Below are 125,131 nucleotides of genomic sequence, written 5' to 3' on the forward strand. Positions count from 1 at the left end.
CTTAGATTTTTTCTATTTGGTGCATCTGCATTCCCTGGGTTGCCTGGCCTGACCCTTTTTCTTGGGATGCCCTGAACTATTTCTAAATGCTCAGGTGGAGTTTTAAGCTACTGCAACACTAAAGACTTGGGGAATGAGGGAATACTTTTATTTAGGGAGCAATATTCTTATTTGGGGGCAATGCCTTCATTTTGCCCTTCCTGAAGCGACATCCCTAGAGCTAACCCATTTTTTTGAGGGGCAACTCCCCAAAACATCTGCCGGGCCTTCTTCCCGTGTACATTCCTGGCGCATGCTCCTGGGTATCCTGCCATATGAACCATTCCACAAATGGTCAGCAAATAGCCGACGGAAGGGAGTTGGTCTTAGCCAAACAACTACAGATCTCATTCCGGCAGGGATTCAGGCAGCCTTGATACCATTTCAGAGGAATCACACCAGTTTCCAAAACAAAAATGGTCAACCGTCTAATTAAAAATAATAATGGTAAGCCGCTCTGATAGCCTTTAGGGCTGAAGGGCAGGGTATAAGTACTCTAATAAAATACACATCAATACAAATGGGAAGCCTTTTACCACATCCCTTTCCAGGGAGTCAGGGTTCTGTCAGGAATAGAATTCCTGACAGAAAGTTTTGGTTTTTGGTTTTTAAAGGTAGTGATGGGATATAGAGTAGTTAAAAATGTGGTCTCAGGTGAGGAGGTTGAAAAATAAATAAATTAATAAATAAAACTTTTCTTTATATCCCGCTCTTCTGTAGCAAGACAGTCAGAGTGGCTCACACTAGAACATCCACATACAATATGATAACACATACAATTACAATATCCCCCCCGCCCTTTAAAAAAGAATTAAATATATTACAATTAAAAGAGTTTTAAAATCAATTTATAATAAAGACAACATAGGCAGGGCAGTAGTAAAGACATGGCGCGAGGGGTTAATGTAATGTGTTTCTAATGCTCAGAATTTGCTGGAGCCAGCTAGAGAAAGCATATGGAGGGAGTGAACTCTCTGGAGAAGGGGATGATTAGGGGGGATTGCAAAAAGTTTGGTTTAAATCTATTTTATGTATATAGTCTTTAATTATAATTTGATATTAGAGGTTAATAAAGTTTATATATATATATAATGAGAGAGAGATGGTTAAAGATAAGAGATATAGATTGCTATGTTGAGGATTTAATTCTTGATGGCAGGTTGTTTTGACTAAGGGCTGGTGAGCAAGAGATTGCCCCCGGATACTCGGCCATGGCATCATAACCACTGGTCAATGGTGGGAAAGTTTATCCAATCATTTGGTTACACTATTTCAATGGGGAGGGATTTTAAAAGCGTTGTTGAAGTGTTTGAGCTTTAGATCTGATCTGACAAACTGTCAGTGAGCCCCGTCCACAGGTCTCTTCCAGAAAACAAAAACAGAACCCAGATGTTACAGACGTCCTCTTTTTCTTCTCTCTTGGAAGGAATAGAGCCAGGGTGGTGTAGCAGTTTGAGCACTGAACTACGACTTTGGAAACCAGGGTTTAATTCTCATTCAGCCATCGACCCCAGGCAGGTCACACTATTTCAGCCTCAGATGAAGGCAAAACCAAATCCACTCTGAACAAATCTTGCCAAGAAAACCCCATGATAGGTTCTCAGGATCCTCTTAAGTCAGAAATGATTCGAATGCACGCACCAATGGTGTATAGTGAATAATTTTTAGACCAGAACCAGGGAACATGGCTCTCTCATCCTAGGAGAGGCCTCACAGCACAACATTAATCCTGCTCCACAATAACAGCCATCTGAAAAAGCTAATCACTCAGAGCTTGAGATGATGCCGCCATCAATCAGAAATCCAGTAGGCCATTCAAAGACCTTTATTCCATGAACAATGTTATAGTAAGACATTATTTGCCAAATAAGACTGGAGTCAAGAAGTTTCAGAGGACCTTTGGCCAATGGGTGAATGATTCCTTCCTGAGGAGGGAGTTTAGAGTCTGTACCACTCACACTTTTCCAAGGAAGAACAGTGATAAAGAAAGCCATCAAAGTCCTTGAGGGCCTCTGGGTTCAGCAACAGCAAAAGCCACCTCCTCTTCCTACTGCAAGAGAAAATCCTAGGCCAGTGAAGACAGAGCAGGAGTGACACGTTTTTTCCCAGCAAGCCTCCAGGTTCCATGTACTTCAACAAAGGAAAGGCAGGGGATTCCTCTATCTCAAATTCTCACAATACCTTTCTTTTCCCTAAATTTAAGTCTAGGTCTCAGTTCTGCTGGGAGACGTAAGCAAAGGCTTACCTAAGATCAGTCCCAAATGTCAAATGCCTCCAAGGTCTCCACTTTGGGCATCTAAACCAACCTCAAAGCTAGACTATTTAGACTTGCAGAACTTAATTCTTCCTCGCTTCCTCCTGTCCTGCCCACTAGAAAAAGCCAATCACCAGCCGTCACCTGAAGGTAAGATTTTTGTGAAAATGGCCACGGATGGACTGTGGACAGGGACACTCCAGGACTGTCAGTCTCACCAGTTCAACAAGCATCACACAGCCCTGTTGCACCCGCACCTGCTTGGAGACACTTACCCCAAAGGCGCTGGTTAAAAATAACAACCCAGAGTCAAAATGGCTCTGTGGTATCAAAGGATCAGCAGCTACCAAAAAGAGACCATGTGAGTAAAGTCACAGTGAGGCCACAAATCAAACAGAGGTCAAAATGGTGGTGACACATCCAGGATTGGGGTGAGGGCTGAAAGCAAGTCCTTCTAAGTCAGCCGTTGGGAGTCTGGGGGGACACCAGCCCAGACTCAAGCTGTGTTAAACAAACTCTGTGAAGTCATCCACTGAGGAGATCAAGCGTTTCCTTTGCCCCGTTTCATAGGTAGGAGCTGGGTCTTGGGGGATGTGGGCAGAAGCTTTTGTAGGGACAGGAGGGTGCATGGTAGGAAAACCAGATCCCTGGTACTGGGTTTCCTCCCGGATCTGGAAGAAACATAAGAAGTAGTTAACAGTCATTGGGAGCCTGTTAAGAGACATAGGTGGATGGGTGTCTTATTTCTGGATCTTACACAAGAAGCTAGCCAGCATGGGGTTGTGGTTTGAGTGGCGGACTAGGACTCCAGGAGACCATGGTTAGAATCCTTGCTCAGCCATAGAAACCAACTGGGTGACTGGGGAAACTGAGACCATCAAGCAGTGACCAGCTGAGGAAAGAGAAGGTTGCTCTCTGATCCAGTAGCGGGACCTCACTGCTCTTCCAGCTACAAAACTGCATTCAGGACAAGCCCTGCCTGGTCCCTGCCCTCCTTTTTGCTCTCAGAGGCACAGCTGAGATTGTGTCTCTTTAGCCAGACAGATTCCTTGGAGGAGAGGAGGACTAGGAACTCTATGTGTAAAAGGTGATGGTCCGTGCCCTTTGATCTAGGATCCTGGCTTTTAGGCTGTCATTATTATGCCCACACCCAGTACAAGGCTAATGGAGGAATCACTTGCTGAGCCACATGGATAAGGCTGAATGCAAGGAAGAGTTCCAGTTCAACAAGTGATGTTCCTCCCAGTCATATAACATCTTCCAGTCTCCCCCAAATGGCTCTCTGTAAAGAGGGCTCGAAGGGGATAAATTCTAAAACGTCTTTCTGGGGTAAGATGGAGGCGGAATGCTGTTATTGAGCATATTTCCTGTGTGTCAGACCAGGAATGTAAAACTTTGGGGGGATCAACGGCAGGGAGAACAAGACCCACCACTCACCCTGTGTCGGAGCCTCTTGATGTGACGCAGCCGAGCGATCCATTTCGAGGGGTAGGTATCCGTGGGGTTGGAGCGGCTGTGGTGGACATGAGATGCCATCTAAGGGAACAGAGGCAAGCAAAAAGGGTCAGCATTAGCTGGCCAGGAGATGCACAGCTGAAGCAGAGCCCTCAGTTTAGCTGAAAGATCCAAATGAAACCTTGGCCGGAATCCGGTTGGTGTCTTTATGCTAGTGTAAATACAAATGTGTGATGCCATGGCAGGGTAACAACCTGAAGCTACCCATAGCCTTGCAAGTATTGGTCAAATTTTAATCCTGTGCAAGCCAATGGATCTCCTACACAGTAGAGTAATTCCAGGCTATGAGGAAACTGATGCCAAAGAAGTGCAAAAAGAAATCAACCCCCACACCACACATACAGACACACATGGGACTCACATTGGCATGTAGAGCCATCTGACGGGCTACAAATGGCAGGTTTTTATCAGAGATGATCTTTGCCACACTGGCGTCAACAAGTCCTTCCATATCTATTTATCGGAGACAGAAAAAGCAGAATGTTCAAACCAAGCGTCTAATTTAAACATCTCTCTTCCACTTTATATTCTGCCTTTTTTAAAATCCTCCAAAGTTGAACCCAGAAGCTCAATTCCTTACATTCTGCAACTCTCGGTCTGCTAGATAATTGTGCAGGGAACCCCATTCATGGGCTTGGAAAGAGAAAGGCATGAAACCAGGCCTACCTTTCCGGCACTGGAGAGTCAGCAGGTTGCAGTTGTAATCCAGTGGCTTGATGACAACATGCACAAAGTTGAACTGGCCCTGGAAAGGAGAATGGTGGTGCATTGGAACAGGCTGGCGAGAATGAGAAACTCTTCCTTGGATACATATTCAGGGGTAGCCATGTTGGCCATGCAGCAAAATACAACAAAACCCATAAAGCAGAGATAGCTTTGTTAGGCCAACCAGAGATAGCTTTGTTAGGCTTTGGTAACCAGTGCTTGGGTTACCTACAAGAAAATGGCTTCAGCTTCTATGCATCTGGCAAGCTTTTGAAGCTTCAACAGGACTGGGGTCACCCTCGATATCCCCAGGTAACCTAGGCTTGTATAACATCAGACCCAAAACCAAATTGTGCCAGACATTTCCTTTACCTTGATAGTTCCCAGTTTGAAGTCTTCCCCTGAGTCGTTGTAAATTATGGAAACAAAGTCGTTCCCCAGGTGCCGCTTCTTGTCGCAACGATACTTGTCTAAGTCCTTGGTGGGCATCAAAGTAGCGATGTGGAAAATGGCTGTGGGCAAGATTGGGGGGGGGATGAAGGAAGATGTTGGGTAAGGCTGCTGGGATTTATAGTTGCTGAGTGCCTTTGTAGTTGTTGAACGGAAGGGCCTGTGCTGTCATGACAGGCAGACCCTTGGGACACCCTGCCTTAAAATTATGTTGACCCTTTTGTGAGTGAAAAGCCTTGAATCCATTCCTATCATAAAGCCCCCCTCCCCTTCTTTCTCATCCTGGCATTCCCATTTTGGGAGAAAGGTAGGATATAAATCCAATAAAATAAAATAAAATACCTTGCATGATGTCATCGTGCCAGCAGTAGGTAAACTGCCCATCCTCGCCGCCCACATCCAGACCGCCCAGGTAAATCTTGTCTGGCTGGCAGTCTTTGAGTTCAATGAGTTTGCCCAGGCCGGTCAAGAACTCTGTGTACCGATAGGAGCCATGCTCATTGGATAGGATGGCCAGTTCGTTGTTGCTCTGGTGAAGGAGGATGGGAAGGTTAAGAGTTGGAGAGCAAAAGTAAAGACAGATGAGACGTGGGGAATGGATTTCACTGCAGCCAGAGCAATCTTTCATTTCTAGCAAAAACTAGCTTCTCTATAGCATTAGAAGGAGCTATCCATGAATGGGTTAACCCATCCTGCTCCGTCAGGGATCCTGTGACTTCCTCGCTGAATGCTTTAAGATTAGATTCCTAGTTTTTCCCATTGGATTATTATTATTATTATTATTATTATTATTATTATTATTATTATTATTCCTAACCACTAGCAACCACAACTGTATGGGGTTTTGTCTTTTGGATTCCACAAGCATTCCTTTTCTATTTGCTTTGTGTGGGAGTGTGCCTTGCATCACAAAGGAAGAAATATACCAGGTTTGTGCACGCATTTTGTGCAAGTCATGGAAAGCCTGGCGATGCAAAGAGAGGGTCACCTCCTCCTCACCCTAAATGCCAAAGGGGACTAACTAACTCTCAGGAGGCTGTCTTGAGGTGAACAAAGCGTACATGACCTGTCCTTACCTGGCCTTCTCCAACATACAACACAGCAATCTTGTGGGTGTCATAGGGAGGGATCTGGTCCAAGAGCTGAACAGATCTTTCAAAAGTCTAAGGATGAAAATAAATAAAATGAATAAGTGGAGTGGAGTGGCAGACATAGTCTAATTTAGCAACCAAAATATTTTCCTCAGAGAACTGGCTGTCCATATCGCCCCTACCCACAATTAAAACGTGACACTTTTTAATGGGCATTTATTTCTCCCAAGTTTAAAATAATAACAAATGAAACAACAATATCGAAGTCCAGAAAAAGATACAATTGTTCTTTGCGACTTTCTTTTTAAGTGTAGGTTTGAATTGTTTTCATACTCTCAGTATTCTGGGATCGTGGCTCAAAGCTTTTGTTTTCAGACAGGGTTCCTTCAACAGTTTCTGTCTGGGACTTACAGCCTCCAAAAGTGCCTTTGCTAGGATTTATATTCTAGTCAAAAATATCCCTGAGTCCACCCTGTAAATCTCTGCCACCCTCAACAAAGTGGATTTGCTTCTACCTGCATTTGCTTTGTGTGTTTAGTATATAAAAGGGCATGCTCCCACCTACCTCATTTGGCAGCAAGAGGGGTTTGTTGGATTCATCGCCAAAGAAAGGAGAGTGGTACAGCTGCAGGAATACAAAACTGGGGAGAGAGACCAACATTAAACCTCCTTTTAAGGGAGCAGCAAGGGCCAAACATACAAGGGATTTTCAAAAGAAAAAAGTTTCAAACCCTAGAGGAATTCACAGACACACTGTGAAGAACACTCAGAACGCTTCAAGCATTAGCCAAATTGAAAGAAAGGCACTGGGAAGGTGGCAAAGTCTGGCTATATCCTAAGAAAGGGCTGCCATGTGTTACTAATTTGAAGGAACCTAACAATGTCTACCCAGCTCAAAGCATCCCAAGGGAAGAAAATCATGCCCTGAACACATTGTAAATGCCCACCCCTCTTTTAAAGGAGTAGCAACTGGTCAATGGTGATGTAAATCCAAATGATGCAATGGTTCTACTATAGATGAGGCTAAGAACAAAATTTAGCCTTATAACTCCATCTGCTAAAGCTATCTGATTTATTTTGGATACATAATAGAGGCTTTAGGCAGATGCTGTACATCAGGCCAAAGGAAAACCTTCCAAGGACTCACCTGGGGTTGATTCCTGGCACCTTCTCTGCATTGGAGGCGGCTGCCCTGCCTTTGAAGGGGTCTCTCTCAATCCTCTTGCCCCTCCTCGAGGGGGCTGAGTCGGAGATGGTGTACCCGCGGGGGCGATGACCAGTAGGGGAATGGGGGGAAGAGGCAGGGACACTGCCCCCCACCCTGGCTCCTCCAGCAGCCTTCTCATTTTCTCCTTTGCCCAACCAGCTGGACGCTGTCTCTCCTTCCAAGTGTCCCGACTGGGACTTGGATTTGACGTCGCTGCTCAGTTTTCCAGCCGGATCTTCACCACCAGGATCCTTGAGCACCTCCTGAAGAGTTTGAAGCTCTGGAGATGAGCTGGACTTACTGAGGGGCTGGGAAGGTTGGAAGGAGAGGGCCTCAAAAGCCCGGCTGTCTTCCAGGTTCCGGGTTCCTTCAATGGGAATGCCGATGGATGCCAAGTCTTCTGGCTTCAGGGATTTTTCCTCTTGACTGGATGTTGAAGAAGACTATAGGCAAAGGAAGAAGAGGAAGAATGTGAACCAGCAACTTGGTAAAAAATGCCCCTCAATGGTCTCCCTTGGACTTCCCAATGCCTGACAGACCTCATATTACTGAGCAACTGTGTCAGAAAAAAGAGGCCTTACCCGACTGTATGTCCCATGGCCTTTGTTCAACTTCTCCTCCCCAAGGCCTTGGTCAGGACAGACACCTTCAAAGTCTTCAATCTCCTGAGATTCTGGGTGAGACGCCTTTTCTTTCAGATCAGAGTCTGGGGGGCTTCCTTCTTCTAGAACAACAGCAGATTCTATTGATAGACAGAAAGAGCAAGGTTAAAACATGGGAGGTGGAGGAAAAAACGAAATTGACACATAAAGGTTATCAGCAAAAATCACACACACATCCCAAAAAAGAGAGCATGGAAAAACAGACCATCACTACAGCAGCAGGGAGGTGGGACACCAGCTGCAGCTTGAGATCTCAAAACGTTATCACAAAGCAGAGGGTCAGAGTTAGCACCGAATGTACACAGCCATGCCTCTCCTATGAAAACATGCTGATCTGCTCAACAGTCCAAGCCAGAAAGACCCAGGAGAACTTTATTCCTGGTTCTCAAATGCCTCAAGCTAGGAGCCTCATTTCCTTATAGCCCAGGTTTTACTCTTTGGATGAACAGACAACAGGTGAATGGCAGAGGTCCCTCTGAGAGATTTTAACAGTACCTCCACAAACACAGCCACTAACCATCATAAATTCCATCTTAGAGGTTCGCTTGTCACTCAAAGAGACACAGGTGGATTAAAGCACATTCTCTGTATCAAAGCAATGGGCTGTTGATCCATTTCTAGGCATCCGTGTGTGAACTGGACTTCTGAAAGGACCACAGAGGGCAGCCTCCATAAGAATGCAAGACCATGGAGAAGTTGTGAAAAAAGGTGAAGTTATACTCATGTCTTGGCTAGTGGGCTTCCCAGAGGCAATTGGATGGAGAATGCTGGACTAAATGAGTCTTTGGCTTAGTCCAAGATGACAGCCCTTATGTTCCTACATATCCACTACAGCCTCTTGGTAGACTTTTGAACAACCCTGCTTTCAGTTAAAGAGGTTAAACGTGTACCCTTATTTTGGGCCACTGCAACAACAGCTAAACAAACTGTGACTGACAGGTTCAGAAACTGGAAGGGAAACTGTAGCAGTAAGAAAGTGGGATGGCAACCACTATTTTTCTAAAGCTGTGTGGTGCATGAACTTCATACCAGTTGTCCGTTTTACCCTTTCTGTGTTCTATAGGATCCTCCTAAAGCTCTCACCCAGCCCTTGCTGATGCTGAACTCTTTCCACCGAGGGTCTTTGGCCCAAAAAAGAGAGGCCTGGTCTGGCTTGGACTTGTCCAGGCTCATTACTTTGGTTACCATTTGCTGAGTGCAATGAAACTGGAGACAGACAGAAAGACAAGGGAAGGGTGGATGGAAGCATGAGGAATCACAGCAGTGTTTCTTTCTATACAAATCACTGCTCCCGCCCCAATCTCTTGCCCTAAAAAAGAAAAAGAAAGGAAAACCAAACCTCCTGTAAGTATAGGCACGTATACCTGCCCAAGAAATGCTCCTGTACAACTTTTCTTGAGAACTGGTCAGGTACACAGAAGAGAAAGAAGCCACTGTGAAGGGAAAATCAAGGGAGGCGCTACATCAAAAGGGAAGGAGAGAGAAGGAGAAAGAGACTATGTGGAAAACAAAAAAAGAATAAATAATAATAGAAACAAACCAAAAAAAGGCACAGAATTTAAGGTGTCATCCAGAGGAGTTGGTTGAAATGGAATACACAGAAGAAAAGGAGAAAGTGGGAAGCTGGTGGGAAGGCCTTCAGGTATGTGTTTTGGCATAAAGGAGGAGGCAAGGTAGCAAATGGAGTGTGCTCACTCCTCAGATGGCAGATTGTGGCCACTCTGAAAAGCAAGCAAAGTCCTAATCTCGAGGGACAATCCATAGGGAGGTTGCACGGATTAACCTTTACAGAAATACAAAGAAGACACGCTTCACGCGGCAGAAGGAGAAACAAACACTGAGGAGGGAGACTCAATCTAGAGGATTTTTTAAAGCTTCTAGAAGCCTTGCCACCAAAAATACATGGCAGGGCCTGCTCCAAAATCTGGAAGATACACTGAATCTCTCATTCTCCTAAGCAAGTGTTCTTTTCCCATCCTCCTAGCCAAGGCAAGGCCATCACAACTGCTTTCCCTTGGGAAGAGTGGCTGCTACCTTGCCACCTTTCTGTCCTGATGTCTCAGTTCTCAGGTGGACAACTGCTTTGCCTCACCTGTGTTGGAGCGTTGCAGGAGGGAGGGCTTGGCCGTTCCCGTGGGCAAGCTGGTGGAAGGGACCGAGAGCGACTTGTACAAGGCTGTCTCCCGGTGCTCCTTGAACCGCTCAGCTGCCATGAGGGCGTTGGAAAGCTCCTGCAGGGGCATGTTGTTGATATCCGAAGAGAAGGGACTCAGCGGATTCTCCAGACTCATCAACCAGCTAGTGTTACCTGGAACAGAGAGACAAACTCTTGGAACACAGCGGAAGCCCACCGAGAAACAGACTCACCTCTACAGCCTTTCAGGGAGAGATAAAAGTGCTAAAAGTGCTAGCTAGTTGCACTAATCATATCTTCTCACCAGATTGAGGGAAATGAATTCCTTGTCCATGCCACAATAGAATTAGTTTTAAAACGCATTTAAGAGAGCTCTTTATGCTTAGTTGTATGGAAAACTGCACCTCCTATTTTCTAATACTATTCATCTCAGGACACTTTCCCACCCACCTACCTGTTGGCCTCCGCACCAGTATTTCAGCCCATCCTTGGGTCAGGAGTGGGACGTAGGCTACCAGGTTGGCTTTCTCCTTCTGCAGAGCCCCAGAAACTACCTTGTCTGACCGAGTAGCAGAGGAGCCCTGAGGTCCCTGGGGCATCGAAGGGGTTGAGAAATGGGAGGAGGAGCTGTCTAATGCACCAACCCTTAAAGCATGGCCACCTGAGAAGCAAAAGACACAAAAACAACCATCAGTGACACCAAAGGGGAATCAAAGTCCTTAAGACAATGGCTGCTGCCACACTGCAGAATTAATACAATTTGATACCACTTTAACTGCCCTGCCTCAATGCTAGTTTCCAAGTTAGTTTCCCTGCTCAGTTTCCAAGCTCAGACGGGATTTGGTGTCCTCTAGAGTATTTAGGCCCGAATGCGTTTTTAAGCATTACCACTAGATAATGTCAGCAGGCTAACATTTAAGAGCAAAGCTACAAAGCAAATATTCTTTCATTTATTCATGCATTTCGTTTTTACAACCATGTATGCAACAGGGCCTCCAGCTCAGTGGAAGAAGCACATGCACAAACAAAATATCCATGGCTCCTTACCAGACATTGACCTGACTCTGTTGCGGGTTCGAACCACTTGTTGACCAGCCTGAGACTCCAGTTTGGCCGGTGCCTCTTTTGCCTGTCTGACTTGCAAGTTATGGTCCGAACTGGGAATCAGAAGCAAATCGAGTGTCAGTTCATTAAGAAATCATTAGTACTCACTGTCTTGACTGTTAATTTGGAACAATTACATGTGGATGGTTCCAGGCTCATTCCCTGGAAATCTCCCAATAAAAAGATTAGAGTAAGTATCAGGAAAAAAGAGAGGAGATCCTGAAGAGTGGAGAATAAAAATACCAGGCTAGGCGGATCATAGGGTTGACTCATTATAAGGCAGCTTATGAGTTCACATATGGCAAAATCACATGAAAAAAATTTTTGCAACTGACTTGAAATCTGCTTTTTATTCTTCCAGAGCAAGATCGCACTCACACACATGGCTCCAGCTCCTTCTTGAGGATGATTTTACAGGCCTCCAGCTGGCCCATACAACAATACCATCCCAGAGTTCTACCCTAGAAAAATAAAATTAACACTCATCCAGGTAGATTTCAAAAAACCTTGCATTGACAGGCATAATCTGGAGTATTTTCTGACACCATGGAAATCCCAATGTATCTCAGAGTATAAAAATGTCCTATACCCACAGGAGTTCTTGTGGCTGCAGAATCAAGGGTACTCCAAAACACCCCCCAAACCCAGAAGACGTAGGCTCAGAGTACGTGGAATATTTACATCTGAGTAGCAATCCTTCTTTGCAAAAAAAAAATGTCACCAATACAATTTTGGTGTCTTAAAATTAATACTATTTTTGATTTTTTTCTTCTTCTTCTTTTTAAACTGTACAGGGCAAGTAGATGAAAGCTGGAGACCTTGTTTACAGCTCTTTGGGTGACTGAGCTATAAAACGATTCCCTTGTAGATCTGGGAATTCAGCAGAAAAAGGTGATTTCAGGGGAATAAAGGTCCCTTCCCTCTTCTTGGATGAAAATTAAAAAGGTAATGGAAAACCTGAAAGTATTCTGTACTTTCTCACAACCACACAATTTTACATATCGAGAAGCTCCCATTTTCCCAAAAGCTTCTCTCTCTCTCTCTCTTTTAAAGTGCTTGCAGAGGATGAGAGATGCAATAAAGTTCACCTTGATTCTGTGCTGCTTTGTAGCTCCCCAGAGTCCAGACCCAGAAGTGACCTGGTTCCTGTACCAACGCTTGTTGTGATGGTCACCAGCTTGTTCCCCACCAGCCAGGTCTTGGTCCTCCCTCCAGCCAGGAGAAACTCTCCCACAGGAGACCTAGAAGAGAAAGGAGTTGAAAGGGAAAAGAGAAAGGCACGTGGAAACCCAGGCTTAGAGCAGCTTTGACCATGCCAACCTTTTCGGCACCGCGGTGAAGTTGGAGAAGACGTATCGGGCCATCATGTCAAGGCAGGTTTCTGTCAATTCCAAGTGGAGATTTTTTAGGTTGTCATCTGCCTGGGCCATCGAGTTCTCATCCGCCGACCCCAGGCTGGAGCTGGTGATGGAAGTCTGTATCCGACTGAAATAAAGGATGAGTTCGGATATCAAACCAAAAAGTGTGATGGGCACCTAGTGATTGTGAAAGCATGCAGCAGGCTGGGCTGGGGGTGCTTATGTGCAAGGTGGGGGGGGGGTGAGATTACTTGGTTTTATGGACATCAGATTCTGCCATCTGTTTAACTGACTCTGCAACAGACATTCTGCAAAGCTGACAGACAGAACCCATGCTGGGTTTGTGAATGTGAGAGACTGTATGTGACTCAGAAGTAACTGCATGGATGGACGGCAAAAGCAAAAGTACAGGATTTGTTCAGAATAGCATTGCCTGACCCCTAAACAGCTAGGAGATGGGTCTGGAGAGAATGAGACCTGTAGAAGTGGGACCAGCTCATGGGTCACATCCAAGGTCTTCTGAATCAATTCCTGATGAGACCTCTGAGAACTACGATGGCTGATTAGAGAATAAAGAGTTTCAGCCTTTTGCTATCACACTGTTAGGGTTAGAAAACACTACAATGAACATCCATCAGTACAGATTGAAACACAGGAGAGTAACAGGACTAAACCAGTCCTGAAGTTTATGGCAACCAGGCCCCTTCCCCATGGACCAATTATTTTTTTTAAGGAGGAAGCTTGCCCCCAAATTTCCTCTAGGCTATTTTAGGGCCAGGAGAGGCTGTTTATTTCTAAAACAGGGCCACGCATGGTCTATGGGCAATGCAGTTCCCACCTTCCTCTTAAATCCACATTGAAAGACTTAATAGATTAAACTAATACAGCTGGCCCTCCATATACACCAATTCTTTATCCACGGATTCAACTATCCACAGCTTTAATTTAAAAAAAAATCCCCAAAAAGGAAACCTTGCTGTTTGCCATTTGCCATTTTATTAAGCCAATATATATAATGGGTCTTGAGGATTCATGGATTTTGGTATCCACAGGGGGTCCTGGGACCAAACCTCAGCAGATACCAAGTCTATTGTAACGGCATTTTTACGCTAAACCCAGAACAACTTGTTTTGTCTTAAGACATGCAAGGGGCCACTTGGCAAAACTAACCCGGTGTGAATGTGTGAATAGGTTTGTGTCAATTCTAAGGATGTCATGCAAGGATCCCGGCATGCAAACCCCACACCCCCCACTCTCCTCCCCAAGGGCCAGCAAAGCAACGTGGCCCAGAAGACCACATCGTTCCCAGCCTTCCCATTTACCAAGCATGACTACCTGTGGGCGGCATGGTCAGAGACGCTGATGCTGCGAGACCGGAAGGCATCAGCTGGCGAGGGTTCTTTCAGCTCTTTCACTGGAGGAGAGTTATTCAAGCTTTGCCTGGCACTTTTGGCTATTTTAAAACTACTAAGGTGAAGCAGCACCAAGACCCCACCACACAAAGAGGGTGTAATAATTTGTGAGTGGAAAGAAATCATTGGAAGGGTAGCAGTTGAAAGGCCACCAAAGTCCCAGCAGGTGATGTAAAAAATTAAAAAAGAAAAGAAAAGCAAAAGAAAGGGTGCCAAAAAGAAAAAAAAGGAGGGGAGGGTGTGTTAAAAACAAATAAGCAAAACTTAAAAGCATAAACATTTCAAGAACAAAAGCCAACAGAAAGCCAATACCACCCCCACTCCGGCCCAGATTGATAAATGTTAACTTTAAAAGAAAACACACACAAATAAAAATCAGCACAAATTAACACGAAAGCTGATTGAGAGCATTGGTTGGAATACTACAGTACAAGGGGTAGGGAAGATCTGTGGCTACTTGGGAGTGCATAAAAAGTGAGAGAGCAAGGAATGGCATTTAAACACCCCAAATGGCTTGGGGCCTCTGTAACGGAAGGACTGAGATCTGCTGCAGGGACCTACCTCTGACTTACACCAGTGGGACAGGGCCTTCTCTGCTGTGGCATCCCATAAGTCTGACACTGGGGAGTCATTCTGATGCCAACTAAAAACGGCTTTTTACTCAAGCCAGACCCAGAAGTACAAACTAAAGTTTGTCATGCCCCTCCCTATCCTTCTCTGCACCTTGAAAAAAACTGATGCCCCAAATGGCAAATCCCACTTCCCAAAGCCTCTGAAGCCATGTGATTTGCCACTTAAATGTAACCCACCTCACCACTCCTTCTATCATGTCAGGATATATCTCCTTATAAAAGCAGACAAACTCAAACTGTGTTAATGTTTCCATGTTTTGTACCTGAGCTGCCTCAAAAACCTTTTCCCCTCCACAAAAAAGTCCCAGGATTGAAACTGAACTCAAATACATTTCAGTTTTACAATACAGCACACACTTTGGAACTTCTTAAGGGTCTTCTTATGGCTAGAGGCAAACCGTAGAAACCACTGAAATGTCCATGGATGTTTCTTTGCAAAACGGATGCTCTCAAAGCGACATGGGTTGTGTGGTTAACAGCTTGTGGCTATAACCAAATGAGGTGTTGCTTTGAAAAGAGCTAACCAAACAATTTTATAAAATCAATAGTATTCCAAATCAGTGAAAATTACAAATGCCAAGGCAAAGTGAGGAGGACAGAACCACAGCACAGAAGAAAATGGGAAACACATGAAGGGTCGACTGGAGAAGTATAGAATCCAGTTTGTAACTCAGAAACATTAGAGCAGGGATGAGAATCCTGAAGGTCTCCAGATGCTGTTGGACTTGCAAGTCCCTGCAGCCTTCGTCAGCACAGGGAATGATGGGAGCTGTACTGTGGCAGCACTCAGAGAGCCACATGATTCCCACCTCTGAATTCTCCTAATGTGTTTTACCTTGCAGTTACAGAACAATTTGGAGGACCGCACTGCTTGGGTAGGTTGTGCCCTCTGGAGACTTGCAGTTATAGTTGAATAATATATATACACACAAACACCTAAGCAACTTGGGTGTCACTGGTAAACACAAAGGTTAAACCTCTTCTGGGTGAACAGATGAAATAAGGCAATTTAAATAACTCTCCTTCCACACACCCCTTGCCAATAGTTCAGAGAGATGAACTTAGATCACACTGATTCAAATGACAATCACACTGGGATACACAATCTAGAGGTGCAAACAGGTCAGGAGATGAAAAGGGAAAAGACCATTCCAGGACGACTACTAGCTATTTGGGTCACTCACTTATCCAAGCACTGCTGTGTTTGCTCTTGCACAGACAGCAATACAGGGCTGATCTGTCTTTCTCTGAAGCTAAAGCAGAAGCACTAGTAGCTGACTGACAAAACACAGCCGCTGCAAACAACAGAAGGGCTGTCCAATTGACTGCCATGCTTTTTGGAACAACTTCTCAAGCATTTCTGCTGACTTTCATCTCTTAACTGCAAATTTGGCTGGTCTGATGTTAATAATTTCTGAAAAGCTGTTCTAGTGGAGTGGAAGCTCACAAATTTTCAGGCGGAAGAGCATAGACTCGAACTTCAGCTGGATCAGACTGCTGGCTTCATTGATATATGAAAGTTCACTTTGGAGTTATCGGCCGCAACACAGACCAATCAGGAGGGGGAAATGATCCTTCTCTTCTGCAACCTGGACCAACTTACCTCTTTGGCCTTTCATTCAGACTTGTACTACGAGCACGGAAGCTGTCCTTCTCAGGGGTATCATCAAAGGAAAGGAGGACATTTGATCGCAAACCCTACCAATCAAGGAACACAAAAAAGAGCTCAGTCTGTCAAATGTAACTCTATAGGTCCAAGTCCAGCTTTCTCCAGGGTGGTACATCCCAGATGTTTTGGACTACAAAAGATCTCTGGTGCAGTTGGCATGACCAACAGTGGCATCAGGCTGGCCTAGTAAAATAGCCCACCTCACAAGAAAAAACACACACAATGCAATGATCAGTGTATGTGCAACCCTTGCTAGAACAGAATATTTTAAGGGAAATAGAATCCAACTTCTCTAGGGCTAGATTCCCAAAAGGAATATGGAGAAAAGTAGGGTTTTGCTTCTCTTTATCATGTAGAGTTATTTGTGACCTAATGGGAGTGCGCCATTAGGACAGGAAACCTATGAAGGTTACCTAAACAGCTTGTGAAGGATCCAAGGATGTACCCCTCCCACAACAATGGATAATTTCCCTACATACCGCTGGTTTTCTCAATTAGGAGGACACATGCTTTTAAAATGCTTTTAATTCTACAGCTAGTTTAACCGTATTTTAACTTTTGCACATTTTAGTGGTGTCGACTTTTATCTGCTTTTATTATTTTAAAGCTGCTTCGAGTTCCAGAACTGGGGGGAAAGCGGAATACACACACACACACACACGACCAAAGTATCAACATCATCTTTACCACCACCATTTCGCCACAGGGAAGGCACAAGAGCATGGCTCTGCAATGCCACTGCAAGAAGTCCCCTCCTATGTTTGACGTACTGTTCAAAAGAAGAGCTCACCACCCTGAACACTCTGATCCTGAATCCATTCCCTGGTCCATCAACACGACTCAAGCTCGACTCAGGCTTGCATCCTTCCGAGGTCGCTAAAATGAGTACCCAGACTGTTGGGGGCAAATTAGCTTACTTGCTAATTAGCTTACTTGCTGTTCACCGCTATGATCTTTGGAATAGCGGTATATAAATAAAACAAATTAATTATTATTAACACCATCCTCCCATCCTTCTCTCATTTTGCACAAGAAGCTCACCTTGGTAATGTAGGGTACAAAGTCTTTCCGGAAAGGGAGGCGGCACTTGATGAACCACATGGCTATAACATGGTGCGCCAGGCAGACAATGTACTGGTTAAACCTGGGGAAATTATTTAATAAAGGCAGTTTCAACAGAAGTGAGCAGTGACCCACAGGCACTCATAACTCCCTACTAAAGAATAAAAGGAGCCAAGTAAAAATACTATTAGAGCACAATCTCAGCGCAGGGATGCCCTTGAAAAGCATCCAGCCCATGTGGCTCTGCTTGAGGGCCAGGAGGGAGATGGGGTGACAGCATAAGGGAGCTCTCCTAAGGCACACCCACAGCCAATTTGGCTTGGGAGGGTAAATTTGGACCCACTTGACTGCCATTGTGCAACCTGGGGAAACCCATTATGGCAGTAGGTACTGGATAGCTCCTTGCACAATGTTTGAAAGAGAATTTACACTGGTCTAACTTCTGTTTAAGTCAACATGAGGAAACACCATGAGGCACTCTGAGATGCTAAGAATCTGGAATTTTAAATTCTGTTACTGGGGATGTGGGATAGAAGGGAAAGGGGTTGAGGGCCTGACAATTGACTAAAAAAACAACAACATAAAGCCTGGAGGTTTTGTCTGCCAAGTGGCACAGGATCATTTGAAGAACAACTCCTCCCCACTTACTTGGAGGGGTTTGTGTAGGGCAGGGAGATGGCAAACACACTGGCATACTGTTCTGCGGCAAAATTCCTATAGAGATGAGGCAGTCGGGCCAGTGCTGGAATATTTCCAAAAGAGAAAGAAAAAGAAAGAGAAAGAGAAAATCCAGTCAGTGAGTGAGCTAGCTGGCCACCATGTTTACTAGAAATTTGGGGGGCCTGGCTAAAAATAGACCCAAATTCAACCCACAGGAGCCAAGTCACAAGTAAGGACTTTTACAAAAGAAGACCTCCCCCGTCATGCCACCCTCAGCCCCCTCACGCTTTTACAGCTTGGTCTTCCAATTACAGATAGAGGTACAAATCCCAAGAAAAACACAAGAAGTTCTACAATGTCTTCACAGATGCCTTGAGGTCTCAGGCTCCTTTCACAATATCTCTTGCCCCACACTAAAATAGCAGAACAATTGCAGAACCAAGAAGGCTTCTCCAAAGCAAACTGTGTTTTGGCAGAAATGCAATGAGATGTCCCAATTAAGCCTCGATAGTTCAGATGAACCATGCTGATGCTGGTGAACTACCATGCCCATCGTCTCTCACCACTGGCCAAACTGGCAAGAAGTGATGGGAACTGGAGTCCACCAGTATCTGGAGGGCTACAGCCCCCTACCCTGCTCTTCAGTGCACCTAAAACAGCGACCATATTTTCTACAGATGTGTTCCCTCTCTGGTGCTCTCCTCCCAATCCTAGGAGATAAGCCTAAGAGAGAGAAGGATGCCACAACTCACTTGAAAGGAATTCGAGCAGTGGAATGGCCATGTTGGCTGTAGCTGAAATATGGGTCAGTTTGACGATCAGGACAGGCAGGGCTTTGATGATAATATCCGGCATCTCCACACTACAGATGGACAGAGCCACGACGCACTGGTTGGCACAGCGATAGATCAGCCCATGCTCCAGGCAGTAAACCATCTCCCGCTGGGAGTGAAGAGAAGAGCAGGGTGATGGAAGAGATGAAAGCATAACATGGTTCTGGCATTATGACAATTAGGTACCATTGGGTAATGGCAGGGGTGGGCAAAGCAAGGCTTCAGGGCTGCACACAGCTCCTCAAGTCTGTTTTTGTTCCCCACCTTTATGTTACATTTAGTTGTAAACAGAATTCATATATTTTTATTGAGCCTTCCTTTGTCATAAACCCTTAGGCACCAGGGAGGGACATTTCAATCACCAGAGCCATGCTTTCCTGCAGAGTTAATACCTGCTTGGCTTTGTCCAGGTAACTGTGGTAAGAGATCAAAGCAGTCAAGACTGGAACCACAGCCAGGTGCAAGTCATTCCGGGAAAGTCCTTCTGGGATGCCCCTTAGTCGTTCGGTCATCTTTTTGTCTGTAAGCTGGCAAAACACACAACATAGTTATTGTACAACACTAAACTCAGTCATTGCTCAAAATGGACAATATAGTCAAAAAATTAGAAGAACACCAGGACTTGAAAGGGCAGTTATGAAGGAGCCAGATAAGATGTAAATATAAAATTATATCATTGAATACCAAAGTCAAGATCATCAACACTATAGCATTTCTGATTTCTGTATATGGAAGTGAAAGTTGGATAGTAAAGAAAGATCAGCTCATTGGAAAAATAGTGCTGGAGGAAAGTTCTACAAATAATACAGTCCAAGATGCTGGGAAAAGTGAAAGGCAGTAGGAAAGGAAGAAGAGCACATTAGAGATAGATTGATTCAATCAAAAACGCCAAGGCTGCTCTGAGTTCAAAAGACCAAGTCAGGGTTGTTGATATCAGGATGATCTGGAGGTCTCTCATTCAGAGGGTCAACATAAGTCAAAACTGGCTTGACAGCAGATAACAACTACAAATGGAGACATCATGGCTCATCCACACAAAGAGACCAAAAATGGCAAAGAACCAATGGGACAGACACACTCTTACCATATTACAGAGGGCTGAAGAGAGCTGGTCAATGTTGCAAGGGGAGGTCAAATAAAGCACCTTGTACTGCAAAGACCTGGGCAATTTGTTCAGAACCAGCTTCAGTACTTTCCAGTCTGTCTCCTAGAGAGAAAGAAGAAAATGAGGAACATGTTAAAAATAGGACCTATGGGACACATCCAGCCCCAGGCTGACCCTCAGGTCTAGAAGATGGAAAAGACTCTGATGATCCACCATCAATAAACATAAATGAAATGTATGCTGGTTTCAAGCTGGTAACTATCATTTCCTCATTATGAATTATGTATTTAGTGCTCATTTTTTTGAATTTATTTTCATTCAAGCTTTAAAAGGAACACTTTTTATTAGTTCCTTGTTCTAAAAGTAAATGATGCTAAAAACTCGTAGAAAGAGAGAGAATAAAACCCAGCCCTTTTTAGTCCCAAAGATTTCCAATGAACTGAATGGAGGGGTACTGCCAACAGCACTTCACCCCACATCCTTCTGATTCCATGATGCTTGGCATTATAACCCCTCCAATCCCAAGACCCAATTTCTAACATTTTGGATTCACCACTCACCTGCTTTAAGCATTGCAGGAGGACTCCAAAGAGCAGAGAGTAAGGTAAATGCCCGGTACGGATGGCCGTGCTCTGAGGGGGCAGGCTAGGGCTTCCTGAGGGAGGGGAGAGGGCACCGGCAGGCTTCTTTTCAGGCTCCCTGTGATGTAAAGAGAAGACAAGGCCGCAGGGTGGCATCAGATGAGGTTGCCTTGAACCAGGACAAGGACAGCCATTTGAATGTGGCAGGCAAACCCCCTTCAAAAACCTTTCAGTACAGCTATAGGTCAGAGAAGGGGGCACAGAAAGTGCAGCCAATGGGCCAGATATATAAAATTAATAAAATACATGACCTATCCACCCATCCACCCAAACATCAAGAGGCTCATCTGAAGACAAAAGAAAACAATAGAAAATAAAAAAAAATAGGGCTTTCCCCCCCAAAAGCCAGAAGACTGAGGGGGAAAACAGACCCATACTTCCAAACACTCTGAGTTGGGTTATTAAATTAGAATCATAGAGTTGGAAGAGACCACAAGGGCCATCCAATCCAACCCCCTACCATGCAGGAAATCCAAATCAAAGCATCCCTGACAGATAGCCATCCAGCCTCTGCTTAAAAACCTCCAAGGAAGGAAACTCCACTACACTCCGAGGGAGTTTGTTCCACTGCTGAACAGCTCTTACTGTCAGGAAGTTCCTCCTAATGTTGAGCTGGAATCTCTTTTCCTGGAGCTTGCATCCATTGTTCCCGGTCCTGTTCTCTGGAGCAGCAGAAAACAAGCTTGCTCCCTCCTCAATATGACATCCTAATGTCTAATTTACAAATTGTAAGCCGCCCTGATAGCCTTGGCTGAAGAGCGGGGTGTCAGAAACAGTCTTGAATTCAGTTACAATGTTAATCCATATAAATATATATACACTGTTGTGGAGTTGCATTGCTATTAGTAAGGTTAGGTTGAAAATTGTATCTATTTAGTAACTTAGGTCCCTTTGAGCTCTGGGGGGCAGACCATCAGTGTCTCTATGCGGGGGCAATAGGTCACACTCCTTTTCTTCAAATACCTCCTTTAAATCAGAGTAGCAGGGCGGGAAAGCTGCCGGCTGCATAGCTGTGGCTTGTCCTGTCCTATTGTAGGGCCCCTTTAATTGCACCACCATGACTCTATCCTCATCCAGCCCCGATCGGGAGTTTGGGCTGACGTGGTGCTTGCACCCTGGGTCACTAAAAGTCATTTGTTCCATCTTCCAATTTATCTCCGGGTTGTGAAACTCTAGCCAGTCTATGCCCAACACCACATCACATCCATGTGTGGGGCCAATTACAAATTGAATCTGTTTCCGTGTGTGGGGCCAATTACAAATTGAATCTGTTCCCAGTGATCTGAGAACCTAAGTTACTAAATAGATACAATTGCCAACCTAACCTTACTAATAGCAATGCAACTCCACTACAGTGTATATATATTTATATGGATTAACGTTGTAACTGGATTCAAGACTGGTTCTGACACGGGGTATAAATAAATATTATTGTTGTTGTTGTTGTTGTTGTTATTATCCCTTCAAGTATTTAAACAGGGCTATCATATCACCTCTTAAACTTCTTTTCTCCAGGCTAAACACACCCAGCTCCCTAAGGCATTCCTCATAGGGCATGGTTTCCAGACCCTTCACCATTTTAGTTACCCTCCTTTGGACACACTCCAGTTTCTCAATGTCCTTTTTGAATTGTGGTGCCCAGAACTGGACACAGTATTCCAGGTGGGGCCTGACCAGAGCAGAATACAGTGGCACTATTACTTCTCTTGATCTTGATACTATACTTTTATTTATGCAGCCTAAAATTGCATTGGCCTTTTTAGCTGCCGCATCACACTGTTGAGTCATGTTCAACTTATGGTCTACTTGGACTCCTAGATCCTTTTCACGTGTCGTCTCATTCAGCCAAATTGTGACAGTTCTGGTCACTGTGAGGTTGAACCCACTGTGGGTTGCTGTTGTTATTTGCTATAGAGTCAACTTTGGTTCCAGATCACCCCCATTACTGTTGTGTGCCTTCAAATCAACCCTGACTTATGGCAACCCTGTCTTAAGAGTTTCCTTGGCCAGCTTTCTTCTGAGGATATTTGCCAATGCATTCCTCTAAGGCTGAAGGAATGTACCTTGCCCAAGGGTCATCCTATAGGCTGAGAAAGGAAACCAGTCCGAGTCTCCTGAGGATCTAGTCCTACACTCAAACCACTACATGGCACTACTGATATAGATACCAGGGGTGAAAAATTGAGTTTCAGACTATTGGAAGTAGTCCCCATAAGAAACGTACACAAAGTCACAGAGGCAGTATGGACTAAATCTCACAGGGCCATCTTTGGTGGCCAGGCCCAGTCGGTGGAGGGAGTCAGCCTGAAGTGAAAGCAAGAAGTCAAACACCTAAAAACAATGACAAAAAAATAGAATTAAAGAGGAGGTCTTATATTATTACTGGCATTTATTTATAAATCAGTGTACATGGCATTTTATGTATCAAACAGCTAAGAACAGTGAACCCTGCCACAGGTGTACAACCTAAAATATGTATACAAAGAAAGCAAGAATACAAATATAAAATTAAACTTAGCCCAAAGGAGATCAAGCAGAAACTAGGTAGATAGATGGATGACAGTTTCTGATCTTTACAGGTGTAGAGAAGTATGCTTGAAAATACACCAGCAGAACCTGCACTATTACAAAAGCTGGATGGAATAGTAAAGGACAATTCCCAGTAAATAAATAAGGTGGTTGGTCCCCTGGGACACTCTTCTCGTCATGCCAAGTCTAGCAAAAGAGTAAGAAAAATTCTGCATAACAACTATCCTTTATGAAGCAGCTAAAAAAGTATTCTTCGCTCCTTTGGTTTATCTTCCTTGCAGTGGGACATGGTAAGGAGAGGGACTCTCACCTGCAATCGGATGCTTGCAGCAATTGGGAGGCTGTACTTGTATTTATAGTGAAGCTGAATGTGATGGACCAGCATCTCGTAAACACGGGTGGCGTGGCTGGCAGGCAGGCTGTACAGTTTGGTCTGGAAAGAGGAGGAGGAGGAGGAAATTCTGTCAAGTCAGAACCATGAAAACACTGCCATAAACATACGAAGGCCAGCAAAGCTTTTTTTAATTTGCCTTTTTGAAACACAAATGGGAAATGCATGACCCACGGGCCTCACACTCTTTCCTCCCCCTGGCTGTTTTTGATGTCTAGAGATCACTCAGGAGACTCCTTCCCTGCTCCCACCCTGAAAATAATTCAACCAGATAGACAGAGTGAAAGATAGACTGACAAACAGGCTGACAGATCAAGAGAAGTATTTCCTTACAATAGCAAATCAAGAATTGTTGTTCCCAAATGCCTTTTAGAGGTTTATGGAGCATTTCCAGAGGCCTAAAGTGACCTGGAGGTGCAAACACATGACAAAAATGTCCCACGCTCCCTAGAGGACCTTTGCAGGGCATTTGGAGCAATGTTTTTACCCCCGGTGTGTGTGTGTGGGGGGGGGGGGGGGGTGGCACGTAAGCCGCAGGCTGCAGTGAGATCATCCCAAAGGCCAATAAAATGGGCCCCAGACCTTCCAAAATTCTTCAGTTTTACCCCCCAAAAGCTTAGAGGAACCACTAGACAGAGAGAACGGATGGCAATTCAGAATGGCAGTTACCTGGAGAATGACTAGCAGGCCTAGCACAGCAGTCTTCACATCCTCTAAAGAGGCAGAATAAGAGAGAAGGTCTCTTTCTTCCAGTTCGGGAGGTGGCAGCAGGGAATGTGACGCCACCTTTCCAGGAAGAGAGAAAACAGGGTTCTTGAATTTACCCAAAGCTACTCCTCTATATTCTTGACCTTGTGGGAATGGGTATGGCCTTTGCTGTCAAAGGAACTACTGTGGGCCCAGCAGCTGACTTACCTTTTCTATAATATCCAGCAAGCTGTTAAAGTGATGGGTGTTGCAACCCTCTGCCAGGTCCACCAGCAATTGGGTAGCCAACTTGCGAACTTGGTGGTCCTTATCTTCTGGGATGTGAGTCAGCTGGGAGATGACCACCAAGTTAATCAACTCCTCCTGCAGAGAACAACAAAATTATGAGCAAACTGAGGCAAACTTGGTTGGCCTGGCTGTGTCCCTAAAACTGTCTCCCAGAATCAAAAGAAGCCCCACCTCATAAAACTGCCGGTTGACACTCAGGACAAAAGACAGGACATGCAAAACATTGATGCGAACAGCACTCCGACTTTCGTTTCTAGGTAGAAAGAGAAGGCAATGTTCATTAAAAGCAGGAAATCCTATTCTTTCTCATACTCTCATTGCTGTACCTAAAGAGCTGAAAACTATGGCTACAAAACAGGAGCCAGAGAGCAAGGATCCTACCTGAAGAACCTCTCCATCAAGAGTTGTAGGTTGTGAATCCATCCATCCTTCGCTGGGTGGATGGACTGAGCTCGGTACGTTATCAGGTTCAGAACAGAAGATTCCTTTCAAATAAAAAAGAAAAGAAAACCACTGCTTAAAAAGAAAGGAAGCAAAGTTTAACATAAAGAAAAGTAAAGAACAGGTAAAATAAAAATGTGAAGCAAAGAAGAACCAGAAGAATCTGATCTGTCAATAAGATCACCAGCTACTGTGTGTCACAACCCCACCTCTGGTTCCCCCCCACACACACACACAACCATACAATACACATACACATATAATACACACACAAGCATGAATACTAGAGAAAGCCTACTGACGCAAAAGAATTGGTCAAAAGGAAAGGAGAGCAACCTCTCTAAGGCAAGAGATATGATTTTTGTTTCTCAGTAGCAACTCCTCCAAAGAAGCCCCAAGCAAGCCTTACGGGTCTTTCGTTGGCACATTTCTCCACAAGCTCGAAGTATCTCTCCTTAGACCCATGGAAGTCATTTTGTTCACACAGTTCCTCCACGGTGGTCAGCAAATCATGGACAATAGATTTCAGTTCCTGACTTTCCAGGGTCTGAAAGACAAAAACGGCAACTTTCAGACCCAGAAGAAGCTTGTGGGATACATCTCTACAAAGAGGAGCTTCAAGCAGCATTTAGCATCTTTCTCGTGCAGAAAGAGTAAAAAAGAAGAAGCGAGAGACACATATCAGCAAACTGTTTTTGACAGAAAAAGTGGCCTCTCTTAAAGGACAACTTTGAAAACTGCAGAAGGAGAAAGTATAGATAAAAAGAGATGGTGACTTGTTTTTACAAAAGTAAAACTCTTTTACAACCTCACTAATAGTATCACCATGTTCCCCCAGGACCTGAAGTAGGCTCTGTATTTACCTGCAGCTGCTGGAGTAACAGCTCAATGATGTCCAGGAGGATGTCCCAAGTGACCGCTTGGAGACCCTTTCCATACTTCTTGATCAGCCTTGTGATGGAGAGGACTATTTCATAAGACACAACGGCATTTGGACATGTCATGGCCTGGAAGGAAAAAGCCCTCTGTGAGGAATATCAATGACACAATCATGTTGCAGGGGTTGGTGCAGGGAACTCGGCACTTCTGTACTACTACAACTGGATATTCAAAGGGTTTGAAGCCGAGAGGTCATTTTAGGGAATTCTGAAGCTTTTTTTTTTAACTTCATGCGGCCTGGACTTTGCCACCCCAAGGATTTAAGGATCTTCTGAAGTTCAGATTTACCTTCAGGAAAGAGGGCAGCACTGACGTGGGTGAGTTTTTGAGGGACTGCAGCCGGTGCGCTCCCCACAAGGCCATTCCCACAAAGAACACAGCCCCTCGCAGCAGGACTGCATCTTCCATGTAGGTTCTGAAAGCAATCAAGTTTTATAATCGATTTAACACACATTTCTGTCTTTGTGAAGGGCCCACATTCAAAACAGAGGAAAAGCTTTCCAACTCACAAACAAGGGGTAATGCTTATTATAATGGACATCTGCCAGCCCTACAAGAGAAAAAAATTCTGGTCCTCAACTAAGAGACATCCCTTAAAATAATGGATACTTGGCAACCTTAGTTACGATGCTAGTTGTGCAAAGTAATGTTTGAGCATTCGCACCATTAAAGCCCCTTTTCTCCAGGACACCAAAACTACATCATAGCAGCAGCACCCTTTCAAGCCAAACCCGCATTTCCCATAAACTCTGTGCAAGTCACCTCATCTTCTCCACCCAGCATGCCCCCCCCACCCCAATCTATCCTCAGCTCCAAAAGTGGATCTTTGATGAACCTGTGGTATTGCAGTAAGAGATTTTCCGCAGACTGTGTTACTCACTTGTCCTCCATGATTCGGCACATGTTGTAAATGGCACTGTGACCCAAGTGAGTTCCCAACAGGTTTCTCATGAGCTGAAGAGCAAACACACAGGGTGCCTTGTTAAACCTTTAAGGGCCTTGCACATGACATAGCAAGATGTCAGCCCAAAAAATCCTTCTAAATTTTGCAGTAACAAAAACACTTACAATTGTGTTAACAAAAACCATGAGGTCTTGTGCCAAATGAACTGATGCACAAAGGTTTACACTAAAAGAAACTGTTTAGCATTCTTAAAGGTATCTGGTTACCCTGTTCCTTTTATTTAAAAAAATCTACAGATTTGAATGATACCAATGGCAGCTGATGTATTAACAAGCAATGGATTTTTCAATGTCCATGCAAATGATATCAATCAAAAGGGGGAATGAACCAAGTATTAGATTACAGGAAAGACCCAAGAGCCAGAACAGGTAACAGGTAACCCCATGGACAAGGTGATCTGAGACAACTAATAAAGCAGTTTCTGCAGGACTTGTATTTCTCTCTGAACTCCCCCTCTGTTAAGATTGTGCTTCTCAAACTGCCTCCTGTTCTGATTGCCAACCTCCCAGCAATGTAACTGACCTTCCAGCATGGCTCACAGAGTTCCTTTACGTTGATGGTCCAGCACAAGGTAACAATAAAGACAGGGAGCGTTTCAGAAGGCAGGTGGTTGTAACACACCACAGCATCCAGAACTTGCAGGGAAACCTTGGAAGGACAAGAGGAATGAAAGAACTGTGATTCCCATAAAATGGTAAGACAGTAACTTTCAATGCCATGGTTATTTCTATGGTGATCCCCAAAGCACCATACAGCAGTGCTTCTCAAGCTGTCTGAGATGTATTTTCCCCACTGTGTAGGAACCAGCCATCGGCTACACCTGTTTCTTTATCTCCTGGAACTCGCCAGGGTCCGCCAGCCAATGGCTCATGGACTGGCACCAGGTGATGGACCACCCCTTTGAGCATATTTTCTTTCTGGAACTAGGTGCACTTCCAGGCATCTTCAAGGGTTCTTTCAGTACATGACACTGACACATGCTACTGCTATAGCATAAGCTTTAATGAAACTGGCCCCCAAACAAATTCTATCCAAAGTTTCCCTTGGCCAGCAATGAAATCAAATCCCCCTTGCTGGGCCTATGGGGAGCACTTGCACTAAGGTGCACCCCGTCAAGGAAACACCAATTGAAGATGGGCTCCCAAGGGTTTTACAGTGCAGAAGCAAAGAAAACCAAAGTGTGCAAACATTACCCATCTCCCCCCGCCCTGTGGCTGTGAGAAGAGTGCAAGCAGGTTAGCAACCAAGAAAAGTTTGCTGCCCAAGTTGGCTCGACTTCTTATCTTCTCCCAGCCCAGACTGCAAATCTAATGCAAAATGTATCCAATAAGGTCACTAATGCAAGTTGATTCTTTCATGTCAATGCACAAGCTTTCAGTGTTTGGCTATGATGTTAATAAGGACTCCAAAAACCATCTGCCTGGTGGCACAGGCCCAGCTCACTACAAATATCCACAACAATTATGCATTCACTTACTTCAATATCAATTGCAGAAGATGTCTGGATGCACAAAAAGCAGATTGTGCTGCAGAAAAGGAAAATATGGTTGTGAGTGTTTCCTGTATTCTAATTTTGTTCTCCGACCCAGAATTTCTAAATTTAAGGATTTGAGTGAGCAGCTAAGTTGCCCTAGATATATTAAGATATGCAAGGATATGTTAGCCCAGACAAGTTCTCTTTCACTATCATGCACTTATGGTGAATTTTCATATCTCTGTGGTGGCTGCTAACAGATGACATGCATGAAGCTACAATATTTAATTCAGCCCTGATATAAAGGCACTGTCTTAATTCCACTTACCAATTCTAACTGATCATTGGAATCAATGAGATTTACACAAAACTCAACTTACTCAGCAACTGATTCCACATGTCTATACTATCTGGGCACATCAACTGGATTTGGCCCATTGTACATGTTTTGGCTGGCACTGTCTATATAAATCAATGTGCTGAGTCTACAGGGATGTTGGTTTAAACCATGTGTGGCCAACTGTAGAAGACTAGGGGAAAGCATTAGCCATGCAGGTGGTCCTGAAGGGCTACAACACCCTCTAAGACTCTTGGGTATTTCCACCATGTTAGTTTGCCTTCTTGGGATGAAGTCCTCTCTTGGGCCTACATTGGCTCAAAGGAGCACAACATGTGGTGGGAAAGCCCCATATACACCGTAGAGAGATTTAGGAGAATAAAAAGATTTTTGAAGTATTTCGCAAAAGGTTTTGACACCCGTGAGGGGACACAACTATGGCTCCAAGGCCACGCTGTGTCTACCCAATTAAGCTATAGCCAGAATTTGTTAAAACCAAAAGAAGCTTTAAAGCTGAGTCTTACCGGACCATGACAGTAATATAATCATCTAAGTAGCAGCTGTTGAACTTAACCAAGTTGACTAGCACCAGAAGGAATTCTGAAGTCAAACCAACTTGCATCCATTGAATGACAAATTCAGCTGATGAAGAAACAAAAAAATTTTAAAAATTGAGATGTGAAATGGCTAGGAACACATCCTCTTTGCTAAACGCTAGAAAGTGTCTCATAAAAGTGCTAGAGAAGCATTTAAGCTTTGGTCTGACCCATTAAAAAATTCACCAGCTGTGTCTCTGTAATGCCCCAAAATGTGCAATGCAGATACAATAACTGATTCATTGCAAGCTTCAGTTACACATTCCTCCATTAAAAATTTCACTATCTTTAAGCAGTGGTTAAAAAGCAGGCCTACCCAATTCTTCTTCCAAATACATTATGTATCTTCCATTATCCGTAAGAGCCTTGAACACTTCAAGCCGTTCATGCAGGTCTTCATTAGAAGGATAATCTTTTATCACTTTAAAGAAGTGAGCGCGGAGAATCCCCAGCCTCTCCCCCTTAAAGATGAAAAGAAAGGGCTTCTTAAACCGAGGGTTCTGAAATTTTGGAAAAAGCACACCTCTCAGGGGCCCAAAGTCCCAATGGAAGAGTTTGGATGTCACAATAAACCAGAATTGTGAAGGGTTCCATTGAAAAGTAAGGCTAAAGTAAGATAAGTAAGACAAGATTCTCCTGCTAGCAGAAACAGGACAACAAACCAGGAAGGCTTTCACAATGATCTGTTTAGTGTTACACCTGAACTAAGAGCCTTAGCTTGTTTTTCTCCTAACAAGCCAGACTCAAAAACCAAAAAAGCAAAGCCTGACTTATGGTTCTGCCCTTTTTTCCACAATAAGCATGCTCTGCTTGTTTACAGTGTGCCATAAACCTCCACCATTCAGGCTCACCATGGTATGCCAACCAACCCATACAATTCCTTGGTTCGGCTACTTCTCTCAGGCGTACTATGAGCCTTACCTGCCCTTGAATAATCGCCTTCAGCAGATGAAGCACAGCATGTCTGGCCTCAGCTGGTCGATCCGGCTGCAGCATATCCGCTACTACCTTCCAGATGGCTTCCACTGCATGCTGAGTGAGAGTACACAAAACTTACACATTATCCGGACTCATACCGAACTGTCAGTGGCATCTACTAAATTGGAACATTTCTGTTTTTCTCATTTCTCCCAATGGATAAGCCCTGTGCACTCACCTCTTCAAACTTTTTCGTTTTTGCCACCTCGCAGATTTGGCCGATTGCCTTTATCCGATTGTTCAAGCCACATTCTGGGCTCAGTTCCTGCAAAGACAGAGACTGCGGCTGAGACACAGAGTGGACATCCATGCGTTGAGCTGTCCTCACGCAGTTTATGACCCTCAGCAAACCCAAGCATCCAATGTTTCTAAGCGTTACCTTGAGAATCTCTGCCGTGATGATAAATTCTGTCTGTTTTCCTTCTGATGACTTAGAGTTCGGCCTGGACTGCCCCAGTCCTAAGAGGCTCTTGAACTTCTCCTTCAGACCGGGGTCTTTGCTCTGTGGCTTGGCCATCCTTAACTAAGAGAGCATCGAAGAAACTGATGGAAGACAAACAACAACGTGGCATCAACAGAACACAAGGCAACGCTTTCTCAAGAGGCAACTTACGTACTCTCGCCTATTCCGCACGGGATGATCTCTCCTACAGGCATAAGCCAGACTCCTCCAAGGAATACACCATGCTGAGGGGAGCCCAAGCTTTTCAGGGGTTTGGCATACACCCCAAAAAGCAATGGCTTCAAGGAACACATACTCGACTATAAGTCGACCTCATGTATAAGTCGAGGGCATGTTTTGGAAGCAAAATTATGGATTTTGATATGACCCTTGGATAAGTCGAGGGAAAAACTTAGGTTCATGCAACAAAGGACCCAAATGATGAAGCAAAGGAAAACAATGCCAAAGAACCTACAAAATTATGGCAGGCATAATGATTTTGTCTCACACTAAAGGCTGGATGGAAGAGAGAATAGAGGGAGGTCAGTGCTTCCAGGGCAGATTGCACTCTTGCCTTTCGCCAGGGGATGCTTCCCTTTTTATAAGGGTTAAAGGATAGTATTTACATCGACCCATGGATCAGTCGACCTAGGTTTTGGGGGTTAACTTTCTGACTAAAATTTCTAGACTTATACATGAGTATGTACAGAAACTCCTAAACGGCAACAACTTGGCTGATGAACTCAGGGTCTGGCAGGAGATGCGGAGATGCCCTCGGCCAAGACAGCGGAGGCCTAGGCCTGCTGGGCCTCAGTTGTATTGACACTGCAGGATTAATGACGCCACTTTAACTTACATGGCTCCATACTATGGAATCTATATGTATATACACACACACACATGTATGGATACACACACTCAGCAAATTGTGGTGGCCTGGCCATGTCTAGGGTTGCCATAATTGTCCACTAAAACCTGGGACAAAATGTAGGACAAAATCTAGACCAAACTGTAGGACAACTGCAGGACAAAACTCAGCCCAAAATGTAGGACATTTAAGAAAAATGAAGGACCTTACATATCCTACATTTTGGGCTGAGTTTTGTCCTGCAGTTGTCCTACAGTTTGGTCTAGATTTTGTCCTACATTTTGTCCCAGGTTTTAGTGGACAATTATGGCAACAGTATGGGAAAACTATATATGCATATATGTGTGTGCGTGCTTATGCACAGATATACATACACACACACCAAATTCTGGTGGCCATGACAGGGGAAGTCACAACTCCCAGAATTCCATATAGGCTAACCTGGGTGTTGGGGATTCTGGGAAATCCAGTCCAGAAATATATATCCCAGAATTCCATATAGGCTAACCTGGGTGTTGGGGATTCTGGGAGCTGCAGCCCAGAAACAGAATTGACTGACTACAGCTCCCAGGATCCCCTCACCCAGATAGCCAGCGGGGGATTCTGGGAGTCATGACCCAAAAGGCTTTGGCCACTTACCTTACAATATCAAAAGGTGGGCTGGCTCCTGCTTGTTGCCCCCCATGTATCCCCCCATGTATCCCCCATTTTGTGAACGCCCCTAGTTTCGCCCCCCTCCTCCTCCTCCTCCTCCTCCTCCCCACAAACAATGACTTACCGCTGTTTACACTTCCTGCCAAATGTAAACAAACAGACCAAAGCGAGGCCCCCCTCCCTGCCTCCCCGCCCCCTTGGAGAGGAAGCCCCGCCCACTTCCTGCTCGGTGAAGCCCGCGAGAGACCTCAAAATGGCGGAAAAAGAGAGGCTCCTACGGTGGCCGCGGAGGCCCTTCTGCCGCGGGGCCTTGTGGGGGATGTAGTCTTTCCGGGAAAAAGCATGTGCTTTGGGATTCAAAGAGTCTCCCGCTTGCTCTCTCTGGGAGAAGCCAAAGGTGAGGAAGAAGGAGGAGGGAAAGAGAAAGCAGCTGTGGCTCCTTTGGGACTATACCTCCCAGAATCCCCCTTTGTTGACCCCCCTGGGAGCATTCTGGGAGATATAGCCCCCTTTATTTAAAAAAGTCCAGTTCCCCAGGCTTACTTTTTTAGAAACTCCTTTTTTATATATAGGGAATTGGTGGCTTCATTGCTGTAACAGTTCCAGCTTTTCTGTTCCTTAAAGGCCAGGTATGGGGAAATTATAGATGCATTTATGTCTGTGTTTAGGCATACACATAGACACACTGTAGAAATAATGCAGTTTGACACCACTTTTAAGTGCCATAACTCCATCCTATGGGATCCTGGGATTTGTAGCCTTCAGTGTTGGAGAGCAAGGTTTTGTTCCAGGGGGCTTGCCATTGCCTTCCCCTGAGGCTGAGAGAGTGTGACTTGCCTGAAGCCAACCAGTGTGTTTAGAGAGCTGAGCCAGCATTCAAATACAAAGTTTTTCATAGAATCATAGAGTTGGAAGAGACCGCAAGGGCCCTGATCCAGTCCAACCCCATTCTGCCATGCAGGAACTCTCAGTCAAAGCATCCCCATTGACAGATGGCCATCCAGCCTCTGTTTAAAGACCTCCAAGGAAGGAGACTCCAAGGAAGGAGTGTGTTCCACTGTCAAACAGCCCTTACTCTCAGGAAGTTCTTCCTAATGTTGATCTGGAATCTCTTTTCCTGCAGCTTGCATCCATTGCTCCATTGGGTCCTGTTCCCTGAAGCAGCAGAAAACAAGCTTTCTCCCTCCTCAATATGACATCCCTTCAAGTATTTAAACAGGGCTTTCATATCACCTCTTAACCTTCTCTTCTCCAGGCTAAACATACCCAGCTACCTAAGTCTTTCCTCATAGGGCATGGTTTCCAGACCCTTCACCATCTTAGTCCCCCTCCTTTGGACACATGGCTCCTGTTTCTCAATGTCCTTTTTGAATTGTGGTGCCCAGAACTGGACACAATATTCCAGGTGAGGCCTGGACAAAGCAGAATATAGTGGCACTATGACTTCCCTTGATCTAGACACTATACTTTTATTGATGCAGCCTAAAATCGCATTGGCGTTTTTAGGTGCTGTGTCACACTGTTGACTCATGTTCAACTTGTGGTCTACTTGGACTCCCAGATCCCTTTCACATGTATAAATCTCATTCAGCCAGGTGTCCCCCATAATCCTATATCTGTGCATTTCATTTTTCCGCCCTAAGTGCAGTACCTTACATTTCTCCCTGTTGAAGTTCATTTTGTTAGTTTTGACCCAGCTTTCTAGTCTATTTAGGTCATTTTGAATCTTGATCCTGTCCTCTGGAGTATTAGCTATTCCTCCTAATTTGGTGTCATCACCAAATTTGATAAGTATTCCCCCAATTTTTTCCTCCAAGTCATTGATAAAGATGTTGAATAGCCCTGGGCCCAGGACAGAGCCCTGTGGAACACCACTGGTCACTTCTCTCCAGGATGAAAAGGAGCCATTGCTGACCATCCTTTGGGTTCTGCCAGTCAACCAATCAAAATCCATGTAACAGTTGCCTTGTCTAGCCCACATTTTACAAGCTTGTTTGCAAGAATGTCATGGGGAACCTTGTCAAAGGCCTTACGGAAATAAAGATCTACTATATCCACAGCATTCCCTTCATCTACCAAGCTGGTCATTTTATCAAAGAAAGAGATAAGGTTTCTCTGGCATGACTTCTTTCTCTGAAACCCGTGTTGACTTTTTGTGACTGTGGCATTGCTTTCTAGATCTTCACAGACTCTCTGTTTAATGATCTGCTTCAGAATCTTTCCTGGTATTGATGTCAATTAAAGTATGAAAGTGTTAAAACAATTACGCATTAAAATATACTTACAAACTATATACAAACCTTACGCTGACTTGCTGGTGCCGGTGCCTCACTAAACTACAAATCCCAGGATTCTATTGGATGGAGCCGTGACAGCTAAAGTGGTACAAAACTGCATTATTTCTACAGTGTAGATGCCCAAGCGTTGGACTATGGATACCAGGTCTGGATCCCCATTCGGCAATGGAAACTAACTGGGTGATGACCCACTCTCTCAGCCTGATTGGAAAGGCAATGGCAAACTCCCTCTGAACAAATCTTGCCAAGAAAACCCTATGATAGGTTTGCCTTAGGGTCGCCATAAGACAGAAATGCCTTGAAGGCACACAACAACACCAGCCTTAAAAGATTCGCCCCAAGTTCCTTGGTGTCTCTTCCTTCCAGCAGCGAGCGAAATCCTGGCTGCCAAAAGCCAACGGAGAAGGAAGAAAGTCCATATTACCTATGAATCTCCAGAAGGAAATGGCAAAGAAAGCGCAAAAGCAACGGAGGCCAAGAAGCTGAGATGGGAGCCCAAAAACTGGGAGCAACATTTGGCCAATATCCGGGAAATGAGGAAGGCAAGAGATGCACCGGTGGACCAGATGGGAGCCGGGAAATGCTATGATGCTGATGCTGCTCCAGAGGTGAGACAAATGTCATAGAATCATAGAATCAACTTGTCAACATCCTTTTGCAAGGATGGTTTTTGCAAGCATCATGGTTTGCAAGAGAAATAATTTGGAATATGGAGGGATTTTTGCTGTCTGTCAAGACTGGAGGCCCTACCCAGTCGATCCAGCAATGTTCACCATCAGTTTCTCTTCCGCTTTCTAGGTGATGCGCTACCAGGTTCTGTTGTCGCTCATGCTCTCCAGCCAAACCAAAGACCAGGTGACTTCGGCAGCCATGATGCGCCTGAGAGAACATGGCCTCACAGTCAACAACATCTTACAGACGGATGACATGGCTCTGGGTCAGCTCATCTATCCTGTGGGGTTTTGGAAGGTGAGTGGTTGGCTGGGATGAGTAGAGGGAGATGCAGATGGTAGTCGTTGAACAAGGGGCTCAGGATAAAATGTATTCCCTGCAGCAATCCATATAAAACCATTTTCCACTCCCACAGTGGGCTTTCCTCAAAGAGATGTACCTCAGCAATTTGTCCCAAAACTGGGGAATGACCTGCCGGAAGAGACGACAGCTGCATATGCTCTTTGGATGTAAAAAAGCATTGAAGACTCATCTCTTCCAGTAGGCTTACGAGATGAGTTTTTAAATTATGTATTTTAAACTATGAATTTTGGATGTGGATTGTTTTAATATGTGCACACCTTTTAAACTGATGTGTATTTTAAGTAACATGTTTTAACTGTTGTTGTTTGTTAATTATTGTTGTCCCTCACCTCAATCCATGGAAAGAAACAGGTTAATATTTATTTCTTATCTGCCTCTCTCATGGATCTTATTTGTCACCTCCCAATGGTGTCTGAAGCAAAAAGTCCTCTGGCTGACATTTGCCAGCCTAGTCCTAATCCTAGTGCGCCAGACCTTACTCAGTGTTTAAGAACATGTTTAGCTGCCAGCAACCAATTCCAAACCAAAGCATGCTGAATGCAAGATACAAAAGGGAGGAAAACCAACAGAGCAAGAGAGAGTACCTTCCAGTGGTTGTGGGCAGATCCATCCCCCAGGATCCCAGGTGGCCGCACCAGTCTGGTCACTTCTGGTTTTGAAAAATAAAAACCCATGGGCAAAAAATGGGTCTAGGGAAAGGAGGAACAGCCGGAAATGGCCCATTGTGTGCCCTCTTGGACACTTTGAGTTATGCTGGTGCACATTTTTTATGAAATAGGTTTTTGTGTGTGTCTCTGCAAAAACGTTTCTGGAGGTGGTGGGACACAAAATAGATTTTGGGCGGTTCACGCCTGTTCTGGAACATCTTCCTTTTCCTTTAACTCCAGCGCAAGGTGAAATACATAAAGGAAACCACAGCCATCCTGAAGCGGGACTACGCCAGTGACATTCCCAAGACAGTTGCAGAGCTGGTAAAGCTTCCCGGCGTTGGACCCAAGATGGCTCATTTGGTGATGGACATTGCCTGGCAGAATGTTTCTGGAATCGGTACTGTCAAATACTCTTGCTGTGTCCACATTTCTTTTAGGACAGGTTTTGGATCAGCTGGTTCTTAAGCCTTCATTTGAGACTCTTGTAGTCTCAGCTTCTATATAACAGGACTTAAATTTTGGCTGACAGGCTAGTAAAACAGCAGAGGTGGCAAGGAACAGGGATTTTTCTCTGAATTAGCAATTCTTTTAAAACACTCTGACATGTCCCAAGACGAGGGCAGCTTTCCAGTAAGCTTATATTGCAACAGGGACTGAACTGCCATTTGAACAACAGACCTGTGAAGCAGGCTAGTTTTTTGTATTTCTCCCTGTTGTAGAGGTCAAGAAGCAGAGAGGATCTGTCCAAAGACACTTAGAGAGTTTGGGGCAGGAGTAAGATTTGAACTGGAGTCTTCCTGGGTCACACTGTTAGCCATTTTGTTGTTGAAAAACAGTTCTTCTGCAATAACATCTACAAAGCAGCGATACCTTTAGGAGGACAACCAAAATGCACGAAACACATGGTGCAAGTTTTCAATGCTTCATGGGCTTCTTCATCGGAAGGGGTTAAAATCATACAGAAGATAGGAAAATATGATGTAGTCATGGGGCTACATTTTGTCAAGATGTTGTTGTTCTCAGTGGAGATGATAGTAAGGAGAGCTATTCATGTGGCCAACATGGATACCCCTGAATGTGTTTTTGAATTGTCCTACAAGTTCTCCACCTCATCTGAGAATCCCTAGCTTGGATTTGGGATTTGGATTTGGATTCCTGGAATAGGCAGAAGATGGCGCCATGCTCCCATCATCATTTATTATATCAGCGCACTGTTCTGTTGTGGGATTGTTTTGCAACACAATCCCAAATTCTGATTTAAGGCATATTAAAATGTCCCTGTGTTGGGACTGTAAAGTCATGGGAAACCTGACCTTACAATTTCTTTCCAACCATATACCAGAATATAGCCTTTTGCCTCTTCCTGACTCTCAGCATCACTTCCATAGGTGTGGACACCCATGTGCATCGGATTTCCAACCGGCTGAGATGGACCAAGAAAGAAACTACAATTCCCGAGGAGACGAGACAAGCCCTGGAGGAATGGCTGCCCCGGTGAGCAAGTTGGGATGAGATTTTGAGTGTTTCCACATGGTTCTGGTTTCCTCAGTGGCACTTTCCTGTTTTTCTTTCAACTACATCTCCGTTTCCTGTTTTAATAGGGATTCTTAGGCTGTTAGATTTGGATGTGGAGAAGGGGATATATTACTTTCTTGCAGCCAAAAATCAAGAGAGCCTTGTGGCAACCTAAAAATTGGAGGGTTTTATTTGGCATCAACTTTCATGGGGCCCTTTCACATTGCACAGTTATAGCACCATGATTCCACTTTAAGTGCCATAGTTACTATTGAATTCTGGTCTTTATAGTTTGGGGGACACTCAGTCAGAGAGCTCTGGGGCCACCGTAATCTACAAATCCCAGGATTCCAGAGGATGAAGCCATGGCAGTTAAAGCATTGACAAACTGCATTCATTCTACCATGTAGATGCAGCCTGGGTGCATCTTCATTTCATTGCATGGCATCCACGCTGCAGAATTAATGGGATTTATAGATCAGTAGTTATGTGAGATATTTAGCCTCTGTCAGAGAGCTCTGGAGCCATGGCAGGTAAAGCGGTGTCAAACTGCATTCATTTTGCAGTGTGGCAGCAGCCGGAGTTGACTTATAGATAACAACAATAAGGTACCATGTGTCTGTTCTAATGTTTTCACCTTATAAGGGTTATTTTAGCTTCCAGTTAAGTGATACAATTGAAATTAAGCTTGCATATTAATACAGCCTCACCTCCCTTTTGTGACAGTACTGAGGGCCACATGAGGCAAATTAAAGGGCACATTTTAAACGGATCCCATCTCACATTGCAGTAGAAAAACTGCACCCAAAATAGCTTCAAAAATGACTTTTGACTTAGCAGGCACCCGGAGGCACACCCTTCCTTCCCCTCAAGCTCTGGGCTACATTAGGAAAGTATGATGGTGAGCAGGCTGGGTTTTATTTTTAATATCCCCCCCCCCAGGAGGTTTGTCCACCATTTTTACTACTGACAACTCCCCAATAAGCTTCTGAAGATCCCATGAGCAATTTGGGATAAAAGTTCGAAAAGCATTAATCACAGACCAGTGTCACTAAACTTGCTTTAATCCATTTGGTTTCCTTTCTAATCCTTTCTGGAGTAAAAACACATGCAGTTTGTCACCAGCCTGTGTGAAGCTGCCTCTGAAATGTATTTTGCAAATTACACAAGTTACAAATGTAGTAGCTTTAGAGTATTTAGGCCATGTTAGAATACCTGAAATATATTCTTTTTTCTTTCCTCACCCAACAGGGATGTCTGGAGTGAGATAAACTGGCTGCTTGTTGGATTTGGTCAGCAGATCTGCTTGCCCATAAGCCCACGTTGCAGCGAGTGCCTCAACAAGAACATCTGCCCAGCTTCCAGAAAGTCTTGAGATACAAAAAATGAACTGACCACTTTATTGGTCTCTCACTGGTCCAAGAAAACAAGATTCCTGTGAAGATGAGACTTGAAGATGGGTGACGCTTTAGATGACCTGACTCTTTTTGGAATAGGGGACTAACGGAAGAAGGATTTTGACTCTGAAATATTGTTGGGTTGCAGCCATGGCTTATTTCTGGACTCTAGCGCATGCATGGATGGAAGGTCTCCAGCAGTGCAACCTTCTTAGAAGGCCATAGAGATGTTTGCGGTATGGAGTCCCAGACTGTCCTGAAGGCTTAAAAGTGGCACACCATGTGGAAAGCTATTTCATAGTGTGCCATTTTTAATCCCAACACAAGTACTCCCCCTGAAATGAATGGAAGTTGTTATGGCTTATGCAGTTGATTTCAGTGGGTCTACTCTGGTTTGGGACTAGTTGGCTTTAGCTCTGTGTTTTTAAGGCCTAAGTCAAGGGATGGCATCACACAGCCCTGAATGTGTTGTTGCGCTCCCCACCATGGGCTTGATGGGACTTGCAGTCCAACAGGAAGGGCATGTAATTTCCATGGCTGGTCTAAACGCAGTTATTAGGTTGACATATACTAGATGCGTTGATTCAGTGGAGCTTAGCTAAGTGTTGACTTTCCATCTTCCTAGTGATTCAGTGGATCTACTTTAGTTGGGGACCAACAGTTGGATTTGGACCAAAATAGGGGTAGTTAGAGAAGGCAAGATGGCATGATAAAGTTATCTGTTTCTCTAAGTTTGGGATGTGCTGCATAGACTCAGAACTGTGTAGGTCTAAAATTGAGGACTTGGTTGAGGGTTGAAAATGATCCGATGAAAACATGAGTTCAGTTTGCCTTTGGCTGGCAAAGATACACGTTTTTGAGCAGCTGCTGGAGGACTCCCTGGCAATGAACCTGACCTGTTATCAGGGATTTCTGAAGGATTGGCTCGCTTTGGCATTCCTGGCCTCTTTTTTATTCCTCCCTCTAAAGGGCAAGACTGCTTTCTGAGAGCACCGTTTGCAAAGCTGCCGGTCCTGCAACAGTGCCTTTGCATGCGCATACTTTTCCCCAGACTCGACCCCTCCTAGGAAATATTTGTAGATCCTGTCCGTCTGGCTTGCCCTCCTGGAATTGCCAATTTAAATGCTAATAAGCTTGTTACCAGGCAGAAACCATTATCCGCCTCTGTATATGATGTCATTTTGTGCCTGGCAAAGAGGCGCATGGAGGTATGAGCCTTGACTAAGGAAGGCAGGCTGGAGGTTGAAAAACAGCCAGGCCTGCTGGTTTTGGGGGTGGATGGAACAAAATTTAACTGTGCAACCCCCGGGATCATGATGCCAGTGAGATCCAAACTCAAGTGACTGCGAGAAAGTGTTTGGGAGTGCATTGCAATGGCTGATCCCATGTCAGTTGCCAGGGAATGTGAATCCACTCCAGAATTCAATCCAAACTGTAAAAGAGCTATCCAAGAGCTTCCTCTATTTGGGGAAGAAGGCTGAGCAACCTCAGATGAGCTCTTACATTTTAACAGCCTTTTAACTCATGCTTTTTGTATGATGGGCCGAAAGCCAACATCATAAGACGTAGTAGTTACAAATGCGTGACTTAAGGGCTTGTCTACATGGGGGATTTCTCCCAAATTCCCCTTGGGCTTGCTGTGTCCTGGTAACATGACACAGGCCAAAAACGCCAAATTGGGATTCAGGTCTTCCTTCCATGCTACCCCCAATTTCATCTGAAGTCCCTCTCAAAAATCGCTTCTGGATTTGGGCTTACTGGTGGGTATAGTCTACAGGGGTGTCTGTACCTCCTAGTAAGCCCAAATGCATCCATATTCCTTTGCAGTCCCTCTCAAAATGGGGGCCAGAAGTGATCTTGGCTGCCACCATTTTGAGACGGATCACAGAGGAAGGGAATTCAACCTCAATGCCATTGCTCACCCTTGGTCTCAGATTCCAGTACCCAAAACATACAAAGCTGCATCTTTGAAACAGTAGGCTACAGAAAGAGTGCTAAAACATTTTAAAAACAAAAGAAAACCCAATACTCTTTAAGTCTCACTGTACATGAGAAACCAGTTTTATTATTATTAACATTTTAGTATACATTTCTTTTTACACAATGCAATTAACAGCTCTTTTATAACTCTTTGAGAAGATTTCTAAGATGTGCAGAAACTAAGTGGTTACTGAGCTTATACGACGATGGCAGAGAAACGTGCTTTTAAACTGCGATTAAATCATTCCATGGAAAAGATGGAGACCATTTGGGGGGGCTGCGAGGGAGAGAAGTTGCGCTGGACCAGGGAGCCAAAGAAACCTGGGTTGGTATATATTTCCATTATGAGATTTTCAGTATGTTCTTATCCTCAAAGCCATGCTTTTTGGCCACCCACAACATATATCTTTAGACTGACAGAAATCCAAGGCAAAATTCTCTTGGGAGAGTTGCATTGCAATTTTGCAACATCCATATCCAACTGCCGTAATGTTAGGTGAACCAACAAAATTATGTTTGTGCATTGCGACAAATGCACAATGGGAATGATGTACATTGGGACACCGGCTACAAAGTGCCAATGTACAACGGGACATCTTTGCAATTCATGCTTCCTTGTAGAGAAGTGTGCATAAAGTTAGGCAATGCAAATTGTCTTACCCAAGCCTGGGCCAGGTTTCTTGATGAATTTGGGAGCCACATTTTAATGTGCCAATAATTCATTGCTTAACAATGCAATGGGGAGAAATGCACACCTCCATTTATAGGGGCCCACACACTTCCTTCACCTTAGTTTGAAATACAACTCCCTACAATAAAAACCAAACCCTGCAAGAGCATTAAGCGGAGCCATCCCCAGAGCTAAAATGAAGAGCTCTCCAAAAAATTCTTATCCAGTCGTTTCACACAGACCTTGAAATGTTTACTTTTTTGCACTACAGTTCCCAGAATATCCTGCTGGCTCTGGGGGAGACTGGGACTTGTTGGTCAAAAAAGTAACTTCTCCAGACTTTGGATTCATTTCAGGCAGAAGCACTCTTCAATCTGAGTTATGGCCAGCCTCACCAAGTAAAGTGACTTGTTTAAAAGCAAACTGTCCTTTCCAAAAGCCACATTTCATTTCACAGACATCCCGTATCCTTCAGGAATAGGTCATTCTGACCCCAAAAACTGAAATTTAGACGTACAACATCCAAATGGCATCTGGTCCATGAAGCTCCCTCATCCATTTCTTGTGAAATCCATGCCTTCAGATAAAACTTTGGAATTCACTGCAATGCCTTAGTGCAGCAGGTCTGAATCGGGAGCCTTCAATGCTTTGGAAAAGTTATTTTTGCAGGATTATACCCCCCAGAATCCCCCAGCGTTGCCATTAAAAAGCAATTTTTCAAATCTCCAACCAACACATTGACTCACAAATACTAAGCCAGGGCTGCAAACCCGACAGGTTTTCAGTCGATATGTGATGTTTGATGAGAATAATTTTGGTTCAAACTCTGGAGTCCTTTCAAAGGGGACACAATATGCACAACCTTTCCAACAACAGGTTTTGGTCATCTATGGCTTTTGCCAACACTTATGGAGCTGCCCAAAATGTCCTTCCTAAGTGATTCCCAAAAAACGGTGCAAAGCAAAGTAAGAAGAACTTTACTTTTGCACCAATATTTTTTAATTACTCAGTACAATTATGCAGCCTCCTTTGCAACACACACGCACACACACCAGTCCTCTCCAGAAAGGAATACACAATAATCTAAGGCACCTTATTCAGCTTGGTCATTTACAAAAATATACACAAAGCCCTCAAGTATCTTTGCGTCAAAGGGCACTTGTTCATCTCCGAGAACGTTGACAACAAAGCGTTTCTTCTTTTTAAAAGGCTGAACATACATTGTGCATTTAGGCCCCATGTTGAAGGTTGGCAAATGCTTGTTTGCATACCTCTGTTGTTGCAGTTGCAATAAAGAAAACCTGCATCCCATCTAGCTCACTTTTTAAATCATTGTTTTCGGTTGCAAGAACGGTCTGGAACCTTCTTGGTGACTTTCACAAGCATGACTTGCCCTGATGTTTTATGACATGACATGGTCTCTAGAGTCTAGCTTCTTTGCGCAGATCTGACCCCTGACTTTAACAGCCACAGATCGGCCAAGGAGTGTGTCAGAAATGTACCCAACTAGAGCCAATGCCCTCCTAGATTTCCTGCATTAAGTATCCTGGTAGCATGATATGCTCCGCCAGTATAAAACAGGAACTCGGAGTAAAAGGTGATGCTTCAAACTCACAAAACTTTTGTGCATCTGCCTTGCTGCTTCCAAATACATTTGTGACATCTTTCGGAAACTTGTGTTCCTTTTTAATTCCCCTTTCTGACTACCAAGAGCTCCGATGCGGCTCTCTGAGATGCATTGATAATGGACCTGTTGTTTTGTGCATTCACCTCGACTCTGACTTATGAAGACCCTCTGCTTGGATTTTCTTGGCCGAGGTTTATTCAGAGGAGGTTTGCCATTGCCTTCCTCTAAGGCTGAGAGACTGTGACTTGACACCTGGGGGGTTTCCATGGTCAAACAGGGATTCGAACGCTGGTCTCCTACAGTCCTATCCCAACACTCAAACCATGACACCATGCTTGCTCTCAGTGGCAACCCTTGGCCAGATTTATTCAGAGGGATGTTCAGCCCCATTGCTTTCCTCCTAACTATGAGACCTTGATTTATCTAAGGTCGCCAAGACTGATCAGGGATTCGAACCCTGGTCTCCCAGAGACGTAGTCCAACACTCAGACCACTATAAGTCACTGCCTCTAAGGAATACCCTGCCAAACACTTTCCTTACCAAGGCTGTATAGCAAGAAGTTTTTAATGCTCCTAGTTGGAAAGAAGGTTGGTACAGCAATATTAATACAGCAATATTAAAAAGTGGTGCCTTTCTCTTTGTTCGTTTAATGTCCTGGGAGTGAAAATAGCAGTAAATTTGGAGATGAAACTGGTTTGCGCCAAACCCTCTTGTACCAACTTTACTTGGCCTTTGCCTGCTGGAAACTTCCATCCTCTGCCAGCAAAAAACTCTTTCTCAGAGGGACTCTCTCAAGAACATTGCTGCTCCTTGGATACAATCATTTTCCTGTCCTTCTCCCCAGCCTCACTTTAAAAAGCATTATTTCCAGTTTCTTGCTGCAGCCAAAACGAACGCAGAACAGAATTCCTTATAAATGTCAGGATTCAAGGAGGGGCTCCGTCCCCCCCTGCTTTTCCCCAATTTTTCATGCCGCTTGCATCCTTCCGCCAATAGCTATGGCAATTCTGCAACATGAAAAGCCAACTTTTGCTAAATCGGCTTTTGCAAAAGTTTTATTTTTCCCTAAAAGGGGCAAAGAGAGACGAGACAAATGGGAAAAGATTCTGCTTTGCAAAGCGGAGGATTTCTTGTGCACTTAGCTTAGAAAGAGAGGGTTTTTCAAAGACGAGCTGCAAACAAATGAAACCATGTTTTCCCCTCTTTAAAAAATCATCAGCTCAAGATTGAAAGCCACTGAGAAAACTTACAATCGTGGAATGGTTAAGCCAGCATTTGGATGAGGATGCTAACACTGTAGCCCATAAACCATAACTTTTTGTTACGTGGAAAGAAAGGGAGGGAAATAGGCTCTGGTTTGCAACGCTAAAAGGAAGCTAAAAGGAAGAGAAGGCCGTGGGAAGGAGAGAGAGAGGAAGAAACTCAAAACCATAATATAAAAAATGGTCCTGTAAATAATATATTCTAAATATTGCAAGTTAAGTGATCCAAAAATGAAAACAAAAATAATGTAGGATTACTGCTTTTCCCTGGGTGCTACGATCGGAGATTCAGCTACCTTTCTATGACATTAACAGTCCTGCAGTTTCAGTCTTTCTTTCTTTCTTTCTTTCTCCCTCTCTCTTTCTTACTTTCTCTCTCTCTCTTTGTGTGACTGCTTTTGTTTCCATAAGAGAAGCCTGGAAGGAATAAAGAAATCTGCCTTGTACGAAACAACGCAAATCTATCGGGAGGGAGGAGAAAACAGCTGAGCCATGGAGCCTCTTGGAGCTTTGCCCGCGATTGGGATGGAGCATGATTCGTGCACATTGCAAATGTCTTGTTGCAAAAGGAGGAGGAGAAGGAGCCGGAATGGAAGCAGGAGCGACTCGGCTGGCTCAGAAGTTGCTAAAAATCTCCCGCTTCTTGTTCCAGTCCATTTGTGGGGCTCTCTTGTTCACCCGCTTGGCCCGCACTTTCTCTTTGGCTTCCGCGGCTGTTGGGCTCAGGTTCAAGCCGCTCTCTTCAAATGGATCCTTCTTCTGGGGCTCTCCCACCTGAAAGAGAATCCAACAGATGCATTCATTGCGCACACAGACACACACATTTCTTTTGTTCCACTATTGTCACTCTTCAAACTAGTTTGTCAGGTTTTGGAAGCATTGAAACCACAACAAAAAGTTTTAAAACTCAAAGAGGATCTCTGGTTTTGGTTCTGTCGCAGGCAATGCTGCCTCTGCTCTTGGAAGTGTCACAAGGTGAACCACAAATCCATTCAAACTTCAGCAAAACTTTTGGGAATTTCAGATACATATTGTTATAATTTAAAGATATAGCCGTGTTAGTCTATAGCATCTGTAGGTAGAGAGATCTTGTAGTACCTTCGAGACTCATTGAAAGAAAGAAGTTGGCAACATGAGCTTTCCTAGACTTCAGTCTACTTCCTCAGGTGCATTTGGATTTGGAGTTGCATTACTTCCCAAATGCATCTGAGGAAGTCGACTGAAGTCTAGAGAAGCGCATGCTGCCAACTTCTTTAATAATAATAATAATAATAATAATAATATTTAATTTTTGTCCCGCCTCTCCCATAGGATCAAGGCAGCTTTCAGTTAGTCTCAAATGTGCTACAAGATCTCTCTACATATTATTATGATTATTACATCTAAATGCATCTGAAGAAGTAAACTGAAGTCCACAAAAACTCCTGCTGCCAACTTCTTTCTTTCAGTTAGTCTCAAAGGCGCTACAAGATCTCTCTACAAACAGATGAATATTGTGTTACAATTTGTATACAGGTGTATAATTCAATTAGCAAAGCCTCTGATAAAGACGCTTTTTGGATATTTTGGAATTTCACATAAGAGATGCTGAGGCTATGGATTGCACACCTTTGGAAGAGCTGGATGTTTTTTCAGTGTAGTTTTATTTTTTATTAAGCACCACGTATGCCGATGGCACGATATAAATAACATCTGCATAACTGAAGACCAGGGATGGAAAGAATATTCAAAAATATTCATAGTATGTGTTTCATGTGCAAATAAACCTCCATGAAAAGATTCTTGGACTGATGGGAATCTTCGTCATGCAGGACTACTTTGGCACAAAATTTGTGCATGGTTGTTTTGCACAGAAAACAGCATTTTATGCACAGCGAACAGCACTTTCTGAGCAGGAAACAGTTTTGCTCCAAAAAGATATGATTTTCTGCCCTGAAAATGCTGCAGAAAAGACTACAAACATGTACGAATTTTGCACTGCAAAAGCCCTGAATTGCGAACAGACTGGCTTTCAGAGATTCTCTTGCAGCAGGAAAAAGGTTGTTAAAATTAAAATTACTCATTGCTTCCTTTGAGAAGAGATTTAGTAAAGCATTACCATTGAAGACAAGGACCAAACTGATGCACGCACGTACAACAGGAGAGCTACAGCTGTTTGCAAAACCCCAGCAAAGCCAAGGGGAAAATTCATGCTTTTTGTCTCCCTCGCTCCAATTTCTGGCGTGGAAAGAATGCAGCTTTTTGGACTCCAGGAAATTTGGAGCTCAAAGCTTCCTTGTAGAGGTGAGAACCGAAACTCAAACCTCTCCTCTCTGGTCTTTGCAAAACTCCTTCAACTCAAGGCCTGCACAATATCTATTTACTTATTTTCCCCTCCATTTAAAAGGAAAAGGAAATAATAAGTTGCATTGCATTGTAAAAAAATACATCTTTTTTTCTTTCTGCTTTTACAGTTGAATGCAATTAAGCTTTTAAAAAATCTTTTTATAAATTGCAAGGCTTCGAGGAGAGAAGGTGGTCTGGCCATTTGCCGGCTTTTTCTGTGGGTATCTATGGGGATATATGTTCATTTTGAAACCTCTGCCTCTTCCTTGTCTTGTTCTGTAGGGCCTTTCATTCGAAGGGGTCCCTGAAGGATAAAATAAAGAGGAAGGCAGCTTGACTCTGGCCGCATCGGCAGATGTTTTGACCGTTTTGCCGTAACAACGAGTTACAGATTTTTGGATGCAGAGAGGGAAAAGGGGAGAAAAGTTGCAAACAAAAGCACCAGGATGGTGTGAAGGGAAGAAACATGGGCCTGTTACAGACAGCCAAAATAAAGCTGCTTTGAGTGACAGTGGAGGTATGGTGTTTCAATGATGTATGCATCCTAAGAGTCCAGAAGCCACACCAAAGCCACGTTCCAGTCGTTAGGGCTGGAGCATGGCTTTGGTGCGACTTCTGGACTCTTAGGACACATGCATCATTGAAACACCATACCTCCACTGTGACTCGAAGCAGCTTTATTTTGGCTGTCTGTAACAGGCCATAGAGTCCCAAAGTGCTTGTCAAGAACAGAAGAAGAACAGGAAAAGGAGGAAGAGAAGATAAATTTTGGAACAGCGAAGTGGTTGGAGTGTTGGGCAAATTACTCCGGAGACCAGGATTCAATTCAGTATCATGGTTATGGCTGCCTAACCTAGACTTACAGCTCCATAAATGGTTGGTGTTCGTGAAGACTAGCCTTGGGCTACCAGGGTTCGATTCCCAGCTCGGCCATGCAAAGCCATTGGTTGATCTTGCGCAAGTCACACTCTCTCAGCCTCAAGGGAAGGCAATGGCAATTCCTCTCTGAATGAATCGCCTTAGGGTTGCCATAAATTGCAAATGACTTCAAGGTACACTACAACAACAAATCCCAACGTATCAAGGATTAGAACTCGGGTGGGGAGGGTCAAGGGGTCCCAAACAGCCACCATTTCCCATGATTCCCTGGACCTACACATATTGTATCTGCCCAAAGGCAATGAGTAGTGAAATCTACTCTGGGTTGTAGTCTAAAAACTTTAGCTATCAAAGGTCCTGGACTCTTTCTCGGTGACTTGGATCCATTAAAACCTGGAATGGATGGAACACACACCGCTGTCTCCATTTTAATGGAATCCTGGGATTTGTCGTTTGTGGTGACACCAGAGCTCTCTAACCGCGAAGGCTAAGTGTCTCATCAAACTACAAATCCCAAAAATCCATAGCATAGCACTGTTAAAGTGGTGTCAATCTGCATTAATTCTGCAATGTAGATGCAGCCAGGATGTGGAGTACAGACTGAAGGAAAACAGAGACATTAGAGAGAAAGATAAAAAGGGATTGAGATGGAGAGAAAGATCGGAAAGGGATTAGCAGGGAAAGAGATGGCAGGATCCTGCAAAGAAATGAGAGAGGCAGAGAAAATGCAGTCCAGAAGCTCTCTCTGTCCTCCTTCCTCTTCTAAGTGCTTCTAAATTCTGTCCTTTTCTTCATTTCAGCCACTTTCTCTCTCTGCTAATGCAACAGGAGAAGAGAAGGAAAGAGAGAATGTGGCTGGAATGAAGGAAAAGAAAAAGAAGAGGAAAAGGAGGACAGAGAGTTGCAACTTGGCATCGCTGAGCATATATGGACAAAACAGTCCCCCCTTTTTTTGAGAGGGCAATGCAGAGACAGACATATTGCTGGATTTTTAAATTAGCTTTTCAAATGTCTTCTTATGTTACCTCGGTCTCCTTCTCAGGGCTTTGGCAATCACTGTGGGATGAAGACATGGATCCTCCATTCAGCTGTTAAGGATGGAAAGAGGGGGTGTGTTTATTACACAAGCGTGGTGTTCTGACTCCCCGCCGGAAGGGATAAGGACAGAGTTTGTTGGTTTCAAATGTGATGGGAATGCCTAAGACATCAGCTGAGGTTTGATACCTTTTCAACAGACAAAGGTTGGAGCAACATATTTCCCTTTATAATCTTTACTTCATCCCCACCAAACGTAAACTGTGACAGTTTTGTACTATATTATTATTTTTTCTAAGTATAAACTGTACAGTATATTGTTTTATTGTTGCCTTGGGTCCTACATTGGAGGATAGGCAAGATATTAAATGTGTAAGCAAAAACCAACACAGATAAATAAGATAAACCAAGGCTGCATCTACGCTGCAGAATTAATGCAGTTTCACACCAATAAAAATAGATAGTTTCATTCGGAAAATGTTTCGTCTTCTGCCTTCTAAAAGTAGTCAGATTAAAAATGCACGGCTACATCTACGCTGCAGAATTAATGCGGTCCGACACTGCTTTAATTGCCAGGGTTGCATCCTATGGGATGCTGGGATTTGTAGTTTTGCCATTTGTCATTTGATGTGAGATATTCAGCCTTCTCTGTCAAAGGGCTCTGGTGCCACCACAAACTACAAATCCCAGGATTGCATAGGATGGAGCCATGGCAGTTAAAAGTAGTATCAAACTCCATTAATTGTACTGTGTGGCAGCAGCATTAGGTTTAAAGGAGAACCAATTACCTTCCTTCCTTCCTTCCTTCCTTCCTTCCTTCCTTCCTTCCTTCCTTCATTCATTCATTCATTCATTCATTCTGTCCATGAATTAGGCCTTTAGTCCTTGAACTATAATACTGGATGGCTTGGGGACCAAAAAACCAGACTCGGGGTCATACTTACCCACCCCTGGTGTTCAGGCAAATGATCTCCTTTAAAAGCCCTGAAGCCGATGGAAATACATCCAAAAGTGTTGGGCAAATCCTTGCTCCGATCTCATACATGCACACAAAAGGGTTGGACGAAGCAGGACCTCTCTTGCTTATTCTGAATTTACACCTTAAAATACATGCCTCTAGGCATCATATTGGTACAAACATCCATGCATCCCAAAGGAGTGACCATGAATTCACTGACCACTTACCTGTGTTTGTGCCGACCCATTGGTCACTGGCTGGGCAACGCCACCTGAAAAACATAGCAGATGCAACACTTAGGAGAAGACATCAGAAAGGAACCCTGAGAATGCAAAATCAAAAGACCTGCGGGGAAAAGCTTCCGTTTGGTTCTGTGGTTGTAAATGGAGAGGATAGGGTTATTATTGTTATATTTTATTTTCTTATATCCCGCCTTTCTCCCAATCTAGAGTTGCCAAGTGAAATCAGGAACTGTGCTCTTTATGCTAGTCACCATGCTGTCCTCTCCCAACTTGACTGAGAACATGTCGACCTGAAAGCCAAGACTTTTCAGCAATGTTGTTAAGACTGTGTGTTGTGTATTGTGTGTGTTGCGTTCCTCTTTAACTCAGCAGACAACTTGTCTTCCTCTGAAATGAACAAAAAGAAGCAGCCAGAGAGCATCTTCTAAGGCTGCCAACTGCATTTGGAAAACCGTTCCCAAGGATGACATTTAACGCTCACTTTTGTCACATCGGCTACTCCTCGAGAGAAGGAGAACAGGGCACCCATTCTCTGCAGTGCCAAGAAGGAAATATCTCAGGCCCCGATCTCATATTTGCGCCTGTCCTCAACATCAGACAGTTTCCCACTGACTTTTTCACGCCACAGATCCCTGAATTGTTCCCAGCCGTTCTTCCGCTGTTCCTTGCAAGTCCAAGAAGAGACAACCAAGGGCTGGAAGCAAGACACAAATTCAGATAAGAAACAGCTGGGTTGAAAACACTGAGCTCTCCATTCAAGCCAGCCAGAAAGGAGGAGTTGCAAGGAGGAAGAATCAATAAATGCCTGGTGGAACCCTCCACAGAGGAGCAGCAGCCTGTAGTAGTAGTAATGCTTGGGACTTAGTTGGGTTGTTGTTGTGTGCCTTCAAGTCGTTTCTGGTTTATGGTGACCCCCAAGGCAACCCTGTCAAGGGGTTTTCTTGGCAAGATTTGTCCAGAAGGGGTTTGCCTTTGCCTTCCTTTGAGGATGAGAGGATGTGACTTGTCCAAAGTCACCCAGTGGGTTTCCATGGTCGGGCAGGAATTCGAACCCTGGTCTCCAGACCTCAAACCGCTACATCATGCTGGTTCTCTTGGGACTTATTGTAGATACTCATGTAGAAGTAAGAAATTTTAGTCAAAAAAATCAACCCAAAAAACCTGGGCCAACTTATCCACCGGTCAGTGTAAGTACTGGACCCCACCTTTTATCAAACTCTTTTATTTTGTTTATAAACTTTTATCAAAAACTTTTAATGTCCAGGTGGGCAAATAGCAGCCTTTGCTTTCCTTTGCTCTGGCATAGTTTTCCTTTCCTTCATTCTTTACATCCTTTCATACATGTCCCTAATTTTTGCCCTCGACTTATATCAACATCCATAATTTTGGCCCCAATATCTAACCTCCCTTTACACATGAAGTCAACTTATAGGCAAATGTATAGGGTACATCTTCATAAACGGCTTTATGTGTGCATAAAAATGAACTGAGTAATTTTGCAATGTCTGCCCTTGTTATCTATACCTGTAATGTCGTAACACTGCAACACACAGGTGTCCGTTACGCAGTGGCAGGCAGCAGAGAGACTGGTGCATCAGGGCTGGGATTTGTAGTTTGTGTGATATTTAGCCTGCTCTGCCTGAGAGCTCTGGTGCCACAACAAACTACAAATCCCAGGATTCCACAGCAATGAGCCATAGCAGTTAAAGCAGTGTCAAGCTGCATTAATTTTGCAGTGCGGATGGAGCCATATGTGCCCCATTTCATACGCTTTATATTTAGGGATGATGGAGTTACAGCCCAGCCTATCTGGGGGGTCGCGAGGGAAGCCACTGCGCATCTTCCAAGGAAAATCCGCACAATCCCTTTCCTGCAAATGATGTGAATTTGTCAGAGGAATGCCTCCTCACCCTTGGTGTGTTCCTCCGTCAGGGTGATACCCAGTTTCTTGAAGTGTTCGTCCGTTTCAGGGTCCACTACTAAGAGCCGGGCTTCATTTTCCTTGGACTTGATGTGCGACACAACCTCGGAGTGCTTCATGCCTTCTACATTGATCCCATTGACCTGCAGAAGGGAACAAACAGAAAAGGACACAAGGGTGGTGAACACAAGTGGAAGAGCATACGAAGTCCTGGGATGGGTCAACATTGCACCGTTATAACTGCACCCTCCAAAAAATAATAATAGCAGCAAAAAGCAATCTCTGTCTCTCAGTCCATATCTCTGTCTCTCTCTCTCTCTGTGTTTGTGGGTGTGTAGATATATATAGAGAGATATATACTGTAAATGTATAAGTTTAGAAATTTAGGTCAAAAAATTGACCCCAAAACCTGCGTCGACTTTTCCATGGGTCAATGCAGATACTATACTTTTACTCTCATTTTTTAAAAGGGGAACCATCCCCTGGTGAAAGGCAAGACTGCAATTTGTCCTGGAAGCACTGACCTCCCTCTATTCTCTCATCCATGCCGCCTTTAAAATGAGCACAAAGCCATGCCTGCTGGAATTTGGTAAGCTCTTTGGCTTTGTTTTCCTTTGCTTCATAGTTTAGATCCTTTGTTACATGTCCCTAAGTTTTACCCTCGACTTATCCCCGGGTTGTATCAAAATCCATAATTTTGGACCCCAAACCTGCCCTCGACTTATACATGAGGTTGACTTATAGTCGAGTAGATACTGCAGATATTGCTAAAAAAACGGTTGGTCCTTCCAAACAAAGGAATCAACAGGCGCCAGGGAATGACTCTGCTGTGATCAGGCTATTTTAAAGGAAGACAAAGGGAGAATTCACTCGATGGAGCCAGCTTTGGCAAACCATCCTCCTCCTTTTGTCAGCCAGGATAATGAAGAGAAGAGGTCCTCTTCGTTCCCAGTCCAGGCACCAATTATCACCTGACAATAGGAAGCCATTCATCGGTTCATCATGTCAGGCGGCTGCATTCGGAGCCTTCTCTCTTTCTTTCTTTCCAAAAAAAGAACTGTGGAGACTCTGGAGGAAACTATGAGCCACTGAGGGTCTAAAAAAAAAACCCTCACACTCACATGTGGGCCTAGGCACATTAACTGCAGTTAACTGGCCTGGCTTTATTTTGGAGGAAAAAAGGAGCCCTGCTCCAGGAAGTTTCCATGGAGAATGTTTGGGCAGATGTTGGGGAGCCATCATGGCACAGTGGTTTGAGTGCTGGTATAGGATTGCTGGGAGAACTAGGTTCGAATCCCCTCTCAGCCACGGCAAACAACGATGGCAAGCTTGGTCTGAATAAAGCTTGCCAAAAGAACCAGAGAAGAGGGTCCCCATAAAGCCTTGTCAACTTGCAGGCAAATAAGAATTGAAAGCCAGGAGGGTGGAGCAGATTGAGTGTTGGAACAATGACTCTGGGAGACGAAAAAACCCGTCTTGTCCCATCCTCTGGTTCTGGCATCCTCCTGTTCACACAATGCAAGGTCCAAACCCTGGTTCTGGTGTGAGCAGTCCAGATGGCAGGCAGGAGATAGATGGATGGACGGAGGGGCAGGCGGGCGGGCTGGCAGGCAGGCAATAAACAGCTAGATAAGCAATAGATAGATAGGCAGGCAGGCAAGAGAGAGAGAGAGAGAGAGAGAGAGAGAGAGAGAGCAGGCAGACTATAGATAGATGGATAAGCAGGCAATAGATAGATAGGCAGACAGGCAGGAGATGGATGGATGGATGGATGGATGGATGGATGGATGGATGGATGGGTGGGTGGGTGGCTGGCTGGCTAATCAGGCAGTCAGGCAGAATCCTTAGATAGCTAGCTAAACAGATAAAGAGTCAGCTAGATAAGAAGGACTGGAGGTCCTCAAAGCAAAAGCAGAGGTCAGGGGTTCAGAAACATGAACGCTTGCGCTCTTTGGATGGCTTCCATTTCCTAGCAACAGACAGAGAGGCCAGAGACTGGCTCCTAATGGCTTCAAGAGGAAAGCCAGGCAGAAGCCAAGGCACCAGAGGCCCAGAGGAGAGCTCTTCAAAGCCTGGCGCAATATGCCTGTATCCTGCACACCTCTTTGCACAGGTTCCTCTTGCCAAACACCTCCAGAGGGAAAGCCAAAGCCAGAGGGGTCAGCCTGTGGAGAGAGGGACAAAAAGGGTGCAAAAAGCCAACCGTGCAGATTGGGTTGTGGAAGCCTTCCTCCCCAAATGGACTCAAACAACAACAGCCCCCTTTTCCGCCATAATGGGGAAGAGCTGTTGCGCATCAAACATTTATGCAAGGCTGCAGAGTCGGGTTTCTGAATTCCACCAGCCAAGCCGCCTTTCCCTTTCTTTGCGATGCGCTCCAGGAAAGGTGCCAAGGCTTGCTAAATTAATAATAAAAAGGCCTATCGGTGACATATTAAGAGGCGAGAGAGAAATCTGTCTTGGGTCCTCGCTGCCTGGCCATCCCCAACGCCTGCATCTCATCTCAGCATCTCTGTCTGTCTCTCAGATCCACAGGCCTCTTGCATGGCCAGCATTAAAGATTCAGCTGCCAGGAGAAAGCAAATCCCAGGATGGCATCGCTGCCCGAAAGGCATTTGTCCCAGGAAGGGCAGCAAAAGGTAACAGCTGCCACCTCTTTTGTTTGGCCATTGTTTGGCTGACAGGAATTTCCCATTACTTATTCTCTTGACTTGTTATCAGCTGGTGGTAACAAGTCTCTTTTAAGAAATGCAGCTTTCATGAACTTTATCTCAGCTTCTTTCCAACACCAACTTGCATCTTCTGTGGCTGCAGAGACCTTGCATTTGCTCCAGGTTTTTTGTCCACACTTTAAAGGACTTGTCCAAGGTTCTTGTTGCGTGCCATCGAGTCATTCCCAACTTACCTCCACCAGTTTGTCCTGCGGCCGGAGTCCTGCTTTGGACGCCGGTGAATCTGGGTCCACCGACCGGATGAACTGCCCAGGCCTGGACTTCTCGCTGTGGAGGTTGAACCCGTAGCCATTGGGACCCTTTTTCAGGTGGCAGAGCCGTGGGCACAGGAGCTCCTTGGCTTGTCCATTCAAGTCCTGGATTTTAAAAAATAAAATGAATACATGAAGAAGAGGTATTGATATTGTGGAAAGGCCTAAATATGCTAAAGGCACCAAATCTCATCTGATTGTGGAATCTAAGCAGGGTCAGGCCTGGTTAGGACTTGGATGGGGGACCATTAGGAAGGACCAAGCTCTTTTTCAGAGGTAGGAACTAGCAAAACAAGCCTTGAGGATTCCTTGCCTATGAAAATCCTAGGAAATTCGGGGTCACTATAAGTCAATGGGGGGCTTGAAGACACATATGCACACATTGATCTTGGGAGCTAAGCAGGATCAGGCCTGGTTAGTACTTGGATGAGAGATGGCCAATGAATACAAGGTGCTATGTGCTCTATTTCAGAGGAAAGACTTGGCAAAACCACTGAGTCTTCTCTATGAAACCCTATGGAAGTTAAGCAACAGGGGACTTGTAGGCACATACATACACTGATATGCATATTGTGTTTCAGTCTTTCTCTCCCCCGCTTTTAAATAAAAGGTAGGTGTAACAATAAGGAGAAACGCAACCGGGAAACAGCCCTGAACAGAGGACAACCATTTCCAAGGCCAAGCGGGGGCTAAGGTATAAATAGCCTCAATTAGAGGAAATGCATCCCTTAAAAACCAATTGTCCAATCTCATTCCAAGAGAATAAATATAATACTCTTGCAAAACGACAAAAATGCTAAAATTAGCTGTGTGCATTTAGCCGATTTAGAACAAGCAACACTTGAGTCAAATACTCCACATAAAACAACCTCATAGTAACCTAAAAAACAGGGGACACTATCTATCCCAAGCAAATGACTGTTAATCCCATCTAAAACAGACCCACGGAATCAATGGAATTTGCATATATGTTGACTCGCCCAAGTTCTCATCGACTTGGGTGAGTTTAAACTCATTGGGATGAATAGATTTAAACCTATAGTATTTTCTAGTATTCTGTTAAATGACACAGGCAGGTGGGAGTTGTGCTACTACGCACATGGGGTGCATTTGGAGGACAATGAGCAATGGTTGCACCCAGTTGAAGGTAGCAGGAGCAAAGTCCCACATGTGGGACCATTGCGTATAACAGTGAAAACTAATATCCACAAAGATATATGTGTGATGCAGCAGCTAAAATAGCCAGCATGATCCTAGACAAGCCGCACTGTGCCCTGATGTTGCCCTACACAATGTCAGCCAAGTGTGTTGGCTACCAATATGCCTTTTGTTGTGGTACATTGCTATCCAGTAAAGGTGTACGGAAGCGTAACATAACCCTCCGGTGCGCACTTATGCAACAGCGAAGCTACGAGAAAATGACTCCATGACCTTTGGCTTCCCTCCCAAGCCTAGCATCATCTCCTCTTCCCAGATGAAAAATCCCAAATGTTTTCAACCTGAAAGCTGGAGGCAGAATAAATGATGCAAAGCTACGCTACTGTTGGATAAACACAACACATTTGTTTATGGTGCAATAAAAACATGTCCACTCCGGGAAGCTAGTCTGCCCTCCAGTTTGCAAATACAAATATTTGAAGAAGCTAGTCCTTGTTGTTGTCATTGGCTGTCAAGTTGGTTTCGACTTATGGCAACCCTACGAAGGAGACCTCCAGGGAAACCTCTGGTCATCCACAGCTCTGCTCAGGTCTTGCAAACTCATATTTCAATTGCAAAGAAAAGAAAATAGAAAGAAGGTCAAACTGTGATTGGACAAAATGCAAGAAGACATGAGGCTGGCAATTTGTAAGAGTTACTCAGCATCCCTAGAAGTTTTCTGATATTCACTCTTTTCCGGTGTCAAAAGGTTGTGGTATTCTTATGCCATAACCACAGCTACCGCCAAAATATGGCTAATATCTGTGAGGGAGAGTTGGCTTGAGCTTTGAGGTGGGAAAGGGGGGTTTCCCAGTCTTTCTATATATTTACTTACTTATCCATGTAATATTTTGTCTTTTTCCCAGGGCAAAATCCAGGGTATTTTACAACGTTAATTAAAAACAATTACAGCCAAGCATTTCAAATGTGCCACTGCAGGGATTAAAATCATGTCTCTGGAAAGATGGCAGGGTAGCAAAGTCCACTATCCCTGATAAGAGAAGGTGGCCAACTCTAGGAGCTTCGTGGCCCATTTTTCCATCATCGTTCCTGGACCCCCTTCAAGATGTACCAGCCTTTCCTGGCAAAAATAGAACTACATAATCTTCACTTCCAGTATTTGGACTCTCCACTGTATTCTGCTTTGGTCAGGCCCCACCTGGAACATTGTGTCCAGTTCTGGGCACCACAATTTAAAAAGGATGTTGAGAAACTGGAACTATGTCCAAAGGAGGGTGACTAAAATGGTGAAGGGTCTGGAAATCATGTCCTATGAGGAAAGACTTAGGGAGCTGGGGATGTTTAGCCTGGAGAAGAGAAGGTTAAGGGGGATATGATAGCCCTGTTTATATATCTGAAGGGATGTCATATTGAGGAGGGAGCAAGCTTGTTTTCTGCTGCTCCAGAGACTAGAATCCGGAGCAATGGATGCAAGCTGCAGGAAAAGAGATTCCAGCTCAACATTAGGAACTTCCTGAGAGTAAGGGCTGTTTGACACTGGAACACACTCCTTCCTCGGAGATTATAGTAGAGTCTCCCTCCTTGGAGGTCTTTAAACAGAGGCTGGATGGCCATCTGTCAGTGGGGATGCTTTGATTTGGATTTCCTGCATGGCAGAATGGGGCTGGCCTGGATGGCCCTTTGGGTCTCTTCCAACTCTATGATTTTATGATTCTCCACTTCCAGTTTCCTCAACCCTATTTTCTGTGCAGAGTGCTTGCCCAAACAATTTGCGACGGAGGGTCACTCTTTGTTTTGGTGGAAGAATTGCATCTCCTTGGAGATTCTCCCCAGATATTTTGCATTGAAGGATGACCAATTTGCCAGGGACAATCCTCATTAATCCTCTGTCTTCCCATTTTTCCAGCTGATTTTAAAATGTCCTGGTTTCTTTCTCTCCTCCAACCTTCCCCCTTTATCAACAACTTGCTTCAATTGCTGCAAACTGAGTTCAAAGTAGAAAAGCAGTTTGCATGGAATCAAGTCAGCAAGGAAAAGAAGAGCGGAAAGGAAGGAACAAAACCTTGCTCTTTCCAGTCAGTTCAGGCAAAGGCAAATTGCTGCAGCCTCTCTGGGTTTGTCTGTTCTTCCTTTTGACCAGACCGATGTTGCTAAGCCACAGATACATTGGTTTCCACATGTGAGATGTTGGAAGGTATGAAACTGCTTTGCATCCAAACTCAGAAACTTGGTCCTTCCTCTTTGTGTGGACGGACTGAAGAGTTTTGGCTCCACGGGTTTCCTTTTTTAATTTTAATTTTTAAGCTGAATTTTCCAAAGCAGCGGGGTTCGATCTGGCACATGAACAGCTCTGGCCATCTGAAAAGCTGAGAACACTTCTTGGCGCCGGAGTTAAAAAAAATTTCAGGATCACGTGAACTCGGTCCCGCTTTGCCAAAATGCGGAGGGAGAGGAAAGGCTTTAATTGCAAGGCCTGGTTTTTGCACTGTTGGTCTTGGGCTTAATTCAAAACAGCCAGAAGTGAAGGTTTAAAGAGGCGAAAAGCAGGAGGGGGAAGAGAGAGAGAAAGGCTTGCACTATCTGGAAAAAGTGAGTCAAATCCCTTCCCTTGTAACAGATACCTATGTCTCCATGCATTGGAGCAAGAAAAGTTAATTGTTTTTATAAAGGCATTTGATAGGGAACTCCTTACCAAGTGGCCTTCTGAAAGGAATTCATTACTGGCAACGTTGGAAAACATTCAAAAACAAACCTTGTTTTGCTTTGGTTTAGGCTTTTGCTGACTCATTTTTTGAGTCACTGCGTGGCCTTTTAACATAACTTCATCACCTTAAAACACACAACAATTTTGAGATTGATGAGACTGATGGCATAATATTGAAAAGCTCTGCTCAAAAAGGCCTCTGAAAAGGCCTTAGCACGTCCTTTAAAAATACTGTAAATAGAAGAAACCACTACTGGACATTCATCACAAAATGCAATTTTGTACTTCATGTTTCTCTTTCCAAAGGAAAGCAAGAAGCAGTGGATGCAGGACAGGTGGAAACCAGTTACATGGTTGTAGAAACCTGTATGGGAAATGGGAGCCTAGGATCCTAGTGGTTCCTAAAATGTCTCCTCACTTTTAAGTGGGTGAAGCTAGGGATACAAAGACTGTCATCAGGTAGAATAATAGAAAGAGCAAAAGAGAGAGCAAGTGTAACCAATGAATCAACCAACTAGCAAACCAACTAACTAACAGGTTAACCAACCAACTAGTTTGTTACCCACCCAACTTTTTATCAACCTGCCAACTAATTGACCAGGCACAACTTAACCAACCACACAGCCAACCCACTGACTACCCAGATAAGCAACCAACTAACCAACCAACCAGTTAATAAAGCAAGCAACTAAATAATTAAATAAGCAGGCAGACAGCCAACCAACCAACCAGCCAACCTGTCAACTGATTGGCCAATTAACCTATTAATCAAACAACAATGTAACCCAACACACAAGTAGCAAAAACAGTTCACTGATCAAGCAACCAACAAACCAAAGAGCCAACAAGCCAACTAACTAACCAAACAGTTAACCAACCACACAACCACCTAACCAACTATGCAACTCATCTACCCAAGGAAGCAGCCATCTAACTGACCAACAAACTAAGCTGTTCAGCCAACTACCCATGTAAGGAAATAGTCAACCAACCACCTCAGCAGCTAACCAATAAGCCAACCCATTAACCAAATGAGCAGCCAAGTAACTAAACAAGGAACCACTTAAACAATCAACCAACTAGTGAGCCAACCAATCAACCAGTCATAGAATCATAGAATCATAGAGTTGGAAGAGACTACATGGGCCATCCAGTCCAACCCCATTCTGCCATGCAGGAAATCCAATCAAAGCATCCCCAATAGATGGCCATCTAGCCTCTGCTTAAAGACCTCCAAGGAAGGAGACTCCACTACTCTCTGAGGGAGTGTATTCCTCTGTCGAACAGCCCTTACTGTCACGAAGTTCTTCCTAATGTTGAGGTGGAATCTCTTTTCCTGTAGCTTGCATCCATTGTTCCGGGTCCTGTTCTCTGGAGCAGCAGAAAACAAGCTTGCTCCCTCCTCAATATGACATCCTTTCAAATATTTAAACAAATATTTAGACAGTCAAGCGGCTTAGTAAAGAGATGGCAGGAGTTCAGTTTCAATTGAAGGGGTTTCCTCCCATCAGTACTAACAATCCCCAGAGTATGCAAAATTACTATAGTTACAAACTGAGGGCAGTTCAGAAAACCTATTCACAATTGGGATGGAAAAGACAGGCAGAAGATAGCTGTGTGAAGCCACCCCCAGGAAAAGCACGGCTCAGTTACCAGGATGCCTTTGCCCGCCGGTGCCCTGCCAAGTTTCCCCGGCCAAAAGAACAGCCCAGTGAACATTTGCAAATGGCTTCTCTCCCCATCCCCTGGCCCTGATGTCTCTTAATCGCATTTGGGAAGCCTTTCCAGACTGACATAGGCAAAAGAAAAAATATGTCTGGATGTGCAACGCTGCCAAGGATTTCTTGGCAGGTAAGAGCAGCCGCAGCCATCCTTCCCCGAACTGGGAGCTGAGTGATGATGTCCAGGCGATAATTTCATTTGGGAGAGATGTGCCAGATGCATCCCCATCGCCTTTGTTCGCCGTTTGCGCTGGATGCAAGCATGGGGAAAGAACAAGCGTGATGTGAGAGATGTCACTTTTGGACCCAGATTGGACAAAGCAAGGACCCCCCCCCCCCCAGGTTACTTATATGAAATGACAAAAGGAAGGTTGGCTTTTGAGAAATTATATTATATTATTATATTATATTATATTTTCAAGCAGTGGATGCTTGAATCCATGGATAACGAATCCATAGATAGGGAGGGCCAACTGTTCTCCCATGCTGGTTTGTTCCAGAATTGTTTCTTGTATGCATCTGCAGTTATACCGCTTTAACTGCCATGGCTGAATGCTATGGAACTGTGGGATTTGTAGGTTTTCATTGCACCTGAGCTCTCTGACACAGAAAGCCAACTCTCTCACCAAAGTACAAATCCCAGAATTGCACAGCATGGAGCCATGTCAATTAAAGCGGTGACAAACTGCATTAAATCTGCAGTGCAGATGCAGCCTGTGAGTTTTTATTTTCCTAAGTAGAAGGAAAAGGGGCTTCTGATGATAAAAATGAAGAGGTTGACCTGAAGCACAGCTGCCTGCAGTTGCTTTGGACCCAGACAGCTGCTGGAAGCCTTTCTGTATTGTGCAACGGCCGATCCAGAGGAAAACCGGGGCTTTACGATGTAGATATTACGGATAAATATTTGTGAGTCTTTTCTTACCAACTGTAAGCTGCATTCAACATTATTTTTCAGGGCAGGCAAACAAGGCAAAGGGGGAAAAGAAATCTAACTTCTTGCTAACATAATCTAATCTACAGTGGATTCTGTGTACTGTTTGTTTTGCACAGTGAGGCAGGATATCATGCTGTTATTCTTTTAAATAAAATCTGGACTGAGTTCAAATTTCACTCCCCTCTTCCAGCATGTGGCTTTTCTTGCGTAAATGCTCGCCATGAATGAAAAATATGCAAGGCATGAAGTCAGATGAGTCCTATTCAAGAGCGAAGGGCAGAGGGTTTTCCAGATGAAAGCAAAGGCCAAAAAATGTCCTTTTTTGCAAGTGGTCCAACAAGGTGGCGAGATCCAGCAGTTCACAAGCAATGCATAGAAAAGGTCTCTCTTTTCAGGCCAAGGGTCTGTCGAAACCCAATTGCCTCTTTTCCTCTCCCTTCTACATCTGGAATATGTAACTGGAGTATTATTGCATTACTACAGTAATGATAATGATAATAATAACCCATTGTACAGTATTTAATAGGACATGAGCATCCATGGATTTTGCTATCTATGGGGAGGGGGGTTCTGGGTACCAAATCTCAGCAGATACCAAGGCCCACTGTAATAATAATAATAATAATAATAATAATAATAATTGTGATAATAATAACAACAACAACAACAACAACATCCCGTTGCATTTAATGGGACTTGAGCATCCACATATTTTGGTATCCATGAGGGGTCCTGGTACCAAACCCCAGCAGATACCAATGTACTTTGTTTTCAATTTGGTGTGAGCCTCCTTGGGTCTTGTGAAAGGAGAAAGGCAGGATATAAATAAAATAAAATAATGCATGCACTGGAGGAATGTCAACTGAATGACACCCAGCTTCTTTGCAGCTTTCCTTTGATGCACTGGCCCATCCACCTGCCTCTTTTTGATGTATTTTTCCATGATGCCACCACCTAAAAAGCCAGAAGTCTCAAGGGCTCCCACTCTTTGTCTTAAATCTGGAAGAACCGGTAGTGAAATCCTCCCGCCGAAGCTGGCCATTCCTTCCATGGCCTCCTCATGAAGTCAGATGTCAGAACAGGGGGACCAATGGAGGTTTTACCAGATTCCTGAACAGGGACTTTTTCCATACGGCTGCAGACAGCAGCTGCAAAGCATGAGCTAAATATTTACAGAGATTTACTGGGCAAGAAAAGAGATGCAGCTGCGTAAAAGAAAAATCCTGAAAAAATGCAGCAAAGGCTGCCCTTTTGCAAACAGACGCATCCTCTAAGGCCTTGGATTCAAACCCAGCTGGCAGGGTCCAAGTTTTCCCAGTTAGGTAGAGCCAGTGATGGTGAATAGGAGGGAGAATGGGTGCACAATGGGTGCCCCATCTACCCCAACCCCTGCCATGCAGGAATCCCCAGATAAAGCACACTCAAGAGATGGCCATGATCCAACTCTGTTTAAAGACCTCCAATGAAGGAGACTCCATCATACTCCAAGGCAGTCTCCTCCATGGTGAAACAGCTCTTATGGTGGAGAAGTTCTTCCTAATGTTTAGCTGGAATCTCTCTTTTCTTGCAGTTGGAATCCTCTACATGACATCTCTTCACCTGTTTTAAGATGACTCTGTCATATCATCTCCCAATCGTCTCTTGTGCAAGCTCCTTAAGCCAGTCCTCACAAGGCTTGGTGGCTTCCAGACCATTGACCGTTTGTGTTGCCCTTCTCTAGACATAGAATTGAAGAGCCGGAAGTGACCCCAAGGGCCACCCAATCCAACCCTCTTCTTCCATACACTCCTGACAGATGGCCATCCAGCCTCTGCTTAAAAAACACCCAAAGAAGTAGACTCCGCAATCCTCCAAAAGAGCATCTTCCACTGTTGAACAGTCCTTGCCATCTGGAAGTTCTTCCTAACGTTTAGGTGGAATCTCTTTTCCTGGAGCTTGCATCCATCGCTCCGTGTCCTAATCCTGGAGCAGCAGAAAACAAGCTTCTTCCATCCTCAATATGATACCTCTTCAAATACTTGAACATAGCTATCATATAACTTTTTAACCATCTCTTCTCAAAGCTAAACCTACCCAGTTCCCTAAGTCTCTCCTCAGACCATCCACCATTTTGGTGGTTCTCTTCTGGACATGGCCCAGCTTGTCAATATTCCTCTCGGAGTGTGGTGCCCAAAGCTGGACACAGTGTTCCAGGTGAGGACTGACCAAAATAGAATGAAGTGGTGCTATTACTGTACTTTCCTCGATCATTCTAGACACTGCACTCCTATTGATGCAGCCTAAGGTTGCATTGGCCTGTGCCCACCTGTCAATATCCTTGTGCAGGTTTTGGAAAATACACCTGTTATTGCCATAAATAAACGACAAAAATAATAACTTTTATAGGAAGTCCATTGAGCGTTTCTGTTCTATCGGAAGAGTTCTCCATCCCCCACTTTGCTGGTCATTTCCTGACCCCTCTAGATGAGAAAAACATTAACAATGCTATGCAAGTTTGTAGCCCAGAATCTCGACAACTGGAAAAGCACGGACACCTTTGTGGCTCTTCTTTCATGGACTGTGTTGTCTTTAGCAACTCATATCAGTGCACAACACACAGACGCACAGCTGCCTCCTCTTTACAAACCCAGGCTATTTCCCAGGGCCTCTGAGCCCTGTAAGTTCAGGAGTATCTGCAAGTATTTCCAGGCTTGGCCTTAGAGAATTCTACAAAAAAAGGCAGAAAACAGGAAATGATTCAACGGGTTGAATAATAATTGGAGTTTTCTGGGCCCCAAAGGACTCTGTTCTTTTGCAAAGCAGAGGCTTCGAACCTGTTTGAGACGGAAGCCCTCTGCAAACCCAATGCTTTTGGCCTCTCTTTCTCTTGTTCAAGATGAAAATGGTATGCTTCAAATTGCCATTATATTACACCTCCTTTTCCAGGCTGGATTACAGATTCAGTCACAGCAGAGATGAAAATCCATTTGGTTTGTGTTTCAAAACACAGGCATCCACGCCTGTGTCCTTATTTCTCCAAACACGATTTGCATTCTGGTTTATTTCTTTAAAGGCTTCTGCTGCCAGCTAAACATTCCTGAGATTTTTTATATATCACAGATGGTTAGGATTTTCGACTTTATCTGTTTTGGATAACACTCTGTATTTGGCCTTTGGGGAAGATTGTGATGCCGCTTCTTAAAATGATGTGTTACTGTTCACACAGCTCCTATCTTCCAGGTTTCATCACCTTTGTCTGACTCTCTTTTTACAGCTAACAAGTTCCCAAAACCCATTCCTACCACCACCACCCTATAAGTCATTATTTGTGTTTATAAGGTATCTATAAAACTGGTTTTACAAGTATCATGCCATTGCCTTTAAGTAAAACAAGTACATCTCTAAAAACATAATTCATCAGAACCAGAGAGAAAGGGAGAGAGCGAGAGAATTAATAAATAGAATCTAATCAATGAATTACAAAAATGTTTCAGCCTCTGTCTCCTTCTGTTCCTCAAAATAAAAGCTTTATCAGTTTTTAATCTCACCAAAAGAAGAAGGCAGAAGCCATCTATTCATTTCTATTGGTTTTGCCAATTCATTTATTAAGTTCTGTTTGTCAGTCGGTCTAATAAGTATATATATATTTAGGGATTAACTGCCTCTTTCTGGATCCATCACAAACTTGTCAGAAGCTTTTTCTTTTGGTTGGTGAAATGCTTAAGGAAAGGGCTTTTCCGGATACAGAAACAAATACTGTCTCGGCGACAATTTCAGCCTCTCCTAACTTTCCTGTTCTTCTGCCATCTTGAAAATACTCTGACATACGGCAGGGAAAACTTTGCATATATATTTATTTTCTAGCCTCCAGGATCGAGAATATGCGCTAAGTAGCAGCCAAGAGGCGCCTGGTTATTCCTAAGAGCACAACTCAGATGTTTCAAACGCTGCACTTTTTATTTTAAAAAGTCAAAATAAAACACTCTAGCAAATAAAGTCTCCGGTTTGGAACTGACAAAGTATGACTCACAACCAGATTTGTGTGCTTTTCTGGGGTGAACAAAAGTCCGCTTCAGATAACCAAGCATGAAAGTTTTGCAAAAATGGTTCCTTTTGTCCATAAGTAACTTAAACTATGTTGATATGAGCAAGCTGGCTGTTGTCGTTGTTGTTGCTGTGTGTCTTCAAGTTGTTTCTGACTTATGGCAAACCTAAAATGAATCTATCATGGGGTTTCCTTTGCAAGATTTGTTCAGAAGAGCTTGCCTCTGCCTTGCTCTGGAGTTTATGAGACAAGGGGAATTGGAAGTATAATCGGATGGCAATCTGAACGCAATCATGGGGTTTCACGTTCTGGCATGATAGACTGCCAGACACAAATTTGGGCGATGGCATGCTATTTTTGGGCTATGGGGAGCCAGTTAGAATGCAATGCATATTCACGTAATTGCACGAAACTAGTGACTTTAAGTGAATGCGTTCTGGCCCCACTTTCTTTTCATTCGAATTTAAGAGAAATTCCTCCCATTTAATAAACTCCTCTGAGGCTGAGAGAGTGTGAGTTTCCAAGGCTGAGCAGGTATTCCCAACCCAGCTGTCAAGACAACTAAGAGAACCAGAGATTTAAGAGAACCCATTTGAACCTGGTTTAAGAACCTGGCTTAAGAGGAAACTCCGGAATAAACCACAGGTTCTCTTAAACCAGATTAAGGCGGGATACAGACCACCCAAAAACAGCGGTCTGCAGGCGCCCAATTTAACTCCAGAGGGGCATCGCAGCCCCCAAATAGTGCAACATCCCTCCAGAGTAAAAAGAACCTGGTTCTTCCAGGTTCTTCCTGCGGCGCCTGGGTTACGTTGTGAGTGCATCAATGGCACACTCGTGACATAACCAACACACAGCGACGTGAGGATACTATGCATCCCTTATGTCATGATGGTGTGGACAGGATGCCGCCATCATGCCGCCGCCATTACATACTAGGGTTCTGGACTGTGTGGTTGCTGTGCAGTCTGGAACCCTAGTATCGCCATCGCCATGCCCCTTTCGGCCCATCTGTCTCTAATAGTTTAAATAGTGGTTTTGCTGCAGATGTGGCCCTATGTTGTCTGGTCGGATTGCACCAATACCAGGGGTGGGTCTGGTCTGTATATCCTTAGTATATAAGGTGACTCACACAAGTAAGCCAAGCCACGTATCAAAGTGGGAGGCATTAAAACACCACTATAGCTGCCATTCTTTAACCTGTCTAACCTGCCGAGGAGAAAAGATTCTCTCCTGACCATCAAAACACGGCACTTGCAACCCATCCACCCAACTCTTTCCAAGTGACACTTGGTTATTTTAATAAACATCTGTGTGCTGAATCACATCCTGCTCCTACTTATCGCAGTTTTGATACCCAAGAGAAATGGGAATAAGTCACTGTATTATTATATGCACGGCAGCGGAGAGAAAAGAGGGCTTACACAATGAAAACAAAACTGCGTCTGCCGCCAAAGGTCCACAAACAAGGCCAACGGTCGGGAGGATGTGATGTTGGCAAGCATGGGGAATAGGGTTTTCTATTTGACTGGCATCTTATTATTATTATTAATATTAATAGTAGCACATTATATCCCGCCTTTCTCCCAAAACAGAGACTCAAGGCGGCGAACAGCAGATTTGAAACAATACAATTTAAAAACAACACAACATTAAAATGTATAAATATAAGATTTAAAAACAATTAAAAGTTTTAAAAGTTAAAACAGCTATGAGTTAAAATAGAACACACTCATCCCTCCATATTTGCGGCTTTGATATCTGCAGGTTTGATTATTCACGGATTTGATTAATATGTTCTCTCTAGGAATATCTAGGTCCTCCAGTACAACTCTATGGCCAACTTTAACTAAAAGTTGCACTGAAAGACCTAGAGATTCCTAGAGAGTACTTCTGTAGGCCTTTGTACCTCCTCCAGCACAACTCTATGGCCAGTGTCTGTCGGACGTTGACCACAGAGTTGCCCTGGAGGACCTAGAGATTCCTAGAGAGAACACTCTTCTAGGCCTTTGTAGCTCCTCCAGGGCAGTTCTATGGTCAGTGTCTGTCGGACGTTGACCACAGAGTTGCCCTGGAGGACCTAGAGGTTCCTAGAGAGAACACTCTTCTAGGCCTTTGTAGCTCCTCCAGGGCAGTTCTATGGTCAGTGTCTGTCGGACGTTGACCACAGAGTTGCCCTGGAGGACCTAGAGATTCCTAGAGAGGACACTCTACTAGGCCTTTGTACCTCCTCCAGCAGAACTCTATGGCCAGTGTCTGTCGGACGTTGACCACAGAGTTGCCCTGGAGGACCTAGAGATTCCTAGAGAGAACACTCTTCTAGGCCTTTGTAGCTCCTCCAGGGCAGTTCTATGGTCAGTGTCTGTCGGACGTTGACCACAGAGTTGCCCTGGAGGACCTAGAGGTTCCTAGAGAGGTGTCCTCTCAGGTAAAAACATGGTGTTTTTGTTATCTGTAGTTTTTCCATATTCACGGGGGTCTTGTGCCCCTAACCCTAGTGAATACGGAGGGTTAAGTATATGTTAAAAATACAAAATACAGTGCATACTCTGTGGCACTGTGGCTGGTGCTCAAGGTACCACTTTAACGCATCACTGTTTTAACTTTCAAGGCATCACCATGGGAGATCCCTCTTAGTGTCACCAGGGTCCCCTTAATATGATATGACAAGGGGACATCATCCTTTGGTCTTATGTTTGGACCTGAAAGCTCAGAGCCTGGGAAAGTCTTGACCTGGCAACCCTAGTGAGGAAAATGTTACCCATGTGTCACATGCATCTGCACCTTCATCTCCCCAAAACCACTCTTGTTGCATGCCTTCAAGTTGTTTCTGACTTATGGCGACCCCAAAGTGAACTGAACCTATTACGGGGTTTTCTTGGAAAGATTTGTTCAGAGGAGGTTTGCCATTGCCTTCCCCTGAGGCTGAGAGAGTGTGACTCACCCAAAGTCAACCAGTGGGTTTCATGGCTGAACCCTGGTCTCCAGAGTCTCAGCCCAACATTCAAACCACTATGCTACGCTGGTGCTCTAATTCCCCCCCCCCCCAAACCCAAAATAAACCAAAGACACTATTCCAAGCAAAGCTCGACACGTCGCATAATCTTTTACAAAAACACAGAAACGGACCGTTCCTAATTGGCGTCTTGTTGGATGGCCTTTTAATAAAGAGATCCTCTCAGCGCATAGAAACAAGATCCGGATAATAACATATGTACAAGCAAAGGGTTTGTGTTACGTGAAACCCAATACTTTTGGAAATTTAAGAAGAAAACAGCAAGTCATATTCTCCAAAACTCTCATGCAGCATGAAGGCCTCTGGATGGAGCGGAGGGGGTGGCATTGCTCCCCTCCTCGTTTTTTAAATCCAAAAGACAAACCAAAAATGGACAGCTGATCTGCCTCCTTCCCCCCAAACAGAGACCTATAGTTCAAAGGGATAGAATGAAAGATGATCAATACTGGGGGGGTTACCATGGCAAACCTTTCATTTGTGCCATAACTTTACTCTCTGCCAAAACCACCCTTTTGGATTAAATCCAGAACTCTGGTGTTTTTGCTATAGGTCCTGGATTTAATCTGAAAGTGTTTGGGGCAGGAGAGAAGGAAAGAATGGAGATATTCTGGAAGGTTGCAAAGATGGACTTGCGTCAGCATGCAAACCATAGGTCATAATCTGGCTACCTTTGCTGTAAGGTGAAGACAGAGGTAACGTAAAACATCTTCCCAAAGACAAAGAGAATATAAAATGAAAATTCCCTGAAAATAGAGAGGATATAAATTGACTCACAGAAGATCTGTCTGCTGCACTACAAGTCTAGCTTCCTCCCAACTTCGCAATGTTTCATGATATGAAAGGCATACTAGCAGATCAAATACTGGTGTTACCATCAGTATTTTCTCTCCATGTTGTGTGCCCTCAAGGCATTTCTGACATGGCGACACTAAGGGAGTTTATCACACTGGGGCTAATTTCGGCATTAAAGAGAGATTAAAGCGCATTTAAAGCATCCCGCAAGTAAAGCAGAAGCAGAAGATCCTGGCCGAAAGACAGCCATTGGAGTCCATCCTGCAGGGTCCTCTCTTTTAGGAACTTTTGCTTCCAGATAATTTATTTTTAGAGTTTCAAAACAAATGGGGCAAAGAGAGAGGCTGCCCATCCCTTCTGACCGAACAGTTTGTCACTAAAACTGTTATTGCAAAGCCCAGCTCCTTCTGCCAAGCTGGACTCCTGCCACCAAAAAGAGCGGGCATAATTGCCTCCATTCATGCTCCATGCCAGCGAGCTGATGTTTGTCGAGAGAGGAGCTGTCTCCTCTCTCGGTGCCAGCATGATTCGCCCGGGGCTCCGTCAGAAAGGAACCAGGCATTTGCCATCGCGCTGCCAGGTTTTCAAAATAGCAATAGAGGATGGTCGAAATTGACGGCACACAGCTATCGACAAGTTTGTGCGCCATCTGAATACCAAATGAAAGTATTTTGCTTTTGAACAACCTATGCCATGCATTTCTCTAAAAAATGAACAAGATTGTCCACAATCATCAATTACTTGAGGATCACGTTTCTGACTTTATGAAGGGCCCACACCCAAAATATGGGATGTTTTGGCTTCCTATGCAAAAAGAAAATCATTCCAGCCCAAAAACAGGTGTCAGCATTTTCGTACCCTACAAAATCCATGGAGTCGCCACAAATCAGCAGGCGACTTGAAAGCACATGCATACTCTACAAAATCCATAGGGCCGCCATACGTCAGCAGGCGACTTGAAAGCACATGCATACTCTACAAAATCCATAGGGCCGCCATAAGTCAGCAGGCGACTTGAAAGCACATGCATACTCTACAAAATCCATAGGACCACCATAAGGCAACAGGCGACTTGAAAGCACATGCATACTCTACAAAATCCATAGGGCCGCCATAAGTCAGCAGGCGACTTGAAAGCACATGCATACTCTACAAAATCCATAGGGCCGCCATACGTCAGCAGGCGACTTGAAAGCACATGCATACTCTACAAAATCCATAGGGCCGCCATAAGTCAGCAGGCGACTTGAAAGCACATGCATACTCTACAAAATCCATAGGGCCGCCATAAGTCAGCAGGCGACTTGAAAGCACATGCATACTCTACAAAATCCATAGGGCTGCCATAAGTCAGCAGGCGACTTGGAAGCACATGCATACTCTACAAAATCCATAGGGCCACCATAAGGCAACAGGCGACTTGAAAGCACATGCATACTCTACAAAATCCATAGGGCCGCCATAAGTCAGCAGGCGACTTGAAAGCACATGCATACTCTACAAAATCCATAGGGCCGCCATAAGTCAGCAGGCGACTTGAAAGCACATGCATACTCTACAAAATCCATAGGGCTGCCATAAGTCAACAGGCGACTTGGAAGCACATGCATACTCTACAAAATCCATAGGGCCACCATAAGGCAACAGGCGACTTGGAAGCACATGCATTCACACAACAAACATCTCAGTGAGGAACATAAACAGAGGCTGGATGGCCATCTGTCGGGGATGCTTTGATTTGGATTTCCTACATGGCAGGGGGTTAGACTGGATGACCCTTGCAGTCTCTTCCAACTCTATTATTCTATGATTCTATGATTCTATAAATGGAAGGAGACTTTCTGTGTTGGATATGTTCCAATTAAAACAGTCTTAGACAGCAACTTGCTCAGTTTTACTTTAGAAATTATACCTCTGGATAGGGTTTGCAATGGGCTGTACCTATACCCAGTCCAGCTGTTATAAGGAATGCTTCAGGGCAATCTTTCTGCATTTGGAATAGGGATTTTTAATGCTCTGCCAGCAACATCTTGTAAGGCAGGCCAGGATCATTTTACAAATGGAGTCTGAGAAAAGGAGCAGGGCTTGCAGTGGTTCAGGTGGAAGCCTGAACTGCAGACTCCCTGGCTCACAGCTCATGCTCTGACCCACCGACGCGGCATCCTCTCTAATATGATGGAAAAGAATTAATTTTGTACGCACTGCGACGCTTTGCCAAACATGCGGGGAGGGAAAGAGGATGGACTTGGATGCCAAACTGCAGCGCCTGGTGCAGAAAAACCACAACCCCTGCTAAGATCAAGGACTTCAATGGTATGAAGGGAGCAGCCGCAAGGCAACAATGCACTGCTTTTATGTTATTGTGTAGGAAAAGCAGTTGTGGGAGGTTGGAGTGGGTGAGCACAAGGGAGACGAGAAGCCTTAACCCATTTCTCCCCTCCACAATGCTCTCCCCGAAACAGCTTTTCCCTCTACGGCATGTGATGGGCCATTGCTCTGGCTTCCCAAATACTTTTGGCCTACACGTTCCATCAGGACAGAGAGCCTCCGGTGAGGGATGATGGGGATTGCATTCCAAAAATATCTGTAAGGTTGCAGTTGCTTGTCCTGGTTCTGCAGGGAAGAAAGACTGACCCAACAGAATGCTGAAAGAAGCACAGAAAAGCCAAAACCACTTCTTCGTTTCTCTGAAGATGCCAGCCACAGAAGCTGGCGAAACATCAGGAATAAACTCTTCTAGAACATGGCCACAGAGCCCCAAAACCCACAAAAAAACAATACTTCTTTATTTTTTAAACAAGACTTTTAATTAAGTCACCAGGTAAAGACCCTACACACTTCTAGGCTATAGTTCTTCTTCTTTTTATTAATATAATACAAAATTGCAAGCTTATTTAAGTCATTTCTATAGTTATAATACTTCAAATAATAATAACAGCAAATTTGTGCAACACTTCCCACGTTCCTCCATCCTTAAGTCCCTTCTATATTTCCCAGTTTATAAAACCATTTTGTCTTATTTTTCCCATAATCGTTAAGAAGAATCTCTCGGTTCTCATTCAAATATAAAATGTCCTGTTTATGTGTATGTTTAAACGCGGCTTATATATTTTGACGCTTCCTTTTTTTTTACTACTACCTAATAATAATAATAATAATAATAATAATAATAAAGATTTATTTGTAGCCCGCCCAATCACGAAGAATCTGGGCAGGTTACAATAGTAAAATACATCAAATTACAATAGAGTTATAAAAAAAATCAAACCCTAGACCTACCCACCCCCCCATTCCCAGTAACATTAAAGACATTAAAGACATTAAACAAAAAAAATAGGCAGAAAGTTAGGCGGTGAAGAATAGGCAGATGAGGGGACAAATATCTGGGGAGGGTAACAAGGTTGGAAAGGCCTGCCGGAAGAGATCCGTCTTGAGTGCTTTGTTAAAGGCTGTCAGAGTGGGAATGTGACGGATCTCCTCCGGCCGGTCGTTCCATAGTTTTGGAGCAATAATAGAAAAGGCCCTCTGGGAGACTGATGTTAGCCTAGATCTTTTTGGCTGTAGTAGATTTCTTCCCAAGGACCTTAGTGTGCAGGACAGAGAATAGGGAAGAAGGCGTTCCCTCAAGTACTCTGGACCCAAGCCATGTAGGGCTTTAAAGGTAATCACCAACACCTTGTACTTTGCCCGGAAACTAATAGGCAGCCAGTGCAGGGACTTCAAGACCGGTGTTATATGGTCATTCCTAGAAGTCCCCGTGATCAATCTGGCTGCCATATTTTGTACCAATTGAAGTTTCCGAACTTGGCACAAGGGTAGCCCCATGTAGAGCGCATTGCAGAAGTCCAATCGAGAGGTGACCAGTGCATCTACTACTGTTTCCAGGTCCCTCGGCTCCAGGAAGGGGCGCAGTTGGCGTATCAGACGAAGCTGATAGCAGGCGCTCCTGACTGTCGCATCCACCTGAGCTGTCAGTTGGAGCGATGAGTCAAGGAACATCCCCCAAACTGCAGACCGAATCCTTCAGGGGAAGTGTGACCCCATCCAGAACTGGCTGACACAACTCCATTCCTGGATTCAGGGTTCCTATAACAAGTACCTCCATCTTACCTGGATTCAGCTTGAGTCGGTTTTCCCTCATCCAGTCCATTACTGCCCCAAGACATTCAGAGGAGAGATGCCATCCTTAGTCACTGCTTCAGTCTGAGAAATAGAGAAGTATATTTGGGTGTCATCAGTGTACTGATAACACCCCGCTCCATGTCTCCGGATGATCTCACCCAGTGGCTTCATGTAAATGTTAAATAGCATTGGGGACAGAATCGCTCCTTTTGGGACACCCGATTTGAGCTCCCTCTTGGCCTAACAACTGTCCCCAAGCGACACCATCTGGAACCTGCCTGAGAGGTAGGACCAGAACCACTGCAACGCAGTGCCTCCAAAACCCAACTCTCTCAGTCACTCCAGAAGGATACCATGGTCGATGGTATCAAAGGCCTCTGAGAGTTCCAAGAGCACCAACAGGGTCACACTTCCCCTGTTGATGCCCAGACGGAGATCATCGACTAAGGCGACCATGGCTGTCTCCACTCCGTATCCCGTCCTGAATCCGGTTTGAAATGTATCCAGAAAATCAATTTCCTCCAAGACTGCTTGTAGTTGATTGGCGACCGCTCTCTCGATCACCTTGCTCAGGAATGGTAGTAATGAGACTGGTCTATAGTTATTTCTATCCAGGGGGTCCAGGGAAGGCTTTTTTAAAAGTGGTCTAACTACTGCCTCCTTGAGGCAGGGAGGCAGGGAGACTTCCCTGAGGGATGCATTAATTATGTTTTTCAGCATCACCATGATTTTTTCTCCCCCCTGGATAGCCAGCCAGGTTGGGCAAGGGTCGAGAGGGCAAGTCGTCTTTTTCAAACTACTAAGAAGCTTGTCCACATCCTCAGTACTTCCCGACTCAAATTGATCCAGTTTAACAGTAATGGCGGAGGCACTGGATGCCTCTCTAGTTGTCTCTGTCCTCAAATTGGCATCCAAATCAGCTCTTATCTGAGAGATTTTTATCTGCGAAATAATCATTAAAAGCATCACAGCAGGTTTCAGAAGAATCTAATAAAGGGTTGTGGGTAGGAGGTAGTTGGGTTAAGTTCCTCACTACCCTGAACAGCTCAGCTGGATGAGATTTTGCATACGCAATAGATGCAGAATTGAAAGATTTCTTAACTGCATCTATCGCCACTTGATAGGACCTAAGAAAGGTCCCATGAAGTGTCTTGTCGGATATGAGTTGAGATCTCTGCCAATGGCGCTCTAGTTGTTGTCCAACCCGCTTCATTTGTCTAAGATCTTCCGTATACCAAGGGTTACCTTCTTTTGCAAAGCTTTGGAATTTATCATGCGAGAGGGAAGTGCCCAAATCTTCTGGATAAATGGGGGTTAAAGCTGGGAATATCCCGCAAAAACAGGATTGTTTTCAGACAACAATGTCACCATTATCCCAGATTTAACTTGTGAATTAAAGTATGCATTTTCTTCACTTTTGGCCACTTTTTACTTTCGGGAAAATCCTGAAAATAAAAAGAGGCATGTTTTGGACACTTTGATCATGAATTAAGTCTGGGATAATGGCGATGTCGGGGGAACGTCGTCCAAAAACAATCCCACTTTTGCGGGGATATTCTTGGATTTAATCCCCTTTTATTCACGGGACTTGGGCACTTTACCTCCCGTGTGATAAACTCCTAAATTACAGGATACAGCTCTTGCTCACTTTTTCCATATCTTTTGGGTTCAGCCAAAAGCCAAAACCTCTTCAAAATAAAAAATCAGAAGCAAACCAAAGCCTGAAGAACAGAGGAGATGGTTATGAGATTCCCGTCCCCAAACTTTTTGACCATATTGGCTGGGAACTGGAGCCAAGAAAGGTAACTTCTCCAAGCTCTGTCCAAGAATAGAGGAAAAGCACAGCTAGTCCTGTTCCGTTGTGCACAACCTGAAGCCAAATCTGTTGTTGTTGTGTGCCTGAGGCTGAGAGCATGAGTTGCCCTGACCCTAAGGCAGGACCTCTGGGAGCTGAAGTCCAAAACATCTGGAGGAGCAAAGCCTGGGAGCCACTGCTTTGGAGGATCACCTGTTTGGAGGTGCTTTTGACCTGGGACCTTTTCGAGAGGCTCTCTGCAGCATCTGGATCAAATGCCTTCTGCATGGCCAGCCTTCCTCCTCTTTGTGCGCTCTGGGTCTTCCAAAATACTTTGTACCCTCTTTGCAAGGTTCTTCTTGCTCCGGAGATAAGGCCGATGGAGCAATGCAGGGAATGTTGGCCGGCCGCTGGAGCGACGGCTTCAGAACTTGGCGTACGATTTGTGCTCCGAGATAAAACCATGAAGAGGAACTCTGTTCCAGGCTGATAAGGTTTTCTGGACATCGGCTTCTCTCTCCCACCCTCCTCTCTTCGCCAAAAGCCTAAACAGGGTCCTGAATGCTCAAGTCCACCTTCCCAGACATTATGCATCTTGGAATAGCAATCGACTCCAACTGGACTGGATAAAGCTGGGATGATTCAGTTTTGGAGCCAGCATGGCAAACGTTGAGCGTTGGACCATGACTCTGGAGACCAGGGTTCAAATCCTGGCTTGTCCACATAAACCCATTGGGTGACGTTGGCCAAGTCACACTCTCTCAGCCTCAGGGGATGGCAATGGCAAACCTCCTCTGAACAAACCTTGGATATAGAAAAAATAGAGGAAATATGGTTTCCATATCCAAATTTTGCAAAAAGAGATGGCAGTAGCAAAGCAAGCATTACGGTTTAAGGTTTATAATGGTATTAGAGTGGAAGGAATCTTGTAGTGTATAAAACATAAAAGACAAAATGACCAAGTATAACATTTAGTCAGGAGCAAAGGGCCTTAATGTCAGGGATACTGTGGAAATTCCCGAGTTGTGTCTATATGCAATGTGTAATGTACACTGTGTAATATATGTGTTTTGTGCTTTTAATCTAATAAATTTGTTAAATAAATTTTAAAAATATGATAGTGCATCTTAGGGTCACCATAAGTTGGAAACGACTTGAAGGCACATAACAACAAGAACAACAACAACCAAATACAAAACTACACATCCCGGGATGCTATTGGGGCAGGCTGCATGGGTTAATGTGGGATCGGAGTGCTTTAATTGTGTAGTGTGAAAGAGACCTACACACACATAGAAATAAAGCTCTTTGTGTTCCTGCTCACACCTTTTGCAACGTGGAACTTTTGCCAAGAGGAGAAACTGCAGACCATAATGGCTTCCTTATGGAAAGAAAACAGGTTCTTGGGTGTCTTTTGCATTTGTCTTGGATCAAGACAGACTGGATTTCCTTGCAACACTTTTCCCGCTGGCAAACAGCGAGATTGCACTTATCTCTGGCTGCTAAGCTGAAAACCGAGACAACGGGAAACTTGTCCTTCACCTACAAGCGAGAGCTCTGTTCTCTCTGGCTTTATCTGACCTGAGCAATTGGGGGGTAATTTGTACCTGTGGACAGGTCAATACAAGAATGACCCCTAGAAAGAGGCAGAGGGTGCATCTACATTGCAGAAATAATGCAGTTTGATACCAATTTAAGTGCTGTGGCTCCATTCTATGGAATCCTGCGGTTTGTAGTTTTACAAGGTCTTTAGCTTTCTTTGCCCAAAAGGCAAAAGTAGACCCTGCATATGCTCTTGGATTTGCAAAGAGCAGAATGGAGGACAGGGATGCCAAATGCAGGATTGCACACGGCTTCAAGCGACTGGTGCTGGTGAAGGCACATGGGAGCTGTGGTGCCATTTGTGTTTTTATCAGGGATTCAGCTACACCATTCTCCAAGCAAGCTGCAGCGTTTTGATAAAACTGGGTGGGAACGGCCACGTTTTGGTCTCTCTTAAAAACTTTTGCTGGCTAATAACATGCAAGATGCTCTACTTTAGTGGAAGCACCTTTTCCTGGTGACAATTTCTTAGGGATAGTTGCATGCTAGCTTGTTGCAAAAGGAAATCCTTGCAATCTTAACGCCGGAATAAACCGTCAATAATGGTAAAGTGGGAGCCAGCGTGACGTAGTGGTTGGACTACAACTCTGGAAACCAGGGTTTGAATTTCTACACAGTCATGGAAACCTCCTTGGATAGGTCACACACTCTCAGCTTCTGAAGGAGTCTCACCAAACTACAAATCCCAGGTTTCCATAGCACTGAGCCGTGGCTGTTAAAGTCAAGCTGCATTTAATTCTGCAGTTCAGATGCAGCCACAGTCTCTGCAATGCTAGAAATTTGGTAATGTAAGGATAATTTGTAAGCTGCTTTGTGTCCCAATTGTTGGGGGGAAACAGGATATATTATCATTATCATTATTATTATTATTATCATTATTTCTTACTCGCCTTTTCCCCTGGATCGAGGCGGGGAACAACAACAGACCAGCAAATATTAAAACACAACTTCAGTTACAACATATTTAAAAGCACAAACAAGACACATATGTATTAAAACAATCTATGTTAAAAAAATTAATATCTTTTAAAAAATAAATATTATTATTATCATTATTATTATTTCATGGGAGAGTTGCAACTCTTCTTGGAGTGATAGTGCCCTCATTTTGCCCACTCTGTGGCCAAAATGTTAACCCAGATCCACCACAGATACATGCACACAATTGAAAAAGTACAGAGTTTTCCATCTTTGTAACCTTCCTTTCAGCTCCCAGGAGCACAAGAAGTTGGTTGCAGGACGCTTTTGCAAAGCAGAGATGCTCTTGGCCCTTCGCATTTGCAAACTCAGGGTTGGTCCATGCCATCCAAGCCCTGGCTGCAATCTGGAACAAGTTCTGGTTTTCTTTTTTGCAAAAGGGTATATTCTTTTCCCTGAGTCACAGACAGCTTGCCCACATATGAGGTGCATCTGTTGCCTATGAAAAGTTGGATGCCACTTCTTCCTGAAACAACTGGCCCTCATTTTACACACAAAGAGGAAATTCTGTACAGTAACGCACACCACATGTGTACAAGAAGCGCATGTATTTCCACCGAGAGGCAGTCAAAGCTAACATCAGACCACACAGGGGGGTTTTTAGCCATGTGGGTCACAAGCCAAGCTTTGACATGACTCCTTGGTTAAATCAGTGGCAAAAGCCTCACTTTTGAGCCTGGCTTTCTATGCTTTCCCACACCCACAACTTGAAAAATGTTCTCTGTCTCTCTCTCTAACTTGGCCTATGGCCAAAGCATAAGAGACAGAATTTAACTATGTTCATGAAGTTATGCAGCAATTGTGCAATTCCAGCTTATGAGGGAACTGCAATGTGCCCCATGTGCCAGGTGCACGACAACGTATGTGCATTCATGTGCAATGCAAGTTGTGAAAGTACGCACAGAGCCTCATCCATGTGCAATGAGCCACAACATGCAATCTCATCACATACACATGGTTTTGCAACAAAGGTCTTTCTCCCACTCTGCTTTTGACCTAATTCACAACCTCAGAATTAAGTCTGGGTTGAGGAGAAAGATTATTTTTTCTTTGAATGTTTGGCTAAAATTCAGACTGAAAGTAACCCAAGAGTCAACGAATTGCCAGCGCCATTTGGAGCCATACGAAGCATCCTGGACCATTTTATTTCATCCTTTGGCAGTATCGCTTCAAACGTCCATTTTCAAAAGGCATGCTTATAAACCCTCCTTTTAAAAGTTTCCACAAACACCAACACCAAGCCATTCAACTATCCACGGCTTGAAAATATTGATGAAAAATATAAATTCCAAAAAGCAAATTTTGATTTTGCCATTTTATATAAGGGACAGTGTTGTGCAAGTGGTTTGAGCATTGGACTAGGACTCTGGGAGACCAGGGTTCGAGTCCCGGCTCAGCCATGAAAACCCACTGAGTGACCTTGGGCAAGTCATACTCTCTCAGCCTCAGAGGAAGAATTCTTGCTAAGAAAACCCTGTGATAGGTTTGCTTTAGGGTTGCCATACGTTGGAAACGAGGCATGCAACAACAAACAGCAACATCATGTTACTACCTCATTGAATCTAATGAGACTGGAGCAGCTACGGATTTTAGTATCCAAGGGGATTCTGGAACCAAACCCCAGTGGATACCATAGGACCATTGTATATAAATTAAAGAAATAAAGAAGTGTGCATATATTTGCATTTGTGCTCTGTCCAAGAATAGTCACAAAGGCCCCCAAAATCTCCCAATCCTTTGACTGGTTTTGCCAGCAATGCTTCCAGCGATGTGCTTATCGGCTTCAGCCGCTTGTCCTTTAACGTATTGCAGGCCTTTGTTATGCCAAAGTCTTGGCTTCCAGAGATGCTTTCAATCAGACTCTATCATTACATTCTTTATAGCTTTTAAACCAGCATTAGCATCCTCCTAGGTTATTCTGAATTACAGGCAGGAGTCTGTACAAAACTCTCCACCTGGACCTGGCATATTTTTACTATTATTATTATTTTACATTAGCCTTTTGGGAAAAAATCCTTTGAGGTAATAGTTTTTATATGACGGTTGGTTTAATTTTTGTACCATCCCTGCCTGGTCCCATATTGGCAAAGAGGTGCGGTGCAAATTCAGTTCCATTCAATGATTAAAATAAATAAGAATGAGTTGAAATGGTGTGTTTTTGAAAGAGCACTGACTCCTTGGATGCTTCTGCGCAGTAGAAATAATGCAGTTTGACCCCATTTTCTTTGCCATGGCTACAGAATCCTGGGATTTGTAGCTAGGTATAGAAAGAAAGAAAGAAAGAAAGAAAGAAAGAAAGAAAGTTGTTGTTATTTCTAGTGTAGATGCACCATGCAAGGCTAACTCCACTCCTGCACACTTTGTTCCGAGTCCAGAGGTCTTCTGCTCTCCTTCGCACACATGCACCACCGCACCAAATCACGACTGACTCGCGGCTCAATCCGTCGCTGACCTTCCAACTTCTAAACCTCTTTGCCCACTTTGGACGGGATCCCTGGTCTCCTGGGGGCTTTGCTTTCCTAAGACCTCCTTTACCAGAAGCTCAGCGTTCGCAAATGACCTGGTAATTCCCATGTTTCCCAACCGGGTTAATGGGGTTAAAAGCGGAGAATTTTAAATCTAGCCCTTAAAGCTCCCCTTCGCCTGAATGCGGCTCTGTGTTGGTCACAGGCAGACGCTTAGCAGTCAGATGTCAACGATTAGGGAAGGGAATCGGCTGGAAGAAAGCCACCACAAAGAAGTCTGTACCCAAAATAATGCACGAACCAGACCCCGGACCGGTCCCCGCCACATATCCATCATTGGCTTAAAAACCATGTAATACTCTTGTGAGTCAGTAAAAGAGTTTGGACATCTTGGGCTTATCAATTGATTCCCCAAATCAAAGAAGCTAGATATTGAAAGAAAGAAATCTCTTGTTATCTTGACAAGGGGGAAAAAAGGGAAAGAATATTTAGCACAGCCAATCTTTTGCCATCACTAGTTTTCTCTGACACCAGAAGACCCTGATGAACAGAGCTTAAATGTGGCACAAGTGCAGATGCATTGCAATGAGACATGATCTTTCACGCCAAAAAAACACAGCCAAGGGTGCATCTGTTGTCGTGTGTCTTCACACTGTTTCCAACGTATGGCAACCCTAAGGTGAACCTATCATAGGGTTTTGCCATGATGTCTTTCTCTCTTGCTCTCCCCAAACTTCCCTGGGACTGGCGTCTGTCTTGGGAACGTCGGCTGCCTGGTTGTTTTCGATTTGGGGTGTAGGCAGGAAGCCTCTCCTGAGAAGGAAGGTCTCCACCCTGCAGCAGAAATTTCCTCTCCGGAGGTATTTTTAGTGGAACACAAAGCAAGTGGAAAGGAAAAGGCGGTAGGAGCAAGATTAGGATCAGGATGGGCCAGGTCCTGGGCTTTTGTTCCTAGGGACACCGGTGCCTTTGGGTTTCTGGACCAAAGGAGCTTCGGATTCCCAGCAGAAAGGGTGGGTGCTGCTGAGACGTTAGGCGTTTTTGCAAGATTTAGAGATGCGACTTTTCCATTGGCAAGAGTCAGCGCTCTGGAAGCAAACGCTCTGGAGGCAAAACCCAAATGCTTTTTACAAAACATGTTGCTAGACCTCATGTTTACGGTGAGGTTTCTCAAACAAGAGCCAAACTGCATTATTCCTACAGTGTAGATGCACCTTCAGTTGTCCAAGGCCCAATTAAGACCATCCAAGATGAATCTGGTTGAATCTCCATTGTTCGAATGCATTTCAAATGCATCCAGTTAACTTTGGGGAGCAGGAGGGCTGCCAAAAACCAACAACACTTCATCCATGATAATCGATATCAGTTTTCCTCCTAGGTTTAAAAAAAAATTTGCATTGTCGGCAATGTGAACAACCAATGCGGAGAGACCCAGGATGAAACTCTGCATGCCTTGAACATGTTTCAAATACTTTGCATTGTCGACGCCATCTTTATTCAAGTGCTGGCACATGTGAGCAACAGAACTTGCAGAAATGTGCAGAAATGTGGTTCCACAGAGTGAATAACAAACCTGAGTAAGATTATTCGCACTAAAAAACAACAATGTCTGAATGACCCCCAACTAAGAATCCTCTTCAAGGATAATGTGAAGCTGCCTTGGACCAACTCAGGCGCATGGGGCCATTTAGCATCTCAATATCTACAAGACAGATGATTTATTCCCTCCCTCCATTCCAAGAGCAAATCAATCCTGAGCAAAACTAGAAACAAAAAGGATCAAACTGAGGCTATTGAACTTTGGGCCTATAACTCACTGGAAAAGACAATAATTCTGGGGAAAGTGGAAGGCAGTAGGAAAAGCGGTTTGAATTTTGGGCTATGACTCTGGAGACCAGGGTTCAAATTCCTGCTTGGCCATAGAAACCCACTGGATGACCTTGGGCAAGTCACACTCTCTCAGCCTCAGAGGAAGGCAAAGGTAAACCCCCTCTGAACAAATCTGGAGAAGAAAACCATGTGATAGTTTTACTTAGGGTTGCCATAAGTCAAAAACAACTTGAAGGCACACAACAATGGCAATAGTAGGAAAAGAGGGAAACCGCACTATTGATTGTTTCCATGAAAGAAGCCATGACTTCCATGTTCGCAAGAGCTGAGCAGCGCAGTCTTGGAGATCTCGCTTACACTGGGTCACCGTAACCTGATGTCGACTTGGAGGCAAATAACAACAACAACAAAGCAAGCCAGCTGTGTGTGCTCTGCCTTCTCAGGCCCTGTTCCTTCCCAAGGCAGGATTTCAGGAAATGTCATTTCTCTGGTTTCGTTTGCAATGTGTGATGGGTCACAATCCCCATTCCAGCCCTTCTCCCTCCAGCAAAGCTTGCAACAGGGTTATCTGTGCCAGAACTGCAGACTTATCAAGCCACGACGGCAGGCCTTTCCCTCTTTCCCACCCCCTTCTCGCCCTCAAAGGCACTCCTTTCTCCAGCGGCTGTCATTGGAGTTTCCTAAAAATGTCCTGCTGGCTAGTGACATTTTCCTGCAGAGCGTTAAGTTTGTGTGTGCATTTTCAAACCCAACCTGGACCAAGAAGAGGCCAAAGAACGGCGGACACAAATTTGTAAAAGAATCGACAGAACGCGTTGACGTTCTCACGGCCTGGATTTTTATCTGCTTTTCCAGCCTGGGAAATGCTTACCAGATACAAAAGGTTGTGTTTAAAATACTTAGGGTTGTTAACCGGAATGTTTTGAAGTGCATCGTTGTCTCCCTTTTTAAAAACCAATTAACTGAGGAAGGTTTGTTTATGTGTGTACACACACACACATATACATCCTTCCCTCTATCCAAGGATTTCTTGTTGGTGCTCCATAATATCAATTTATAATAATAAATAAGAACCATTTTGGAAGATTAAATAGGTATTACACAATTCATCATTCAAATAGGCACAATTTCAAACCAGTTAAAACCATTTAAAGTAATCCTGACCATAGCAATTGTGCAAATTGGATGAAATCAATTAGGCCCCTGAAGGCTTTTGGAAACAAACAGAATGCCAAAAACTGGTTTCATGGGCTTTATTTCCATAATAAGGGACTCAGACTCTTGAGACTTTGCCTACCTTCTCTTGTCTCCAAACTCCCTAAAACACCCCTTTTTCCAGCCAAAAATATTTTTTCTTAAATGTGTGCATGAAAAAGAGAGAGAATTTATGCTTCTGGATGCCTCCAGAAAAGGCAATTCACCAGAGACCTCAAAAAATGCCAATTTTTCCAAACAAGATTCACAACCACTTCTATACGCAAAGCGACATTGCACATCTGAGGAAGTGAGCTCAAGTCTACAAAAGCTTATGCTACCAGCTTCTTTCTTTCAGTCAGACTGCATCCTCACTGCAGAAACAATCCACTTTGGCACCACTTTATCTGCAATGGCTCAATGGTATGGGATTCTAGGAATGTTAGTTTTCTGAGACATTTAGCCTTCGCTGTCTGAGAGCTCTAGTGCCACAACAAACTACAAAATCCCAGGATTCCAAAGGACAGAGCCATGGCAGTTAAAGTGGTGTCAACCTGGATTACTTCTGCAGTGTGGATGCAGCCTTGGTGTCAAAGGCGCTACAAGATCCCTTTGCACACTGATTTTCCAGACTAACACGGCCATATCTTCGAATTCAGCCACTTCTGTAGCCCATGTTTTTGCCATTTGTATCAGCCTATGGTTCCCTCCAGAGGGTTCTGGGGGCAAAAATAAAATGCCCCCTGGACTCACACAGTTGCCCAGACGTACTTTCTTTGGCCCTATCACTTACGATCCTTCTGAAAGATCATGCGGCAGGAATTAACCAAGCTCAGAGTTCAGGCTTTTTGTGTGTGTGTTTGGAGGACCTGAGCTTGGCACAACCCCAGGCCTCCTGACCTGGTTTGCCACAAAGGACCGCTCTTTTACCCACCCTCCCCTCATCCGACATTATGGGATTATCTCCCACCATCCCCAATCTCCACCTGAGCTTCAGAACAACTTCAGTCCAAGCCCTGGCTTTGCGCATGCATCCAACACATCCTCTGTGCTCGCCGTCATCATTCGGTTAACACATGATTTCTTGGCATGGTGGGAAACCCTTGCCACTTTCTTGCTCCACACCAAACTGGACACTTTGTAGCACCCAGCCCAAGCAAAAAAACAAATGTGGACAATCCCAGAGGATTTTATCCCTTCCATCGTTGCTTCTTTTGAACGACTGCCAAAACTCTTTTTTGTTGGCTGGAGTGTTTTGGGAGCTTTTAAGCTCATGCCTCCACCAAAAAAAATGGAATTGTTCCAAACTCTGGACAAATGAGCCACCAAACGCCAAGCCTATAGAAAAGCAGAGATGTAGTCACACTGCACCGTTATAGCAGTTTGATCCCACTTTAACTGCTATGGCCCCACCATTTCCTATGAAATTCTGGGATTTTTGGATTCATGACAGTTCCCTGTTTATATGAACTTTTGGTTTAAGAGGGTGTGCTAGAAAATTCCAGTTTTTTCTCCCCAGAGTACAAATCCCAGATTCCAGAACAAAGGCTGAATATGTGGGATCAAGGTGGGATAACGCTGCAATGCGGACACAGCTCAAAATGAGAATAGTGAATCTGCAATGCCAAATCCCCACTGGAAACAAGGACACCCAAGAGACTCGGACAAAATACCAGCTGTAGGACCCTTTCCAAATGCTCTGAATTCACCTGGCAACTCAGCCTTTCCTTCCACAAACCACCTTGGGTCCACTCCAGGCAAAAGGTGGCATATAAGTACAATAAAGAAGTGAATTACCTTCCTCCCGCTTTCTGAACTCGAGCTGAGCTTGTGCCTCTTGAGGTTCCTGCTGCTGAGATCCGCTTGGGGTTTCCAGACCTCTCCGTTGTCACTGGCGGATGGCTTGACCGGGGAGACCTCTCCATCCACCACAATGCCGGTGCGGACCATCTCTTCGGTGCAGGTCAGTTGGTGGGTCCGGAGGTACTCATCCGTCTCTTTGTCCACCACCAGTAAACACGTCTCACTTTCGATGGCTTTGATGCGCTGCACCACCTGTGAAAGGAGAGAAGAGGAAAGGAGACCAAGACCATGAATGTGGGTTGCTAAAGCACAAAAACAATGTCTGCTGGGTGCCAACCAGGTGGAAGCAGCTTTGTTGTTATTGTGTGCCTTCAAGTCGTTTCCGACTTATGGCAAACAGATCATGGCATTTCCTTGGCAAGTTTCTTCCGAGGGGGTTTCCCATTGCCATCCTCTAAGGCTGAGAGAGTGTGACTTGCCCAAGGGTACCTAGTGGTTTTGAGCCAGGATTCAAACCCTGGTCTTTGCTCTTGGCCAAAATTCCTCCCACATCTTTGACCCTCTCTTTGCTGCCCTGTTTCTTCCTTTGTCCAGCCATCCTTTTCCTAACTGGAACCTGGAAAGCGATTTCTTAACATGCAGCAAGAGTTTGGAAAAACACTGCTTTTGGGGACTGCACCTCCCTGCATCCAGTGGCCATGCTGGATTCTGGAAGCTGTAGTCCCAAAATAGAAAATAACAATGCTAAGCGGTTTGAGCATTGGGCCAATATGACTCTGAAGACAAGGTTTCAGTTCCCAACTTGGCCACGAAAACCCACTGAGCGACTTTGGACAAGTCACACTCTCTCAGCCTCACAGGGCAGGCCTTGAACAATTCTTGACAAGAAAACCTCGTAATAGAGTTGTCTTAGGGTCACGATGGGTTGGTAACGACTTGAAGGCACACAACAACAAAACAACAACAACCACAACAACACCTCTGGATTCCAGATGTTGCGCTAAAGGAAAGATAGGACTAGTTTAGCTGGAACAGCCCATATCCAGCATGGATCAGCTGGCACTGAATTTTTATTTCTTATTTTCCTGTGTCGGTGTTTTGTTTTTTTTAAACCGTCATTGAAACTGATGTTATCTTCTTCTCTGCTTTTCAAATAAGATCAATTCAATCGCTGTAATTAGTAATTATGGTTTCATTGTGGATTGTTCTGATCATTGTTTCTTCAATGGATACCCACCCAGAGATAAGCGTCCGACTTCAGGGTGGAGTATAGCCCTTTTGAAAAGTTTTAAAAATAAATATTCTTGTTGGGAACATTTGAACGGGAAGTCCTTCGTTTTGGTATCATGCGTATAGATGTCACATAAAGCTTTATAATTCTGCCTTCCCTTTTCTCTTACATTGACAGGTCTTTGTAAAATTCATACACAGATAGGCATAAATACATATATATTCATGAAATATAAATAGCTACCAGATTGAGCTAAATATGACCCACACGGCACCATGATAAACACTGGTCATGTCAATGGAGGTGGTGAGTTTGCTCTTGGTCCAGGCCTTGGAGTTAGAGAGGAACCTCTTACCCTTTCCCTCCACCACTCCCTTCTCCTTCTGTGTCATGTCTTTTTAGATTGTAAGCCCGAGGGCAGGGAACCGTCTAACTAAAAAGATTGCATGTACAGCGCTGTGTAAATTTACAGCGCTTCATAAATAAAGGTTAATAATAATAATAAGATTTATTTATTTCATTCCTATGCCGCCTTTCCCCCAAGAAAGGGACCCAAGCTAAAACGTTATTAAAACATCACAATAAAAACGTGAGAGCCATTAAAATCATCTCATTAAAATAGTATAAAATAAAAAAGCATGCAAAAGTTAAAAACATAACTAAAACACACACCATATATATATATACACACACACGCACACACACATATATATATATAAACCCACCCTGTCCTGATTGTATCCACGCTGCAGAATTAAAAGATGAATCCCCACTGCAGAATTAAAGCAGTTTGACACCACTTTAACAGACATGACATGTTTTTGGCTAAGCAAATGCCTGGATAGCCATTCATGAATGCCTTTGCCCAGGGAAGAAGCTTTCTAAAGATTGCAATGTGTATTTTGTACATTTTGGAAAATGCAAAAAAATAAAAATAAATGCTCCATAAACATATTGCTGTTTTGTGGTTTTGGATATGTGAATACCTGAATAGCCGTTCCTTAATGCCTTTGCTTGATGAAGAAGCCAGTGGAGCTTCCAAAGCTTGCAATGTATGCATTTTGGAAAATGCACAAAATGCACCATAAAGGTATTGCTGATTTGTGGGTTTTGGATGTTATTGAACTTTGCTGCCTGGCCAGCACGGCTAACCATGGATATGTTTCCAGGCCTGACAGATGAGCCTGGAGGCTTCTGGGGGTTTCTCTGTTCTTTCTTTCTCAGGCCGAAGGCAAATGGCCGGCAGTGCCTTCATCCGTGGCTTCTTGCTGCAACAGCGACAGCTCAAGCACCGGAACGCCACCTGCTCCCTGTCAGATGCTCTTTGCAGCTCCATCAAGGGCAGTCAAGCTGGGCCCAAATTTCCCATAAGAAGGCCATACTCTACTGGAGAACTCCACCAGTGTGGAATTACAATGAAGAAGGGGTCACTATAACCTCCAGAATCCCCCAGCTAGCATGGACACTAGTCCGGTTTGCATACACTTGCACAGAACCAAGCATGGCCATACTTCAGTCTTGATTTAAATACACAGTTTACAAATGTTTCTTTTCAGGACTACAGTTCCCAGAATCCCTGAGCATGTCTGCTGTCTCATCTGGTTAAAGACACAGGCCTTGGGGGGATGGCAGCTCCCAGAATCTCCCAGCACATCTAGTCTGGTTTAAAGACATTTGCACAGACCTTGGAAAAGTCATTTGGGGGGGGATTACAACTCCCAGAATCCCCCAGCATGTCCAATGCCTAGTCTGGTTTAAAGACATTTGCACAGACCATAGAAAAGTTACTTTTAAGTGACTTCAGCTCCCAGTATCCCCCAACCAGCATGTTCACTGTTTTGTTGTTGTTGACCTTACATTATTGCAGCCTTACATCAAAGTTGACGTTACATTATTGCAGCCCTGTTTCGCAGTTTTCATCCCAAGATTTAGCCAGAGGTTTGTCTTTGCCTTTTTCTGAGGCTGAGAGAGTGTGACTTGCCCAAGGCTACCAATGGGTTTCTATGGCTGTGCAGAGATTCAAACCCTAGTCTCCCAGTATCCTAGTCCAATGCTCAAAATGCTGCACCTTATTGGCTCTTGGTCATTCTTTGGTCAGGTTTAAATATAATATCCACAGAGGATATGTTCCCAGACATAACAGATAATAATGAATCCTATATTTCTGGCGGATGTTGACCATAGAGTTGCACTGGAGGACCTCCAGATGTCTAAAGACGTGGTCCCTCTAGATATCTGGAGGTTTTCTAGCACAACTCTATGGTCACCTAAGTTGACCACAAAATTGCGCTGGAGGACTTCCAGATGCCTAGAGAGACATTCTCTCCCAGATATGGGTACATGAAACTGCAGTTCCGGACCCATGGATACTGGGGTCATACTATATATTTGCACAGAGTACCCCAAAGTAACACCCACAAACATTATTATTATTATTATTATTATTATTATTATTATTTTATTATATCCAGCCTTTCTCCCAACATAGGGACTCAAGACGGCGAACAAGTATAAAGCAATACAATTGAAAAACAGTACAAGGATATATATATATATATATATATATATATATATATATATATATATACAAAATTTTAAAAATAATTAAACAATTATTTTATGCCACACAACTTTACACCCCACAACTGGGGGGGCTGGGGGGGCTGGTGGCTCCCAGGCCAGTGGGACAATGAATCCGTCCCAGGTTTTGGCTAATCTTCATGTTGCTCTGAAAGATGCATTACAAAGATTCAGGACTTTGGATAGTTCCATTTCCAGTTTGGGATAAAGCCTGGCATGGATTAACCACCAAAGGCTATTGAAAAATGAAATTACTCACCCAGAGGATGTTCTTATTATGGTCAGCCTAGAAGCCTTTTCCATCTTAAAAGGGGAACAACCCTCCGCCAAAAGCTTCAGAATTAAGTAAAGCCTTCTTATCCACAGACTCAAGCATCCACGGCTTGAAAATATTGTTTTATATATATATCTCCAACCTGCATGATCTAGGCATTTGGGACCATAAGTCAAATCAATCCTGTGATTTTAATATTGTAATAATTTGATTCCTGTTTTAAGGTACCACTCTTCTATGTTTTTAATGGAATCATTCCTTTGATATCGTGAGCCACTCTGCTGCGTCCCAGTTCTGAGGAAACAGTGGGATACAAATAATAGTAGTAATAATAATAATAATAATAATAATAATAATTATTATTATTAATCAGCATTATCCTGCTAGCCAGGTCACCTGTGGCTGATGGGTATTGTAGTCCCCCAACACCTAGAGAAAAGGTGGCCAGGTTGGGAGAGGCTAGTTTTGGGGAACAAAGGTGGGAAATTTTGGGGGGTAGGCAAAGGTAGTAGAGGAAAACCAAGGGCATTTGGGTTGGCATGGGTGAAGATGTCAGAAGCGGACAGAGAATGGCGCATAAGGACAGGAAGGCAGGGAAGGGTGTTGCATTACATCCAGAAGATTAGGGAAGCCTGCCTCATAATCACCTTAAACCTGCTGCCTATCAGTTTTATTGGCTCATCCTAGATCTTGAGCCATCCTTTGCTTCTGAGTCATTTCTTCCCTCTCCTGTTTTCCTTCTTTCCCCAGCCAGAAGGGATATAGAAATCTTCACTTATTTCAGCCTTGCATGCAGAAACAAATAACATCAACCATCCCTCCACCCCTCGACGGCGCGTAAGAATACAAAAAAACTGTGTGCCACTTTCTACAACTATTTGCACTTCGGGATTTGGGTTGAAAACACTATTTGTGCATGCATTAAAAAATGCCCCCTTTTTCTGCCCAGAAAACTCGACCTTAAATCCCATTGTTATTCCTGTTGAGAGTAGACCTACTGACTCAGTGGGGTTTACCTAAGTGTCGAGTCACCATTTAAGCACTGACTTTTGAGGCTGCATCTGCACTGCGGAAATAATGCAGTTAGACACCGCTTTCACAGCCATGGCTCAATGCTGAGAGGTCCTAGTATTTGTAGGCCTCTCTGACAAAGGAGGCTAAATATTTCACATTACTACATATGTCTATGGAATTCTGGGATATGTAGTACTGGGAGTTATTTAGCCTCCCCAGAGCACTGCACCATGGCAGTTAAAGCAGTGTCAAACTGCATTATTTCTGCAGTGTACATGCAGCCAAGGACATCTTAAAAGATGGGGAAAGTGGGATGACTGAGGATTAGCTGGGAGTGTCCCAGTTGCAAAACTGGGGCAGTTGGAGGGTATGCAACCCTGGCAGGAGCCAAGAGGACCGTTTGGGCACATGCATGTTAATGCACTCATTTGAACCAGGATAAAACAAAAAGGATTGCAGGCAGTTAATCCTACACAATTCTTCTTATATGCATAAACAATCCCATTTACACACACAATGGCCAGAATCAATTCATGCTGATGCATTTTGGTTGCAGTTTTTTGCATGGGTGCACAGAAAGAGAAGGCGGACAAAACCTGCTGGCTCCCAGCAATGTATTTCTCCAAGCCCTGACACATATGTACATAAGTTCCCTTGCACACATGAGGCCCAAACAGACCCAAATAAAGCTGCTTCGGGTCACTTTGGAAATATGCTGTTTAAATGACAGATGCATCTTAAGAGGCCAGAAGCTGCGCCAAAGCTGCACCTTGGTCTTTATAATAATAATATAGATTTATTTCTAGCCTGCCCAATCACGAAGAATCTGGGCGGCTTACAACAATAAAACACATCAGGTTACAGTAAGACTGGGGGGGAAATCAAACCCTAAACCTATTCCTCCCCCATACCCAACATTAAAACAGAATTGAACAATGATGTTATAACATTAAAAACATTAAAAATATTAAAAACATGTAAAACATTCAATTAAAAAATAGACATAAAGATAGTCGGTGAAGAATAGGCAGATGAGGGGACAAATATCTCTACATCTGGGGAGGGTAACTAAGTTGGAAAGGCCTGCCGGAAGAGATCCGTCTTGAGTGCTTTGTTAAAGGCTGTCAGAGTGGGAATGTGACGGATCTCCTCCGGCCGGTCATTCCATAGTTTTGGAGCAGAAAAGGCCCTCTGGGAGACTGATGTTAGCCTAGATCTTTTTGGCTGTAGTAGATTTCTTCCCGAGGACCTTAGTGTGCGGGGCGGACAATAGGGAAGAAGGCGTTCCCTCAAGTACTCTGGGCCCAAGCCATGTAGGGCTTTAAAGGTAATCACCAACACCTTGTACTTTGCCCGGAAACTAATAGGCAGCCAGTGCAGGGACTTCAAGACCGGTGTTACATGGTCATTCCTAGAAGTCCCCGTGATCAATCTGGCTGCCATATTTTGTACCAATTGAAGTTTCCGAACTTGGCACAAGGATAGCCCCATGTAGAGCGCATTGCAGAAGTCCAATCGAGAGGTGACCAGTGCATCTACTACTGTTTCCAGGTCCCTCGGCTCCAGGAAGGGGCGCAGTTGGCGTATCAGACGAAGCTGATAGCAGGCGCTCCTGACTGTCGCATCCACCTGAGCTGTCAGTTGGAGCGATGAGTCAAGGAACATCCCCCAAACTGCAGACCGAATCCTTCAGGGGAAGTGTGATCTCATCCAGAACTGGCTGACACAAGTCCATTCCTGGATTCGGGGTTCCTATAGCAAGTACCTCCATCTTACCTGGCTTCAGCTTGAGTCGGTTTTTCCTCATCCAGTCCATTACCGCCCCAAGACATTCAGAGAAGAGATGCCATCCTTAGTCACTGCTTCAGTCCAAGACATAGCGAAGTATATTTGGGTGTCATCAGTGTACTGATAACACCCCGCTCCATGTCTCCGGATGATCTCACCCAGTGGCTTCATGTATATGTTAAATAGCATTGGGGACAGAATCGCTCCTTTTGGGACACCCGATTTGAGCTCCCTCTTGGCCAAACAACTGTCCCCAAGCGACACCATCTGGAACCTGCCCGAGAGGTAGGACCAGAACCACTGCAATGCAGTGCCTCCAAAACCCAACTCTCTCAGTCACTCCAGAAGGATACCATGGTCGATGGTATCAAAGGCTGCTGAGAGGTCCAAGAGCACCAACAGGGTCGCACTTCCCGTCAATGCCCAGACGGAGATCATCGACTAAGGCGACCATGGCTGTCTCCACTCCGTATCCCGCCCTGAATCTGGTTTGAAATGGATCCAGAACATCTGTTTCTTCCAAGACTGCTTGTAGTTGATTGGCAACCGCTCTCTCGATCACCTTGCTCAGGAATGGTAGTAGTGAGACTGGTCTATAGTTATTTCTATCCAGGGGGTCCTTTAGGACTGGAGCATGGATTTGGCATGGCTTCTGGCCTCTTAGGATGCATGCATCATTCAAATAGCATACTTCCAAAGTGACCCGAAGCAGCTATATTTTGGCCTGTCTGTTCAGGCCCATGGTTACATTTTTATTTTTGGGGGATGTTCAGTTCTATTCTGCATTGAGTTAACAGTTGTATCAATGGAGTGACATTCCTATAACCGTTTCCCTGAATCCATGAGATTTGGCCCATATTCACTCACCCCATTCAACAATACTTCTTTGCTGTGGCATCCTGGTAGTGCAACAACCTCCCCATGGAGGCCCGATGGGCACCGTCATTGCTGTGGTTCAGCCTCCCAGGGTTTTGTTTTTTTTTTTGGGGGGGGGGGGTATTGGTTTTACTAAAACCCTTGCATGCCCAATGGTTTCTACTCTCCCTTTCCAAACTTCTTAAATTGTTCAATACTTTTTAAAAACCTATACGGTCATCCAGAACATTTCATGCTCTGTTCTAAACTGTCAGACCGGTTTTTATGGTGCACCGCCCAGAGCTCTCCAGAGAGAGAGAGAGAGGTCAGGATATAAATATTTTAATAAGAAAATAATCAATAAATAAATAACCCACACAGGAGCCCAGCCATGCAGTTGCACATATGCTTGGAAGATGCGTAACCTGTTTTGTAAGTGCCTTCAGGATCCCACTTGATCCCCAGGGATTGCAGAAACAGAGACACAGCGCATGGTTTCCCTTTGCGCACAGGGACCACACTGGCAAGTAAACACTGGCAGGTAGGCCACAGGTGTACAGTGTCAGCATTCAGCTGGAAAGTGTTGTAGCGCAACTACCCTGAAAGTCCATGCGTTTCGATTTACACAAGTAATGGCCTTTCGTTGTTACCCAACTTTCTCTTCTTGTTGTTGTTGTGTGCCTCCAAGTCGCTTCCAACTTATGGCAACCCTAAGGTGAGCCTGACACTAGGTTTCCTTTGCAATATTTGTTCAGAGAGGGTCTTGCCTTTGCCTCCTCCCGCTGAGGCTGAGAGAGTGTGCAATAAGTAAATGCAATAAATAAATGTTGGCAACCAGGGAAGGGAAAGGTATCAGAACGACTTTATAGTAACTCATAGAGGAAATCTTCTTGTGGTGTGCCTTCAAGTCATTTCCAACTTATGGCAACCTGCCATAAGGTTGGTGGCTGCCATATGGTGAACCTGTCATGAGGCTGAGAGTGCATGATTCACCTAAGGTTATTCAGCGGGTCTCCATGGCTGAGCAAGGATTCCAAACCAAGTCTCCCAGAGTCCAACAAACTTCCCCTTGTCCACCAAGATGGGGACTCTTTCTCATCTTCCCAACATAGGAGGGTGGCACAGGAGCAAGAGAATGGCTTCTTGTGAAGATTTCAGGGCAGACTTTTGGGGGTTTTGAAAATGTATTGAGGGTGGCCTTGGGCAAGTCATATTCTCTCAGCCTCGGAGCAAGGCCATGGCAAACCCACCCAGAAGAATGATCTCTCACAAAACTATAATGGTTGCCATAAGCCAAAGGTGACTTGAAAGTCTTAAGGGATGCAGGGGTGCTTTTGTATTTTAATTGGGGGAGGAATCCATCCCAATTGCTAGCCCCACTCTTTCCCAAACGCTGTTGTTTCCCCAAAAAATCAATTGCAATTCCTAGCAGTAGTTTTCCCCAGACATCCCCAGCTCCCTCCCTTCCTTCCTTCCTTCCTGAAACACAGCAATGACAACCGCTGCCTGCAGTGCTGCAGTTTTGCCAATCTCAGCAGAAATGGCAATGTCCAGATCCCCAAACATAAGTAACGCAGGACTTAGTTGCAAAGGGAGACATAGCGGCACCCGGTTTGGCAAACCCGGCCCTTCCATCAAACATGGGAGACCTTTGGCCCTGGCCAGTGGCTGGCCAGCTTGCAAAACCTGCTCAAAGACAAAGAAAGTCTTGCTGGACCAGAGCAAGTATGGGCCTTGATGAACATCCCAGATTTGTTCTGGGTTTGGAAGCTAAGCAGGGCTGGGCCAGGTTGGCCCTTGGATGGGAGACCTCCTTGGAGGGCATAAACCAGGGCTCTCCAGGTAGGGCTGGGTGCAAATCCAATCTGGATCCTGGAAGAGGGCAATGCCTGCCGGTCAGAGATGGCAGTCCAGGGAGGACCAACGTATAAGGGCAGGTTTCCTCCGCTTTGGGGAGATAAGCAGGAAAGGAGCCAGCCTGGGTCCCTGGAGGGCAGCTGGGCCCAAGAGCCTGGCTAGGGAAGGAATCTATTAGAAAACCTGCATTTCTGGGGGGGGCTTTGGAGCAGGGCAGAGAGAAGGCAAGGCAGCTTCTCTGGAGGCTGTTTGTAAGCAGAGTCTATCTGGGGTGCTTTCATAGAATCCTAGAGTTGGAAGAGACCCCCCAAAGGGCCACCCAGTCCAACCCCCTTCTTCTGCCATGCAGGAACTCCCCCTCAAAGCATCCCTGACAGATGGCCATCCAGCCTCTGCTTAAAGACCTCCAAAGAAGAGACTCCATCTTATCCAAGGCATTAAATTCCACTGTCAAACAGCTTTTACCATCAGGAGGTCCTTCCTAATGTTGAGCTGGAATCTCTTTTCCTGGAGCTTGCATCCCTTGCTCTGCCTCCAATTCCCTTCCTCAACAGGAACAGGGCTCTCCTATCCCCTCTTATATAGCCTCCTCTTCTCCAGGCTAAACCTCCCCAGCATCTCCCGAAGTCTCTCCTCAGAGGGCTCCATGGTTCCCAGACCCTTCCCCATTTGGGCCAGTTTCTCCACATCCTTTCGGAGTGCTTTTGCCCAGAGCTGGACCCAGCCTTATTCCAGGGGGGGCGGGGGGGGCTCTGAGCTCTAGCACTCCCCTCCCTCCAGACCCTGCCAGGGCTCCTTTCTCTCCAGGCAGCCCAGGATCGCCCTTCTCTTGTGCAGCCAGAGGCCTCCCATTGCCTTTTTGCTTCCCAAGGGAGACTAGAGGGGCCTGGTCCTTCCCTGGGTCCAGACTGGGATCGCATTGGCCTTTTCAGCTGCCGCCTCCTAAGAGGGTCGATGGCTCCTTTGGCTTCTTCCTGAGTGGCCCAAGGGGGCCTTTGTGGGGGCTTTGTGGGGGCTTTGTGGGGGGCCTTTGTGGGGGCCTTTGTGGGGGGCCTTTGTGGGGGCCTTTGTGGAGGGCTTTGTGGGGGGCCTTTGTGGGGGGCTTTGGGGGGCCTTTGTGGGGGCCTTTGTGGGGGGCTTTGTGGGGCCTTTGTGGGGGCTTTGTGGGGGCCTTTGTGGGGGCCTTTGTGGAGGGCTTTGTGGGGGGCCTTTGTGGGGCCTTTGTGGGGGGCTTTGGGGGGCCTTTGTGGGGGCCTTTGTGGGGGGCTTTGGGGGGGGCTTTGTGGGGCCTTTGTGGGGGCTTTGTGGGGGCCTTTGTGGGGGCCTTTGTGGGGCCTTTGTGGGGGGCTTTGTGGGGGCCTTGGGGAGCCTTTGGGAGGAGCCTTGTGGGGGCCTTGTGGGAGCCTTTGGGGTCCCTTCCGACTCGGGGCTCCTCTGCCTTCCTGCAGGGCAGAAGGGGGGCTTGGACTCCATGGCCCCGGTGTCCCTCCCAACCCCACAACCCTCCAGACTCCTGCAGGGCAGGAGAAGGGGGTCTGGAGCAGAAGACCCTCGGCGCCCTTCTGCCTGGGGGATTGAGGGCGGGGGTCCTGCTGACCTGGTGGTGGGTCTCCTTCTCGACGTTGCGGCCGTTGACCTGGACCAGGCGATCCCCGGCGCGGAGGCCGGCCTCTTCTGCCGGGGAGCCGGGCTCGACTTTGCGGATGAACTGGCCGCTCTTGCCCTTCTCGCCGTGGAGGTGGAAGCCGTAGCCCTGCGCCCCGCGGCGGATCCGGCACAGGCGGGGGACCGGGCAGGAGCCGGAGAAGGGCCCCGGCGGAGAGGCGCCCTCCTGCTCCTTGGCCATGGCCCCGGAGAGCGATCAGGGCACGCCGCCCAGAGGCAGCCCGCCCCGGGAAGAAGGGCACTCCTCCTCCTCGGCCGGCAAGCAGAGCAGCAGCATCGCCCCCGCAGCCCCCGCAGCCCCAGTCGCCAGCCCAGAAGCCGCCTCCCGCCCTCCCTCCCTCCCTTCTCCCCTCCAGAGGTGGAGCCAAGAGGAGGGAGGCCAGGCAGCGCCCTCCCCCTTCCTTCTCTTCTTCCCCTGCCTCCTTTCTTCCCTTCTTCCTTTCCTCCTTGCCTCCCCTCCCTCCCTTCCTTTTACCTTCTTTCTTCCCTTCCTCCCTCCTTCCCACCTACCCTTCCTTCTCCCTTCCTTCCTTCCTTCCTTCCTTCCTTCTCTTCTCTTCTCCCCTTTCCTTTCTTCCACTCCTCCCTCCCTTCCTCCTTCCCTCCTTCCTTCTCCTCCACTTTCTTGGGGGGCATTTAGCTTACACACTTTGTAAACCACTGAGAGAGTGCTTAAGTGCACAGAAATGGACTTGCCATATTGCTATTCTTCCCTCCTTCCCTTCCATCTTCTCTCCCTTCCTTCCTTCCTTCCTTCCTTCCTTCCTTCCTTCCTTCCTTCCTTCCTTCTTCCCCTTCTCTTCTTCCCTTCTTCCCATCCCTCCCTCTTTCCTCCAGAAACTCCTACTCTTAAGGGTACATCTCTTGTTCTTACACACCTTCCTTCCCAACTTTGGCAACCCTAACCCTAACCCTATCCTTGGATTTTTCTTGGCAAGATCCCTTCAGAGGAGGTCTGCCCTTGCCTTCCCCCAAGGAGGCCGAGAGAGTGTGACTTTGCCCAAGGCCACCCAGTGGGTTTCATGGCCAAGCTGGGATCCGATCCCTGGTCTCCAGGGTCCTAGTCCAACTCTCAAACCACTGCGCCACACTGCCTTCCTACTGAACATCAAGGCAGCCAGCAGAATGCCCCTGGAGGGTCTGCATAAACCCAAGGAGGAGGCAACGCACAGGTCAAGAGTAGTAGCCCCCCTACTGTCCCTTGGACCAAGGCCTGGCCTTTGGAGGGAGATTGCAGCCCAGGAAGCAGAAGGAGGGAGGCCAGCAACGGAAGGGAGCCCCAGCAGCTGCTGAATAGCAAAGTTAGGCTCATCCCAGCCATTCCCCATCGCTAAAGACTGCAGCTCTCTGGGAAGATGGGGGCCAGGGGTTCCTCATTGTGGGCCACAGACACTGCCAGGATCCTCTGGGCTTTCTTCTTTGGACTTGCTCTCTTTAAACCAGACTTGGACCAGACATAACTCTTCCATCTTTTCCAGTGGATCCACGCCAGCGGATTTCCACGGCTGAGCAAGGAACCAAACCCTGGTCCCCAGAGTCCGAGTCCAACCCTCCCACCATTCCCCCACATTGGCTCTAGTTTGGAATTATTAGGAAATTATTTATTTGGGGAAATAAATATAAGACATATATAAATACGTTTTAATCAAGACTTGAGGAAACCTGACCAAAAAATACCCCGGAGGGATGGCAAATCTTCACCAAATCGCTACCAAAATACCAAATGGAGGACTTGTTCCGCACAAACTTCGCAGGCTTCTTGAGCTTCCAAGGAAGGGATGAATGGCTCTGGGCCCAAAGCTGTTGTTGGGCTTGTAGCCCTTCATATTTCTGTATGTGTGTGTGTGTGTGGTGAATTATTGTGTCTATTGGACTTTGACACAGAACTAGCAGGTCCTCCATCTTGAGGCAACCTGGAATGTTGGTTCAGGTGCGAAGGTGTTGAAAAACCCACTTTTGCTCCTCTGGCAACAGTCACAGAAAGGGCTCGCTGCGGGGAACATTGCGCTTTTGTTCCCAAAATGGAAAGGAATGGCATAAAATTAAGGCTTTTGGAGAGAGTCCCCTGCCGTTCTGCATTTTCAAACACCGAGCGGCTTTTGATTCCAGGAAAAATGCACATTGGTCTCATTTCAGAGGTGGAAAGAGCTGCCTTTTTGCAGGTGCTTTAAAACCCACCCACCTTCTTAGTTATGAAGGATTTGGAAGCTGCAAAGGTTGTCCCTTGCTGTGGCAGAATGGCAGAGGTGTGCTTGGAAATACATTTCAGAGCAATTGTGGTGTGGGCTCTCCTTTTCCCATTGCCATTACAGCGCAAGGGCACATCATGTGTGCCTTTCTGTGCCTTCGGGTCACCTGTCAGCTTATGGCGACCTCCTGGGTTTCCTAGGGTTTTCTTTGGCAAGGAAGACTCGGGTGGCATAGAGGAGCTTATCAATATTTGTATTGGAAGGATATATAGGATCAAAATCTGGATAGGAACTGTGGGCTTTCTTTAGGTATGCCTTCAAGCTGCCTGTTGACTGATGGTCACCCAGGGATTTTGGAGGGTTTTCTTAGGCAAGGAAGAGGTTTTCGCAGTTCTTTCCTCTGAAATATTTCCAACAGCATTTAGTATTCCTTGGCGGTCTCCCATCTAAGGACTAACCAAGGCTAACCTTTCATAGCTTCCAAAATGAGATGGATTCTGGTGCTTTTAGGGTATTTAGGCCCTGGGCTATATTGGGTGAGAGCTAGCATGGCACAGTGTTGGACTATGACTTTGGAGATGAGGCTTCAAATCCTGGCTCTGCCATGAAAGCCGCTGGGTTGACTTTGAGCAAGTCGCACTCTCTTAGCTTCAGGCTGAGGCAATGGCAACCCTCCTCTGAACAAACCTTGCCAAGAAAACCCTGTGACAGGTTCACCTTAGGGTTGCCATAAGTCAGAAATGACTCCAAGGCACATAAGAACAACAAAGGCTTCTGAAGCATAGCAGAATCGATGCAATGCTGCCATCTGCTGATACAAACTCACTAAATTTATGTCTGAAGCTGCACAATATCCCATTGGTTGTCTCCTTGCAACTCTGGGGCAGTCCCCAGAAATGCAAATTAAAAGCCACCTGTTCAGCTGGTCCTAATAATTCAAAGACATAGCTGTGTTAGTCTGGAAAATCAGTCTGCAAAAGGATCTTACAGCACCTTTGAGACTGATGCAAGAATGCATCCTCAGATGTATTCTTGCGTCAGTCTCAAAGGTGTTGCAAGATCCCTTTGCAAACTGATTTTCAAGTCTACAAAAGCTCATGCTACCAGCTTCTTTCTTTCAATTAGTCTTAAGGCACTCCCATCATCCCCAGTCCCAGCATGGCTGATGGTGAGGAATAATGGGAGTTGTACTCCAAAGCATCCGGAAGGTATAAGTTTAGGGAGGCCTGCAGCATAAAACCAAATCTGTGGTCATCCCCTCCATGAATCCAAGCATGGCCAATAGGTGGCACTCCTATCTTTCCATGAGGTTGTGTGTTTGTGGTTTGTTGTAGTGTGCCTTCAAGTCATTTCCGACTTACGGCAGCCCTAAAGCGAATCTATCCTGGGGTATTCTTGGCAAGATTTGTTCCAAGGAGGTTTGCCATTGCCTTTCTCAGAGGCTGAGAGAGTGTGCCTTGCCCAAAGTCAACCAGTGGGTTTCATGGCGGAGCTGGGAATCGAATCCTGTTCTCCAGAGTCATAGTCCAACACCCAAAGTACTATGCCATGCGTTTATATGCACCTTCAAGTCGCCAGTCAACATATGGAGACTCTATGGATTTCACAAAGTTTTTTTAGGCAAGGAACACTCAGAGGTGGTTTTGCCAGTTCATTCGTCTGCAATATCACCTAAGATTCATTGGCAGTCTCCCATCCAACTAGAGTTGACCCTGCTTAGCTTCAGACAGGATCTGGTGCCATTAGGGTATTTAGACATGTGTGTCTATGCACCTTCAAGTCCCCTTTAGACCTATGGTGACAAGAAGGAAGGTGGCGACACCTTTTTGGAACAGTAGCAGCAGGCAATGATGCTGGTGGCCAAAGAGACTTCCTTTGGAGAGGGACCCTGGAGTGAGTTGGGTCTTTGCTACCAGGCAGATGGGGTTTAGAGTCCTTCTTTGGCCAAGTGGGAATAACTGTCCAGTGGAAGCCGAAGATATGACACCAAATTTCCCTCTGCTACTAGCCTGCTTGCATGTTTCCCCAGCTTTGGATGTCAGGAGATGGTTCACGCTGGCACACAATGGCCTCCATCCTCTTTCAGCTACTTAGTTCATGAAATACAACACAATCCACCAAAGAGCAATACAGTTGGCCCTCCGCATCCACAGATTCCTTATCCACGGATTCAGCCATCCAGGGCTTGGAAATATTAAGGAAAAACAAATGCAAAAAGCAAACCTTGATTTTGCCATTTTATATAAGGGACACCATTTTATTAACCCGTTGTATTCAATGGGGCTTGAGCATTCATGAATTATGTTATCTGAGGGTCCTGGAACCAAACCCAACAGACTCCTAGGTACCTTTAATGGCAGACCAAAAGTCACAAAAGACATGTTGCAAGCTTTCAAAGTTTCATGGCTTCTTCATTGGGCAAAGATGTATAAAAGCAAACCTGAGAATTTTGCATAGCTACAATGCCATAGCTATGCTCTGTCTCCCAACCTAAGCCCCCAAAACCCACTTGCAGGGGTGTGGGCATAACTCCCGATTGTAGCATGGCTCACTGGCAAGAGAGAGCTGGATGCATCATCCTTCATTCTCCTGCTTGTCTGCACCATCAAACTCCTTTATATAATACATTAGCCTGGCTTTCAAGCTGGGCTTTGGGGGGCATTTGCAGTCATTGCAAGGGTACCATAATGAAAAGTTGGACTAGATGTGGTCAGATGTCTTGCTTATGATGCCACAATGGCCCAACAGGATGGCAGCCTGTGCACCTTGCAGCCTTGAAAGCCTCATTATCACCTCGCCCAGAGAAAATCCCTCTGTTAACCTGGCAAACACTGCAGCGGCTTCCACTCTTTCAAAAACCAGGGTCTCGGAGCTGGACTCCCCCGCAGGCCTCCTCCAAAATCCGGTTAATATCCACAACCATCTCCATTGCCTTTCAAGAGCCTTTAGGTTAAGGAGAGGCCCTTGCCATTCAATTAGCCCTGGTGTTTGTCTCTCTGCAATTGACACGCAAACACAAACACACCCTCATGCAAGAGCTGCCTCTTCTCGCTTTTGCACACAGGGACATTAACACAAGCCATTATCCTCATCCGATCCCTTGGCATGGCTGCGGCTTCATCCCAGCCAGTCTCCTCCATTCTTGCTTTTTAAAATTATTATTATTATTATTAATCTCTTGCTTCCGATACGAAGAGCCTTTGAGAGGCCGGCTGACCGCACAAATGGGGGCAAGTGCCTTTTGCCAGGATAAGGGGGAAACTAATGGATCGGTTTTGAGTGGCTGCCACCGAAGCCGACTGTCAAGTGCCATTCAGGAGGACAAGAGACAGAAGCTTTGCAGATTGGTTTTAGAGGGAGGGAAGGTGGGCAGGAAAAAGGGACGGGGTGGCATTGCATCCTTGCTTGGCAGGCCATTGGAATAGACTCAGCCCTGAATTTTACTCCTCTCCCAACATGGAGACGGAGTTCAATGCGACTAGTAAGGAGATTTCCACTTGTTTTCCCACACTCAAAAAGTTATGGGACACAATTCAAAGACCTATCTGTGTTAGTCTGGAAAACCAGTCTGCAAAGGGATCTTGTAGCCCCTTTGAGGCTAACTGGGGTTGTATCCACACCCCAGAAATAATCCAGTTTGGCATCACTGGAAAGGTCTACAAACCGTCCAAGAAAATCTAGCAAATGCTGCGCTCAGCAAAGAATAAGAGAGACCCTCTCGCGGCCACAGGAGTTGACCACATACCCTGCAGCTAAGGACAAGTCTCCATAGGGACCACCAAACACAGTGTTCAAACACGAATCAAGGGACATGAGAGACATTGCAGGGCTGGTCAGCCGGAAAAATCATCATCGGCAGAACATGTTATAAACCATCCTGGGCAAAAAATGCTGAAATTCTGGACCATGCCAACAACTATTGGGTCAGAATGCACAGGGAAGCCATTGAAATCCACAAACACCTGGACAACTTCTACAGGAAAGACGAAACCCAGTAAACAAAGTTTGGCCGCCGATCCTGAAGAACACCAAAATCAAGACCCAGCAAATGCAAACGAAAACCACTCAGGGTCAGGGGTTTTCCTAGCAGACAATGGATCACTAACTAAATAGATACGAATCCTCCTCGCATATCCTCCCACCCTGAGGCTTTCCTGTTCAACAACAGAACAACACACAGATTAACATGATGAAAATCACTTCCTTTCAACCAACAGTATATATATCCCACTCTCTTCCATGCCAGCATTGTCTGAAGATGCCAGCCACAGACGCTAGTGCAATGTCAGGAATAAACTCTTCCAGAACACAGCCACATCGCCCAAAAAACCCACAAAAAAACTATGCATGCCAGCCCTGAAAGCCTTCGACTTCACATCACTTTAACTGCCATGGCTCCATACTGTGTAGTTTGCTGTGACCCCAGAGCTCTCCTACAGAGAAGGTTAAATGTCTTGCAGAATGACAGATCCCAGGATTCTGTAGGATGGAGCCATGGCAGTTGAAGTGGTGTCAAACCAAATTATTTCTACAGTGCGGAGGCAGCCGTATAGACAGAAGTTGGTAGCGTGAGCTTTTCTAGACTTGAGCCTACTTCCTCTGATGTTTGGGATGGAGATATCCAAAGTGCTGGAGGTAGTTAGAGAAAGGAGCACCATGGATATTTCCGAAATCTAGCCCAAACCCGGAGTGTGTTGAATGCCTCACTGACATGGGAGCCTTCATGCGGTGCTGTGCATGTGTGCATTTGTGTGTGTGTGAGAGAGAGACCCACAGAGGTTGATTTGAATCCAGATCTCAGCAGGGAGCCTTTGTGTACATCACAACATTTTCTCTTGCAGCTGAGGCACCTTCCCAGGAGAAAACCTCTTTTGCCCAGATGCTTCTGTCCTTGGCAAGACTCCTCTTGCTTCCAATGGATTATCCAGTATTACCTTCCAGAGAACTTTGTCAGTCTCTATTTGGCTAAAACCTTTCTTGACTGAAGTTGACTCTCTCATCATTTGCCTGCCTTTATTTTCTATCTGATGTTGTGTGTGTGTGTGTGTGTGTGTGTGTGTGTGTGTGTTTCCCTGATGGCTTAAATATTTTAAAATATGTTTTATTGTTTCCATCTAATAGTGCTTGCAGCTGCCAAAGCTTATTTTATGTCTAGTGTTTAGTACCCTTGCAAATGTTGGATCTTTTTTTTTTAAATTGCAGTAGCCGATAGTCTTTCAAAATGCCTCTGTTTAACACAAAGTGTTAGTGCTGTAATGGACTGTTGGCTCTCAGTAATGAAAAGTGATGAAAACTGAAGTTAGACACACATCCCTTGGTTATTTCTGGGTTAGATTAGAAGTATATCTAAGTATATATCAGATGTGTTCCCGGACATTAATTGTTTAATAGAAAAATTAGTCGCAGAGGTAGAAATAATGTGGAAAGGAGTAGGTTTGGGTACAACAACAAAGAGAAGCAATTCAACATGATTAATAGGATAAAATCATAGAATATTGTTCCACGGACAAACAGCTCTTCCTCCTAATGTTTAGGTGGAATCTGTTTTCCTGTACTTTGAATCCAACTGTTACGGAGTATGGTTTTATATTAAATTTTGGGTGCCGTGCGATCTGAAGCCATGACGCCTGACTGACCCCACAGCAAGCCGCCATTAACCTAAAGGCGAGCAAAGCACATAGACAGCAGCCTTGCAAAGGCATGGTCTCAAGATTTGAAATTTTCCAGAGGAAGTTTTGGGAGTTGCTAGACCAGATTTGCAGAGACCCATTCACGGAGGACAATAGCTATGGCACCCTCCTTAATGAGTCAGTGATTAACTTAACGGCTCAACCATCAAGGTATCTGCTCTCCTGAAAGGTGTCAGACCTCTTGCATTGTACAACCATTGTGTAGATTTCAGCTTAGACAAAGATAAGCAATTAGAGCCTTTGTCCGCCAGGCTGCAATCGCCTGAGGATACGTTTAGCAGTATATAAGGACCCCACTTTTCGCCCTTCAGTGGGCTTGTCGAGCAGTAAGTTCCGAGCCTGATTTCCAAGCTGGGCTTGTCGAGCTTCCAGTTCCGAGCCTGAGTTCCTAGAATATCTTGCTCTGCTGAAATCACTTGAGTGAAGCCAAGCTCATTGTCTTTTCGGGCCTCTAGTTAGCTTTGCCCGCCAGAACTCAGCTCCAAAGCCACCGTGGCCACTCTTTCCTTCCCGTTCTCACGGCCGTGTCCCACCATCCATCCTACATCACATCAGGGACGTAGCTAGGATTTTAGGAAGGGAGGGTCCAGACTAAGTGCCACCATTATAATGGGGCTTGGGTGTGGCGGTGCAGCAGCACACACCATTCATTTTTGTAATGGAAGGGGGGGGGGTCCGGACCCCAAGAACCCCCCCTTGGCTACGTCCCTGATCACATCCAACTCCTTGGAGAAGACGTCTAAGGTAAATATTCCCAATGGCGCTTCTCTCTTTCTTCCTTTACATCCCGAACTCACCCCTCCAAGCTATAACATTGAATGTGTGTGTGCGTGTGTGATCCCTTTTGTTGTGTGGCTTTAATAATTGTTTATAGTTTAATTGCACCTCATTGGTATCAAAGTCTCTTTCTCTTGGAGGTGGACTAGGCGACCTCTGGTATACACTAAGGGACAAGATCCCATGTGTGCATTGTTAGGACACGCCTCTCATAATATTTGAGCTAATTAAAATTCCCCTAATTCGATCCTTCCTAACACATTGCTCTGGGCCCTATTCTCTGGAGCAGCAGAAAACAAGCTTGCTCCATCCTTGATGTGACACCCCTCCAAATATTTAAACAGGGCTATCATGTCTTTCCTTAACTTTCTCTTCTCCAGGCTAAAGTGGTGTCAGACTGGATTATTTCTTCAGTGCGGATGCAACCTATAGTAGGCAGGTTCTTCTTGGCAGTGCAAATTCATAGTGTCTCACTGTCAGAGTGCGAGACCAGAATCCTCGACAATCAACTAGTCAGCTTGATTGATAAATCAACAGCACTTTATTGATAGCTCCAGAATTAGCAATTCTACATCACTCAGCTTCATAGCTGAGACTGACCCCTCCCAGCCAAACCAATGCATAAATTTCCCCCAGAGCCAAACTACTCCACCCTTAGCAAAAGCCCGCGCAACAGGACCCCTCCTTCTCTCCACTAGTTCCCATCTTCCATTCCTCTTCCCTGAGCTGCTCTTCCCACAGAAACAAAACTGCATTCCCAGCCTCTGTGAGCCAGACCCTCAAAGACACCAGATAGCCCACACCTGGTCCAGCCTAGCACTACATATCACTATCTCTAAAGCCTAGCTAAAGCGCAACCCACCCCACCACCCCCCAGCATCCACAGTTCCTATACATCTGATAGAATACACCAGGATTCTAACACTCACAGATATACAGAGGTTATGGCACAACTCACTGCAAGAGTTTTCTGCGGACCTCTTTCTCCTGAGGGCAGCAATTAAAGGCCTTCTTGTATAAAGCAACTTCCAATAACAGAATTTATTTTCGGGCTGCCATTCAATTGCTGTTTCTTGTTTCTCCGGTGGATGTAATGAATTGCTTCTGCTTTTACGGTGTTTATTTATTCTTCAGTATTATTACTGCTATGAGATACCTTCGCTTTCTACCAAGGCTTCAACAAATACACTGTTGTAAGCTCCTTCGGGGCAGAGACCTATCTGTTTTGTTAGTTTCTGTTACTCTGCAAATAGTATTCCTGTGTATAGGATGACTGTGATTTCAGAAGATATACTGAGTTTTCCAAGTCTTCAAAACATCCCTTAAACCAAGGATGGATGGATGGTGATGATGATGTTTATATATTATTTTACCCCCAGTTTGAGACACTATGGGCTGTTACAGACTGTCAAAATAAAGCTGCTTCGGGTCTCTTTGGAGGAATGCTGTTTAAATGATGCATGCATCCTAAGAATCTGGAAGCTGCACCAAAGCTGCACTCCAGTGCTCAGGAATGGAGTGTGGCTTTGGCGCGACCTCCGGACTCTTAGGACCCATGCATCGTTTAAATAGCATACCTCCAAAGAGACCCGAAGCAGCTTTATTTTGGCACTCTAACAGGCCTTAGTCTTTGTTGTGATTATGCTTCTGTGCCTTCAAGTCTTTTCCAAGGTCTTGCAACCTAAGACTGCACTATGGGTGACCATGTTCCCAGCCAAAACTGACTACAGTTGGCCCTCAGTATCCATGTTTTTAATTATTGGAAATATTTTTAAAATATAAATTCCAAAAAAACCAAACATTGATTTTGACTTTTCATATAAGGGACACCATTTGACATTGCATTTAACGGGACTTGAGAATCCATGGATTTTGGTATTCTACAAAGGATCCGGGAACCAAACTCCAGCAGATAACCAAGGGCCCACTGTATAATAAACATGGGTCTAAACAGGGTCAGTTCTGGTTAGTATTTGGATGGGAGATCACCAATGAATATGAAGTTTGTTGTGGCCCCAGAGCACTATGACAGAAGAGGCAAAATATCCCAGCAAACTACAAATCCCAGGTTTCCATAGCACTGAGCCATGGCAGTTAGAGCGGAGTCAAACTGCATTATTTCTGCAGCGCAGCCCTGGTTTCTACTTTTTCTTTTGCATCTAGAATAAAGCATTCTTTGGGTGATAAGTGCATTGGGTTCTTATTCTGCTCTTGTTGGTTTAGCTAGGATATATATATGTGTGTGTGTATGTAATGTGCTACATTTTTGGGTTCCCCCTGGGGATGCCAAAACCGCCCACAATTGTTCATTACCCTTATTTTGCATAAAGAAAGCATGATGAAGTTAAGGTTCCCAAAAGGACATAAGAAGCAGCAACCAAGGTATGGTACTTTATTGATGCAACAAGTAATATCATGTTGTTATCTTTGAAGTTACTTTTTAAGGGCATTTTTCGAGCCATTTTGATTGGACTTTTTTCAAATTTCATGCTATTCCTTTAAAAATCCTAAAACATAGAAAGGAATTACAGTGGGCCCTCTACATTCGCTGGGGTTAGGAGCGCAGGACCCCTATAAAATTGGAGAAAATGCAAATTATAAAAACACTATTGTTTTTTAACGCAAGAGAACACCTTTCTAGGAATCTCTGGGTCCTCCAGTGCAACTCTATGGTCAACATCCATCAAATGCTGACCATAGAATCATGCTGGAGGACCTCAAAATGCCTAGAGAAGTGTTGTCTCTAGGAATCTCTTGGTGTTCCAGCAAAACTCTATGGTCAACTTTTGACGCTGGAGCACCTAGAGATTCCTAGAGAGAACACATGAATCAAATCCGCGAATAACCAAATCCGCAAAAGTCGAAGCCGCAAATATGGAGGGCCGACTGTACAAAGAAACAAGAAACAGAAAAGGATCGTGCAACAAGTTCCTTTTTTTAAACACTGTAATGAGTAATGACAATATATTACTTTTCAAATACTATTTAACACATAATGTAAACAGATTACTTTAAAAAAATAAAATCAAATCTAACTTTCCAAGCAAGTGCCGCTCTTTGGCTCTAATGCTGCTGATACTCGACACATAAATGTACTACTCAAGGGAGCAACAGTGCTGTTCTCCTCCATCTTCTGAAATGTGTCTAAGCCTTTGTTTACACAAGAAAGCATATAATTCCATTGATTAAATTTTGTTTTTAATTAGCAGAGAGCATTCCCTCAGGAGGACAGAAAAGGGAGGCAAGTAACATGAAACTGCAAAGAAACAACTGCAGGGATTGAAAATAATAGCCCAGAGTGTGCATTTTCCAGCTTTATTCCCTATGTGAGCATGAAGCCAGGAGAAATGAGGAATTCCCTGTCTGCATTCTGACATTTTGGGAGAAGGGTTTAGGATTGTGTGGCCACGATCCCCAGCACCAGAAGACGGCTGACACGTGGCAGTGACTTTCTGCAAAATCTCTACCATTGCAAATGCTGCTCTTCTGTCTGAAAAGGTGGGAAGAGGATGGAGAAAAACCATGATGATGAGTCCAAAGAGGTGGGAAAGTTGATCTGAAATTCTTCCATTCACAAGTTCAGCAACACAGTTTGCGGGTCAGTTTGCAACACCATTTCTTCGGCTTCTTCAGCAGTCAGATGGCGAGCGCCAAAACCCTGCAAGGATTAAAAGAGAGAGAGAGAGAGAGAGAGAGAGACTGCATGACTTTTTTTCGGGGGGGGGGGACTTTTAAAACTTTTAAAACGTTTTTAAAAAGATTATTTTTTGCCACGGGTGCCCGCCTTAACTTTCCACACCTCAATTTATGCCATGGCTGGTGGTGCGCTGCAGAATTAATGCAGTTTGACACCACTTTCACCGCCAGGGCTCAGTGCTATGAAATCCTGGGATTTGTAATTTTGTGGGAAACGTAGCCTTCCCTGTCTGAGAGCACCAAACTACACATCCCAGCTCCCCACAGCACTGAATCATGGAAGTTAAAATGGTATCCAACTGCTTTGTTTCTGCACCGAAGTCAATGGAGCGATGGGTCCATGGCAGGTTCTAGCCTCATGCTTAAAAGAGTTGTCCAAAGTGCTGCATTTATTATTATTATTATTATTATTATTATTATTAATAATAATAATAATATTTATTTATATACTGCTATTCCAAATTACAAATTCGATCACAGCTAAAAGTGTACAGCTAAAAGTGATACAAGACAGCATCAACAGGTATCACCAACAACATATTAAAAACATCTCAATCCAGCAATAAAACTTATAAACATACAAACTGTTAAAAACACACGAACAAAACTAGCTGGATAACAATTGCATGTCAGTGGGGAGAACAGCATAACATCAGAACACATGGAGGAAGGCTTGTCGGAAGAGAAAGGTCTTTAGTTTCTTCCTGAAAAGATCAAGGGAGGTGACGGAGCGGAGCTCGTCGGGAAGGGAGTTCCAGATCTGCGGGGCCGAGATGGAAAATGCCCTTTGTGAAGACGAGGTATATTTCATCTTGGGAACCCTCAACAATTGCTTCCCGGATGATCTGAGAGTGTGGGGCGGATTATATGGGGAGAGGTCCTCCAAGTACCCTGGGCCCAAGCCATTTAGGGCTTTATAGGTAATAACCAACACCTTGTATTGTGCCTGGAAGCGAATAGGCAGCCAATGTAGGTCTTGCAAAATAGGTGTTATATGGCTAGTCCTGGAACAACCAGTGACCAACCTTGCTGCCATATTCTGTACTAATTGAAGCTTCCGGGTATGGTACAAGGGTTGCCCCATGTAGAGCGCATTACAGAAATCCAACCGAGAGGTTACCAGAGCATGTACAACCGTTTCAAGGTCCCTCCGGCCCAGGTAGGGTCGCAGCTGGCGTATCAGCTGAAGCTGGTAACAGGTGCTCTTGACCGTCGCATCCACCTGAGACGTCAGGTGAAGCAACAAGTCCAGAAGCACCCCCACACTGCGAACAGAGTCCTTCAAGGGGAGCGTGACCCCATTCAGGACAGGTGGACAAATCTCCTTTCCCGGGCCAGGAGAACCTATCACGAGTACTTCCGTTTTCTCTGGATTCAGACTGAGTCTGTTTTCCCTCATCCAGCCCATTACCGACTCTAAGCAGGCATTTAGAGGAGAGATGCCATCCCTAGTCACTGCATCAGTTGGAGTCACAGAGAAGCATATTTGGGTGTCATCAGCGTACTGATAACACCGCACCCCGTGTCTCTGGATGATCTCTCCCAGCGGTTTCATATAAATGTTAAATAGCATGGGGGACAGAATGGCTCCTTGAGGGACACCAGATGTAAGTGCCCTCTTATCGGAGCGCACGTCTCCCAGCTGCACCATCTGGAATCTACCCGAGAGGTAGGAACGGAACCACTGGAGCGCAGCACCCCCGATACCCAACTCCCTCAGGCGTTGCAGAAGGATACCATGGTCAATGGTATCGAAAGCCGCTGAGCTGTCCAAAAGCACTAACAGGGACATGCTACCCCTGTCCATGCCCAGACGGAGATCATCGACTAAGGCGACCATGGCAGTCTCAACTCCATAGCCCACCCGGAAGCCGGTTTGAAATGGGTCTAGAAAATCCGTTTCATCCAAGATCGATTGAGGGCAAAAGGGAAAAAAAGACCTCAAGGAACTCTGTTTCCAGTGAAACCCCAATGCTTACATATACATACGCCTTTGTCTCATGTATAGCCCCATTTCTCCTGCCATAAAAAGACCTGTGAGACCCTTGGGCTCCTTCTGGGAAATAAACGGTAATAAAATGAAATTATTATTAATAATAATAATAACAGGAGAAACAGTAACAACCGCACACATGATCCCCGGATGGTCTGGCCAAGTGGCTAGTCCTTATGGAAGAGTTGTGTAGCAGCTTCTTTGCAAAGGCCATCTTTTGGGATGGGGTCCCCTTGGACGGTCCCTTTGAGGTTCGGACTAAAACCCTGCACAGACCCAGGGCCCCAGGAGGCACCTGCCTCTCCTCTGCAAAATTAGGTACAGCGCTGTGTAAATGTACAGCCCTATATAAATAAAGCTTAATCATCATCATCATAACTCCCTACCAAACACAGACCCACAGAGAGGCACACACAAAGACACACACAAGCCCCTGCTCCAAAGCCAATGCTGGGGCAGTATGGCCAACTGGCTAGTCCTCAACAAGGAGCTCTGCTGCCAAAGGGGACCTTTTTTTGGGGGGGGGGTTCCTTTCCCTTTCCTCTGGGGGCACTTCACCTGCCTCCCTCCTCCTCCTCTGGGGGTCTTCCTCTCCATCCTCAGGGCCCCTCTCCCTGGCACCTTGGGGGGCACCGGTAACACCCCCAAAAAGCCCCCCAACACTGTCCCAGGACGGTCTTACCAGGAGAAGCTCTGTCCCCAAAGACCACCTCTTTTTTAGGGGGGATTCCTTTCCCCTTGCTCTGCTGGGCCCTTGAACTGCCCTCTTCCTCAGTCAGGGGGTCCTTCTCCTCGTCCTGGGGGTGCCCTCCTCCCCTTGGCACTTCGGGGGGGGCACACAGATCCCCTTGCCCCCCCAAAGCCTCCTCCTTGCAAAGCAACTTTAGGGGAGTCCTTTCCTTCGCCTTCCTTGCTCTGCTGGGCACTTGATCTCTCCTCCTCCGTTCTCAGGGACTCTCCTCCTGGCACTTGGGGGGCACAGGCAAATCCTTGCCCCTAAAAAGCCTCCTCCTCCTCCTCCTCCTTGCAAAGCCAAGGGCTCTTTCCCCTTTCCTCTGGGGGGCACGTCACATGCCCCTCTCCTCTTCTCCATCCTGGGGGTCCCTTCCTCCTCTTCCTCCCCTTGGCACTTGGGGGGCACACAGATCCCCTTGCCCCCCAAAGCCTCCTCCTTGCAAAGCAACTTTAGGGGAGTTCTTTCCTTCGGCTTCCTTGCTCTGCGGGGCACTTGCCCTCTCCCTCTCCCCTCCTGGCACTTTCCCCCCAAGCCCCCCTCAGCTCCAGCCAAAGGGGAACTTTCCTCTCCTCTTCCCCTTTACCTGCTGCCCCCCTCTTCCTCCTCCTCCTCCTCTTCCTCCTCCTCTCCTTCTTCTTCTCCCTTCTCCCTTCTTCCTCCTCCTCCTCCTGGCCCTGCTTCGAGGGGCACCTTCTCCGGGGGAGGCTCTGGGGCCAGGCTGCCTCGGGCTGGGGCTGGGGCTCGGTCCTCAGGCGGAGGAGTTGCGGGGGGCTGCTCCAGGGGACGAGGCCGGGCTCCTGCCTCCGCCAGAGGTAGGGCGAGCGCCGCAGCCCCACCAGCAGCCCCGAGGCCCTTCCGACGGTGTGGTACCTGGGGCTGGCCACGTGCTTGTACCAGCCCAGGGCAGGGGCAGCCAGGGCCCCCAGCAGCAGCCCCAGCCCCAGCCAGGTCCAGCCGGAGCCCATCTCGCCTCCTTCCCCAGCCTCTCCCTGCTGCCAGCCTTTCCCCGACGGGGCTCTAGATAAAGCCCGCCAAGGGGAGGGAGGGGCATCCCTGCCCCTTGGCCCCGCCCCTTTTCCCCGGGGGGGCTTCCAAGAGCAGAGCCCCATCATCCCTCCACCTCCTTTGGGCAAGGAGAAGCTCCGCTGGCATCCCAAAGGAGGAGGAGGAGGAGGAGGAGGAGGAGGCACCATCGCCATCAGCATCAGGCATCCAGATGTGTCGCCAAAGTTGGACCAGTTGCATGCCTGCCTGGATCTGCCAGGCAGACTGGCATCGCCCCAGACTCACAATGGCAAAGTGCATCAGGTGGTGAGGGAAAGTCTGCATCCCAGCCCACCTTCTTTTTGGCAAGCGGAAACTCAGCTGGCATCCCAAAGAAGGCATCATCATCATCATCATCATCATCATCCTTGTCACCAGCATCCCATTGGGCATCAGGATGTGTCGCAAAAGTTGTACCAGTTGCATGCCTGCCTAGATCTGCCAGGCAGGCTGGCATCGCCCCAGACTCACAATGGCAAAGTGCATCAGGTGGTGAGGGAAAGTCTGCATCCCAGCCCACCTTCTTTTTGGCAAGCGGAAACTCAGCTGGCATCCCAAAGAAGGCATCATCATCATCATCATCCTTGTCACCAGCATCCCATTGGGCATCAGGATGTGTCGCAAAAGTTGTACCAGTTGCATGCCTGCCTAGATCTGCCAGGCAGACTGGCATCGCCCCAGGCTCACAATGGCAAAGTGCATCAGGTGGTGAGGGAAAGTCTGCATCCCAGCCCACCTTCTTTTTGGCAAGCGGAAACTCAGCTGGCATCCCAAAGAAGGCATCATCATCATCATCATCCTTGTCACCAGCATCCCATTGGGCATCAGGATGTGTCGCAAAAGTTGTACCAGTTGCATGCCTGCCTAGATCTGCCAGGCAGACTGGCATCGCCCCAGGCTCACAATGGCAAAGTGCATCAGGTGGCGAGGAAAGGTCTGCATCCCAGCCCACCTTCTTTTTGGCCAGCGGAAACTCAGCTGGCATCCCAAAGAAGGCATCATCATCATCAACATCATCCTTGTCACCAGCATCCCATTGGGCATCAGGATGTGTCACAAAAGTTGTACCAGTTGCATGCCTGCCTAGATCTGCCAGGCAGACTGGCATCGCTCCAGACTCACAATGGCAAAGTGCATCAGGTGGTGAGGGAAAGTCTGCATCCCAGCCCACCTTCTTTTTGGCAAGCGGAAACTCAGCTGGCATCCCAAAGAAGGCATCATCATCATCATCATCATCATCATCATCATCATCATCATCCTTGTCACCAGCATCCCATTGGGCATCAGGATGTGTCACAAAAGTTGTACCAGTTGCATGCCTGCCTAGATCTGCCAGGCAGACTGGCATCGCCCCAGACGCACAATGGGCGTTATCAGACAAGGGAAATGGGAAGTATAATCCAATGGTAATCTGAATGCAATCATGGGTTTTAACATTATTGCGTGATAACCCACTACACACAAATCTGGGCAATGGGAAATCAGTCTGAACGCAATCGTGGGGTTTCATGTTGTTGCGTGATAGACTGGCACACGCAATTTTGGGCAACGGCAAGCTATTTCCGCTTGCATGCCTGCATTTAACTAAAATGTAATTTACTTAAATCTTATTGGAAAAATGTTCATATGGATGACATGTGAAATCTTTGAAATTAAGTCGAAGGCTTTCATGGCCAGCATCCATAGTTTTTTGTGGGTTTTTCGGGCTCTGTGGCCATGTTCTAACAGAGTTCCTTTCTGACGTTTCGCCAGCATCTGTGCCTGGCATCTTCAGATGCCATCTTCTCCGTAGATGCCAGCCACAGATGCTGGCGAAACGTTAGAAAGAAACTCTGCTAGAAAATGGCCACAGAGCCCAAAAACCCCACCAAAAAACGTTGAAGTTAACTTTAAACCATCATCAGAACTCTATTTATTAAATGCGCTCAATAAGGTAGCAAAAGAGATTGAGAAGGAACATAGCAGATTATGGTTAGACATGGTCACAGTGGCGAGATTGACTTTAGCAATAGATATCTGTGTTTGTGTGTGTGTTTGTGTGTGTGTGTAAAACAATAAAGGTCCCTTCTGTTGAAGACTGGATCTGGAAATGAGTTGATATGATAAGTATGAATATGTTAACTTCTAGATTTAAAAACCCCAAATGTACATAAAGTAGAACAGGACTGAGCTCCAATACTAAATAAGTTAAACCAGATTTTAAATACACAGAAGAACTGTTAAAAATATTACTTTTGAATTGAAGACAGTAAGATTTCAATGCCAAAGGATTGATGATTTTTTAAAAATCACTGTTATAATATCATACAATAATATATCATTATTGAATGGTAATGGTGATGATGCCTACATTTTAACTCTTCTTCCTTTATTGTGCTGGGGTTTGTTGGGGGTTTTTGTACATTTTCCAACTTTATATTACATTTGTTTCGAGGAAAAGCAGCCCAGATGAAGCTTTTCTAGTCTATTTCTAAAGAAATTACATGTCAGGCTCCCAGGCGAAGAAGGAAGCTCCCTTTGCCATCGATGCGCCCAAATCAAATTCTGATTTTTCAGGTTGCTTTTCCCCCTCCTTTGCACAAACCTGGTTTCCAACCAGGCCTGAAGGAAGTACTAATGGACTATTAAATCCCTCAAAGGGAGGAACACAAACCAGCCTTAAAATTCAATTGTAACTTTCTCGTGAGACATACCATGCACACCGTTTTGCAAAGGCGCAAGGTTTGCAAAAGAGCGTCCGGATCGAGGAAACGTCTTGCCGTCTTTCGGCTTCCTTGGCAGGCCTTTCGTCCTGATGATCCCTGTCTCATTCGCCAATTCTCGCCCGGTGTGTTTGTGAGACATTTGCTGTTGTTGTATCATTTCATGTGTGATTAAACAACAGAGAGATGACTCCCACGTTGCTCATGCTCTGACAAGTGCGCACTTCCCTTTTTCCATTCATTAAAAAGGCAAAGAAGTAACAACCCCAACAAATGCATTGAAAGGGAAGAAAAATCCAGAGAGGGGGAACGGGGAGAAAGTTTGTCTCGACAGATGTTAAATAGATGTTAAATAGATTATTTTTTTAAAATATCTTGTATTTCATTGCAGGAAAGTGTGGCCCATGGGGTGTGCATGGCTCCCGGGGTCTCATTTTGTGGTCCATTGAGCTCTCACATTTTTGCCCAAACCCACTTGAACCACCACAAAAACATGGCAGTTTGGATGACCTCGCTTCTCTCCGTCCCCCATGCCCCCCAAAACTTATACCTTTGCCATTTTGCAAACCAATTCCAGAACCAAAAGTAAAATCACATCATTTCTTGTCTCTCACACACACAATAAAAAGATATTGGATTCATTGAGTGGGCACAGGAGCAAGCGCATGGTCCAAAGGGGCAACTATATGGATGGAGCAGCGGGTACTCTTTATCCAAAATGCCCGCTATCTAGTGCCATGCTGTGCCTTCCAAAAATATATATATAGGAAAGCTGCATGCTCCTTCCTCCTGTGATGGGTTCCAGTGACACTGGTAAGCAACCACCAAAAGAGTAAATGCCACCTTCAAGTCTGACGGTTATCAGATATCGTCTCTTCCTAAAATGGCTGTTGGGCCTTTTGGATATCACATAACTAGGAAAGATCAATTTAGATCAAGGGAGTACCTCAGTATGGTGCCAGGAGAAAGTCAAAGCTGGCAGCTCTCATTGGCTGGTAAATCCATCCAGTGTTTTAGTCCAAAGTATCAAAGGACGCTGTCTGGGAGATGCCAGACCTTGCTGGGTCTACTGAAAAGCATGGGTCTGCATTGCACAGTTATATTCATTTCATTCCGCTATAACATCATGGTGCCATCTTATGGAATTGCAGTTTGGGCAGGTCCTAGTGTGGCAGAGCGCTTTGAGCATTAGACCATGCACAAACTCTGGAGGCCAGAGTTTGAATCCCAGCTCAGCCATGGAAACCCATTTGGTGACCCTGGGCAAGTTCCACTCTCTCAGCCTCAGAAGATGGCCATGACCGAAATCCCCTCTGAAGGCTAGTTCCAAACTGGTCTTGCCTCTCCATCTCCATGCACATTGGCCAGTTCACAATGTCTTTGTCCACTAATGGCCATCATTAAAACCGGATTTCATTTCCATTCCCAAAGGATTTTGAATTTGAATTGACATCCTCACACATCAATGGGGTCTGTCCCTAGCTTCCACTCTACTAACTGCATCTGAGGCAGGAGACTGAAGTCTAGGAAAGCTCATGCTGCCAAGTACTTTATTTCCGTTAGTCTCAAAGGTGCTACAAGATCTCTCTACATACCCTCTTTGAAGAAACTTGCCAAGAAAACCTCATGATAGGTTCACCTTAGGGTTGCCATAAGTTAGAGACAACTTGATGGCCCACAACAACAACAACAACAACAACAGATGCACCCTCAGCTATTTCAGAACCTTGGGTAGTTCCAAAGAGACAAGTTGCTCAGGTGGGATTTCAGGTGAGGTTCTTTTGCAGGTATGGGATTTGCAGTTTGGAGAGGTCCTTGGAATACTGTGAGCTCTCCAGGGGACACGTCTAAGCACCAAGATTCATAGGTGAAGCCATGGCAGTTCAAGTGGTATGAAGGGAGATAACAGAGTAGTTTGGATTCATCTCATGAGTCCTCCGTTGTGTTTGTTGGAGGCCTCTTTCCTGCCCACCTCTCCCTTGGGGTCCCTTGTGGTGAATAAGGATGAGTGTGTTGAGTAACCTATGAGCCAGGTTTCCACCCCAGAGATGCTGGCGCTGAACCCAAGACTTCAGTGCAAACGGATCTCAGCCATTTGCAATGCGCTCGGTTGACTCCCACCACTGAGCATTTTTTAAAAGGTCCTGAGTCAGAGAAGATGCTCCTCAGAGGTCCTTCCCTTGCAAGGAACAAATGAATAATGTGCACTTTTAATCTATTGGGGGAAACATCCCCTTGGTGCTTCTGGAGAGCAAACTCATCCCAGCATTACCCTCCTTAATAAACCCATTTGACGCAAGTGTCTAGGCTTGAAATAAATACCCGATTGTCTGTTTTATTTCTTTTTTAAAAGCAGAGAGTGCATTCTTCTCTTCCTGTCATCCTGAACGTAGAAAATTCTGCAGCTGGCTCCCTGGCATAATGCAATCTCCCCAAATTACCCTGATGCTAAAAGAATAAAAAGGTTGCGGTGGAACACAACATGCTTAGCAGGAGAGACTTGGGAGCCATCTCGCCCGAGGCAACGGATCCACTACCAAAGAGGGGTGTTTTTCTTTTTAAAAAAGCATGATTCAATCTTTAATGTTAATGTTTATCTCTTTTGGCCTGACTACTGTTCCATTTAGGCTGCCATTTCTGATACTAGCTGCAATTTATACGGCAAGGATGTAGTTGTGCTTGAGGACAGGTTTCTACATAGGGTTGCCATAGAACCATGGATTCCTAGAGTTGGAAGAGAACCCCAAGTGCCATCCATCCCAACCCCCTGCAATTCACAAAGACACAACCAAGGCACAAGTTGTGACAGGTGACCATCTGGCCTCTGTTTAAAAACCTCCAAAGAAGGAGACTCCACCACTCTTTGAGGCAGCGTCTTCCATGGTTGAACTTCTCTTATCATCAGGAAGTTCTTCCTATTGTTGAGGTGGAATCTCATTTCCTTGTAGTTTGCATCCGTTGCTCCATGTTGTAGTCTTTGGAGCAACACAAAACAAGCTTGCTCCATCCTCAGTATGACATTCCTTCAAATATTTAAATACGGCTATCATACCCCCTCTTCTTCAAGCTGAACATACACAGCTCCCTAAGTTGTTCATCAGAGGAATTGGTGGTTTCCAAACCTTCCACCATTTTGGTTGGTATCCTCTGGACACACTGCAGATGCCAGCCACAGATGCTGGTGAAACGTCAGGAATAAACTCTTATAGAACATGGCCACATAGCCCCCAAAACCCACAAAAAACTATGGATGCCGGCCATGAAAGCCTTTGACTTCACATTCCAGATTGTCCACGTCCTTCTTGAATTGTGCTGCCCAGAACTAGTGGTTACAGTATTCTTCCAGATTAATTATTCTAGATGTTCAACTCCTATTGATGCAACCTAGGACCAGCCTGGCGCAGTGGTTTGGCTATTGGACTTCAATTCTGGAGACCAGGATTGGAGTCCTGCTCAGCCATGAAGGACCTTTGGCAAGTCACACTGTCTCAGCTGCAGTGGAAGGCAATGGCAAACCTCCCCTGAACAAATCTTTCCAAGAAAGCCCCACGGTAAGGTTGCCTTAGGCTCTCCATCCATCAGAAATGACTTGAAGGCACACAACCACAACAGCAGCAGCAACAGCAGTGAGCCTGGTATGTTTAACCCGGAGAAGAGAAGGCTAATTGGTCTTGGTCTACTTCCTTAGATGTGGATGTTTTATTCAGTTCCAGTGTGTTTCGGTTTTATTTATGTTAGCAGACCAGTTTTTTTTACAGATACACAGTTTGGTCTGTCATTTCCCCCTCTTTATGACTGTCTAATAATTAGATACAATTAAACAAATCTGAATTGATTAGGCTTCTTGTTAACAAGCGCCTGCCACCATCAACATTTGCAAAACCCAAGACATGTTTTTCCTCATGAAGACAAAAGGCAAATTAAAGAAATAATAAAGCAAGGAGGCCCAAACCAAAGTAAGTACCATCGACTACTGAAGCAGAGGAGAAACTGATCCATCCTTTTGGTCTTGCTTCTGTGCTTAGGAGCAGCCCAGATATGTAGTTTAATAATAATAATAATAATAATAATAATAATAATAGGATTTATTTATATGCCGTCCAATCACTGGGAATCCGGGCAGCTTACAACAGAAGGGATAATAGACGGTTCCCTGCCCTCAGGCTTACAATCTGAAAAGACATGACACAAAAGGAGAAGGGAATGGTGGGGGAGAGGGGATCAGGTCCAGCATTCTTCTCTCCCTCTGAGGCCTGGACCAAGGCAGATGGACTGGAGGGAGGGCGCTTCTTCTTCAGGCTAGCCCTGGTGGAGCTGGGCCTGCCTGTCAACTCCCTCATAGGCCAGAAGATGATAGTTATGGAGGGAGGAGTCTCTTCTTCCAGGCTAGCCCTGGTGGAGCTGGGCCTGTCTGGTCAACTCCCTCACAGGCCGGAAGATGACAGTTATGGAGGGAGGGCTCTTCTTCTTCAGACTAGCCCTTGTGGAGCTGGGCCTGCCTGGTCAACTCCCTCATAGGCCAGAAGATGACAGTTATGGAGGGAGGGCTCTTCCTCTTCAGGCTAGCCCTGGTGGAGTTGGGCCTGTCTGGTCAACTCCCTCACAGGCCGGAAGATGACAGTTATGGAGGGAGGGCTCTTCTTCTTCAGGCTAGCCCTGGTGGAGCTGGCCCTGCCTGGTCAACTCCCTCATAGGCCAGAAGATGACAGTTATGGAGGGAGGGCTCTTCCTCTTCAGGCTAGCCCTGGTGGAGCTGGGCTTGCCTGGTCAACTCCCTCATAGGCCGGAAGATGACAGTTATGGAGGGACAGCTCTTCCTCTTCAGGCTAGCCCTGGTGGAGCTGGGCCTGCCTGGTCAACTCCCTCATAGGCCAGAGGATGACAGTTATGGAGGGAGGAGTCTCTTCTTCCAGGCTAGCCCTGATGGAGCTGGGCCTGCCTTCCCTCATAGGCCGGAAGATGACAGTTATGGAGTTATGATAGTTTACTCTATGGGGACCCAAGTTAATAAGTGTGATGGGGACTCTGCTCCAGGTTTTAGTCAGAATTTGAAGTATCTATCCAATACGTTGAATCTATTTGGAGAAGGACTGGAAGAGAGCTTATGGATACAGTGATTTACATGTTGGATTGCATGTTTAAACATGTTGCATTTTATTTGGTTTCATGTTTAGATGTATATGTATTAAATCTTTAGAAGTGTATCTAAAGAAATTTATGGGGTTGCCATAGGTCGACCAGTGACTTAAATGAACTCGCACAAACACACACGTAACTGAGCCTCTTCTCTTTCCTGCCATCCAAGCAACCATTTAAACACCAACATGGCTTAGTAAAGAGTACAAACAGAGCTCTCCTCCAGGTTTGCAATGAAAATGAGTCAACTGCCAAAGTGGAGATCACAGAAGCCTCTTTGGCTTTTACGCGGCGAACGAAACCATGCCAGAATTGGGGATGATTCACCCAATGGGTAATGAAACCATTTTCTATAACCATGTAGATTGCTCAGGAGGGTGAGAGAAGAGAGAGTAAAGGGTGAGTAGGAAGGGGAAAGAGAGGTTAACCGTAAGTAATTCAGATTTTATTTTTATTTTTTCCAGTGCTGTTCACTGGTAATATTTTCCAAAGGAAAGGAAAGGCGCATCCAAAACATGCATCTAATACACACATACACAAAATGCCCAATCTCAATGCAGAAAATTTAACCAATATATATACTGTACTATATTATATTAAAGGAACATTGGCTGCATCTGCACTGCAGAATTAATCCAGTTTGGCACTGCTTTAGCTGCCATGGCACGATGCTATGGGATCCTAGGATTTGTAGTTTTGTGAAACATTTAGCCATCACTGTCAGAGGGCTCCAGTGCCATAACAAACTACAAATCCGTGGATCCCACAACATGGAGCCAGGGCAGTTAATTCTGCAGCGTGGCAGCAAATGAACCATAAATGTACTTAGGTTGACTGCAAGGAATATGCTATTGACTATGGTATTAATGGTGGGATATGATACTGGCTCTCCCAATGACTGTAATTCATTTAGTTCCTATCCCCATTGACTACAGTTTGTTGAGCAGTAATTTTGTTGGGAAACCACAACACTGTGATTTTCACAAGGGACCCATCAGTGCATTACAAGAAGGTATAGAACCAGTGTGTTTCATTGTGTATGTCTTCAAGTTGGACCCATCAGTTTCATTGGGTTTTATAGGGAAAGGAATACTCAGAGATCGTTTTGCTAGTTCCTTTTTCTGAAATATAGCCTCCAGCACCTAGCAGTCATTGGTGGTCTCCCACCCAAGGACTACCCAGGGCTAACCTTGCTTAGCTTCCAAGATCAGACCTGGTGCCTTTATGGTATTTGTGTGTGCCTGTGTCTTCAAGTCACTTATGGTGACCCCATAAATTCCTTGGGGTTTTCTTAGGCATGGAAGACTCAGAAAAGGTTGTGCAAGTTCCTTCCTCTAAAATAGAGCCTACCCCATCTAATATTCATTATTGGTCTCTCATCCAAGGACTAACCAGGCCTGATCCTCCTTATTTTCCAAGCTCAATGTTTGTATATATGTGCATTCATGTTGCCTGTTGACTTATGGCGACCCTATGGATTTCAGAGGGTTTCACTGGTTTTGCCAGTTCCTTCCTTTAAAACAGAGCCTCCAGCATCTGGGCGTTGACGGTCTCCCATCCAAGGACAAACCAGGAATGACCCTCCTTAGCTTCCAAGGTCAGACAGGGTCTGACGCATTTAGCCTATTTATAAATAAATAAATAAATAAATAAATAAATAAATAAATAAACAAACAAACTTTAGGTCTGCCACAGAATCAACTCTTGAAAGAAAAACCAGAGACGGGTTGTGGTTCTGCCCAGATTTGCTTGTTGGAGTGATAGCTATGACAAACAGCAATGCGTGCAAGAGACAGAGAGGTTCATTATGACTATTTGTAAAAAACACATGCCCCCCTTTTTTCGGTGGGATCACATCACTCGAGTTCGAGTCTTTGCGTATTTCCACAGACAAGTGACACTTAAGCAGGGCCATCACAGTCAGCAGGGTCTGTCTCGTTTCACACTAATTTCTCTCCCAAATTGGACCAATGCTCTTTTGACATGAAGAAGGGTTGCCAGAGGATCATTAACGCAGGATGGGTAATTGCAAGCATGGAGGGCTTTGGGAAGTAATTGCAGCCAACAACACATCCAGCCGTTCCTCCTCTGCTTTCCACTCCAAGGCTTCATGCCAATTGTCCATCCTGGGGGCTAAAGCCAGACACATCAAATGTACCTAGTGCTCTTGAAGCCTTTGCAATGATGGGAAATATTCATTTCCTTTTTGGCTAAGTATATGCACAAGTTAATCAAATCAGCGATTCATTTTTTTTACACATTGTTGTTTGTTGATGTTGGTGTTTTGAATTTCTGACTTATGGCAACCTTAAGGCAGAGCTATCATGGGGTTTTCTAGGGCTGAGAGAGCGTGACTCACCCAGGGTCACCCAGTGAATTTCCACGGCTGAGCTAGGAATTGAACCCTGGTATCCAGAGTCCTAGTCCTATGCTCAAACTACTACGCCATGCTCTTTTTTTTACCCATTTGTTGTTGTTGTTGTGTTGTCAAGTCACCTCCAAAATATGGCAACCTTAAGGCAGTGAATCTATCGTGGGGTTTTCTTGGCACGTTTCTTCAGAGGGGGGTTGCCATTGCCATTCTCTGGGGCTGAGAGTGTGTGACTTGCCCAATATCACCCAATGGGTTTACATGACTCAGCCGGGATTCTAACCCTGACCTCCAGAGTGCGCTCAAACCACTATGCCATGCTCTTTATTACCCATTATTGTTGTTAACCACCTTCGAGTCAATCTTGACTCATGGTGACTCTATGGATGAGAGATCTCCAAGAACCCCTGTCCTCCACTGCTCTGCTTAGGTCCTGCAACCCCATAAAACCCATAGTGACCTCCTTCACAGAGTCCATATCCATCTGGCATGTGGCTTTCCTCTCTTCCTACTTCACCTTCCCCAGCATTATTGTCTTTTCCAATGAGTCCTTCCTTCTCACAATGTGTTCGAAGGACGACAATCTCAGTTTGGACATCTTGGCTACTTCCAGGGAGGTTTCCAGCTTGATCTGCTCCGGGACCCATTTGTTTGTCCTTTTGCCTCTCCATCGGGATCCTCAACACTCTTCTTCAACCCCACATCTCAAATGAGTGGATTTTCTTCCTATCTGCTTTCGTAACTGTCCAGCTCTCTCACATCCATATTTTTTTGTGGGTTTTTCATGCTATATGGCCGTGTTCTAGAAGAGTTTATTCCTGACGTTTCGCCAGCATCTGTGGCTGGCATCTTCAGAGATTGCTGGCATGGAAGAGAGTGGCATGTATATGTACTGTGTGTGTGTGTGTGTGTGTGTGTGTATTATGTGACCCTGGGTAGGGATGAGTGATTTCCATGTTAATCTATGTATTGTTCTGTGTTGAATGGCAAGGCCTCAGGGGCAGAGGATATGCGAAAAGCAAAGATGGAACCACGGCAGTCAAAGCGGTATCAAATCGCATTAATTCTGCAGTGTGGTTACACTGTGACAGCAGCAGAACACTATGGCTGTATCCACACTTCAGAATTAAAGCAATTTAACCCACTTTTTGATACCGCTTTGACTGCCATGGAAAACCTTGGATTTGATATAGTATGTATGTATATGTACACACACACATACACTTGTCCTTCCATATTGGCTAGGGTTAGGGGCACAAGACCCCCGTGAATATGGAAAAACCACAAACAACAAAAGGACACCTCTCTAGGAATCTCTGGGTCCTCCAGGGCAACTCTGTGGCCAACGTCCGACAGACACTGACCATAGAACTGCACTGGAGGAGCTACAAAGGCCTAGTAGAGTGTTCTCTCTAGGAATCTCTAGGTCCTCCAGGGCAACTCTGTGGTCAACGTCCTACAGACACTGACCATAGAACTGCACTGGAGGAGCTACAAAGGCCTAGTAGAGTGTCCTCTCTAGGAATCTCTAGGTCCTCCAGGGCAACTCTGTGGTCAACGTCCGACAGACACTGGCCATAGAACTGCACTGGAGGAGCTACAAAGGCCTAATAGAGTGTCCTCTCTAGGAATCTCTAGGTCCTCCAGGGCAACTCTGTGGCCAACGTCCGACAGACACTGACCATAGAACTGCACTGGAGGAGCTACAAAGGCCTAGTAGAGTGTCCTCTCTAGGAATCTCTAGGTCCTCCAGGGCAACTCTGTGGCCAACGTCCGACAGACACTGGCCATAGAACTGCGCTGGAGGAGCTACAAAGGCCTAATAGATCGTTCTCTCTAGAAATCTCTAAGTCTTTCATTGCAACATTTAGTTAAAGTTGACCATAGAGTTGCACTGGTGGACCTAGATATTCCTAGAGGGAACATATTAATCAAATCCGCAAATATGGAAGGATGAGTGTAGTTTTATCTTTTTAAAATATGTTATTATTTTAATAACTATCTGTTTTAATATGTTTTAATATTGTAATAATTTAATTTCTTTTTTAATGTACTTTCCCCTTCCTATATTTTTAATTGTACCTTTTTTTAATGTTGTGAAGCCACTCTTGAGTCCCATTTCTGGGGAAAGAGCAGGATACAAACAAATATAACAACAACAACAACAACAACAACAACTGCCATGGCTCCATCCTATGGACTCCTGGGATTTGTAGTTGGAGAGGCTCCAGAGGTCTCTCTCTGACAGACCAGGCTATAAATCCCAGGATTCCATAAAACATTCAAATGGCAGCTTAAAAGCTATTTGCAAAATGAAATTCAGTTTAAAAACCCACCAAACAGCGAGACCTTTATTTCCAACCGAAATGCCCAATAGATATGTATCGTCTGCATTTTTGTTAGCCAGTAAAGATATCATAGTTTGGTGGGTTTGTTTGTTTTTAAACACATAGCCTGGAGCCACATTGGCAGTTAA

At 45.1% G+C, this 125,131-nt stretch overlaps 3 protein-coding genes across 11 annotated transcripts; 1 reads left to right on the top strand and 2 right to left on the bottom strand.

The window, feature by feature from the left end:
• Positions 1-1,849: 1,849 nt before the first annotated feature.
• Positions 1,850-32,351, bottom strand: TSC2 (TSC complex subunit 2). 7 transcript variants are annotated; one of them, XM_089540769.1, is made up of 42 exons: positions 32,267-32,351; positions 30,558-30,721; positions 30,357-30,443; positions 30,122-30,232; positions 29,517-29,661; positions 29,129-29,246; positions 28,271-28,319; positions 27,316-27,441; positions 26,710-26,783; positions 26,118-26,244; positions 25,754-25,897; positions 25,300-25,437; positions 24,831-24,934; positions 24,621-24,702; positions 24,369-24,524; positions 24,123-24,239; positions 23,373-23,495; positions 22,758-22,864; positions 20,453-20,591; positions 19,872-19,994; positions 19,180-19,314; positions 18,707-18,896; positions 17,943-18,036; positions 17,274-17,376; positions 16,167-16,261; positions 13,855-13,983; positions 12,482-12,646; positions 12,250-12,402; positions 11,105-11,214; positions 10,512-10,718; positions 10,016-10,231; positions 9,288-9,356; positions 7,843-8,003; positions 7,202-7,704; positions 6,620-6,695; positions 6,040-6,126; positions 5,306-5,492; positions 4,886-5,025; positions 4,475-4,553; positions 4,170-4,261; positions 3,731-3,829; positions 1,850-2,964 (listed from the first exon to the last, which is right to left on the bottom strand). In XM_089540769.1, exons 2-42 carry the CDS (start codon positions 30,693-30,695, stop codon positions 2,800-2,802), a joined length of 5,463 nt encoding a protein of 1,820 aa, XP_089396895.1. In that variant the 5' UTR covers positions 30,696-30,721; positions 32,267-32,351; the 3' UTR covers positions 1,850-2,799. The 7 variants fall into 7 exon arrangements, with proteins under 7 accessions (XP_089396895.1, XP_089396893.1, XP_089396894.1 ...); XM_089540767.1 differs by having other exon boundaries at positions 13,855-13,986; XM_089540768.1 differs by having other exon boundaries at positions 13,855-13,986; positions 30,558-30,701; positions 32,267-32,304.
• An 80-nt stretch (positions 32,352-32,431) lies between these two features.
• Positions 32,432-41,074, top strand: LOC149306194 (endonuclease III-like protein 1). 2 transcript variants are annotated; one of them, XM_089540506.1, is made up of 6 exons: positions 32,432-32,539; positions 34,806-35,047; positions 35,238-35,408; positions 36,362-36,521; positions 37,513-37,618; positions 38,891-41,074. In XM_089540506.1, the coding sequence occupies exons 1-6, from the start codon at positions 32,485-32,487 to the stop codon at positions 39,012-39,014; spliced, it is 858 nt and encodes a 285-aa protein (XP_089396632.1). In that variant the 5' UTR covers positions 32,432-32,484; the 3' UTR covers positions 39,015-41,074. The 2 variants fall into 2 exon arrangements, with proteins under 2 accessions (XP_089396632.1, XP_089396633.1); XM_089540507.1 differs by having other exon boundaries at positions 34,809-35,047.
• A 1-nt stretch (position 41,075) lies between these two features.
• Positions 41,076-96,601, bottom strand: LOC149306195 (Na(+)/H(+) exchange regulatory cofactor NHE-RF2-like). Of its 2 annotated transcripts, XM_089540504.1 has the most exons (7): positions 96,254-96,599; positions 85,052-85,309; positions 54,842-55,024; positions 51,926-52,079; positions 50,001-50,044; positions 48,806-48,868; positions 41,076-45,350 (listed from the first exon to the last, which is right to left on the bottom strand). In XM_089540504.1, exons 1-7 carry the CDS (start codon positions 96,500-96,502, stop codon positions 45,192-45,194), a joined length of 1,110 nt encoding a protein of 369 aa, XP_089396630.1. In that variant the 5' UTR covers positions 96,503-96,599; the 3' UTR covers positions 41,076-45,191. The 2 variants fall into 2 exon arrangements, with proteins under 2 accessions (XP_089396630.1, XP_089396631.1); XM_089540505.1 differs by lacking the exon at positions 48,806-48,868 and having other exon boundaries at positions 96,254-96,601.
• Between the last annotated feature and the right edge of the window lie 28,530 nt (positions 96,602-125,131).

The sequence above is a fragment of the Sceloporus occidentalis genome, unplaced genomic scaffold (assembly GCF_023333645.1).
Source record: "Sceloporus occidentalis isolate IW3139 unplaced genomic scaffold, rSceOcc1.0.p SCAF_10, whole genome shotgun sequence".
Classification (NCBI taxonomy): domain Eukaryota; kingdom Metazoa; phylum Chordata; class Lepidosauria; order Squamata; family Phrynosomatidae; genus Sceloporus; species Sceloporus occidentalis.

Excerpts from the sequence above, each read along its gene's own strand:
- TSC2 (XM_089540767.1), bottom strand. The coding sequence starts at position 30,695 with ATGGCCAAGCCACAGAGCAAAGACCCCGGTCTGAAGGAGAAGTTCAAG. Across the intron at positions 12,403-12,481 it reads TTCACCGCGGTGCCGAAAAG|GTCTCCTGTGGGAGAGTTTC; the intron begins GTTGGCATGGTC and ends TTTCTCTTCTAG. Across the intron at positions 3,830-4,169 it reads AGATGGCTCTACATGCCAAT|ATGGCATCTCATGTCCACCA; the intron begins GTGAGTCCCATG and ends CTGTTCCCTTAG.
- LOC149306194 (XM_089540506.1), top strand. The coding sequence starts at position 32,485 with ATGTGCTTTGGGATTCAAAGAGTCTCCCGCTTGCTCTCTCTGGGAGAA. Across the intron at positions 35,048-35,237 it reads ATGCTGATGCTGCTCCAGAG|GTGATGCGCTACCAGGTTCT; the intron begins GTGAGACAAATG and ends TCCGCTTTCTAG. Across the intron at positions 36,522-37,512 it reads GCAGAATGTTTCTGGAATCG|GTGTGGACACCCATGTGCAT; the intron begins GTACTGTCAAAT and ends TCACTTCCATAG.
- LOC149306195 (XM_089540504.1), bottom strand. The coding sequence starts at position 96,502 with ATGGCCAAGGAGCAGGAGGGCGCCTCTCCGCCGGGGCCCTTCTCCGGC. Across the intron at positions 55,025-85,051 it reads GTTCAGAAAGCGGGAGGAAG|GACTTGAATGGACAAGCCAA; the intron begins GTAATTCACTTC and ends TTTAAAATCCAG. Across the intron at positions 45,351-48,805 it reads GCCCTGAGAAGGAGACCGAG|GTGGGAGAGCCCCAGAAGAA; the intron begins GTAACATAAGAA and ends ATTCTCTTTCAG.